General features: G+C 42.7%; 1 protein-coding gene across 1 annotated transcript; it reads right to left on the reverse strand.

The window, feature by feature from the left end:
- Positions 1–5,231: 5,231 nt before the first annotated feature.
- LOC120032674 (E3 ubiquitin-protein ligase NEURL1-like) lies at positions 5,232–105,126 on the reverse strand. The gene is made up of 6 exons (XM_038978872.1): positions 104,916–105,126; positions 59,620–59,885; positions 56,697–57,018; positions 28,588–29,310; positions 10,387–10,566; positions 5,232–8,453 (listed from the first exon to the last, which is right to left on the reverse strand). Exons 1-6 carry the CDS (start codon positions 105,124–105,126, stop codon positions 8,197–8,199), a joined length of 1,959 nt encoding a protein of 652 aa, XP_038834800.1. The 3' UTR covers positions 5,232–8,196.
- Between the last annotated feature and the right edge of the window lie 11,591 nt (positions 105,127–116,717).

Consider the following 116,717-nt stretch of genomic DNA (forward strand, 5'->3'; position numbering starts at 1 on the left):
CTACCTCCCCTTAGGACAACCACCCAACCCCCATTGAACTCCCACCGGTTACAAAACGCTCGCTTTCAACAGAACATGTGCAAGTTACCCTCAGCATCTAAAGGTCAGAGCATTCATCACATTGATCATGGGTGGTTACGGGATGTGTAAAAAGAATGTAACACTCGACAGCTGTGAGAGGAGAAATACATAGAGACATCATGTCCAACATAAAGACTGTATTGGAGTATTTCAGGAAGGTTCTAGAATGACAAGTATCAAATAAAGATGTAACAAACACTTAGGCCGACAGTGTTTCTGCCACCTTTTGGTTGCACATAGGCCATTTGGGAATACTTCAGAGAGGTATTGAAGTAAAGGTCTTAGTGTTTCTGTTCAGTCCATGTCACTGTCATCTTCAGGTGTGACGGTGATGGCATATTTAAGTGTGACAGTGTCGACAGCTGAGGAAAGCTCCCATAGGACGACCCATCACTTAAACAGATTCTCATTGGTCAGTGGAACTATTTATATATATATCCACTAGATGGCAATCTTGAACTAGTCTGTTCTCCTCAGCCTTAGCTGGAGGAGTCAGAGGGGAGTTTGAGCTCATGGTTTGCGGTTTTTGGCTGTTTGTTTGTAAAGGTCTTACCTCAAGGGTCTTTGTAATGCAGGACTGCATGTATTCAAAGTATTATTATTGTTAAACACATGAAGGTTTAATCCATCATCACAGAGTATTGCCTATGGACATTAACTATGACCCATCATGGTATAACAAAGGTATGGGATACTAATACATCTTGTTGACAGATTTGATATATATCGTCTAGATTATTATCAGACTTATACCTGCTCCTAGATATTACCATATCTTACATGCTATTAATCCACTACTGACAGACATATGGGGACATCAGAGGGATATTTGGATGAGGTGGTAGCTGCCTGCAGTGCTTGGAGCCCCTGACCCTAAGCCTAGTGTCCCCTGGAGGACCCCGGTTGAACATAAACCACCTAGGCAGCTGGGGCCGTCCAAAACACATGATGTAACAGGTGCCCCAAATCACATACCACTGAAAGCACCAAGTTCCGTTGGACCACAGAAGGTCAGGGTTGTGTATGTCTTGGTTAGCAACTCTATTTGGATTCCTCTGTGTTTTATGACTATGCTGACACAAACTGTGTACATGATCCATGCAACCAGTGTGGCTGGGGGATGATAGTAATCTTAATCAATGGATTGTATAATTATTTGAAACCCTTGTTAGTGAACAGCTAAAATAGTTTTTATATACTATCTCTATTTTATCAATATACCAAACGGGCTTCAGGAAGAAGCATAGCACAATAACAGCAGCCATGAAGGATTTAAATGACATCACTAAGGCCTTGACAAAAAAACAGCACTGTGTCTCACTTTTTATTGATCTTTCTAAGGCTTTTGATACAGTTTGATTGTCGCGCGTTAGTCTTTCGGTGCATGCAGTTGCATGATTTGCTAACTACAGTTAACTACAGTTGAAGTCGGCAGTTTACATACACCTTAGCCATATACATTTAAACTCAGTTTTTCACAATTCCTGACATTTAATCCTAGTAAAAATTCCCTGTCTTAGGTCAGCTATGATCACCACTTTATTTTAAGAATGTGAAATGTCAGAATAATAGTAGAGAGAATGATTTATTTCAGCTTTTATTTCTTTCATCACATTCCCAGTGGGTCAGAAGTTTACATACACTCAATTAGTATTTGGTAGCATCGCCTTTAAATTGTTTAACTTGAGTCAAACGTAGCCTTCCACAAGCTTCCCACAATAAGTTGGGTGAATGCTGGGTCATTCCTCCTGACAGAGCTGGTATAACTGAATCAGGTTTGTAGGCCTCCTTACTCGCACACGGGTTTTCAGTTCTGCCCACAAATGTTCTATGGGATTGAGGTCAGGGCTTTGTGATGGCCACTCCAATACCTTGACTTTGTTGTCCTTAAGCCATTTTGCTACAACTTTGGAAGTATGCTTGGGGTCAATGTCCACTTGGAAGACTCATTTGCGACGAAGCTTTAACTTCCTGACTGATGTCTTGAGATGTTGCTTCAAGATGTCCACATAATTTTCCTACCTCGAAATGCCATCTATTTTATGAAGTGCACCAGTCCCTCCTGCAGCAAAGCACCTCCACAAGATGATGCTGCCACCCCCGTGCTTCACGGTAGGGATGGTGTTCTTCGGCTTACAAGCGTTCCCCTTTTTCCTCCAAACATAATGATGGTCATTATGGCCAAACAGTTGTATTTTTGTTTCATTAGACCACAGGACATTTCTCCAAAAAGTACGATCTTTGTCCCCATGTGCAGTTGCAAACCATAGTCTGGCTTTTTTATGGAGGTTTTGGAGCAGTGGCTTCTTCCTTGCTGAGCGGCCTTTCAGGTTATGTCTATATAGGACTCATTTTACTGTGGATATAGATACTTTTGTACCCGTTTCCTCCAGCATCTTCACAAGGTCGTTTTACTGTGCTGTCGTTCTGGGACCGATTTACACTTTTCGCACCAAAGTACGTTCATCTCTAGGAGACAGAATGCATCGCCTGCCTGAGCGGTATGACGGCTGCGTGGTCCCATGGTGTTTATACTTGCGTATTATTGTTTGTACAGATGAACGTGGTACCTTCAGGCATTTGGAAATTTCTCCCAAGGATGAACTAGATTTGTGGAGGTCTACAATTTCTTTCTGAGGTCTTGGCTGATTTCTTTGATTTTCCCATGATGTCAAGCAAAGAGGCACTGAGTTTGAAGGTAGGCCTTGAAATACATCCACAGGTACACCTCCAATTGACTCCAATTATGTCAATTAGCCTATCAGAAGCTTCTAAAGCCATGACATAATTCTCTGGAATTTTCCAAGCAGTTTAAAGGCACAGTCAACTTAGTGTATGTTAACGTCTGACCCACTGGAATTGTGATACTGTGAATTATAAGTGAAATAATCTGTCTGTAAAGAATTGTTGGAAAAATGACTTGTGTCATACATAAAGTAGATGTCCTAACCGACTTGCCAAAACTATAGTTTGCTAACAAGAAATTTGTGGAGTGGTTGAAAAACGAGTTTTAATTACTCCAACCTAAGTGTATGTTAACATCCGATTTCAACTGTATCTGTCTGATAGAACTCATTGCACTCAATTTGATGGGCTCATGTCTGTTAAATTGTCTGTTTGTTATGGTGTGCCCCAGGGCTCTGTACTTGGTCCCCTCTTACTCACTATTCATATAATTAATTTAGACAAAAATGTGCAAAATGCGCAACCTCACTTTTATGCTGATGATACTGTTTTTTATTGTTGTGCCTCTTCTCTCATAAAAGCAATCCAGAATTTGCAAACTGCTTTTTATACTGTTCAATATACCTTGTGTCATTTGAAGCTTATCCTCAATACTCACAAAACTAAACCTATGGTGTTTTATTATTTTCCTCCCCAATTTCGTGATATCCAATTGGTAGTTACAGGCTTGTCTCATTGCTGCAACTCCCGTACGGACTCGGGAGAGGCGAAGATCGAGAGCCTGGACTCGAACCGAGAATCTCTAATGGCACAGTTTTCTAAAGCAAGAAATAGACCTCTGAACCTTTCACCTATTACTACCTGTCAGGGCAATGAGATTGAGACTGTAATCTCATATAAATATCTTGGAATTTTATTGATGACGGCCTCTCTTTTAAATTGTATATTCAACAATTTACAAAAAAATTGAAACTGAAGTTGGTATTTTATTTTAGGAATAAGGCCTGTTTTTCTTTTGAAGCCAGAAGGAGGCTAGTATCAGCTACATTTATGCCTATACTAGACTATGGGGATATTCTATATATGAATGCTTCCGCTCAGTGCTTGAGATCTATTGACACCCTTTACCGTGGAGCATTGAGATTTATTCTAAACTGCAAAACCCTTACACACCACTGCACTTTATATACCAGGGTTGGCTGGCCTTCTCTAGTCAATCGTAGGCTCAGTCACTGGTATACTTTTATTTACAAAGCCATTTTGGGTTTACTAGCATTTTATTTGGGCATTTTTATTGTCCAGAAGGCTGATTTGAGGCTGATTCCCTGACCTGTCAATGTTTTTAATTTTATGATTTTATGAATTTGTGAATTCTATGTTTTTTTTACTAGATTACCTGTAGTTTGGCCAGGGCGCTCTTGAAAAAGAGACTTCAAATCTCAATGAGCCTTTCCTGGTTAAATAAAGGATCAATAAAAATAAATAAATATTTACGGGATGAATTAAAATCAAGAGTATGGATATAATAAATATGAATTTGTCATCAAGTGTATGTTAAAGTTGGATATGTATGGGAGATAATCCAATCATATTAAGATGGATATTGGAGATGTGATAGAAAATATTGAATTTGTTTGTAATCAAATGTATGTAATTTATGTTCTATTCAAGTTTTATGAGAAAAGCAGGCACAGATACTTCTTTGAAACACGTCTGGAAAGTTTATTGACACAATCGTCCGACTCACATTTAACAGAGCTCACAAACAGATCACTTGGAAACTAGTTTTCAAATAAAGACAGGTTTGCAAAGTATCTTAAACAATGGATGAGTCACAACATAGAACATATATTCTTCTATATCATAGAAAATAGGAGCAATCGTGTGTGACCTAGCCTATGTTACATTTCTATGTGTAGCGTTCTGATCGACCCCTGAACTCTGTCTAAATGATGGCCTAGGAGATTATTTTTATTTTTTTTAATTTTCAGCTTGTCTTCTATTGGTCCCAAAGTTCACTAACTAGGACGGAGTGAACAAACAACTCAAACAACTAAAAGACAGAAAATAAAGTATATTTCCCAGGTGAAACCTGTCTAGTGATATCTGAAGAAGGGTTTTTCTAAAATGGAGGATAGTAGAAGAAGAAAGCAAACACCCAAGTACAGTAGGATCTGAGATCAAAACACTTCAATGGAAGATAGATACAATACAGGGTCGACAAACAATCAGGAGAGATACCAAAAATATTTTGGGGGGTAAATTTGTATCACACCGCAACTGGTTGGTGTTATAGTTAGGGCCCTGAGTTTTCCAGGTCACTAGGTCAGGAACAATTCTGGGCCCTAGTCATAGTATCTGTGTGGAGGGCTGAACTTTAAGCCATGACATGAGTCAGACCACTTCAATTAATCCTGTATGTAACTCAATAAATACGATAGGCAGCAATGTAGGTGCCTTGTTGATTTTGCATGATATTTAACTTTTACATTATTATAGGTTGCCAATGTACGGTATGCCATTTATGACATGACCGTATGTCCAATGACTATTGTTTACATTAGTGGTTGTAGGTTAAATTCCTTGGTTTAAGGGTCAGTAAAAAAAAAAAACTGTAAAAAACATGTCTCAAGCAAGGGGAAATTACATGTGTTTAGCACAGACTTTGCAAATTACGAGGTGGATTAACACATTCATTTTTTATTGGATTTCGGATTTCGTCGGACACTTAGTATCAGCACAAATTTTACTGCGATAGAATATGCCAGAGATTACCTATAGACTAGACCATTTAAAAAGTACAATCAGGATTCTTATAAAGTGACATTTAACATTGCCATACATCGATGGCCTTTAAACTATATACTTGGTAAGAGCTATAAAAACAAACCTGGTTTGGACTCGAAAGGAGGCATAAACAACAACGTATAAATTACAAAAAAATTCAGCGTCTGAATATTCAGGGTTTGTAAAATTATTAATCTGTGCTTATCTTGTACTCAAAGCAACAAGGTGTTATGATTGTATACTGCAGGGAGTCCCAGGTATTGGTGGAAGGTACAAGATAATATCGTTCCTGGCTCTAGGATACACCGTAGAAGTAGAAATAGCTGATTATTTCATGGTTTCAATCAACCAGAAAACAAACATTACAATCATGACTATCAATCAACAAAAAGAAAGCTGACAAAATATGTTTTTTCTCTCTCGATACTACCAACCACACCAATAAAACGATTTGCCTCATTTTAAAACATAAATTAACATTCAAAATGTGAATTAACACTCAAGCAGTAGCGTATAATGTCATAAAAACACAAAGTTCTGTTTGTGAGTGTAAAGAGGATGTACACGAAACATCTGTCAGTATTTGCCCCAAACACAGAGAGCTGGCAGACACTGTCGCAGCATTACATTCCAGATTCATTTGTCGATTATCTATTCATTACACCAAGATGCAAGATAAACGTGTTAAAAAAACGGCCTTTTCAGCTCTCGGCAGAAAGCTATGGCATATTGCTCCAGGACACACAAGCGTGATGGGAATTTCAATGGGATATATGACACATACTGATCAAAAAGGGGAAAATTCTTACTTTTACAAAATCACATTTTCAGGTATTCTTGCATTGATGTGATAATTCGACTTAAGTGTAAATTAGGATTCTCCCCAAAGTGATAAAAGTCATATGGGGTAAGTGACAATGCGTGTAACCGACTGTATATCAACTTGTAACATTGAGGAACTCCCATCTACCTCTCATAACCCTACATTAATGTGTGTAACTGTGAAGGGTATTTGTTGCTGGTGGAAGCACTATGCAGATGTAAGAATAGTACCGTGATAGCGTTAGGGTTGTGTACATATTACTGACTGTCTGTGATGCAAATGACCTCTGACCAGTAAGTATTTCGAGTTATAAAAATAAGTTGGAGTCAATTCAGTTTTGTTTCATGTGCTTTTTATCCTCTGAGTTGATCCTCTGAAGTCCTGTTTCGGAAGCTTTTCTTCGGACACACAACATTGTATTTGGTATTTAGTAAGGGGTCTTGGTGAAAAATATGGATAGAAACAAGGTATTATTTATCACACCTCCGCATGTAACAAATGAACTGTTCATAAATTAAGGCAGGGGGCTGTGTCGGATCGACGGTGAACGTTATTACCATGGCAACAATCACAGTGCATTGGGCTGGTGTTTGCGTAAAGTGTCACCATTTTGGGGCGTTAACAGCTGGACCTGAGGAACACCCAATAAATGTACTTTCACTTCCTGCTTCCAGTCACATGATGTGGGTACAAATTCTGGGATTGGATTGGGAGCTGAGGCTGCCAGTGACATTGTTTTGATGGTTGTTTAAATTTCTTGTGTAAAATAATCTGTTTCTTCTCCTTTCTTGATGGGGCATTTTTGAGAGTGCAGTACTAGCTCCAGTGCAACATACAACACTGCAGAGCAAGCAGATAGCTAGCTAGCGCAACAGGACAGCTACCACCAATAAATGTGCTATAGAACTACCACACAAATACATTTGGTTGAGAATATATGACTTACTATATAGGAGCAAGAGGTGATACAGCACTCCTTCACACGTCATATACTTACGTCCCTATACTTCACAACCTTATACAACTGTAGTCATCTTCCTATTGATGAATCCTATGACTACTACAGAAATGCACCCCTTTCCGGTCATGACGCTTGAGCAACAAATAAGTCCTCTCTTTTCCTCTGCAGTTTGCCTAAGTAACACACAGACAGAAGTTGTGCCATACTGAGACGTTATGTTAATAAAGAACTATATGTAGACAAGGGCAGATATTTTGTCTGTCGTTGTGTTTTACAGACAAAGTTGAGTCAGGTTAAGAAGCAAATGTTGGAACTTAACAGTCCTTCTGCTCTTCAACATAAATAGATCATCTCAAGACCAAAAACGTTCAATTGAAACCACCTCGTTTGCTTCCATGCAAATGAGCAAACTCGCGGCAGTCGTCTGGAAGTGGCTTAAACAACGAAATAAAAACTTGTTTCACGTCTTCTCTTTCCTCAAAGTCTGAAACTTCCTGAATCCTTGGAGCGTAAGAAGAATGAAAACTTCTAGTTGAGAGAGGAAGTTCTCTCCGCGGTTGCAAACCCCCCGCCACTTCAAAAGCCGTCACACACTGCGTCAGAGAGGGAAAGTGGAAATGTAAGAGACCTTTGCAGTGCAGGTCTACTAACTGTACCAGCCAACTAAAAATAGGTTTTTGAAACAAAAACCAAGATTCTTCCTCAATATCCATCACACAAAAGTACCAGAGTGAACTGTCCATTGTCCATTTCCCTGATCTTAAAAGTTTATCAAAGTCTTTCCCCAACGTCTTCCTCCTCTCCACATTAACTTATGCCTGTGGCCCTCAGTTTCGGGGCCCTTAGCTTCAAAGGCCCCCTACGTGCTACGGTAGGTCTTAATGATGTCTTTGATTTGTCTCCTGCAGATGGGGCAGCAGGCGTTGGACATCTTCTTGAGTTTGACGCCGCAGGTGTAGCAGAGACACATGTGACCGCAGGCGTAGATGACCGTGTCCACGTGGTTCTCGTAGCAGATGGAACACTCATCTCCAGTCGGCCACCCGGGCCCTCTCCCGCTGCCTGATGGGAAGGTGGGCGACTTGGGGAGGCTGACGGGCGAGCTGGGGGTCGTTCCTGTTAGGGGGGAGGTAGTGACGGAGGGAGGGAGGGAAGGAGGGAGAGGGAGAAAGAGAGAGACATTCTGCATGTACACTACAGGTCAAAAGTTTTAGAACACCTACTCATTCAATGGTCTTTCTTTATTTGTACTATTTTCTACATTGCAGAATAATGAAGACATCAAAACTATGAAATAACACATATGGAATCATGTAGTAACCAAAAAAGTGTTAAACAAATCAAAATATATACGTATTCAAATAGACACCCTTTGCCTTGATGAGAGCTTTACACACTCTTGGCATTATCTCAACCAGCTTCACCTGGAATGCTTTTCCAACAGTCTTGAAGGAGTTCAACTGAGCACTTGTTGGCTGCTGAGCACTTGTTAGCTGCTTTTCCTTCACTCTACGGTCTGACTCATCCCAAACCATCTCAATTTGTTTGAGGTCGGGGGATTGTGAAGGCCAGGTAATCTGATGCAGCACTCCATCACTCTCCATCTTGGTAAAATAGCCCTTACACAGCCTGGAGGTGAGTTGCGTCATTGTCCTGCTGAAAAACAAATTATAGTCCCAATAGGCCCAAACCACATGGGATGGGGTATCGCTGCAGTATTGCTGTGGTAGCCGTGCTGGTTGTGTGCCTTGAATTCTAAATAAATCACAGACAGTGTCATCAGCAAAGCACCCCCACAACATAAGACCTCCTCCTCCATGCTTTATGGTGGGAAATACACATATGGAGATCATCCGTTCACCCACACCGCGTCTCACAAAAACACGGCGGTTTTTGTGACTCCAGACCAAAGGACAAATTTCCACCGGTGTAATGTCCATTGCTCGTGTTTCTTGGTCCAAGAAAGTCTCTTGTTCTTATTGGTGTCCTTTAGTAGTGGTTTCTTTGCAGCAATTCGACCATGAAGACCTGATTCACACAGTCTCCTCTGAACAGTTGATGTTGAGATGTGTCTGTTACTTGAAGTCTGCAAAGCATTTATTTGTCTGCAATTTCTGAGGCTGGTAACTCTAATGAACTTATCCTCTGCAGCAAAGGTAACTCTGGGTCTTCCATTTCTGTGGCGGTCCTCATGAGAGCCAGTTTTATTATAGAGCTTGATGGTTTTTGCGACTGCCCTTGAAGAAACTAAGTTCTAAGTTCTTGAAATGTTCCGTATTGACTGTCCTTCATGTCTTAAAGTAATGATGGATCGTTTCTATTTGCTTATTTGAGCTGTTCTTGCCATAATATGGACTTGGTATTTAACCAAATAGGGATATCTTCTGTAAACCATCCCTACCTTGTCACAACACCACTGATTGGCTCAAACGTATTAAGAAGGAAAGACATTCCACAAATTCACTTTGAAGAAGGCACACCTGTTAATTGAAATGCATTCCAGGTGACTAACTCATGAAGCTGGTTGAGAGAATGCCAAGAGTGTGCAAAACTGTCACCAAGGCAAAGGGTGGCTATTTGAAGAATCTCAAAAATAAAATATATTTTGATTTGTTTAACACTTTTGGTTACTACATGATTCCATATGTGTTATTTCATAGTTTTGATATCTTCACTATTATTCTACAATGTAGAAAATAGTAAAAATGAAGAAAGATCCTTGAATGAGTAGTTGTTCTAAAACTTTTGACCAGTAGTGTATGTACTGATGTAATGGATCTAATCTACAGTGTTAATCAATACATTCCTTACAATAAATACAGTACAAACCCATTTTACTACTGTTGTTCTACTATGAAGGCAGCCTCACATTACGTAACTACAACAGTAGATGAGACATTGTGTCCTCTCGCTGCACAGCACGAGAAGCAATGTACCGAGCAGACTCACCACCCAGGACATCTGCTACCTAGTGTCCCCCTCTCCTCTCTTAACCCCCTGCAGTGGGTTTGATAGTTTGATTAATAGAGTGGCTCTGAAAGGTACAGACCTCCCGCAGAGCCACCACAGTAGGCACTGGCGCAGGGGCCTCCCAGGCCTCCGTTAAGGACAGGGTCAGAGCTTCCACTACCCAGGGCCAGGGCTAGGGCGCTGGGGGTATGGGGGGAGGAGGAGGGAGAGCTGGGGTTGGAGGGAGCCCGTGCCGGCTGGTCCTCGAGATGTGTGGAACCTGGAGCCAGAGAACAGACAGAGAGAAAAGAGATGGTTATGAAAGCATAAAGAGTTCAAATATAGGCACCTCAAATATAGCCACCTCAACTATAGCCACCTCAAATATAGGCACCTCAACTATAGGCACCTCAACTATAGCCACCTCAACTATAGGCACCTCAACTATAGGCACCTCAACTATAGGCACCTCAACTATAGCCACCTCAAATATAGGCACCTCAACTATAGGCAACTCAACTATAGCCACCTCAAATATAGCCACCTCAACTATAGGCACCTCAACTATAGCCACCTCAAATATAGGCACCTCAACTATAGGCACCTCAACTATAGCCACCTCAACTATAGGCACCTCAACTATAGCCACCTCAAATATAGGCACCTCAACTATAGCCACAGGCACCTCAACTATAGCCACCTGAAATATAGCCACCTGAAATATAGCCACCTCAAATATAGCCACCTCAACTATAGCCACCTCAACTACTGTATAGGCACCTCAAATATAGTCACCTCAACTATAGTCACCTCAAAAATAGTCACCTCAAATATAGGCACCTCAAATATAGTCACCTCAACTATAGCCACCTCAACTATAGGCACCTCAAATATAGCCACCTCAAATATAGCCACCTCAAATATAGCCACCTCAATTATAGGCACCTCAATTATAGGCCCCTCAAATATAGACACCTCAACTATTGGCAGCTCAACTATAGCCACCTCAATTATAAGCACCTCAAATATAGGCACCTCTAGTACTGTAAGTGGACTATCCAGTAGGTTCTACATTGAAGAATGATCCTATATAATGAAGAACCGAGAGAAAGAAAGATTATTATTACTATTTTGATGTATTTATTTTATTTATATTAATTTAAAAAGAATCTCTGGTAATATTTATTATATATATATATTCTATATAATCTTTATTTTATATATATATATATATATATATATATATATATATATATATATATATATATATTCCCCTTTTTCTAATCACCATTACAATACTTTTTTTTAAACTGTCATTATTGGTGTCATTTTCTCACCGGGTTTTAGCAACAGTGGCCTCATGCTAATAAAGCTTATTTGCATCTGAAAGAAGAGTTGGTATGTTATGAAGACATAGGCCTACAAAGATCAGAGGGGGTTTTCTCTAAGTGTGCTGTACAGTACATTGGTAGACAGATGAATGATCTTATGATCAAGTGAATGGCTTTTCCATAACCTTTGGGGATTTCTAGCGTGAAGTTCAGGGAGATATGTGGGGGGTTTGTCACGTTCCACTCTTCTGTTTTTCTACATCCCCTGTTTCTGTGGTGAAGGCAGGGAAACATATGGAAATTCCGTGTCCACGTTTAAGAAGCACATATTAGGATGCCAGTGTTGCCTAAAGTGAAGGGTCATGTTTCAGAGACCCCAGCCCCAGTGTGATTAACATGACATATTGGGTTCCAAAGTCACGGACATGGACACATTACGTGAGTCGGAATGCGACCCTGGCTACGTCAGACATACAGTACATGCCTGTACATCGATGAAAGAGGATACGTCAGAACAATGATGTTTGAAGTATCTGAGGACGAAGTGGTTCCTTAACATTGGTTTGACGGTTGGTTAGTTAAATGGTTGCTAGTGTTTGAGTAGTAATAATGTATATAGACTGGGCAAGATTGAGTGTCGCTATTGATTTTATAAACGGGGATCACCTAATCAAAAGTGATACTACACCAAAAACAAACGTCATTTTTTCCTAGACTGTATTTATGGAAGTAGACATATTGAATACACCCAGGTATTGTTAGTCCAGCGCTGACACGCAGTAGTTGTAATATGAGACCAATTATTTTATTTTTGGTTTAAGTAGGCACTAACAGAATGACTATTTAATGTTTAGTAAATTACTATGAAAACTGTCTGTCTTGTTGAGTATACGTGTCATAATTAAAAAAGAAAAATGATTAAAAGCTTTGCTAATTCGCTAGGAACAACGGAAATGGCTATAGTCACCATTCGGCCCGAAAGCCACACCATCCAAAAACAGGGACATCATCAGCAACAACCGCAACAAACAAGCCACAATGAACTACAATGAACCCTTGAACATTTCAATAACATGTTATTTTAAGACACGAGGGATGAGAGGAGGAATAGTTCATCAAAGCCTATGGGGATTGTGGTAACTGGGAGTGACCTCGATGGTCTTTCTCTTCTTTCTCAGTGCGCTATGTCTGTTTTTCTGGATGGCACGATGGAAGAATGTGAAATATGAGTCGTCTGATGTGTGGCCCATGGTCCATCATTAAGACTGCCATCAGCTGACAACATGGCGACCGGCCACCGTTTCTGGCATCTCTCTGATTGATCTATGGCCAGATCCAAAATTGCTGCCCAGCTGCAGTCTTTCTATGCTCACGAACACTGGAGAGGCTGTCGACTAGGCCAGTGGTTCCCAAACTTTTTCGCTGACTGTACCACCAACTCAATTTACCCACTCGTGCATTTTATCAGTCGGCCTATGGTCTCATGAGTCTTCTCAAGTACACCGTGTGGATAGGCCAAGTACCCCCAAGGGTCCTAGTACCCCTGGTTGGGAACCACTGGACTAGGTGGCCATTTTGGTTCTGCGACAATGCTAACATAATGCATTAGGACCCATGTTGGCTGTAATACTGATCTCTGTTACCTGATGACTGACTGACACGGTGCATTACGTCATGTGGTAGGCTGTACTGTACAAGTCTTGTGGAGTCTTGGAGGTTTTCTAAATGGGGCTGTATGTGCTGGTATAGTTGGAGAGGAGGGTTAAGACCTGGGCTGTTTGTTTGTGTAGAGGGTTGCTCTGGTGCCCCTAGGCTCTTGGTGCCTCAGTGTGTGTATGTCTAAGTGTGTGTGGGTGCAATGTGTGTGTGTATGTGTGTGTGTGTGTGTGTTTGTGCAATGTGTTTTTAGATGGTCATTTGTAGAATGTCTATGTATAACGCACACGCCCATAACTATCCTTAGTTCGTATGTACACACCCTTATCCTCCTTATAAACTACCACTACAACTACTATTCAGAGTCCCCCTACGATCACATTACTACTACGCTGACAGGTCCCCCTATGGACTCTAACCCAGAGGTGTGGTGGTGGTGCCGAGCCTCTCTCTGTCCTCCATCTCTCCCATTTTAATCCCCTATCTGGCTTGTCCTCATCAGCTGACCTAGGATCAGTGGAGCCCAGCCCTGATCCTCCTGTTCACTCCCAGATTAACTTAGAGAGGGACTGTGGACAGCTGTGGCTGCTCACTCCCGCCTCCCAAATGGCACCCTATTCCCTATGTGGTGCACTACTTTTGACTGCACTACTTTTGACCAGAGCTCTATGGGCCCTAGTAAAAAGTAGTGCACTATACAGGGAACAGGGTGCCATTTGGGACACAGAGAGTTTATTAAGAAGAGTATGTTTGTCCAGATCCTCTAAAGCAGTCTGCTATGGGAGGATTCTGAGGAATGTGGGCTATGTGACACTGAGACTGGGACATACTTTGACTCAACAACACTGGGTCACGCACTGTCGCAGCACCTCGATGGGGTTGTGGCTTCAAAATTGCCGCTTGGCCCTACAGTCATGGTTGTGACTGAGGATGTCCTTTGTGGTCATATAGTGAGTGACCTTAGGTCATCATAGTCTCTACATCTTAGAAGAGGAGTGTGGGATTTCCTTCTAGGGACCTGTTTAGTGGTAGACTGATGAATAGGATGGGAAGATGGGAGGAGGAAAAGGGGAGAGTGGGGTTGTAAAGTGGTTGCTTATCTTTCTACATCCATTGAGCTTTCTGAAACACGATATCCAACGAAACTTTAAGAGCTTTGAAAGGTTTGGCGACTGTATATGGGTGGTCTTTAAGTTTGTTGTCAGCGCCATTTTCTACATTTAGGCTCTCAATTGTAATTTGTCAAATCTATATATAGGATTGTATATATAGTTAAAGATGCAATATGTAGGCCTCCCGGGTGGCGCAGTGGTCTAGGGGTCTCTGGGTTCGCGCCCAGGCTCTGTCGCAGCCGGCCGCGACCGGGAGGTCCGTGGGGCGACGCACAATTGGGCTAGCGTCGTCCGGGTTAGGGTGGGTTTGGCCGGTAGGGATATCCTTGTCTCATCGCGCTCCAGCGACTCCTGTGGCGGGCCGGGCGCAGTGCGTGCTAACCAAGGGGGCCAGGTGCACGGTGTTTCCTCCGACACATTGGTGCGGCTGGCTTCCGGGTTGGAGGCGCGCTGTGTTAAAGAAGCAGTGCGGCTTGGTTGGGTTGTGCTTCGGAGGACGCATGGCTTTCGACCTTCGTCTCTCCCGAGCCCGTACGGGAGTTGTAGCGATGAGACAAGATAGTAATTACTAGCGATTGGATACCACGAAAATTGGGGAGAAAGGGGATAAAATTAAAAAAAAAAAAAAAAAAAAAAAAAGATGCAATATGTAACGTTTTGGGCGACCTGATCAAATTCACATAGAAATGCGAGTTATAGATCTGTCATTCTCATTGAAAACAAGCAGTAGATCAGATGTGGTAGACACGTTTTATGTGCGATATTTCTATGCTTCCTGTGCTTTGTTTAGTTTTTTACGTCTATTACTCACACCAGTTTCAATCAGCTGAAAACACTATATTTTTGTTTATGGAAACGATATTTCACAGCGGTTTAAATGGTACAATGATTCTCTACACTATACATACTTGCAGGCATGTGGAGCGTGTGTGTGAGAGACAGGATATTATCTGGCCCGACATGAAGTGAGTGATTTTATCAGTGCTCTGGTGCTGGAAAATGTTTTGCAACATCCAGGTGTTAATAGCCCTGACATCTTAACATCCAGGTGTTTATAGCCCTTACATTTTAACATCCAGGTGTTTATAGCTCTTACATCTTAACATCCAGGTGTTTATAGCCCTTACATTTTAACATCCAGGTGTTTATAGCCCTGCCATCTTAACATCCAGGTGTTTATAGCCCTGCCATCTTAACATCCAGGTGTTTATAGCCCTGCCAACTTAACATCCAGGTGTTTATAGCCCTGACATCTTAACATCCAGGTGTTAATAGCTCTGCCATCTTAACATCCAGGTGTTTATAGCCCTGCCATCTTAGCATCCAGGTGTTTATAGCCCTGCAATCTTAACATCCAGGTGTTTATAGCCTTGACATCTTAACATCCAGGTGTTTATAGCCCTGACATCTTAACATCCAGGTGTTTATAGCCCTGACATCTTAACATCCAGGTGTTTATAGCCCTGACATCTTAACATCCAGGTGTTTATAGCTCTGACATCTTAACATCCAGGTGTTTATAGCCCTGACATCTTAACATCCAGGTGTTTATAGCTCTGACATCTTAATATCCAGGTGTTTATAGCCCTGACATCTTAACATCCAGGTGTTTATAGCCCGGACATCTTAACATCCAGGTGTTTATAGCCCTGAAATCTTAACATCCAGGTGTTTATAGCCCTGACATCTTAACATCCAGGTGTTTATAGCCCTGACATCTTAACATCCAGGTGTTTATAGCCCTGACATCTTAACATCCAGGTGTTTATAGCCCTGAAATCTTAACATCCAGGTGTTTATAGCCCTGACATCTTAACATCCAGGTGTTTATAGCCCTGCCATCTTAACATCCAGGTGTTTATAGCCCTGCCATCTTAACATCCAGGTGTTTATAGCCCTAACATCTTAACATCCAGGTGTTTATAGCCCTGACATCTTAACATCCAGGTGTTTATAGCCCTGACATCTTAACATCCAGGTGTTTATAGCTCTGCCATCTTAACATCCAGGTGTTTATAGCCCTGACATCTTAACATCCAGGTGTTTATAGCTCTGACATCTTAACATCCAGGTGTTTATAGCTCTGACATCTTAACATCCAGGTGTTTATAGCCCTGACATCTTAACATCCAGGTGTTTATAGCTCTGACATCTTAACATCCAGGTGTTTATAGCCCTGCCATCTTAACATCCAGGTGTTTATAGCCCTGACATCTTAATATCCAGGTGTTTATAGCCCTGACATCTTAACATCCAGGTGTTTATAGCCCTGACATCTTAACATCCAGGTGTTTATAGCCCTGACATCTTAACATCCAGGTGTTTATAGCCCTGACATCTTAACATCCAGGTGTTTATAGCCCTGACATCTTAACATCCAGGTGGTTATAGCCCTGACATCTTAACATCCAGGTGTTTATAGCCCTGACATCTTAACATCCAGGTGTTTATAGCTCTGACATCTTAACATCCAGGTGTTTATAGCCCTGACATCTTAACATCCAGGTGTTTATAGCCCTGACATCTTAACATACAGGTGTTTATAGCCCTGACATCTTAACATACAGGTGTTTATAGCCCTGCCATCTTAACATCCAGGTTTTTATAGCCCTGCCATCTTAACATCCAGGTGTTTATAGCCCTGACATCATAACATCCAGGTGTTTATAGCTCTGACATCTTAACATCCAGGTGTTTATAGCCCTGACATCTTAACATCCAGGTGTTTATAGCCCTGACATCTTAACATCCAGGTGTGTATAGCCCTGACATCTTAACATCCAGGTGTTTATAGCCCTGCTATCTTAACATCCAGGTGTTTATAGCCCTGACATCTTAACATCCAAGTGTTTATAGCCCTGCTATCTTAACATCCAGGTGTTTATAGCCCTGACATCTTAACATCCAGGTGTTTATAGCCCTGACATCTTAACATCCAGGTGTTTATAGCCCTGCTATCTTAACATCCAGGTGTTTATAGCCCTGACATCTTAACATCCAGGTGTTTATAGCCCTGCTATCTTAACATCCAGGTGTTTATAGCCCTGACATCTTAACATCCAAGTGTTTATAGCCCTGCTATCTTAACATCCAGGTGTTTATAGCCCTGACATCTTAACATCCAGGTGTTTATAGCTCTGACATCTTAACATCCAGGTGGTTATAGCCCTGACATCTTAACATCCAGGTGTTTATAGCCCTGACATCTTAACATCCAGGTGTTTATAGCTCTGACATCTTAACATCCAGGTGTTTATAGCCCTGACATCTTAACATCCAGGTGTTAATAGCTCTGCCATCTTAACATCCAGGTGTTTATAGCCCTGACATCTTAACATCCAGGTGTTAATAGCTCTGACATCTTAACATCCAGGTGTTTATAGCCCTGACATCTTAACATCCAGGTGTTTATAGCCCTGACATCTTAACATCCAGGTGTTTATAGCCCTGCTATCTTAACATCCAGGTGTGTACAGCCCTTACATCTTAACATCCAGGTGTTTATAGCCCTGACATCTTAACATCCAGGTGTTTATAGCTCTGACATCTTAACATCCAGGTGTTAATAGCTCTGACAACTTAACATCCAGGTGTTTATAGCCCTGCCATCTTAACATCCAGGTGTTTATAGCCCTGCCATCTTAACATCCAGGTGTTTATAGCCCTGCCATCTTAACATCAGGTGTTTATAGCCCTGACATCTTAACATCCAGGTGTTTATAGCCCTGACATCTTAACATCCAGGTGTTTATAGCCCTGCCATCTTAACATCCAGGTGTTTATAGCCCTGACATCTTAACATCCAGGTGTTTATAGCCCTGACATCTTAATATCCAGGTGTTTATAGCCCTGACATCTTAACATCCAGGTGTTTATAGCCCTGACATCTTAACATCCAGGTGTTTATAGCCCTGACATCTTAACATCCAGGTGTTTATAGCCCTGACATCTTAACATCCAGGTGGTTATAGCCCTGACATCTTAACATCCAGGTGTTTATAGCCCTGCCATCTTAACATCCAGGTGTTTAAAACCCTGACATCTTAACATCCAGGTGTTTATAGCCCTGACATCTTAACATCCAGGTGTTTATAGCTCTGACATCTTAACATCCAGGTGTTTATAGCCCTGACATCTTAACATACAGGTGTTTATAGCCCTGCCATCTTAACATCCAGGTTTTTATAGCCCTGCCATCTTAACATCCAGGTGTTTATAGCCCTGACATCATAACATCCAGGTGTTTATAGCTCTGACATCTTAACATCCAGGTGTTTATAGCCCTGACATCTTAACATCCAGGTGTTTATAGCCCTGACATCTTAACATCCAGGTGTTTATAGCTCTGACATCTTAACATCCAGGTGTTTATAGCCCTGACATCTTAACATCCAGGTGTTAATAGCTCTGACATCTTAACATCCAGGTGTTTATAGCCCTGACATCTTAACATCCAGGTGTTAATAGCTCTGACATCTTAACATCCAGGTGTTTATAGCCCTGCCATCTTAACATCCAGGTGTATATAGCCCTGACATCTTAACATCCAGGTGTTTATAGCCCTGCTATATTAACATCCATGTGTTTATAGCCCTGACATCTTAACATCCAGGTGTTTATAGCCCTGACATCTTAACATCCAGGTGTTTATAGCCCTGCCATCTTAACATCCAGGTGTTTATAGCCCTAACATCTTAACATCCAGGTGTTTATAGCTCTGACATCTTAACATCCAGGTGTTTATAGCCCTGACATCTTAATATCCAGGTGTTTATAGCCCTGACATCTTAACATCCAGGTGTTTATAGCTCTGACATCTTAACATCCAGGTGTTTATAGCCCTGACATCTTAACATCCAGGTGTTAATAGCTCTGACATCTTAACATCCAGGTGTTTATAGCCCTGACATCTTAACATCCAGGTGTTAATAGCTCTGACATCTTAACATCCAGGTGTTTATAGCACTGCCATCTTAACATCCAGGTGTATATAGCCCTGACATCTTAACATCCAGGTGTTTATAGCCCTGCTATCTTAACATCCAGGTGTTTATAGCCCTGACATCCTAACATCCAGGTGTTTATAGCCCTGACATCTTAACATCCAGGTGTTTATAGCCCTGACATCTTAACATCCAGGTGTTTATAGCCCTGCCATCTTAACATCCAGGTGTTTATAGCCCTAACATCTTAACATCCAGGTGTTTATAGCTCTGACATCTTAACATCCAGGTGTTTATAGCCCTGACATCTTAACATCCAAGTGTTAATAGCTCTGACATCTTAACATCCAGGTGTTTATAGCCCTGACATCTTAACATCCAGGTGTTAATAGCTCTGACATCTTAACATCCAGGTGTTTATAGCCCTGACATCTTAACATCCAGGTGTTTATAGCCCTGACATCTTAACATCCAGGTGTTTATAGCCCTGCTATCTTAACATCCAGGTGTTTATAGCCCTGACATCTTAACATCCAAGTGTTTATAGCCCTGCTATCTTAAAATCCAGGTGTTTATAGCCCTGCTATCTTAACATCCAGGTGTTTATAGCCCTGACATCTTAACATCCAGGTGTTTATAGCCCTGACATCTTAACATCCAGGTGTTTATAGCCCTGACATCTTAACATCCAGGTGTTTATAGCCCTGCTATCTTAACATCCAGGTGTTTATAGCCCTGACATCTTAACATCCAGGTGTTTATAGCCCTGCTATCTTAACATCCAGGTGTTTATAGCCCTGACATCTTAACATCCAAGTGTTTATAGCCCTGCTATCTTAACATCCAGGTGTGTACAGCCCTTACATCTTAACATCCAGGTGTTTATAGCCCTGACATCTTAACATCCAGGTGTTTATAGCTCTGACATCTTAACATCCAGGTGTTAATAGCTCTGACATCTTAACATCCAGGTGTTTATAGCCCTGCCATCTTAACATCCAGGTGTTTATAGCCCTGCCATCTTAACATCCAGGTGTTTATAGCCCTGCCATCTTAACATCAGGTGTTTATAGCCCTGACATCTTAACATCCAGGTGTTTATAGCCCTGACATCTTAACATCCAGGTGTTTATAGCCCTGCCATCTTAACATCCAGGTGTTTATAGCCCTGACATCTTAACATCCAGGTGTTTATAGCCCTGACATCTTAACATCCAGGTGTTTATAGCTCTGACATCTTAACATCCAGGTGTTTATAGCCCTGACATCTTAACATCCAGGTGTTTATAGCCCTGACATCTTAACATCCAGGTGTTTATAGCCCTGACATCTTAACATCCAGGTGTTTATAGCTCTGACATCTTAACATCCAGGTGTTTATAGCCCTGCCATCTTAACATCCAGGTGTTTATAGCCCTGCCATCTTAACATCCAGGTGTTTATAGCTCTGACATCTTAACATCCAGGTGTTTATAGCCCTGACATCTTAACATCCAGGTGTTTATAGCCCTGACATCTTAACATCCAGGTGTTTATAGCCCTGACATCTTAACATCCAGGTGTTAATAGCTCTGACATCTTAACATCCAGGTGTTTATAGCCCTGCCATCTTAACATCCAGGTGTTTATAGCTCTGACATCTTAACATCCAGGTGTTTATAGCTCTGACATCTTAACATCCAGGTGTTTATAGCTCTGACATCTTAACATCCAGGTGTTTATAGCTCTGACATCTTAACATCCAGGTGTTTATAGCCCTGACATCTTAACATCCAGGTGGTTATAGCCCTGACATCTTAACATCCAGGTGTTTATAGCCCTGACATCTTAACATCCCTGCTATCAGATGTTAGTATCTGTAGGGCGGTGTGTGTGTATATGTGTGTGTGTACATGTACATTAAGGGCCCTTTCATAATATTGAGTTGCAACCCCCCCCCCCCCCCCCCCCTCCTTTCCCTCAGAACAGCCTCAATTCGTCGGGGCATGGACGCAACAAGGTGTCGAAATCGTTCCACAGGGACCCTGACCCATGTTAACTACAATGCTTCCCACAGTTGTGTCAAGTTGGCTGGATGTCAAGTTGGCTGGATACACACGGGAAACTGTTGAGTGTGAAAACCCCAGCAGCGTTGCAGTTCTTGACACAAACCGGTGCGCCTGGCACCTACTACCATACTCTGTTCAAAGGAACTTAAATCTTTTGTCTTGCCCATTCACCCTACATACACAATCACATAAACAATCCATGTCTCAATTGTCTCAAGGCTTGAAAAATATTATTTAACCTGTCTCCTCCCCTTCCCCTACACTGATTGAAGTGGATTTAACAAGTGACATCAATAAGGGATCATAGCTTTCACATGGATTCACCTGGTCAGTCTATGTCATGGAAAGAGCATGTGTCCTTAATGTTTTGTACACTCTGTGTGTGTGTGTGTGTGTGTGTGTGTGTGTGTGTGTGTGTGTGTGTGTGTGTGTGTGTGTGTGTGTGTGTGTGTGTGTGTGTGTGTGTGTGTGTGTGTGTGTGACTCTGACATCAGTCACTAGACAGGGAGAGTGAGAGAAGGTGAGAGAGAGAGGGAGAGAGGGAGAGAGAGGGAGAGAGAGAGAGAGGGAGAGCGAGGAAGAGAGAGCGAGAGAGTGACGTCAGGAAAGGTGAATAAACGGCCAACCATGCCAGACCCAAGAATGTTTCAATGTTTCAGTCTGAAGGAGGGACAAAGAAAGAAAGAAAGAAAGAAAGAAAGAAAGAAAGAAAGAAAGAAAGAAAGAAAGAAAGAAAGAAAGAAAGAAAGAAAGAAAGAAAGAAAGAGAGAATTACAGTGGCTGGAGTAGCTTTGGGTGGCGGGCGAGACGGTTCACTTGAGCGTGAACGAGCTGACATTCTAATGGAATCTATAATGCATAGGGAGAGGGTCAGAGTAATAGTGTCCTATTTCTCTACTGCTGTTCTCTCCCTCCCTCTAACATCTCCTCCACTATCACACCATCATCCTCCCCATTTACAGATGTAGGACCTTCATTTGATCACTCTGTTGCAGGATAGCTTTGTAGTGTTGATTATAATCAACATTGATTATAATCCACATAATAATTCACATTCATTTGTTAATTTGTTCATTCATTTGTGTACCCATTCATCCATTCATTCATTACACTTAATCATTCATTCATTAACTGTTCAATCATTAACGAATTCATTCATTCATTCATTCGTTCATTCATTCTCTCTGAATATCAAATTGTTGCTTCTTAGTGAGCATGCTAGCTAGGAGCCCTAATCTTGACCTTCAGTTTTCACTCACCCTACCAAGGGCACTCCCCCACTAGGGGAGCTCAGGAATTAGTTGACCTCATGTCAGTGCACAACACACACAGCTTAAGCCAGCTTAAAGGAGCACTCCCAAATGTGTACGCAGCCCCACGGGCCAAATTCAGGTAAACCTGAGAGCCTATAAAACAAATTCAGACCTGCCATCACATAAACAGATAAGACACTTCCTAACATTGGAGCATTGGAACATAAAGGTAATTTACTATCTATCAGGGTTAGAAGGAATTTCTAGATTTTTCTGATGAATGACTGTAGTGTAGTCTCTAGAACAGTCGTTTCATGTTGCCGTAAACTCCTCGTAAGGGAAAGAGAAACTCAGCAGTATTCAGGCAGTTCTGTTGTCAACAAGAGAACTTCCTTGAACTCCTTGAAAAAACCTGAAAAAGTAGCCCTAGTGCTCCTGCTAAATGTTAATAAAAGCATGTGTCATGTACTAGTACAACAGACAATCAGAGCAAACCACAACACCATAACACCATCTCCCTGTGCAGCTAACGAGTTCCTAGTAAAAAAGCATGGTGAGAAGACCCATAGGGCTGCATTTCCTGTGCAGTTTTCATGTAGGCCCATAGTATTGTTGTTGACTGTTGGCTTAGTGCCACTGCGGTTTCCCGATCTATCAATACCCCAGAGCCACACTCCAGCCTCAGAAAGTGTGTAGTGTGCGCTGCAGCCCTAAATGTAATGTATCGATGTGGCTTTCATTGATCGCTCTGTCAGCCACCTGCCTGTGTGTCTCCAGAGTGCCTAAAGGAGCAGACCAGATCCAAAATGGCGGCTGTGTAATGTAATATAATGAGACCGGGCGGCATGAGGGCATGTCGATGCCTTGCTAACTGCTGTGACCTCCATGGCTGCATGGAGAATAAGCGTGTTAGCATGAGGGCAATTTACAGGTGGGCAAACAAGCAGCACTTAATGAAAATACCATGTTAGCATTATATATCAGCACGGTGAGGTGTAGTTTATTTAAATCTCTCTCTCTCTCTCTCTCTCTCTCTCTCTCTCTCTCTCTCTCTCTCTCTCTCTCTCTCTCTCTCTCTCTCTCTCTCTCTCTCTCTCTCTCTCTCTCTCTCTCTCTCTCTCTCTCTCTCTCTCTCTCAATTCAATTCAATTCAATTCAATTGACTTTATTGACATGGCAAGTTCGTTATTACTTACATTGTCAAAGTATACATATCGAAAATCAAAATCAAATATATATGTATATATATACAAAATATATATATATTTATATATAAATAAATGGTGGGACCAACAGCAATAATAACAGTAGTAGTGGACATGGGATTACCATTAACAACAACTACAACAACAATATTAATCAGAACAACAATAAATTAAAGCAACAGTAGTAGACCAGTGTCAATATGACTTGAGAAGACATATGACCTGGTATGAAAGACAAAACAAAACTAAGCTAAATGGGAAATATTATCAACATTACTTTGCATTTTTCACTGGCTGTCCCTCAGGTTGTGGCAGGAGGACACATATTTGGCTGCCAAAACTGCACATTTTGGCTTTTCACCCAATAAATATTTGATTTTTTCTTCATCTTTTATAGTTTCAAATTCTTTGTATTGAGTTATAATTTTGGGAAAGAAATATGCTCTTAGGTCTGAGTATTTGTCACAGTGTAGTAGGAAATGCACCTCTGTCTCTACCTCTCCTCTGGAGCAGAGTGAGCACAGCCTGTCCTCTCTGGGCAGCCAGGTTTGTCTGTGACGACCGGTCTCTATAGCCAGACGGTGCTCACTGAGTCTGTACCTAGTCAATGTTTTCCTCAGTTTTCTATCAGTCACAGTGGTCAGATAGTCTGCCACCATGTACTGTCTGTTTAGAGCCAAATAGCATTGAAGTTTACTTTGATTTTTTGTGGTGTCTTTCCAATAGGTTATATATTTTTCTTTTTGTTTTGTGATGATTTGGTTGGGCCAGATTTTCTGAGGGCTGTCCCGAGGCTCTATGGGGTTGGTTTGGGTTGGTGAACTGAGCCTCAGAACCAGCTGGCTGAGGGGACTCTTCTCTGGTTTCATCTCTTGACATTGTAGAGCTGTGTGATGGAATGTTTTAGGGTCACTTGTTTTTAGATGGTTGTAAAATTTGATGGCTCTTTTTTCTATTCGAATGAGGAGGGGGTATTGGCCCAATTCTGCCCTACATGCGTTATTTGGAGTTTTTCTTTGTACTTGCAATACAGTCTTGCAAAACTCTGCATGCAATATTTCAGTTGGATGTTTGTCCCATTTAGTAAATTCATTATTAGAGAGTGGACCCCATACTTCACTGCCATATAGAGCAATTGGTTCTATAACTGATTGAAAAATTTTGAGCCAGATTCTAATTGGAATTTCAATTTTGATGTTCCTTTTAATGGCATAAAATGCTCTTCTTGCTTTGTCTCTCAGCTCATTCACAGCCATGTGAAAGCTACCTGTGTTGCTCATATTTAGTCCTAGATATGTGTAGTTTTTGGTGTGTTCTAATAGAACTGTGTCCAAATAGAATTTATATTTGTCATCCTTATTTCCCGACCTTTTTTGGAATATCATTATATTTGTTTTTTTTAGGTTAACGGTCAGAGCCCAGGTCTGACAGAACCTGTGAAGACGATCTAGGTGCTGCTGTAACCCCTCTTTAGTGGGAGACAGCAGCACCAGGTCATCTGCGTACAGCAGACACTTGATTTCAGTGTTGTGTAGGGTGATACCAGGTGCTGCCGATTCTTCTAATGTTTTTGCCAATTCATTAATGTAGATGTTAAATAATGTTGGACTTATTGGGCAGCCCTGTTTCACTCCCCGCCCCTGAGAGAAGAAGTCTGTTTGCTTGTTGCCAATTTTAACCGCACATTTGTTTTTAGTGTACATTGATTTAATAAAATCATATGTTTTCCCTCCAATACCACTTTCTATTAGTTTATAAAAAAGACCTTCGTGCCAAATTGAATCAAATGCTTTCTTGAAATCTACAAAACACGAGTAGATTTTGCCTTTGTTTTGGTTAACTTGTTTATCAATTAGAGTGTGGAGGGTGTAAATGTGGTCTGTTGTACGATAATTTTTTAGAAATCCAATCTGGCTTCTGCTCAGGACGTTGTGTTCGTCAAGGAAATGATGTAGTCTGCTATTTATAATACTGCAGAGAATTTTCCCCAAGTTGCTGTTAACGCAAATTCCTCTGTAATTATTTGGGTCAAATTTGTCTCCATTTTTATAGATTGGTGTGATCAATCCCTGGTTCCAAATATCGGGGAAAATACCTGCAGTGAGGATAATGTTGAAGAGTTTGAGTATTGCCAATTTGAATTTGTGGTCTGTATATTTGATCATTTCATTTAAAATACCATCAGCACCACAGGCCTTTTTGGGTTGGAGATTGCATAGTTTTTCCAATAATTCTTCTTCTGTAATTGGGGTATCTACAGGATTCTGATAGTCTTTGACTGCTAATTCAAGGATTTGTAATTTTTCTTGTATATCTTTTTGTTCTGGGCTCTTTGTTATATTGCTGTAGAGGTTTGCAAAGTGATTTCTCCACATATCCCCATTTTGGATAGCCAATTCCTCATGATGAGGTTTGTTTAATTTATTCCAATTCTCCCAGAAGTGGTTTGATTCTATGGATTCCTCAATTCCAACCAGCTGATTTCTAATGTGCTGTTCCTTTTTTGTTCTTAGGGTGCGTTTGTATTGCTTCAGTGTTTCCCCATATTGAAGGCGTATATTTTTGTTGTCTGGTTCTCTGTGTTTTTGATTAGATATATTTCTCAATGACTTTCTTAGATTTTTGCAATCATTATCAAACCATTTTTCATTATCTGTTATTTTTGGTTTGCTCTTATGCTTCTTTAGATTAGCCAAGGAGGCTAATTTGTCAAATATAAAGTTTATGTTTCTAACGGCCAAATTTACACCTTCATTGCTGAAGGAGAATGTTAAGGCTAAAAAGTTGTCCAGGAGAGATTGTATTTTTTGGCTACTAATTGCTTTTTGGTAGATGTCTGTACTGTTTGCACTCCATCTATAGGCTTGTTTAGTACCATGTAATTTATTGGGCCGTGATGCTTCATGGTTGGGTTCTGCTCTTCTCAGATACACTGTGATTTTACTGTGGTCTGAGAGAGGTGTTAGTCTCTCTCTCTCTCTCTCTCTCTCTCTCTCTCTCTCTCTCTCTCTCTCTCTCTCTCTCTCTCTCTCTCTCTCTCTCTCTCTCTCTCTCTCTCTCTCTCTCTCTCTCTCTCTCTCTCTCTCTCTCTCTCTCTCTCTCTCTCTCTCTCTCTCTCTCTCTCTCTCTCTCTCTCTCTCTCTCTCTCTCTCTCTCTCTCTCTCTCTCTCTCTCTCTTTCCTTTACTTCACTGAGAGGAAAGAGGGATATATTTAGCCGGAGTTTGATTCGTCCTAAGAAGCAAAAAAATGACGACACGTTGATGTGGTTGTACCTGATTTGGTTGTGTGGCTTCGTAATTGGACTGTTAAAATAAGACAGGCCATCAACCTTCCCAGTCTTTCTACATGATACATCTAACAAAGATGTGTCATTTTTTAATTTCCGCTTGTCCAATCTCCGAAACACTCTGCCAAATTTTCATTTGCATGTAATTACGGCTCAATAAAAAAAAGCCATTATGTCATAGAAGAATATCGGAGTGAACATTCGCTGTTCTTTAGTTTTGAGGTTTGTCTGCCCTTTTCACAGACTATGTAAAGAGGGATCTTGTGCACCAGTTGGCTTGATAGGGGGCCTACAGATGTCGGATCTACATTTGATCACCCTGTTGCAGGAGGTTTGTGTGTTAAAAAGGCTTCTGAAGTTTGTATTTTCCACTTTGAAATTTCACACTAGATTTTCTTAGTATAACCCACATAATAATTCACATTTACTGTTGCTGCAGGTTTATTGTCCTCCGTAGCAAACTGGCTCAAACTAAGATCCTACATCTGTAAGTAAATAAATATAAAGAGTTCAGCAATTCACCTCTCAAACAGTCTAAAAGCACAGTTGTAGCTACTTTAGCCACACCTGCCTGCCACGGCAGAAATACAGTATGTTTGGCATATTGCAAATGAGGCATACGGCCTCCCGTCCACCCGCACATCTTTCCCACTTCATGTTCATTATCTGTATTTAGAGTGTGTAATCAAGCATGGGGGCTCTCGGCATACTGCTGAGAGGTAGTGTGTGTCCCGTAGCGAAGACATGTTTCCCCCGCTGTGAGTAGGTCGCAAGCACATACACACACATGCGAGAACATGCAAACACACAGATACACATCATACAGACAGGAGAAGACGTGTTGTGGCCGCCAGGTTGCAGGGTCTGGCTCCCACACTCCTCCTTTCACTTGTTCCCTCTCTTCCTGTTATTATCGTGGCAGGTCGTGAGACAGCGTCTACTTTGCTCCCCAGTAATACTTTTAGAAGTGCATTTGGATCTGACTTCCTGTGTCAAGACGCTGTATTGAAGCACATGACATAAGTGTACAGTACATCTCTGAGCTCTGTGATGCGGGTGGGGCCCTAAATCCCTGACTTACGATCGATCATAAATGGATAAATGAAAAAGTTTATACCGTTGTACACCATGTCAGATTCAATCCTCCTAGGGCCTGTAGTACTGTAGACACTGTAGTATTTAAGGCCAGGACCTGACCATGTGACCTGATCAGGAAAAGTCCCCTAGCCCCTACAGTCCATAGCTAGGGCCTGGAGTTTTCCCTAGTCAGGTAACATACGTAGGAAAAACTCCTGGCCCCACACAGAGCATTCAAGTAATAGTAGAGAGAAGTACTCTAAGTACACGTAACTGCCAAATTAAAGGAAACACGTGTGGTGGCCCAACGGCCTATTAAGACAAGTTAGGTTAGTGTTTCCTTTATTTTGGCAGTTACCTGTATAACATAACAGTCATTCTGACTTACCCAGTATCCTGAGTTGAGTGACGGCTCCGTGCAGACCGAAGAACATCCACAGGGGCCGGGAGTTGTCCACACACACTTGCATCCCCGCGTTGGTGCCATTGTGGCTCAATATCACCTCCCCTTCCTGATTGACCAGGAAGCCCAGTATATCACTGCTCTGGAGCAGCGTGGGCACTCGGCACACGGCCCAGAATTCCTTGCGGTCGACTAACGCCTCCGGGTTGTAGGGCAGGTCGCTAGGGCGCAGCACGGCGGGGTCGCATGATGTCACGCCGTAGGACAGCGATCCCGACCTAGCCGGGCTCGACTTGGTCACCTTGATGAACACGGTCTCGCCGGTACGCAGTGGCCGGTCAGTGAAGACGAGCGTTCGCTCCTCTCTGGCGTGCTCGGATCTCGCCACCGTCTGCTCGTCGAGCGTCTTGATGTGGGCACCGCGGAGGGCGTGGAAATGGAGGTCGCTTTCGAGGGAGTGTGGGAGGACAGAGGACTGCTGGGTGTTGAGGGAGTTCTGGGGGATGGGGCAGGAGGCGGAGGGAGGGGCCAGGTGGAGATGGGCGTGGTTATGTGGGTGAGCTGGGCCAGAGCCGTCCACTTGCTGCAGGTTGAGGTCACAGAGGCTGACAGAGAGGCGGGATTCATCTGCCTCGCGGCGGAGAGAAGAGGAGCGTACGGTGGTGAAGGAGCGTGGACGGAGGAAGTCGGGAGGGACGATCTCACTCTCTGGAAGAAAAGAAGAAGGGAGAGAGAGGGAGAGAGCGAGGGAGAGAGAGCGAGAGAGGCAATTTTAGTTTCTATAATCATTGTAAATTGTGTTGAAATATAAAGGGAAAGAGAGACCATTATATCTAAGAAATAGACGAAGAGAGATAAAATGAGGGATAGTCAACTAATAATAATACTATAGTGTTGCTGTGTTGTCATTTGTTAGTGTTAGAATTATTTGACAGTTTATATAGCCGTTTCTGTTGCAATGTATTGTTTTGCCAACCTTGGAATATTCCTTGAATTGAAAAGAGAGAGAAACAGAGGAACAGAGAGATAATTAATGGAAGAGAGACACAAGCCAAGTACTAAAGAAAAGGCCCGAAATTGGCTGATGTTACAAACTAGTACGAGATGTAGGATATTGCTAATTAGCTGGTACAGCAGCAGAGGAACGTGTCATTTGGCTTGTTTAAAGATGTAGAAATTAATTTGAAAAAAATAGATTTGGTTGAGTGCTTTAATATCAATAGGGAGCAGAATCATCTCATTTCACATGAGGAGGACAAAGTGCTTCATTAACCAGCCTTGGATGATACCAAGAAAGAAATGAGTGTTTGTAAGACAGTGTATGTATGTGTGTGTCTGTGTGTCCCTCCTTCTGCATTCCCAGCAGTCCATAGTACAGTATCATCCTTCTACAGTGAGCCATTTATATCTGCCAACACATGTCCCCCTTCACACAGTAGGGCGGGTAGTAGTGGCGCGCGCACACACACACACACACACACACACACACACACACACACACACACACACACACACACACACACACACACACACACACACACACACACACACACACACACACACACACACACACACACACACACACACACACAGAGAGAATGCCCTGCTTATAGTCTCCCCCCTCCCCACCCCACCCCTGCAGGGCAGCTGCCTGCTTGAAAATAAGGTCTCTAAATGTGTAACCCCTCCACTCCCCATCAGCCCAGCGTTGGGAGAATTAGCCCTGGGGTGTATTCAATAGGAGCCAAACAGAACCAAAATGGAAGCAAATGGAACGAAAAGGGGAGGCACCTACAGTACCTGAATTTGTCAAATAGAAAATCAAGTTTTCGTTGCGAAACGTTTTCCGTTTGCAACTGTTTGCTACGGTTTCGACTAATGATTACACCCCTGTCGGCGCTGAAGAGACATCCCCATCACTCAGACAGAGAGAGGAGCAGGAGGGAGAGAGGGAGGGGGGAAGGGAGGCACAAAGAAGAGGGACAGTCATTGCTCAGTTGTGGATAAGGAAAATGAGTGACCAGACTGACCACCTTTGTTGATGGACAGAGAGAGAGAGAGAGAGAGAGAGAGAGAGAGAGAGAGAGAGAGAGAGAGAGAGAGATTGGGGAGATGGATAGCAAGGTAAGCGGGGGAGGGAAAGAGAAAGAAAATTACATTGTTGACCACCTCCTCTGCGAGGGCAGGAGATCAAAGAGCAAGAGAACGAGAAAGAGCGAGAGAACGAGACAGAGAGAAAGCGGGACCACCAGAAAATGATAGCGAGTGACCACCTCTTTTGAGATAGAAGGAGACCCCATCATTCAGAGTGAGGGAGCGGCAGACTGACAGAAAGAAAGAGAGAGAGAGACAGAGAGAGAGAGAGAGAAAGGATAAAAGCTAGCATCCACCAGTCCTCCCAGGAGAGGTCTAGCCAGGCCCATTTCACCCACTGCTCCCTCTGAGGCCTGTCCCAGAAAGCCTTTTAGAGGCCATGGCCAGCTCTGGACATAGATAAACCTCTTACCCCTTAATTACTACTCTCACGAGGCCTGCCAGACAGCCTGCCTGAGTGTGTGTGTCTGTGTGTGTGTGTCTGCTAATAACAGCAGTGAAACCACAGAGATCTAAAATCTCTCAGCCTGTCCCATCTGAAAGGGCTGAAAGGGACCCTGGCCAGAGTGGGATTATCTTCCACTCGGAAAGCATTCAAATGTATTTTGTCCTCATATGGACACCGTACAAATGTGAATGCCTGGCAAGGCAATGTAGGGTATTTGAATGTGTGCCAGAAAACCAACTGCTGTCCATTTGTGAGCTATTCAGCATTTTGGTGTACAATTCCTTGTCCACTTCAATGTGATGAACGGTATGACATTTAAATGTGTTAACAACAGCCAGAGAACCTATGCTGTCAAATGCGGTGAGGAGATTCTAATTGAGAACCGGTTGCGACCTTTCAGGCTGACCAAGCTGGCTAGATTAGCAGAGCTTCGTCTTTCTTGTTGTTCACTAAGAAGATTATGTCCAGATTGTACAGGGGAAAAGAGAGGTTTCTGTTTTAGTGCTGGCTGCTATAAATGTTCGAGTCAAACCAGGATCCAGGAACCAGCTCCAACTCTTACCCAATACCAGATCATTCAATCAAACCTCACTAAATCACTTCAAAGAGGCACTGTAATGGAATATTTCAGTGGCCTACTGAAAGGCAACAACTGACTTCCTATACTAACTTTACATTTGAGGAATTCAGCAAGAGCTCTTATGCTAATTGACGTACAGTAGTGAGTGCATACGTTTTCACACTTTTTCCCCCGTGGGAATCGAACCGATAACCCTGGCATTGCAAGCGCCACACTCTACCAACTGAGCCACACTTGCTACCTTTACATACTATACTGTGCGTGATTGACGGATGACATAATTAGGGTTATAGGTGCTCATTTAGTCTATCAAAAGACCAGAGAACAAAGACACCTTACAGTGTGTGATCCTCCGTTTAGTAGTGCTGATTCAATGTAGATCATCCTCCAACTGCCATCCCTTTGATCAGTTCCCACCTTTAAATCCAAGATGGCAGCCCAGTTTCCTCAAAGTCATGTCAAGTGTCAATTAGCATTAGCGGCTAATGCACAGACGGCTCTGGAAATGGACTGTATTAATGTTTCACGGGACTAAGGGACTTTAATTGTTCTATTTGATCTTTGTTGGGAGTATAACATGGATGGAACAGTGCCTTGAAAAAGCGTGCATTCGTCTCAGTGGCTGCTAATCGACCGTTAAACTAACAGCCCAAAAAGCACACAGTGCAGTTAGCACTGTTAGCGCCCGAGGCTAGCAGAGAGAGAGAGAGATGACTACCGCTAGCTTTTTATTCAATCTGATGCTTCCCACTTCCTCTATCCTCTCCTACTGTAGTGTCCAATAGGCCCTTAGTGGATGCCGCAGACCGGCTAATGTAAATGAAGAAAATGATCAAAATATATTTCTATTTCATAAAACTTTTCATTTCCAAAACAGTCGAATGTAGAGGGGCTACCCTTCAATTAAGTATTTCCTAACGAGGCGAGGAGACAAAGCACTTGGCAACATACTTAAGCCAAACGATTGGGGAAGGTAAAGGATTCTCCCTTGGCGGTGGGAGTACGTGTGCGTGATCGCATGTGTGTAGCTCAGGCATACTAACTTCTAACATCCCCAATGCCAGCCCTGATTCCAATGCTGGACGAACTCTCACTCTCTAGACCAGGGATGGGCAACTGGGGCCCGCGGACCAAAAATAAAGAAATATACAGTACCAGTCAAAAGTTTGGATACACCTACTCATTCAAGGGTTTTTCTTTATTTAAAAAAAAATATGTTCTACATTGTAGAATAGTGAAGACATCACAACTATGAAATAACACATATGGAATCATGTAGTAACCAAAAATATTATTTTTGAGATTCTTCAAAGTAGCCACCCTTTGCCTTGATGACAGCTTTGCACACTCTTGGCATTCTCTCAACTAGTTTCATGAGGTAGTCAGCTGGAATGCATTTCAATTAATAGGTGTGCCTTGTTAAAAGCTAATTTGTGGAATTTATTTCCTTCTTAATGCGTTTGAGCCAATCAGTTGTGTTGTGACAAGGTAGGGTGGGCATACAGAAGATAGACCTATTTGACAAAAAACCAAGTCCATATTATGTCAAGAACAGTTGAAATAAGCAAAGAGAAACGACACTCCTACCTATCTCTCCGATTTGGTCCTGCCGTACACACCTACACGTACGCTACGGTCACAAGACGCAGGCCTCCTTATTGTCCCTAGAATTTCTAAGCAAACAGCTGGATGCAGGGCTTTCTCCTATATATATACATTTTTATGGAATGATCTGCCTATCCATGCGAGAGACGCAGACTCGGACTCGACCTTTAAGTCTTTACTGAAGACTCATCTCTTCAGTAGGTCCTATGATTGAGTGAAGTCTGGCCCAGGGGTGCGAAGGTGAACGGCAAGGCACTGGAGCGACGAACTGCCCTTGCTGTCTCTGCCTGGCCGCCTCCCCTCTCTCCACTGGGATTCTCTGCCTCTGAACCTATTCCATGCCGTCCCTAGGAGGTGCGTCACTTGAGTGGGTTGAGTCACAGACGTGATCTTCCTGTCCGGTTTTGCACCCCCTCTGGCTCGTGCGGTGGAGGAGATCTTTGTGGGTTATACTCAGCCTTGTCTCAGGATAGTAAGTTGGTGGTCTGTTGATATCCCTCTAGTGGTGTGGGGGCTGTGCTCTGGCAAAGTGGGTGGGGTTATATCGTGCCTGGTTGGCCCTGTCCAGGGGTATCGTCAGACGGGGCCACGTGTCCCCCGACCCACCCCTGTCTCAGTCTCCAGTATCTATGCTGCAATAGTCTATGTGCCGGGGGCTAGGGTCAGTTTGTTATATCTGGTATAATTGTAAGTATGCTCCCTCTAATTATCTCTCTCCTTCTGTCTCCCCTCCCGGAGGACCTGAGCCCTTGGACCATGCCTCAGGACGACCTGCCCTGATGACTCCTGGCTCTCCCCAGTCCAGCTGGTCGTGCTGCTGCTCCAGTTTCAATTGTTCTGCCTGCGGCTAGGGAAACCTGACCTGTTCACCAGACGTGCTACCTTGTCCCGGCCCTGCTGTTTTCGACTCGCTCTCTCTCTCTACCGCACCTGCTGTCTCGACCTCTGAATGCTCGGCTATGAAAAGCCAACTGACATTTACTCCTGAGGTATTGACCTGTTGCACCCTCTACAATCACTGTGATTATTATTTGACCCTGCTGGCCATTTATGAACGTTTGAACAATCTGGCCTTAAATGGCCATGTACTCTTATAATCTTCACCCGGCACAGCCAGAAGAGGACTGGCCAACCCTCAGAGCCTGGTTCCTCTCTAGGTTTCTTCCCAGGTTCCGGCCTTTCTAGGGAGTTTTTCCATTGCTTGCTGTTTGGGGTTTTAGGCTGGGTTTCTGTACAGCACTTTGTGACATCAGCTAATGTTAAAAGGGCTTTATAAATACATTTGATTGATTGATTGATTCAATTGTTTTTTCCCTTCATCAATCTACACACACTACCCCATAATGACTTAGAATAGTAGAATACACAAGGTGCAATTTAGAAATGTGGTTGTGAATCAGCAGTCACTCAATTAGCCCACGTCGGCAAAACATTTTTTAGATTGATCAATTAACGGTCAGCTATCTAAATTTGTAGTAAGTATGATCGGATTACTGACTGGGGCGGGGCCCAGTCATATTAAAAACTGCAAACATTTGCCTCCACCCTATGACAAAATGTGTAGAATTTCAGGAAATCCTTTATAAAATTGCTAAATCTTCTCCCCTCCCCATGGAAAAAAGTGTAACATTTAAACAAACTTGCTTTACAACGGCAACAGGGAATGAATGTTAAAACGTAATTTATTTCTCTTTGCTGTCACTAACTTTTTTCTAGCGGGAGGGGGGGGGGATGCGGCTGCGGCCCCTCATGATGAGTTCTGTTTTTTTGTGGCCCCACCCCCATCAAAGTTGCCCATCCCTGCTCTAGGCTCACTCAAATCACCAGGGTCTTTGAGAATGACATCATCAAACGGAGCCGAGAGTGGCGTGTGGCTTTCTTTCATTACTGCAGAGCTCTGTCCTAAATTGGATTAGGGTTGGGGATAGACGTTTGGCACGACGAGGAATAGCTGAGGACCACAGAGACATGAGGGAGGCACAGAGGAATGGAGTTTGGGAGGAGGGCATGATGATGACACGACTCAGGGGATAACGGGATTGAGGAGAAGAGACGGAGGGATGTGAAAGGAGAGGGTGGGATAGGAGGAGAGGAGTTGTGACAATGTCAGATTAGGAATGCTGAAAGAGGGGAGCAACCCTCCTATTCATTCTCTCTCTCTCTCTCTCTCTCTCTCTCTCTCTCTTGCTCTCTCTCTCGCTTTCTTTCTCTCTCTTGCTCTCTTTCTCTCTCTCTCTCTCTCGCTCTCTCTTTCCACAAACTCACTAACACTCAGCAGAATGAAAAAGCATGTACTGTAGCTCCCAGTCAAGTTCAGTGACGGTACATAGTGTGTCTACTGCGTACCATCTCTCCTGATCTGAGTCACTCTGCGAGTCAACAGTCTCCACTGAATGCAGAATTTGGTGCATGATCTGGTCTTACACTAGCTCTGGTCCAGGGCGTTCGCACGTTCCTCTACTTAGGGTAAAAATGTGTTAGTAGAGGAACGTGCTAGTGCCGTGGACAAGAGCTAGTCTTACAGTATAACAAATACAGCAACCATCATGAAGATGTACCATGAGATTCGACAAGGATTTTTTCTTTCTGCCGAGCTGAATGTTGACATTCGTGAACACAGTTTCAAGATGTTAGGCTTTGGCCCAATTCTTCATGAAAGGAGGTCTCTGTAGACCAGGTCTAAATGGCAGTGCATGTTTACCTTGTGCCCCTATTGAGACGGAGAGAGGGAGGAGAATATGAGAGGGAAGATAAAAGAGGACGCTGTGCCTATGCTGAAAAAGTGGAGTGTGTGTTTGTGTATGTTTGTGTGTGTGTGTAAGTATGTGTATGTGTATGTGTGAGTGTATGCATGTAACTGCACCAGCTGCTGCCCACTCATCATGGTGCACCTGCTCTTTAAGCTAGAGACAAACTCCTTTGTCCCCATTGGTCCTTTTCAGATAGGCTGCCCACAGATGTGCGTTCTCATTGGCCGATTGGCCGAGGGCACAGATTTGCAATTGCAGCTCTCTGAAAGAAGCTTCAAACAAAGTGGGCACTCTGGCCTCTCACTGACACACGCACACACACACACACACACACACACACACACACACACACACACACACACACACACACACACACACACACACACACACACACACACACACACACACACACACACACACACACACACACACACACACACACACACACACACACACAATCCCAATCTAACCCTGTTAAGGAAACTAACTGTAATGGGGACACAGAGCGAGGCAGCTGTAGTCAATACACTAGGAGAGAGAGAAAAAAACGTATTTAAAATCCAAACACATTCAATTGAGAACCAAATGCAGCACCTGTTGGGCTAAACCAACAAATATACAAAATGGAGGAGGGGGGGGGGGGGGGGGGGGGGGGTGTTTGGGCTCTTTCTCTGAGCGTTTGATTGGGATTGGCAGTGAAGCTAGCAGGCTACTAATGCTGTGTGTGTGCGGGGAAGAGGAGGGAGGAGAGGGAGAAGAAGGAGAGGGATAGGCTGGCTGGCTTAGAGGCTTTGCTAGCTTTCCACATGAAGATTTACTGTAGTATACAGTAGTATTTACAGTTAACTATAGTATAAATACTGTAGTAAAATACTGTAGTGTATACAATAGTAATTAATGTAGTGTTTTGACGGATTGTAGTATACTGTAGTATTTATTGTAGTTCTTTTGTGGACTGTAGTATACTGTAGTATTTACTGTAGTGTTTTGGGGACATTACTGTAGTTTTTACTATAGTGTTCTTGTTTTATTATCTTTGACATATAAGTGGAGGCTTTCTCCTTGAGGACACCTACTGGAGAAATACTAAAAGAAGACATTTTCTATAACCTGTAGGGAACACAATATATGGTCTTTATGTGGCATGTAGGTTTCTTACTTATGGGTGGCATATATTGCGATATGGGGGGGAGGGGGGCAGGGTATATGCACATTAAATACTGTAGTATTTAGTATTGTTTAAAAAGTGTAGTGTTTTTGCAGACTGTTGTGTTTTTGTGGACATTTCTGTAGTATTTAAGACAGTGTTTTTCTTGCAGATAATACTGTTGTATTTACTATAGTATTCTACACTATACTTCAACATTCTATAGTAAGTACACATGATAGAGGGATTCTACAGTGTGTAGTATAGTATTCTACCGTTTACTACATAATTCCATAGTAAGTATTATAGTGTTCTATACTGTAGTATTTGTTACGTGGGTTTAGCAGAGCGAATGTGCCAGGGTCCGAGCGCCAACGTTGTGGCTCTCCCTGTGAGAGGGGGGATTTGCACAGTTATACATCTGGCTTCTCTCTCTCTCTCTCTCTCTCTCTCTCTCTCTCTCTCTCTCTCTCTCTCTCTCTCTCTCTCTCTCTCTCTCTCTCTCTCTCTCTCTCTCTCTCTCTCTCTCTCTCTCTCTCTCTCTCTCTCTCTCTCTCTCTCTCTCTCGGCTGTATTTACAAACTCTCAGAGATTCATACAGACTGATGGGAGTGGAGGATTGGGACGGGACTGAAAGGAGGAGAGGAGAAGTGGAGTAGGGAGGAAGGAGAGAAGCTCACAGCTGTGTTCTTTAAGAAGTAGAGCTGCACAGCTGAGACGGGCGGGGATGGATGGGGAGAGACGCAGAGGAATGGGGAGGAGAGTGCTCATGTTTGAGACGGTTCCCAGGAGAGACTAAGTGATGGAGAGATAAAGAGGGATGGAGAGAGGTGGAGAGAGAGAGTTGGAGAAAGAGAGAGGTGGGTGAGAGAGGTAAAGAAGGATAGTGTGTGTGAGAGGGATAGAAAGAGAGAGAGTGATTGAGTGAGAGAGAGAAAGAGAGAGGGATACAGTAAGTGAGTGGATAGAAAGAGAGAGTGATTGAGTGAGAGAGAGAAAGAGAGAGGGATACAGTGAGTGAGAGGCATAGAAAGAGAGAGAGTGATTGAGTGAGAGAGAGAAAGAGAGAGGGATACAGTGAGTGGATAGAAAGAGAGAGAGTGATTGAGTGAGAGAGAGAGAGAGAGGGATACAGTAAGTGAGTAGATAGAAAGATAGAGAGTGATTGAGTGAGAGAGAGAAAGAGAGAGGGATACAGTGAGTGAGAGGGATAGAAAGAGAGAGTGATTGAGTGAGAGAGAGAAAGAGAGAGGGATACAGTGAGTGAGTGGATAGAAAGAGAGAGAGTGATTGAGTGAGAGAGAGAAAGAGAGAGGGATACAGTGAGTGAGAGGATAGAAAGAGAGAGAGAAAAGAGATGAAGTGGAGAGAGAGTGAGGGGCAGCGAGGGAGGGTTTGAGGGATGTTTGGGATAGTGCCGTATACCCTGATACTCCCTGGCTTTGGGCCAGTCGCTCCCTCGCCTCGCCGGCAGGTCGATTTCGATCCCCCAGGCTGGAAAGATCAACAGCCTTTTGGGAGGCGACACACGCCACATGGCTCCAAAACAAAAGCCCAGGCACAAATGCTCTCCATAAGTCACAAAAGCCCCAGAAGCCCCGGTCCCTTAGGTCATCGGCAAAATTCAGCATGTGCAGCATCTCTCAACCAATCAGTGGTCAGGGCCTAAGCATTAATACATGAATAACTCCATCATAAGGTTCTTATATTAAAGCCCCTCTCAGTCAGTTTTCCTCCTGCTCGACTGTTCCAACCCGACTGTGGCAGGTCTGGGTTCAAGTACTATTTACAATTTTTCAAATACTTTTGAGTGTTTGCTCTAACTGGCTGGAGTGCAAGATGTGCAGGGTTTGCAGTATTGAGGCTATTCTGTTAGTTCCATTAAGCCAGTCTAACTCAATTAAGCACAGATAAAGCATTTGAAGTTATTTCGAGTAGTATTTGAACCCAGGTCTGGACTGTGGTGGGGACAGAGCTGTTATTTGGCTAATCATTTATTGGGTCAAAAGGGGGGAATTAATTCCAGCCAATGTAACAGACTGCCTTTGACTCGGATTGAATGTATTGTCTTGCAATCTTCTATGCATCAGCTATATGTTTAGACAGGGCTATATAAATTGTGTTGTTTCCCACACTTCATAATAGGGGGTAGTCCATTGTACGGTGTCCATTTTAGGTTGCGAAAGACATGAAGTACAATGTCAGGAAGGACAACATAAATCTTGGCATTACACCTCTGGTGTCTTCCCATGGCACAGACGACCAGTTCAATTCCTTGACGTTGACGACTTTTTTTCAAATCCAATTAGTTTTACAAGTTGATTCAACGCCACCACATTGAATTATTTTGTTGAAATGACGTGGAAACAACATTGATTCAACCAGTTTTTGCCCAGTGGGTTTAATCTACTTCAAAATGTCCTATAAAATAGGAAATTTGTATTAAACTCAGTCAGCATAATCTCAAATTGGTTTCACTGCCAAACCATACAGAATATTTTTTTTCTGTCTATCCAAACCACTGACCAAACAATGACCTTGACTTCTACAGTACATTTGACATTTACGTCCATAAACACAGCCAGACAATTAATTAGTATTTTGAATGCAGAGACCGTTGTGACATTCAAACTGCTCTTTCTACAATACATTTCCAGTTTGAACGCATAAAACCACAAGTTACAACATAATTTATCCTAAGTGTATTATCCTTGGATCTTCTGATTTGACCAGGGGACTTATAAGTGCACCAACTGTATTAGCTAGGAATTAGACAGTTCGGCCAAGTCAAACCTCAATGCCAGTCAAAACACTAAAATAATCAAATAACCATTTTACCGACAGGAGTGTGTTTTCCCCTCAGTCGACCGTAACCAGTAACCTCCATGGTCTGTGTCTATGGTTTTGGATAACGTTTGGATAACGTCCCTCAATGACTTCTAGTGTTCCAAATGACTTCATATTACCGCAGTCATAAGATTGGACCGAGAACATAGTGGACGATAGGTCCAAAACATGGCAAGGAACCAAGGGTCCAATAAGCTCTACTTCAGTATCCATCTTCTCTGTGCAATATCTTGATAATAACAATAATAGGAGATATTTTCCATCAGTTAAGAGGCTGAGGACATATTGTAGATATTCCTTTGGAAAGGCCTTACTCCAGTGACACGTGTCATCTATTTTTGCGTTTCAAACTTGGCCGACCTCTCAGCAGTTGTAAATCTTTTCTCGTTGCCATTAGAATCGTCATTAGTTTATATACAGATGTAGGATCTTAATTTGATCACCCTGTTGCAGGAGAACCTTCCTGACATGTAAAACCTGTAGTGTATTTGAGGTTTAAAAAGGCTTCTGAAGTTTGTAATTTCCACTTACAAAATTCAGACTTGATTTCCTCTTACGAAAAATGTATCAACCCCTACAAACATGTCCATTCATTATAATCTGCATAATAATTCACATTTCCTGTTGCTGCAGGATTATTTTCCTGCTGTAGCAAATTGTCTCAAATTAAGATCCTACATCTCTCGGTAGTTACTCTCTCAGTATCCTTAGGGTGCTTCCAAGATGGCGTAGCAGTCAGACGTCTTTGTCTTTGTCTTTGTCTTGTCTCGTCCAATGTGTATATCTTTTTCTTCGCGTTCTTTTTAATATTTTTCCTAAACCTCAACTTCAAACTACTCTTCTGCAACCCACCTCACCCAATGTGGTGTGGATCTGTTTATTTTTTTTCTAAAGTATTTCTGTTTACCCCCGAACTGGAATACCTCAACTGAAGCTAGCTAGCTAACTAGCTACCAGCTATCAATCAGCTAACCACTGCTAGCGGTCATCAGCTAACCTTTAGCTCGGAAAGCTCTCGCCAGTTCGTACAACGCGCTTCAAACCAGAGCATACCGGACCTATTTTTCTCTCCATATCCCAGAATTCCTACCACAAACTCTGAACCTTTTCATCTGGATCATCACAGCTAGCTAACCGCAACCCGGGTTGACTACTCCTGGCTAACGTTTCTGTCACGGAGCTAGCACCAACTAGCCTGGGGCTAGTCCATGCTAGACCCATCTCCCGGCTCACTCCTGGGCTACAATATCCGGACCCTTTCTACTGCCGATATGGGGCACGGAACCCCACCGATCCTCTACGACTGGAATACCGACACAATCTGCCCGAGGATTCCAACAGGCCCCTCAGGCGCAACGCCGGCTGCTAACCTGCTAGGCCTACTAGCTACCTAGAGCTACTTGGAACCCTACTAACTCCACAACTGGTCTATCGACGTCACCGCACGAAGAGGTAAAAACAGATTTACCCCCATCGTGACGTCCCCCAAAGGCTAACTTGCTAGCCCCGGTCTACTAACTGCTAGCTTGCCTGCCCCGGTCTGCTAACTGCTAGCCCCTGCTAACTTCTTGCTTGCTAACCCGGTCTGCTAACTGCTAGCTTGTTTAGCCCCGGCATACTAACTGTTAGCGTGTTAGCATCGGCCTGCTAACTGTCTGTAAATTACTACAACTACAATACCTCTTTCGCCATCTGGCTTGGATCCTTAGTCGACACGGCGCCCCGCCGCACCACCACGACAGGTCTGCCGACGAATACTCCATCCGCTGTGCCTTCAACCGGCCTCCGTCGGACGTCGGAGCAGACGCTTCTACTAGCCCCGGGCTACTAACTTTAAACACCGTGTCGCCCGCGTGCTAGCGTAGTAATAACTACTCCGCGGCTTCCCTGTTCCTTCTATTGCTGCCCCCTGGACCCTATGATCACTTGGCTACATAGCTGATGCCCGCTGGACTGTCCATTAATCACGGTACTCCATTCTGTTTATTTATTTATTTTTTGTTTTGTTTATCTGTCGGCCCCAGCTGCGAACTCAGGCTCTGTGTGTAGTTAACCGACCCTCTCTGCCCATTCATCGCCATTTTACCTGTTGTTGTTTTAGCTGATTAGCTGTTGATGTCTCACCCGATGTTGTCTTCTCCAAATCAACACCTGTCATTACTTTATGCCTCACTGTATGTCTCGCTCATATGTCAATATGCCTTGTATACTGTTGTTTAGGTTAGTTATCATTGTTTTAGTTTACAATGGAGCCCCTAGTTCCACTCATTATACCTCTGATACCTCCTTTGTCCCACCTCCCACTCATGCGGTGACCTCACCCATTATAACCAGCTTATCCAGAGATACAACCTCTCTTATCATCACTCAGTGCCTGGGCTTACCTCCACTGTACCCGCACCCCACCATACCCCTGTCTGCACATTATGCCATGAATCTATTCTACCACGCCCAGAAATCTGCTCCTTTTATTCTTTGTCCCCAACGCTCTAGGCGACCAGTTTTGATAGCCTTTAGCCGTACCCTCATCCTACTCCTCCTCTGTTCCTCGGGTGATGTGGAGGTAAACCTAGGCCCTGCGTGTCCCCAGGCACCCTCATTTGTTGACTTCTGTAATAGAAAAAACCTTGGTTTCATGCATGTCAACATCAGAAGCCTCCTCCCTAAGTTTGTTTTACTCACTGCTTTAGCAAACTCCACCAACTCTGATGTCCATGGCGTGTCTGAATCCTGGCTTAGGAAGGCCACCAACAATTCTGAGATTTCCATACCCAGCTACAACATTTTCCGTCAAGATATAACTGCCAAAGGGGGAGGAGTTGCAATCTACTGCAGAGATAGCCTGCAAAGTTCTATCATACTTTCCAGGTCTATACCCAAACAGTTTGAACTTCTAATTAAAAAAATTTACCTCTCCAAAAATAAGTCTCTCACTGTTGACGCCTGCTATCGACCCCCCTCCACTCCCAGCTGTGCCCTGGACACCATTTGTGAATTGATCGCCCCCCATCTAGACTCAGAGTTCGTTCTGTTAGGTGACCTAAACTGGGATATGCTTAACACCCCGGCAGTCCTACAATCTAAGCTAGATGCCCTCAATCTCACACAAATCATCAAGGAACCCACAAGGTACAACCCTAAATCCGTAAACATGGGCACCCTCATAGACATTATCCTGACCAACAGCTGAGGTGTATTTGGAGGGCAAGTTGGTCAGGAGACATTATCCTGACCAACTTGCCCTCCAAATACACCTCAGCTGTTTTCAATCAGGATCTCAGCGATCACTGCCTCATTGCCTGTATCCGCTATGGGTCCGCAGTCAAACGACCACCCCTCGTCACTGTCAAACGCTCCCTAAAACACTTCTGCAAGCAGGCCTTTCTAATCGACCTGGCCCGGGTATCCTGGAAGGATATCGACCTCATCCTGTCAGAAGAGTATGCCTGGTCATTCTTTAAAAGTAATTTCCTCACCATCTTAGATAAGCACGCCCCGTTCAAAAAATGCAGAACTAAGAACAGATATGGTGGTTCATGGTTCACTCCAGACCTGACTGCCCTTGACCAGCACAAAAACATCCTGGCAGTCCTGGCGGACTGCAATAGCATCGAATAGTCCCCACGATATGCAACTATTCAGGGAAGTCAGGAACCAATACACGCAGTCAGTCAGGAAAGCAAAAGCTAGCTTTTTCAAGCAGAAATTCTCGAAAAACTCCAAAAAGTTTTGGGACATTATAAAGTCCATGGAGAACAAGAGCACCTCCTCCCAGCTGCCCACTGCACTGAGGCTAGGTAACACGGTCACCACTGATAAATCCATGATAATCAAAAATTTCAATAAGCATTTCTCAACGGCTGGCCATGCCCTCCTCCTGGCTACTCCAACCCCAGCCAACAGCTCCGCCTCCCCCGCAGCTACTCGTCCAAGCCTCCCCAGCTTCTCCTTCACCCAAATCCAGACAGCAGATGTTCTGAAAGAGCTGCAAAACCTGGACCCGTACAAATCAGCTGGGCTAGACAATCTGGACCCTCTCTTTCTAAAACTATCCGCCCCCATTGTTGCAACCCCTATTACCAGCCTGTTCAACCTCTCTTTCGTATCGTCCGAGATCCCTAAAGATTGGAAAGCTGCCGCGGTCATCCCCCTCTTCAAAGGGGGTGACACCCTAGACCCAAACTGTTACAGACCTATATTCATCCTGCCCTGCCTATCTAAAGTCTTCGAAAGCCAAGTTAATAAACAGATCACTGACCATTTCGAATCCCACCATACCTTCTCCGCTGTGCAATCCGGCTTCCAAGCCGGTCACGGGTGCACCTCAGCCACGCTCAAGGTACTAAACGATATCATAACCGCCATCGATAAAAGACAGTACTGTGCAGCTGTCTTCATCGACCTGGCCAAGGCTTTCGACTCTGTCAATCACCGTATTCTTATCGGCAGACTCAATAGCCTTGGTTTTTCTAATGACTGCCTCGCCTGGTTCACCAACTACTTTGCAGACAGAGTTCAGTGTGTCAAATCGGAGGGCATGTTGTCCGGACCTCTGGCAGTCTCTATGGGGGTACCACAGGGTTCAATTCTTGGGCCGACTCTTTTCTCTGTGTATATCAATGATGTCGCTCTTGCTGCGGGCGATTCCCTGATCCACCTCTACGCAGACGACACCATTCTGTATACTTCTGGCCCTTCCTTGGACACTGTGCTAACTAACCTCCAAACGAGCTTCAATGCCATACAACACTCCTTCCGTGGCCTCCAACTGCTCTTAAACGCTAGTAAAACCAAATGCATGCTTTTCAACCGTTCGCTGCCCGCACCCGCCCTCCCGACTAGCATCACCACCCTGGACGTTCCGACCTAGAATATGTGGACAACTATAAATATAAATAGAATATGTGGACAACTATAAATAGACTGTAAACTCTCCTTCCAGACTCATATTAAACATCTCCAATCCAAAATCAAATCTAGAATCGGCTTTCTATTTCGCAACAAAGCCTCCTTCACTCACGCCGCCAAACTTACCCTAGTAAAACTGACTATCCTACCGATCCTCGACTTCGGCGATGTCATCTACAAAATAGCTTCCAACACTCTACTCAGCAAACTGGATGCAGTCTATCACAGTGCCATCCATTTTGTTACCAAATCACCTTATACCACCCACCACTGCGACCTGTATGCTCTAGTCGGCTGGCCCTCGCTTCATATTCGTCGCCAGACCCACTGGCTCCAGGTCATCTATAAGTCTATGTTAGGTAAAGCTCCGCCTTATCTCTGTTCACTGGTCACGAAAACAACACTCACCCGTAGCACACGTTCCAGCAGGTATATCTCACTGATCATCCCCAAAGCCAACACCTCATTTGGCTGCCTTTCCTTCCAGTTCTCTGCTGCCAGTGACTGGAACGAATTGCAAAAATTGCTGAAGTTGGAGACTTTTATTTCCCTCACCAACTTTAAACATCAACTATCTAAGCAGCTAACCGATCGCTGCAGCTGTACATAGTCCATCTGTAAATAGCCCACCCAATCTACCTACCTCATCCCCATACTGTTTTTATTTTATTTACTTTTCTGCTCTTTTGCACACCAGTATCTCTACTTGCACATCATCATCTGCTCATTTATCACTCCAGTGTTAATCTGCTAAATTGTAATTATTCGCTCCTATGGCCTATTTATTGCCTACCTCCTCATGCCTTTTGCACACACTGTATATAGACTTTCTTTTTTCTACTGTGTCATTGACTTGTTTATTGTGTTATTTGCTTGTTTATTGTTTATTCCATGTGTAACTCTGTGTTGTTGTCTGTGTCACACTGCTTTGCTTTACCTTGGCCAGGTCGCAGTTGCAAGTAAGAACTTGTTCTCAACTAGCCTACCTGGTTAAATAAAGGTGAAATAAATAACATAAATAAAAAGGGTCAAAGTAAGTGAGAAAACATTGTGAGTTTGCAGTGAGAGTAAAGCAAAATAGTGAATTAGATTGCTGAATGTTCTTCTATGCTAATGCCTCTTCTCCCACTCATTCATTCTCTCTCTCTCTTCCGCTCCTTCTTTCCTTCTCCCTCTCTCTCACTTTCTCCCTCACTCTTTTTCACTCATCCCATCATTCTCTGTCCCTTCCTCTCTCCGTCTTTCTCTCACTCCCTCCCTCCCACCAGCTCTCCTTCTAATCATTAGTTTGTGCCACTACACAGCTGCACCACGACATATCACATATGCATCTTGGTACTAGCCAGCAAAACCCAGCCCAAGCAGACTGGTTCCATCCAGATGTCATATGTCATTAATACTCACGCTAATAGAGTAATTCTCTACAGCTGGTCACAAAGGTTTAAACTGTGTTAACTCCAAACAGGGACACAGTCAACTACACTGCAAGAGCCTCTATGCTTGTCTGTGATGTCTGAGATGATCTGTACTGTATATACAAGTTCTGTCTTATTGGATTTATAGATAAGGACGGGTCTACAGTTGAAGTCGGAAGTTTACATACACTTAGGTTGGAGTCATTAAAACTTGTTCTTCAACAGCTCCACACAATTCTTGCTAACAAACTATAGTTTTGGCAAGTCGGTTAGCACATCTACTTTGTGCATGACACAAATAATTTTTCCAACAATTGTATACAGACAGATTTTTTCACTTATAATTCACTGTATCTCAATTCCAGTGGGTCAGAAGTTTACATACACTAAGTTGACTGTGCCTTTAAACAGCTTGGGGAAATTCCATAAAATTATGTCATGGCTTTAGAAGCTTCTGATGGGTTAATTGACATAATTTGAGTCAATTGGAGGTGTACCTGTGGATGTATTTCCTTCAAACTACCTTCAAACTCAGTGCCTCTTTGCTTGACATCATGGGAAAATCAAAAGAAATCAGCCAAGACCTCCACAAGTCTGGTTCATCCTTGGGAGCAATTTCCAAACAGCTGAAGGTACCACGTTCATCTGTACAAACAATAGTACGCAGGTATAAACACCATGGGACCACGCAGCCGCCATACCGCTTAGGAAGGAGATGCGTTCTGTCTCCTAGAGATCAACGTACTTTGGTGCTAAAAGTGCAAATCCATCCCAGAACAACAGCAAAGGACCTTGTGAAAATGCTGGAGGAAACAAGTACAAAAGTATCGATATCCACAGTAAAATGAGTCCTATATCGACATAACCTGAAAGGCCGCTCCAAACCTCCATAAAAAAGCCAGACTATGGTTTGCAACTGCACATGGGGAGAAATGCCATCTGGTCTGATGAAACAAAAATAGAACTGTTTGGCCATAATGACCATCGTTATGTTTGGAGGAAAAAGGGGGAGGCTTGCAAGCCGAAGAACACCATGAAGCACAGGGGTGGCAGCATCATGTTGTGGGGGTGCTTTGCTGCAGGAGGGACTGGTGCACTTCACAAAATAGATGGCATCATGAGGGAGGAAAATTATGTGGATATATTGAAGCAAAATCTCAAGACATCAGTCAGGAAGTTAAAGCTTGGTCGCAAATGGGTCTTCCAAATGGACAATGACCCCAAGCACACTTCCAAAGTTGTGGCAAAATGGCTTAAGGACAACAAAGTCAAGGTATTGGAGTGGCCATCACAAAGCCCTGACCTCAATCCTATAGAACATTTGTGGGCAGGACTGAAAAAGCGTGTGCGAGCAAGGAGGCTTACAAACCTGACTCAGTTACACCAGCTCTGTCAGGAGGAATGGGACAAAATTCACCCAACTTATTGTGGGAAGCTTGTGGAAGGCTGTCCGAAACGTTTGACCAAAGTTAAACAATTTAAAGGCAATGCTACCAAATACTAATTGAGTGTATGTAAACTTCTGACCCACTGGGAATGTGATGAAAGAAATAAAAGCTGAAATAAATCATTCTCTCTACTATTATTCTGACATTTCACATTCTTCAAATAAAGTGGTAATCTTAACTGACCTAAGACAGAGAATTTTTACTAGGATTGAACGTCAGGAATTGTGAAAAACTGAATTTAAATGTATTTGGCTAAGGTGTATGTAAACTTCTGACGTCAACTGTATATATCATACATTGTCTGACTTCAGTGCTTTATTTTTTTAATTTCACCTTTATTTAACCAGGTAGGCTAGTTGAGAACAAGATCTCATTTACAACTGCGACCTGGCCAAGATAAAGCATAGCAATTTGACACATACAACAACACAGAGTTACACATGGAATAAACAAAACATACAGTCAATAATACAGTAGAAAAATAAGTCTATATACAATGTGAGCAAATGAGGTGAGATAAGGGAGGTAAAGGCAAAAAAAGGCCATGGTGGCGAGGTAAATACAATATAGCAAGTAAAACACTGGAATGGTAGATTTGCAGTGGAAGAATGTGCAAAGTAGAAATAATGGGGTGCAAAGGAGCTAAATAAATAAATACAGTAGGGGAAGAGGTAGTTGTTTGGGCTAAATTATAGATGGGCTATGTACAGGTGCAGTAATCTGTGAGCTGCTCTGACAGCTGGTGCTTAAAGCTAGTGAGGGAAATAAGTGTTTCCAGCTTCAGAGATTTTTGCAGTTCGTTCCAGTCATTGGCAGAAGAGAACTGGAAGGAAAGACGACCAAAGGAGGAATTGGCTTTGGGGGTGACCAGTGAGATATACCTGCTGGAGCGCATGCTACGAGTGGGTGTATTGAGTGCTAAATTCTACCAGACAAGCCTTGTGTTTTGTTGTGACATCCATAAAAAGTTATCATGGCATGTCACACATATGTGTAAACTGTACTCTATACTATTGTACGGTATCTTAGTCACTTTAATTGTGTGTAAATATTGCATCACCCATCTCATGTGTATATACTGTACTCTGTACTATGCCACTGTATCTTAGTCCAATGTGACATATATGTATATATACTCTTAATCCATTCCTTACTTAGATTTACTTGTATTTTGTGTTGTGAAATTGTTAGATTACTTGTTAGATATTCCTGCACTGTCAGAACTAGAAGCACAAGCATTTCGCTACACCCGCAATAACATCTGCTAAATATGTGTATGTGACCAATCAAATTTGATTTGATACCTCTGCACAACAAATCATACGTGAAAGGTGCTGTATAAACCATGAAGAGACAGACATCAGGTTTCTAACCTGCTGCCAACCAGACAACAGAGAAATATGAAAGATTTTAATATGTTTCCGTATCAGACCTGGCATATTTTCATCCTTCACATCTCTCCTAACGCTGACACACACACACGCACGCACGCACGCACGCACGCACGCACGCACGCACGCACGCACGCACGCACGCACGCACACACACACACACACACACACACACACACACACATACACATACACACACACACTCACACACACACACACACACACACACACACACACACACACACACACACACACACACTCACACACTCTCTACAAGGTTCGGACAACCTTATAGACATTGTGACACCTTGTCAGGGATAAGCGACATTTCTCTGACACATTCGCGAAAGACATAAACAAAAACACCCATTTTTCTCACAACCTCATCCATCAAGCTCTCACAGCTTGTGTTCCCGCGTGTCAAAACATCGGGCTCCTTTTTCACTGTTGCCCATACCGAAAATCTATAGAAAAGAGCACATTCCGCAATCACTGGTGTTTTGCCCTACAGTATAAACAATACATTGAGCCAAAATGTGAGAAAGTAAAATCTATTTGTATTGAAAACGTTTTAAACAAGTCAAGGAGCAGAAAAGCTCGTCTTTTGAATGTTATAGAGTATTCTTTGAAAACACACACACACACTTTGAAAATGTTTTCCGGGCCATTTGAAAAGTAACAGAATGTTCCCTTCCTTTGAAACGTTTATTACCTTCTTTTTCTATCAGAGAAAGAGAGACGGAGACGGAGAAAGAGAGACAGAGAGAGAGAGAAAGACAGATACAGAGAGAGAGAGTGAGATGGAGAAAGAGAGAGAGACAGAGAGAGAGACAAAGAGAGAGAAGGTTAGGCTGACCTGTCAATCGTTGAGATCATTGACAACTGTGTTACTTTGAGATATTCTATAATTCATGAAGTATATTTATGTTGTGTTACTTTGAGATGTTCTATAATCCATACAGTGTGTTTATACTATGTTACATTGAGGAATTCTATAATTCATACAGTGTGTTTATACTATGTTACATTGAGGAATTCTATAATTCATACAGTGTGTTTATACTATGTTACATTGAGGAATTCTATAATTCATACAGTGTGTTTATACTATGTTACATTGAGGAATTCTATAATTCATACAGTGTGTTTATACTATGTTACATTGAGGAATTCTATAATCCATACAGTGTGTTTATACTATGTTACATTGAGGAATTCTATAATTCATACAGTGTGTTTATACTATGTTACATTGAGGAATTCTATAATTCATACAGTGTGTTTATGTTGACGCATAGTGAAAGACTGTACTTACTGCACTTCAAGTGTACTGGAGTGTATTAACTACATAAATTCCCTAAGACAACAACTGAACAGTCTGTGTGTGTGTGTGTGCGTGTGCGTGTGTGTGTGTGTGTATGAGACAGAGTCATTGAACATTGTTACAGTTAGAAGAACCTAAAGGTCTCTAACTGTCACACGGTGTTTTGAAGTCAGTCTCCCTGCTTCATTTTCAGAGGCGTCACTTTGGGGCCCCTCTCTGATTAAGGTTCCACTGTGACCTCCTCATCACAGCACGGCCTGGCGCCCCTGTCTTCAAAACAGCAGCTGGAACTCCTCAACCTCTCTACCTCAGTTCTATGGACCTGTGTGTGTGTGTGTGTTCATACTTGTATGCCTCTGTGCCTGTACGTGCCATAACATTGCACACGTGAACGGTATGTGACACAGTCATGAAGCATTTATATTTATGAAACAACCTTTTTACCCTGCTGGATGTAAAGCCTCTGAGGGACATCAGGCTCATTATTCTGCCCCAACCCAGAAGATATTGCATTTGATGATGATGTGTTTCAATACTCCAGCAAAGTTAAGGTTTCATCTCCTTCAAGATGGTGGCAAGCTCAGTGTTACAAAGCACTTCATTTTTAACAGTGTTGGATCAGTTCCTACCTAGGAGGCTCTAGCAGGAAGTGTCACGCTATCACCTTTCCCAAATACCAGCGCCATAAAGATATGGACTTGTTTATGGCTACATATATTGCCGGGGAAGGTGAGCTTAATGGTGCCAAAAAGGAGAAGGCAGTTAAGAGAGATGATAGATTGACAGCAAGGCAGGCAAGCGCAGCTCCATTTCTATGGTCGTCATTGACGGTGTGTGTGTGGTGTGTGCGTGTGTGTCTGTCTAAGACTGTGTGTGTGTGTGATATGTGTGTCTCTCTCTCTCTCCATCCATGTGTGTGTTTGTGGAATGAAGCTGCCACCCTCAGAGTAGCTAGATTTATCTAGCCCATAATTCTGCCTGTCTGGGTTTCATTAGCTAGAGCTGGGATCTTAAACTATGCTCATCATCCAACTGTAGGGGTGGAAAACACTAAATCACACTACGCCATGTGCAATAATAACCCCAAAGGCTTTAAGACTATTGTTCTGTGCTGACCTCAATACAAAATGTATTTAAAAAAACATGTACATTTGCATCTTTGCTAAAATGCATTTAATGACTCAAAATGCATATACAGTGCCTTCAGAAAGTATTCACACCCCGTGATTGTTTTTCACATTTTGTTGTGTTACAAAGTAGGATTAAAATGGATTTAATTGTCTTTTTTTGTGCTTAGCTCTATTCTGTTTCTTTTTGCAATAAAAAACTCCCTAGTCCTTGCCGATGACAAGCATACCCATAACATGATACAGCCACCACCATGCTTGAAAATATGAAAAGTGATCCTCGGTGATGTGTTGCGTTGGATTTGCCCCAAAAATAACGCTTTGTATTCAGGACATAAAGTTTATTTCTTTGCCAAAATTTTAGCAGTTTTACTTTTGTGTCTTTTTGCAAACAGGATGCACGTTTTGGAATTTTTTTATTCTGTACAGGCTTCCTTCTTTTCACTTTGTCAATTAGGTTACTATTGTGGAGTAACTACAATGTTGTTGATTCATCCTACATTTTCTCCTATCACAGCCATTAAACTCTGTCATTGTTTTAAAGTGGTGAAATCCCTGAGCAGTTTCCTTCCTCTCCGGCAACTGAGTAAGTAAGGGCGCCTGTATTTTTGTAGTGACTGGGAGTATTGATACACCATCCAAAGTGTAATCAAAGAGATATTCAATGTCTGCTTTTTATTTATTTTTACCCATCTACCAATAGGTGCCTATTTTTGTGAGGCATCGGAAAACCTCCCTGGTCTTTGTGTTTGAAATTCACTGCTCAACTGAGGAACCTTAAAAATGATGTTATTGCACACAAAGTGAGTGCATGCCTTCTTATTATGTGACTCGTTATGCAAATTTGTACTCCTGAACTTATTTAGGCTTGCCATAACAAAGGGGTTGAATACTTATTGACTTTTCATTTTTGATTAATTTGTGAATATTTTGAAAAACATAATTCCACTTTGACATGATGTGGTATTGTGTGTAGTCTAGTGACAAAGAAAGGCTGCAACACAACAAACAAGTGGGAAAAGTATAGGGCTTGCTGAAATGCATGTAATGACTGACAATATTCCAGAAATGAATGGCTATGACATCTAGACTACAGGGTGGGCAAAGTGTTTAATAATTTGGCTTCCTCGATTACTCTTTACAAATTGATCAATGCAGATAATTTGTTTGGCCACCAACCAAAACTTTGGCAGTAGCTAGGTTTCCATCTAATTGTCCCACCAGAGATGTGTTTCCATCAAACTGACATGTTGCGGATAAAAGGCTGTGTGTGATGACGTAGTGCACATAAAAATAACTTTTGCCATTAAATTCCAATGTACCAAATAAAAAATACAAGTTAAATGGGTTTCCATCGACTTTTCAACTCTACAGTACTGATGGTTTTGTCACAAAAACTGCTGCGTTATATAGCAAACTCTGGTCTTGGCACATGTGCTCCTCTAGCCAACAGCTTGCAGACACAGTACGGGTAGGCTACATGATGAGATTATTATGGATAAAGAGCGATATTATTTATATTTGTCAAAGGGCAGCCAAGCATTGATCATCATGTTACCAGAATAAGACCCTCGATATTTATTGGAAAGGAGCATCAAGCTCATCACCGTGCACTTTCACCCCCCTGTGAAGTTCATCATAACTTATTTCATCTGTAGACTAATAAACTGCATACTTTCCCGAGTTGTAGTGGGAGGACCGCACAACATATCATTGCGTGACTACAAGTTTCCTTCCATATGATGGTTAATATATCAATATTTGCGCATGAAGTCATTTCCACCACTATTTCTCGCATAAATAACTTTACAGACACAAAAGATCCCACCATGTCGAACGAACAAATTGTCTTTCGGCTTTTATAAAATTATACCAGCATTTCATGTTTCCATCAGCCCGGGTTGTGACTTTTTTCATGCATCGGGTAATTCATCCGCATGAATTGCTTGGATGGAAGCGTGGTTAGTGATAGCATTTCAATTGTGATGGTGAGTAAAATTCAATATTGGTGCATCATTTCTACTTAACACATCAAAGGGATGCAAAAGGCACTCATTTAGTGGAACGACCCAGTAACACAACATGTTAGCAGCACAAAACATGGTACAAACATTATTGGGCACAGACAACAGCACAAAGGGCAAGAAGGTAGAGACAACAACACATCACACAAAGCAGCCACAACTGTCAGTAAGAGTTTCCATGATTGAGCCTTTGAATGAAGAGATGGAGATAAAACTGTCCAGTTTGAGTGTTTTTTGCAGCTCGTTCCAGTCGCTAGCTGCAGCGAACTGAAAAGAGGAGCGACCCAGGGATGTGTGTGCTTTGGGGACCTTTAACAGAATGTGACAGGCAGAACGGGTGTTGTATGTTAAGTTCAATGCTCTCGTCAACTTTGCTTGTTTATTTGTCATATGCACATGAAAGACATGGAGTCACTACATGACTGATAATGTATCACGTTTGAAGTCATTTAAATTGTAGTGTTGTTGGTATGTAGTTAAGGCAGTTAAGAAGAGTGCATCGCCATTCTCATGGTTGTCGGAGAAGGTGCGTGTCTGTGTGTGTATGAGGAATGAAGCTGCCAACACCAGAGTAGCTAGATTTATTCATCCCATAATTCTGCCTGTCTGGGTTTCATTAGCTAGAGCTTGGATCTTAAACTATGCTCATCACCCAACCGGAGGTGTGGAAAACACTACATCACACTAAGCCATGTGTAATAACCCCTAAAATGTGTCTGGAAGGCATCTCCTGCAGGGGGCCTATCACACAATACCTACAGAGGGACCTATCATGCATCACCCTATCGGAGGCCTCGAAGTTGTTGCCGGGTAAACCGGGGTCATGCTGTCATCCTAACCGTCTGTGCTGACCTCAACACAACCCTTGGGACTTTCACCGATGTTATCGAATGACAAAATACACTTTGTTTTTCGAAGTAGGCACGTGTGTTCACTTTGGTGCTAAGATGGTAAATAACGGTTTCTATGTGTTTGTGAGTGTGTGTGTGTGTGTGTGTATGTGTGTGTGTGAGACCGTGTGTAATTATGGGTTTTGAAATAGCTCATATCTTGCAACAGAGTTTGTTTTTCAGTGATTAAGGATCGTTTACGTTTATTTAATAAATCTTTCGGAGTTGGCATTTGATTAAACAGCACAGATAGTTTGAAACTTATTCTAGGTATGGTTTGTAACAGTAGTCTGTGGGAACACCGGGATGACTAACAGATGCCTCCGGTACTTCTTTATCTGTGTCGTTCCCAATAAGCAGAAACCTGTGATCAGTTAAACATTTCCTTAGCCTAACCGTAACCACTATCAGGTAAAGCTAAATCTGACCTTAGATGATTACCTAGGGGAGATGTTAGACTTTACAGTAGCAGCTAAACAGACGTGTCCTGACGCATGTACAGTGCAGTGGAGCCATTAAGTTAAATGATTAGAATATGTAACATAATGCGTGTCGGCAGGCTTGGGGAAAAAGTTATTTGGTCTGACAGATACCACCTCTGATAGGGAATATGAAGTGAAGGGAGCCTGGAGGTTTGCGTGTGGTAGGTGGAAACAAATATAAGCCCCATGTTCATTCTTGTCACGTGAAATTTCACAAAACCATAATAAGGTCGACCATAGAATGTTCCATGTAAATCCTTATAAGAGATTACTGTACCTAAATAAGAATGTATAGGCCTACAGTACTGAAGGGGAAAAAGATAACTGGACTGCTGCATGTCTATGTATACAGAGAGATAAGAGGATGCTGGTTTTATTGTAAACATGATGTATATATGTTGGATGTAGGTGGAAAGCCGAAGCAGGAAAAGAAAATCTTTCCCAAAGTCAAAAAACAACAACATCTAGGGAAGAAAATGTTAGGACTGTTACAGTTCAGATGTAAGCGACCAGTATGTTGAAGGCAGATGTTAGTCAGAAGGCCCCCTGAGGACCTATAGGAGCTCTGCACCCTAGGCTGCCCTGGCTTTTGCCTGACTGTAAAAGGCTGTGTGTTGATTTAACTAGGGCTGAAGAGAGCGATTGTAACAGCGCTCCGAGCAGCATACGGTTTACCAAGACGCCAGGGATCTCCCCAAGTGACTTATAGAAGAGAGTTCAAACTGTCCAAGCATTGTAGGAAATATACTTTTAGCCAAAGGAACACACATGATTCTTGACATTTGAATCTTTTTTGTTTGTTTTGTTAACTTTTTTCTCTGCCCCCCCGATGCTATTCTTGCTTTCTGGGTGTCACGGTAATGCGAGACGACAATGTGAACTTTGGGCCAACGAATTGTGGCCCCGTTGTCTGACGTTGCTACTCTCAGGAGTCCATGCTAGTCTGTTCAGGAATACAGCTAGGTTTCTATCGCTACTTGTCATCGCTGCCTCCCGTCAAGACTAGGAGTGCGGGGGGACTGGGGGGGGGGGGATTCAGATAAAACGACTCCCACATCACACGGTGAACACAAAACATCCCACCCCTCTGCTACCCGAGACAGGAGATACCGCTGTACTCCTGTCAATTGGCACGGCTCGCAATTAGGATCAAATGGGCTATCTATGGAACATGTGACCAACCCCCTTGTCTATTTTTAACACAAGGGGGATGACAACATTGACACATTGAATCCCTAGAGAACAGAAACATGCACAGTATGCCATAGTTCCTGGGTACATCAAAGCCTTGGCTAACACTAGGTTATCGCATGCTATGTCTATCGCTATGGTATGTATGCTAAGCCTTGGCTAACGCTCGGCTATCGTATGCTATGTCTATCTCTATGGTATGTATGCTAAGCTGCATTGCATGCCTCGATAATGCACAGCAGGGCAGTTATTTTGCAGCCCATGTGCTATAGTGGTGCAGACATACTAGGGCCAAATGTTAGTCATCACCAAATCCCATAACCTCCTAATTCTCTCATTGTCCATCACCTTACCAAGAAGCTAGAAGTGAGGAATGCTATGGAGATGTATGTGTAGGTGTGCATGCATGCCTTCATAACATACCTAGCAGTTGCACTCCACGGGTCAACCCATAGACATCTATCAGTCCCCACAGCGGTTCTCCTGTTCTCACCCCACTGAAGAACAACATCGGGTTGGACTCATTGATTCTATAGAAGACCCGGCCCTTCTTGTCCACCCAGAAGGCGATGACGTTCCCTTCGTTGGCGAACTCCTCAGGTAAAGCCTTGGCCCAGAAGCCACTCTGGGAGACCAGGTCAGGACAGGCATACTTGGGCAGGCTGTCTGGGTTGATACGGGACGGGTCTTTAGCCGTGAAGCCCAGACGGAGAGCTCCGCTCCAGCAACACTGCTTCTTAGTGATCTGTGGAAGGAGGACAGACTATGATAGGTCGATGGTCTTACAGCAGTCTGTAGTAGCATAAGAGTGTAAGGAATAGGGTTGTACTTTATAAGGAAGTCAAAATGTTGCCTTGAAGTTTGAAGGTTCCCTTTGTGTATTGTTTGTCAATGAGATACCATTTTGTGACCTAGGCCTATGCAATGCTGACAGGTGGGCCAATTTGGTTTGTTGAGTGACTGGTTTGCTTAGTCTGCCTTGGTTGTATAACTGTACTTGGGTTTCCGTTAGTAAAATATGGTGGCAGACCTTTGACAGGCAGCATTTTAATTTACCGGACATTGCAGCATTTTAATTTACCGGACATTTAAGACATTTAACGGACCAATATGCATTGGGTGCGTAACCTGATTAAGGCGTCCACCCACAGCGACAGAAATCCCATTTAGATTGTGGTAATTCATCTCAACAGACCATGCAACTCTAGGATGCAATGGCGTGCGTCCTTCTTACAGAATTCCGATGCGCAATTTGAAAATAACTGCCACGTTTACTTTTCCTCAGCTAACAACAGGAGTAACGCTCATGCAACTGATCAGAATATTTAGCTTCAAATATTGATCCATGATTATTTCTTCACATTATAAGCGCTGCAATGCGCACAAGGCAGTAGGAAACGTGCAAATGTTCGTTTCATAATGCAATTAGCAGGAAAACACAGTTGTCAGAAGTGCACCGCACATGCGAGCGGTTTCACGAGACAGAGAAAAAAATATCCATTCGAAATTTTGGAGGGAGATAAAGATGCAACAACTAGCATGGGTTGTTAATATGACTAGGATTGTGCATTTGGCTCCTGGACAATGAAATAAAGTTGATTTGAAAACCAATACAACATGAGAGGAATAGGCTACTGGTTTCAATGGCATATGGAAGTCTTTATAAAATAATTGCCTGTAAGTTTGGTTGGATTTTGGCTAGGCTACGTCGAAGCCAGGTTAGACATGTCTCATAATATGTACTGTAGTAAAACGTTCAGGTTTCAAACAGTTAAGTATATGTTTTCAAAATTCATACTGCCTTCAGGTCATTGCAAAGTGGTGTGTGACACACTAATGCCTGCCTAGTTGCCTATGCACTTGAATGGCGAATGGGAAGCGCAAATCAATTACCAGTTGAGAAATAAAAATAGTAGCTCTTTTTAATCGTGGCCATCAAAACTGTTTTAACAGGCGATTGCATTAAGAATTGTTGCACAATGATTGTGCTTATGAAAGCACGTTTCACTCCAGCACCAACGGACCAGCTGTTTGATGAGCTGTAGCAGCAAATCTCACGCTACAGCGATTGGTATTTCAATCAATGAATAGGCTAAAATTCCCCCGGACATTTGGCCGGAGCCAAAAAATGTTTTAGCAGCATTTCTTTCTTTTCTTTTTACCGGTTAACGGAGACCCTGAACTGTACCTAAATCTTACTAATGTAAGACAAAAGCCTAAGTTGTCTTGAGGTTTAAGTGTACTTCAGAGCAGGAGTTCCCAAACTTTTTCACTCAGGCCCCCATTCCAGCATTGGGGAACATCACACGTTCCCCCCGTGAGCGAGCCAAGTCTATTTCTATAGGCACAAGCACTGTTCATGACACAAACTCTTCACACGCCTCTTGTTGGCGGAGAGAAAATATTGCAGGTTTAAAACGTATTTCCTGCAGTTCTACACATTTTGTCATGGGGTGAGGAGAGAATTGATCCATTTTAAAGATCGTTTTCTTGAAATTCTATTAAAAAAAAACGTTTAGGAACCACTGCTTTAGAGCACTTGGCTGAATGAACTGTTGTGCTTGCTGCTATTCACTCATCACTGTTTTACCAACACCCAGTAAAGCCACATCCACTTGCCCTGGCGCCATAAGCAGGTGTGTGTGTGTGTGTGTGTGTGTGTGTGTGTGTGTGTGTGTGTGTGTGTGTGTGTGTGTGTGTGTGTGTGTGTGTGCTTTGACTGTGTTGACATGCTGGCTTGTTAGATGGAAACCTGCTAAGCCTATTTGGGGAGACACAGGAACAGAAGAGGGAAGCAGCAGTAGACTGACAGAAGGATTTACCTGGACAAGCTCATAAGCTAGATGTGTGTGTGTGTGTGTGTGTGTGTGTGTGTGTGTGTGTGTGTGTGTGTGTGTGTGTGTGTGTGTGTGTGTGTGTGTGTGTGTGTGTGTGTGTGTGTGTGTGTGTGTGTGTGTGTGTTCGCATCACCACCCTGACTTGGTGTGTTTACATTATATATACCGTGCATACATCAGATACTGTACACATCAAAGCTAGTCTCACCTATTGTACAGATCCGTGTTAGTATCTCTCTCCATATCTTGCGTCATCTTTCGAGCCTTTGGTGTCAGCATCCCACCATGTACAGAACAACCTACAAAGTTCCCTACAACTGGGTGTTCTGGTGCCTCTCTGGCAGTTCAACATGTTGATTGGGGACCTTGCTGAGGAATGGGCTTTTTTTGTTCTTGAAAATGTTAATCAAATAAACAAATAAAATGAATCTACCGTTGTTAGAATACTTTGAATACTGTAAATAAACCTCCTTGGGTGTGGTGTTGTGTCCATCTAAATCTCTACATACCTTGATCCGGACCTGCTCATACAACGCTACGGGTCTGTTGCTGAAGGTGATGGCGTTACAGAAGCTGGCCTGCCTCTTGACGGTCCTTTGGGCCAGGTCCATGGCGATCTGGGAGCCCTTGGTGTTCGGGTGGAAGAGCAAGGGACTTATGGCCAGGCCTCTCCTCTGGCCCCCGCCCACAACGCCACACTGCTGGATGGGCAGGCAGCGCTTGGGCTTATGGTGGCATCGGTGGGTGGTGGAGGGGAACGGACCGCCCAGAGAGTCTGATGGATAGACAGAGGGGTGCCATCAGAATGATATTCGTACACTTCTAATCCTTTATACAGTATGTGTTTGTGTTCTATGTTGTTATGAGTCTTGTACTGTATGTACCACTCATCACCACACATGAAGTTCCCTACCAGGAAATATATAGGATTAAATCTAAATAGAGAATTTAGTCCATTAGCGCCTCACTAGGATCATCTGCACAGGAAAGCTTCAATATGAGTGTGTGCCTGAGTCCTGAGTACTGCTAATGAACAAGATGCAGAGTGAATGAATGTGTTTACCAATGACTCAGGGAGCAGGTGAAGGTTCTACAAATCTGTCCCCAGTCACCTACTACACTGCAGCAGCCAGACCTGCTCTCAAAGACACACATCTCATTTCAATGTCATGCCTCCTTCCACCGTTCCGGCCATAATGTGAGACCTTTATCATGTCATGTGAATGGGACATTTGCCTGTTTTCCCCCATGAAATTCCCTCCCAGAAAAGACAAGTTATTTGAATGTAATTGAATATAAATACAATCATTAGAACAGGTGTAGTTTTTGTTCGGCTTTAGCTGAAGTTGGATGATTGTCACATATTAGGATGTGTAAATTGCCCCACGATGCTGATCTCAGCACAACGTCATGTTTCCCCACGTTTATGGCAAAAGGTTAGGATTTAGGGAGGCTATAGCTGATCCCAGATCTGTGCCTATGGGGACCGTCTATGGATTTCTAGGCCTCTTCCTACTAGTTTACCTCTTACTACAATCTGACTTGTTTGATTCACATAAACAGCAGTTGCTCAGTAATCATGTTGGTCCCCCAGCCAAAACCAATTGTCCATGCTGTTGTTTGACGTTTTACCATGTTTGAGTAGGAAATGACATTTTCCTCCCTGTTCATTGCTTTGTGCCTGACCTTCTGACCTTAGCACTGGCAAATGAAGTTAGTGGTTGATGTGTACCATCTCTGACCCAACATTATCATCCTGTTGTGAGTATTGATGCCAAGGCTGAGTCAGTGACTACGTGGCATTTTCAGTTAGGATTAAGCATCATTACTGTACAGTGTAGAATATAATACAATACTATTATAGTATCCATGTTTATAGTATAAACCACATGTAAATGTACTTTGAGTTTAATTGAATATTATTTATTGATATAAGGAGAGCGTGTCCAATAACCTCATATTGTCTCGGGAAAATGCATACAGTTCATCATATGACTCATATAAACAAGTACAGGGAAGTACAAACGGACAGGAAACGACAAACTACATGATTTAATCTAGTAATGGAATCCAAATAGATATTCTAGCGCATCATTAGGAAGTGCAATACTAGGAAAGCTCCAGTATGGTACAATATATCATATGACTCGTATAAACCAACTCAGGGACGCACAAACTACATGATTTGATTACTATCTAGAAATATAATGTAGATAGAGAACCTAGTGCATCAGGAACAAACCATAGGATTTCACTTCTATCTAGTACAGCTACAACTGTTATAACACATCAGCAGGATCTGCAATGGAAAGCTTCAGGATTATCATGACTATTAGGAATTACATCTAGATAGGTAATTTAGTCCATTAGCGCCTCACTAGGACCATCTGCACAGGAAAGCTTCAATATGAGTGTGTGCCTGAGTCCTGAGTACTGCTAATGAACAAGATGCAGAGTGAATGAATGTGTTTACCAATGACTCAGGAAGCAGGTGGAGGTTCTACAAATCTGTCCCCAGTCACCTACTACACTGCAGCAGCCAGACATGCTCTACCAACTGAGCCACACGGGACCACAGTCACCTACTACACTGCAGCAGCCAGACATGCTCTACCAACTGAGCCACACGGGACCCCAGTCACCTACTACACTGCAGCAGCCAGACATGCTCTCAAAGACACACATCTCGTTTCAATGTCATGCCTCCTTCAACTGTTCTGGCTATAATGTGAGGCCTACACTGAGTGTACAAAAATTTAGGAACACCTTCCTACTATTGAGTTGCACCCCCTTTTGCCCCCAGAACAGCCTCAATTCATCAGGGCATTGACTCTATAAGGTGTCAAAAGCGTTCCACAGGGATGCTGGCCCATGTTGACTCCGATGCTTCCCAAAGTTGTGTCAAATTGGCTGGATGTCCATTGACCATTTTTGATACACACAGAAAACTGTTGAGTGTGAAAAACCCAGCAGTGTTGCAGTTCTTGACACAAACTGGTGCGCCTGGTACCTACTACCACACCCCGTTCAAAGGCACTTAAATATTTTGTCTTGCCCATTCACCCTCTGAATGGCACACATACACAATTCATGTCTCAATTGTCTCAAGACATAAAGATCCTTCGCCCAGTACATCACTGGGGCCAAGCTTCCTGTCATCCAGAACCTCTATACCAGGTGGTGTCAGAGGAAGGCCCTAAAAATTGTCAAAGACTCCAGCCACCCTAGTCATAGACTGTTCTCTCTGCTACCGCACGGCAAGCGGTACTGGAGCGCCAAGTCTAGAGGCTTTTAAGCAGCTTCTACCCCCAAGACATAAGACTCCTGAACATCTAGTCAAATGGCTGCCTAGACTATTTGCAGTGCCCCCCCTCACCCCCTCTTTACACCACTGCTACTCTCAGTTGTCATCTATAAATAGTCACTTTAATAACTCTACCTACATGTACATACTACCTCAACTAACCGGTGCCCCCGCACATTGACTCTGTATCGGTACCCCCCATATATAGTCTCGCTATTGTTATTTTACTGCTGCTCTTTAATTACTTGTTACTTTTATCTCTTATTCTTATACGTATTTTTGGCAAACTGAATGCATGTCACTAATAAAATTGTATTTGATTTAATAAGTGAGATCAATAAGGGATCATAGCATTCAAATGGATTCACCAGGTTAGTTTATGTCATGGAAAGAGCAGGTGTTCCTAATGTTTTGTAGACGCAGTGTAGACGCAGTGTATATACTGTCATGTGACTGGGATATTAGCCTGTTGTGCCATTTCAATTAGCTAACTGTGTTTTGGTTCTATTCTATATTCAAATCAGGGCCTCTTGGTTGTCCTCACCAAATTGTACAAATCACAATAACCCAGCTCTTCTACTTTTTACCATTGATAACCTCAACAAAGACTGCAAAAGCAACTGAGGGTCTGGGAATCACTGATAAGGCCTGTATACAGCATTCTATATAACAGCTAGTCTATGTCCCAAATGGCACCCTATTCCCTACACAGTGCATTACTTTCAACCAGAGCCCTATAGGGTACGGCCAAAATGAGTGCACTAAAAGGGAAATAGGGTGCCATTTGGGAGGAAGACACTACTTTATCAATAGATACCCACTCCCAGTGTGTAGCCTATACAATCACTTACTCACTCAGGCCCCATAATCAAGCATCATGTCCTTTGTCTTGGCATTGGGGCAAAGGGAGAGCATTCATTGAATGGGGCGAACATGGTCGCAGCAGATTGGACAGTGTGTGTGTGTGTACAGTATGTGTGTGTGTCAGGCCAGATTGAACTGAATGCATTAGCGACAACTAGCGAAAGGAGAGCCGCAGCTGTTGGTTGAGGGAAACAGGGGTTAAGTGTGAATTCACGTTCCTTAGCAACCCTCAATCCCTGCGTCAAAGGCTAGATTTGCGGGAACGGCTCAGGCTTGATACGGACAGATGCTATTTGTTTGCTAGCAGAGAACACATGAATGATATTTGCATTTTAGTGCTACGGTTAATCAGGACAGCATTGTCGGCTACAGTAGGATCACTAATATTTCCAAACTCATCTCGGCCTATCTGACTGAAAGTCGTTTTTCCATGAAGGATTGCTCTGTTTTATGCTTATTGAAAGGCTGTCTGTAAATGCTTTGGAGCTATACCTACAGGTATAGGATATTAATTTGACCAGTTTCTAATGCAGGTTGACGTTTCTTGTCATGAGTCTTGTCCTGGAGGCAGAACTGAGCGATTTCCCTTTAAATAGCCCAGCGGTTAGCTTTTTGGTCTTATTTTAAAGGGCCACTCCAGTCTCCTTTTCACTTCATTCAACACCTGATTTCCTTAACAAAAGGCACATCTCAATAGGTGGTCCAGGTAGGTCATGATAGAGCACAAGTGGGGGGGTGGGCCTTTCCTACTTTGTTCTCTATTGCTCCTCTATTGTTCCTCAAGCAAGGGGGAGGCCGATGACATCACAGATTCCCATCAGACCAACTCCTAGAATGCCCTACTCCTTGAAGTTTTCAGTTGTGTCAACAAAAAAAAAACTATTTTGCTCAGAAATATATATATATTTACCCTTTACTGTCTGTACTTTACTGTATTCATACTTGGGATATTGCTTTTCAACAGTAAAAGTTCAAACCATTGCTGAAGGACATTTTTAAGGTTAGGGTTAGGCATTAGAGGCAGTTTGAATGATGAGCGATGTTTGAACTTTTACTGTTGAAAAGCAATATCCCAAGTAGAAATACAGGAGCAGTGTGGTTTTATGACTTTATAGCTGTGCCAGCTAGTGACCACTCCGCAGAGCTGCCTCCAGAAGAATATTCATGATGAAAAATGCTAACCTGCGCTTCGCACCGCAGAAAATAATCCTGCAGCAACAGGAAATATGAATTATTATGTGGATTATAATGAATGGATATTTTCTTTATAGGGGTTGATGCATTTTACATTACGGCAACTCAAGATAGAAATGTAAAAGTGGAAATTACAAACTTTAGAAGCCTTTTTAAACTTGAATACACTGAAAGCTTCCATTTCCTGCTGTACAGGAAAATTATCATTAACAAAAGAGTGATCAAATTAAGATCCTACGTCTGTACCATCAGAGGGATGTTATTCAGAATGACCAACCTTCCCAGAGTATTCCACTTCTAATTCTCCATAGGTGGGCTCCCGAGTGGAGCAGCGGTCTAAGGCACTGCATCTCAGTGCTATCTTAACTGGCTTGCCTAGTTAAATAAATAAAAAATTCCCAATGCCTACAATTTGACCTCAAGTAACATCTGTGGAAGGATGTAAGCATATTGGGTGACGAAGCCGATGATTACGAAGCTCCAAGTCCGGTCATGTGTAACAGGTCCTTCCACCTCATACATACATACTGTTGATAGGGTTTTACATGCCTAATTTCTGAGAGTGTAGATTTAGAGTTGAGGGTACAATTCCAACAGTATAATAGTGAGATGAAAAAGCCCAATTATGGTAATTGTTTCGGTGATGTTCTGTGTGTGCACATAGTTCACACATGGAGCCACTCTCTTATTCAAGCTCTGCATTGAAACATTGTTTATAATGATGAATACCTCATTTTGATTCCATTAGCCAAAGATGATTAATTGGCTGTTAGCGAGCTATTTTTCGAAGGCGAAAAGCGAGCTAAGAGCCTAAGTTAAGTGTCCAATTTGATTGATTTCTTTCTGTACACAAAAGAGGTAACTCTATGAATCAGGTAGCGTGGAATGCAAGACACAAGGGGTATTTACATTTTTTTTTAAAGTTATTTGTCACATGCTTCGTAAACTAACAGTGAAATGCTTACTTACGGGCCCTTCCCAACAATGCAGAGAAAGAAAATAGAAAAATAATAGAAAGTAATAGCACGTAATAACAAATACACACTGAGTAACGGTAACTTGGCAATATATACGGGGTACCAGTACTGAGTCAATGTGCAGGGATACGAGGTAATTGAGGGAGATACTGTGTGTACATATACAGTGCATTTGGAAAGTATCCAGACCCCTTGACTTTTCCCACATTTTGTTACGTTACAGCCTTATTCTAAAATGTAGTAAATAATTTCCCCCCCCTCATCAATCTATGACAAAGTAAAAACAGGTTTTAGACATTGTTACAAATGTATTAGCAATTTAAAAAAAAATGAAATATTACATTTACACAAGTATTCAGACTCTTTACTCAGTACTTTGTTGAAGCACCTTTGGCAGCGATTACAGTCTTGAGTCTTCTTGGGTATGACGCTACAAGCTTGGCACGCCTGTATTTGTGGAGTTTCTCCAATTCTTATCTACAGGTCCTCTCAAGCTCTGTCAGGTTGGATGGGGAGCGTCACTGCAGAGCTATTTCCAGGTCTCTCCAGAGATGTTCGATCGGGTTAAAGTCCAGGCTCTGGCTGGGCCACTCAAGGACATTCAGAGACTTGTCCTGAAGCCACTCCTGTGTTGTCTTGGCTGTGTGCTTAGGGTTGTTGTCCTGTTGGAAGGTGACCCTTCCACCCAGTCTGAGGGTCTGAATGCTCTGGAGCAGGTTCCAATCAAGGATCTCTCTGTACTTGGCTCGGTTCATCTTTCCCTCGATCCTGACTAGTCTCCCAGTCCCTGCCGCTGAAAAACATCCCCACAGCATGATGCTGCCACCAGGCTTCACCGTAGGGATGGTGCTAGGTTATCCTCCAGATGTGACGCTTGGCATTCAGGCCACAGAGTTCAATCTTGGTTTCATCAGATCAGAGAATCTTGTTTCTCGTGGTCTGAGAGTCCTTAAGGGGCATTTTGGCAAACTCCAAGCGAGCTGGCGTGCCTTTTACTGAGGAGTGGCTTCAGTCTGGCCACTCTATCATAAAGGCCTGATTGGTGGAGTGCTGCAGAGAGGGTTGTCCTTCTGGAAGGTTCTCCCATCTCCACAGAAGAACTCCAGAGCTCTGTCAGAGTGACCATTGGGTTCTTGGTCACCTCCCTGACCAAGGCCCTTCTCCCCTGATTGCTCAGTTTGGCCTGGCGGCCAACTCTAGGAAGAGTCTTGGTGGTTCCAAACTTCTTCCATTTAAGAATGATGAAGGCCACTCTGTTCTTGGGGATGTTCAATGCTGCAGAAATGTTTTGGTACCCTTCCCCAGATCTGTGCCTTGACACAATCCTGTCATGGAGCTCTACGGACAATTCCTTCAACCTCATGGCTTGGTTTTTGCTTTGACATGCACTGTCAACATTGGGACCTTATATAGACAGGTGTGTGCCTTTCCAAATCATGTCCTATCAATTGAATTTACCACAGGTGGACTCCAATCAAGTTGTACAAACATCTCAAGGATGATCAATGGAAACAGGATGCACCTGAGCTCAATTTCGAGTCTCATAACAAAGGGTCTGAATACTTATGTAAATAAGGTATTTATGTTTCTTATTTTTAATACATTTGCAAACATTTCTACAAACCAGTTTTCGTTTTGTCATTATGGGGTATTGAGTGTAGATTTAGAATGAAAAAAATGAATTTAATCCATTTTAGAATAAGGATGTAACTTAAAACTTAAAACTTAAAAGTCAAGGGGTGTGAATACTTTCCAAATGCACTGTAGGTAGGGATAAGGTGCTCCTAACAGATCGTGTAGTTGCTCCAGCAAGGTGTCCAAAGTTGGTGTCTGTCACACACACAAACCCACGCATTCACACACGCACACACACACACACACACACACACACACACACACACACACACACATACACACACACACAGACACTGTGGCCATCATGGCTTTAAAATGGCTCTACTTAACCTACTAGTCCGGAAGCTGCCTCCCATAACACAGCAACATCCTCATTAGTGTGTACGTGTGTGTGTGCATGTCTGTGTCCATTTAAAATCCTTACATGACTGTTCTTGTTATGCTGGTGAATGAGGACCCAAAAGCGACGTAATAGAAACAGAGTCTTTATTCCAGTATTAAACAAACAATGATTCTCCTGGATATTATCAAAGGTAAATCCAAAACAGGAAACTGAAATCCTCTCGTCAGTAGAGAGGAACGACTGGAGACGCGACCACAGACTGCAGGTCGCTTCAGGAAGGCACAGGCCGTAGCTGACATAGACACCTGCTCACACGCAGCATCTGAAGAAGGCAAAAACACGACAGGGCGGAACAAGGACACAGAACAGCAAACATCAAACAAGAATCCGACAAGGACAGAAGCGGAAAACAGAGGAAGAAATAGGGACTCTAATCAGAGGGCAAAATAGGGGACAGGTGTGAAAGAGTAAATGAGGTCGTTAGGAGAATGAGAAACAGCTGGGAGCAGGAACGGAACGATAGAGAGAGAGAGCGAGAGAGGGAGAGAGGGAGGGGGAGAGAGAGGGATAGAAAGAGGGAAAGAACCTAATAAGACCAGCAGATGGAAGCACAGGGACAAGACATGATGATCAAAGACAAAACATGACAGTACCCCCCCACTCACCGAGCGCCTCCTGGCGCACTCGAGGAGGAACCCTGGCGGCAACGAAGGAAATCATCAATCAACGAACGGTCCAGCACGTCCCGAGATGGAACCCAACTCCTCTCCTCAGGACCGTAACCCTCCCAATCCACTAAGTACTGGTGACCACGTCCCCGAGAACGCATGTCCATGATCCTCCGTACCTTGTAAATAGGTGCGCCCTCGACAAGGACGGGGGGGGGGGGAGGGAAGACGAACGGGGGCGCGAAGAAAAGGCTTGACACAGGAGACATGGAAGACAGGGTGGACGCGACGAAGATGTCGCGGAAGAAGCAGTCGCACAGCGACAGGATTGACGACCTGAGAGACACGGAACGGACCAATGAACCGCGGAGTCAACTTGCGAGAAGCTGTCGTAAGGGGAAGGTTACGAGTGGAAAGCCACACTCTCTGACCGCGACAATACCTAGGACTCTTAATCCTACGTTTATTGGCGGCTCTCACAGTCTGCGCCCTGTAACGGCAAAGTGCAGACCTGACCCTCCTCCAGGTGCGCTCACAACGTTGGACAAAAGCCTGAGCGGAGGGAACGCTGGACTCGGCGAGCTGGGACGAGAACAGAGGAGGCTGGTACCCAAGACTACTCTGAAACGGAGATAGCCCGGTAGCAGACGAAGGAAGCGAGTTGTGAGCGTACTCAGCCCAGGGGAGCTGTTCTGCCCAAGACGCAGGGTTTCGAAACGAAAGGCTGCGTAATATGCGACCAATCGACTGATTGGCCCTTTCTGCTTGACCGTTAGACTGGGGATGAAACCCGGAAGAGAGACTGACGGAAGCACCAATCAAACGACAGAACTCCCTCCAAAACTGTGACGTGAATTGCGGGCCTCTGTCTGAAACGGCGTCTAACGGGAGGCCATGAATTCTGAACACATTCTCAATGATGATTTGTGCCGTCTCCTTAGCGGAAGGAAGCTTAGCGAGGGGAATGAAATGAGCCGCCTTAGAGAACCTATCGATAACCGTAAGAATCACTGTCTTCCCCGCAGACGAAGGCAGACCGGTAATAAAGTCTAAGGCGATGTGAGACCATGGTCGAGAAGGAATGGGAAGCGGTCTGAGACGACCGGCAGGAGGAGAGTTACCTGACTTAGTCTGCGCGCAGTCCGAACAAGCAGCCACGAAACGGCGCGTGTCCCGCTCCTGAGTAGGCCACCAAAACCGCTGGCGAATAGAAGCAAGCGTACCCCGAACGCCGGGGTGGCCAGCTAACTTGGCAGAATGAGCCCACTGAAGAACAGCCAGACGAGTAGAGACAGGAACGAACAGAAGGTTACTAGGACAAGCGCGCGGCGACGCAGTGTGAGTGAGTGCTTGCTTTACCTGTCTCTCAATTCCCCAGACAGTCAACCCGACAACACGCCCTTCAGGGAGAATCCCCTCGGGGTCGGTAGAAGCCACAGAAGAACTAAAGAGACGAGATAAGGCATCAGGCTTGGTGTTCTTATTTCCCGGGCGATAGGAAATCACGAACTCGAAACGAGCGAAAAACAACGCCCAACGAGCTTGACGTGCATTAAGTCGTTTGGCAGAACGGATGTACTCAAGGTTCTTATGGTCAGTCCAAACGACAAAAGGGACGGTCGCCCCCTCCAACCACTGTCGCCATTCGCCTATGGCTAAGCGGATGGCGAGCAGTTCGCGGTTACCCACATCATAGTTGCGTTCCGATGGCGACAGGCGATGAGAAAAGTAAGCGCAAGGATGGACCTTATCGTCAGAATGGAAGCGCTGGGACAGAATGGCTCCCACGCCCACCTCTGAAGCGTCAACCTCTACAATGAATTGTTTAGTGACGTCAGGAGTAACAAGGATAGGGGCGGATGTAAAACGCTTCTTGAGGAGATCAAAAGCTCCCTGGGCGGAACCGGACCACTTAAAGCAAGTCTTGACAGAAGTCAGAGCTGTGAGAGGGGCAGCCACTTGACCGAAATTACGAATGAAACGCCGATAGAAATTAGCGAAACCGAGAAAGCGCTGCAACTCGACACGTGACTTAGGAACGGGCCAATCGCTGACAGCCTGGACCTTAGCGGGATCCATCTGAATGCCTTCAGCGGAAATAACAGAACCGAGAAATGTGACAGAGGAGACATGAAAGGCGCACTTCTCAGCCTTCACGTAGAGACAATTCTCTAAAAGGCGCTGGAGTACACGTCGAACGTGCTGAACATGAATCTCGAGTGACGGTGAAAAAATCAGGATATCGTCAAGGTAAACGAAAACAAAGATGTTCAGCATGTCTCTCAGTACATCATTAACTAATGCCTGAAAGACAGCTGGAGCATTAGCGAGACCGAACGGCAGAACCCGGTATTCAAAATGCCCTAACGGAGTGTTAAACGCCGTTTTCCACTCGTCCCCCTCTCTGATGCGTACGAGATGGTAAGCGTTACGAAGGTCCAACTTAGTAAAGCACCTGGCTCCCTGCAGAATCTCGAAGGCTGACGACATAAGGGGAAGCGGATAACGATTCTTAACCGTTATGTCATTCAGCCCTCGATAATCCACGCAGGGGCGCAGAGTACCGTCCTTCTTCTTAACAAAGAAAAACCCCGCTCCGGCGGGAGAGGAAGAAGGCACCACGGTACCGGCGTCGAGAGAAACAGACAGATAATCCTCGAGAGCCTTACGTTCGGGAGCCGACAGAGAGTATAGTCTACCCCGAGGGGGAGTGGTCCCCGGAAGGAGATCAATACAACAATCATACGACCGGTGAGGAGGAAGAGAGTTGGCTCTGGACCGACTGAAGACCGTGCGTAGATCATGATATTCCTCCGGCACTCCTGTCAAATCACCAGGTTCCTCCTGAGTAGAGGGGACAGAAGAAACAGGAGGGATAGCAGACATTAAACACTTCACATGACAAGAAACGTTCCAGGATAGGATAGAATTACTAGACCAATTAATAGAAGGATTATGACATACTAGCCAGGGATGACCCAAAACAACAGGTGTAAAAGGTGAACGAAAAATCAAAAAGGAAATGGTCTCACTGTGGTTACCAGATACTGTGAGGGTTAAAGGTAGTGTCTCACATCTGATACTGGGGAGAAGACTACCATCTAAGGCGAACATGGGCGTGGGCTTCCCTAACTGTCTGAGAGGAATGTCATGTTTCCGAGCCCATGCTTCGTCCATAAAACAACCCTCAGCCCCAGAGTCTATCAAAGCACTGCAGGAAGCAGCCGAACCGGTCCAGCGTAGATGGACCGACAAGGTAGTACAGGATCTTGATGGAGAGACTTGAGTAGTAGCGCTCACCAGTAGCCCTCCGCTTACTGATGAGCTCTGGCTTTTACTGGACATGACATGACAAAATGTCCAGCAGAACCGCAATAGAGGCAAAGGCGGTTGGTGATTCTCCGTTCCCTCTCCTTAGTCGAGATGCGAATACCTCCCAGCTGCATGGGCTCAGTCTCTGAGCCGGTGGGAGGAGATGGTTGAGATGCGGAGAGGGGAAGCACCGTTAACGCGAGCTCTCTTCCACGAGCTCGGTGACGAAGATCTATCCGTCGTTCTATGCGGATGGCGAGTGCATTCAAAGAGTCCACGCTGGAAGGAACCTCCCGGGAGAGAATCTCATCCTTAACCTCAGCGTGAAGTCCCTCCAGAAAACGAGCGAGCAACGCCGGCTCGTTCCAGTCACTGGAGGCAGCAAGAGTGCGAAACTCTATAGAGTAATCCGTTATGGATCGATCACCTTGACATAGGGAAGCCAGGGCCCTGGAAGCCTCCTTCCCAAAAACTGAACGATCAAAAACCCGTATCATCTCCTCTTTAAAGTTCTGATAATCGTTAGAACACTCAGCCCTTGCCTCCCAGATAGCTGTGCCCCACTCCCGAGCCCGACCAGTAAGGAGTGATATGACGTAAGCGATCCGAGCTCTCTCTCTTGAGTACGTGTTGGGCTGGAGAGAGAACACAATATCACACTGGGTGAGAAAGGAGCGACACTCAGTGGGCTGCCCAGAGTAACATGGTGGGTTATTAACCCTAGGTTCCGGAGACTCGGAAGACCAGGAAGTAGCTGGTGGCACGAGACGAAGACTCTGAAACTGTCCAGAGAGATCGGAGACCTGAGCGGCCAGGGTCTCAACGGCATGACGAGCAGCAAACAATTCCTGCTCGTGTCTGCCGAGCATTGCTCCCTGGAACTCGACGGCAGTGTTGAGAGAATCCATAGTCGCTGGGTCCATCTTGGTCGGATTCTTCTGTTATGCTGGTGAATGAGGACCCAAAAGCGACGTAATAGAAACAGAGTCTTTATTCCAGTATTAAACAAACAATGATTCTCCTGGATATTATCAAAGGTAAATCCAAAACAGGAAACTGAAATCCTCTCGTCAGTAGAGAGGAACGACTGGAGACGCGACCACAGACTGCAGGTCGCTTCAGGAAGGCACAGGCCGTAGCTGACATAGACACCTGCTCACACGCAGCATCTGAAGAAGGCAAAAACACGACAGGGCGGAACAAGGACACAGAACAGCAAACATCAAACAAGAATCCGACAAGGACAGAAGCGGAAAACAGAGGAAGAAATAGGGACTCTAATCAGAGGGCAAAATAGGGGACAGGTGTGAAAGAGTAAATGAGGTCGTTAGGAGAATGAGAAACAGCTGGGAGCAGGAACGGAACGATAGAGAGAGAGAGCGAGAGAGGGAGAGAGGGAGGGGGAGAGAGAGGGATAGAAAGAGGGAAAGAACCTAATAAGACCAGCAGATGGAAGCACAGGGACAAGACATGATGATCAAAGACAAAACATGACAGTTCTCTCCCTCTCTCCCAAAGGTCAAGGATGTCTCTTTATGGATAAACACTGTGCATACTGTAGTTCTCCTTCCGTAGCCTGGAGAAGTGTGTGTGTGTGTGTGCACGCACGCGTGTGCGTGAGGACTTATTTCGCTAATGACCTCACAGTAATGACAAGTCTAATCCCTGTCGGAACACACACGGCTTCTGTGTGACTAAGACTTGTCATCCTTCAATGAACATCTTTGTAAAAGTGTAAACTAATCTTCCTGCTTTAGTTGTATAACTAGACTGAGTGGGCTGGGTCTCAATTGACAGCCTATTCCCTATTTAGTGCATGTACTGTATATATCTATGTAGGGAATAGGGTGCCACGACACATCCTTGGCGCAGTGTGAGGGAATGTAATTCTTATCTACATACTGCACGGGTTAGTGACATTATAATGGCATATCATGTGAATAGTGTTCCATCAGTTGGGATAAATATTCAAATATTTGTTCAGGAGAACAAACTGATGTTGGAGTAATGACTTCCTGGTTGTATCTTAGCACCGGGCACTTTCAGTTATAACTGTCATTCATATAATAGCACTTGAGTCCTCATCATGGTATTGTCCACATAAAACAGAATTTGTCATCATAATACTATTGTCCTCCTAATACACATGGTACTAGTCATCATAATACTATCGTCTTCTAGGCTTGGGCGGTATACCATACATCGTATACTGGGGTATTTGGAAATAGCCACGGGATAGTTTTTCAATACCGTCAATACCATTGAAACTATTTAGTTTACGTTTTTCATAGTACATGGCCTCACACATGAATCCAAATAAAAATATTTGTAGCTACTTTTCAAGTAAATACCTGCAGTCAACTTGTGCAATACGTTAGAAGACAAAGCAGATCACGTTCTTCATTTTACCTGTCACATCAGTTTTGTCTGAAAGTCGTTTTCATTGCAAGTACCAGCGTACTGTTAGCTAGCTAGCATATGCTAGCTGGCTGGCTTGCTAGCTAATGCTACGTGCATGAGCTGTTTAGTAATATTATTTGTATCTTTGAAAGTTATATGCATTGCTAGTTATAGCCTAATGTTAGCTAGCTAGCTAACATTGAACCTAGTTGGTTAACTTTAGCTACCTGCAGATTTATGCATGGTGCATGATAGTATGGGTTGGGATTATGGGTCTAAAAAAAAGACTCCACTATGCAAGTAACCAATTCACTGTACCGTTTACACCTTCTGCATCCTCTGTATGTGACAAATACACTTTCATTGTACTTGATATAGTGTGTGTTTACCAGAGACGGTAATGTGAGGAAGAACACCAAAGTCAGATTAGGATATAGACCAAGGATTAGATAAAGTGTATTTTTACTAGTACTTTTTGCTACTACTTTCACCACTTTTAGTCTTAATCTTTGGTTGTTTACTACACTAGCTTATACACTCTGTTTAGTACATGGCCTCACAAGTGAATCCTTAAAGACATGGGAGGGGCTAAGGCTTAAGAGGGTGTGAACGATGCTAAATTGGTGTAGATAAAGAAAAGCTCTCCAGTAGGTGTACCAACCCATTCAAGGGCCATTTTCTCAAAAGTGGGTTTACAAGTTTATCAACTTTCAAAGAATAATTAATTTCCCATTGTTCCCCAACTGCAGTGTATGATATACAATTGTCTAGCTCTGAGTCTCTACTTTTATAAAATTCTAGCTCTGAGTCTCTACTTTTATCAATGTAAAAAACACAATTTCAAATTTTGCTACATAGGACCGAATCAAGGTGGTGGGTCACATATGAACATTTGGTTACCGCCCAACCCTATTGTCTTCATAAAACACATAGTACTAGTCAACATAATGGTATAATGTCTTCATAATACACATAGTACTAGTCAACATAATACTATAATGTCTTCATAATACACATAGTACTAGTCAACATAATACTATAATGTCTTCATAATACACATAGTACTAGTCAACATAATACTATAATGTCTTCATAATACACATGTACTAGTTATCATAATACTATAATGTCTTCATAAAACACATGATATTAGTTATCATAATACTATAATGTCTTCATAAAACACATGGTATTAGTTATCATAATACTATAATATCTTCATAAAACACATGGTACTAGTTATCATAATACTATAATGTCTTCATAATACACATGGTACTAGTCAACATAATACTATAATGTCTTCATAATACACATGGCAGTAGTCATCATAATACTATTCTCCTTATAATACACAGTTACGATTCCACAAGAAAACAGGTATTGTGTCATACTATCCTCGTACAATGTGCCAATCAAAGCATAATAAAGCCATGAACAGAATTTCTGTGGCAACATGGGGCAGGCAGGTTTCTAAGACTGCAGGGACAATGGAGCTTTCCAGGGTGTCTATCAGTAACTGAGACCCACAGCAAAGCAACAGAACCTCCCCTCTCTCCTCTTCTTTGAAGTGTGGGCTGGGTGTTAGCCTAGCGGTTAAGAGGTTCGGCAAAGGAACCCGAACAGTTGCTGGTTCGAATCCCTAAGCCGACCAGGTGAAATCTGTCGATGTGCCCTTGAGCAAGGCACTTATCCCTAATTGCTCCTGTAAGTCGCTCTGTATAAGAGCGTCTGCTAAATGACAAAAAAAAAAGAAATAAAATACAAAACTAATTTCCACCTGTGACCCAGGCTTGCTTCTCTACAAAACACAGCGTAATACACACATCCTCCAGAGATCCGGGACCAACACACAGACATGCACGAGCACGCACACACACTCACTCACTCACTCTCTGGGCAGACTTTTAGCCTTATGATCGACCCAGCAGTCATTTCACCAGAGTAGCACCAGGAATAGAGGATTTGAATGTCTGCTTACAAATACAGAAAATTGGGGGATTGAAAAAGTTTTATATAATAAAGATTACACAAGATAAATACAAGATCTGCGTTTCGTATTCAGTTTCACATTTCTTTCTGTAAGCATCTGTTGGCAATGGCGTTTACACAATAGTGTAAATACGCCTTAATAAGCATGGTGACAAACAACATATTAACGATGTTTGCATAGATTGTCTGAACAATGTGTATATCATTTCGGTCATCAGCAAATGGCGTTTCGGCTTGATGTACCAACAACTATGAAATTAATCAACGAATCACACTCACATTAATCAAGCTAACAATATACTGTACAGCACTAGCATTGTCTCTTATTGCAGTGCCTCTATGCATCATACATTCGTAATGTTTGTGTTATAGACAAGCAATTTGTGTTACAGACATGCAATTTGTGTTATAGACAAACAACTTGTGTTATAGACAAGCAATTTGTGTTATAGACAAGCAATTTGTGTTATAGACAAACAACTTGTGTTATAGACAAGCAATTTGTGTTATAGACAAGCAATTTGTGTTACAGACATGCAATTTGTGTTATAGACAAACAACTTGTGTTATAGACAAGCAATTTGTGTTATAGACAAGCAATTTGTGTTATAGACAAGTAACTTGTGTTATAGACAAGCAATGTGTGTTATAGACAAACAATTTGTGTTACAGACATGCAATTTGTGTTATAGACAAGCAATTTGTGTTATAGACAAGTAACTTGTGTTATAGACAAGCAATTTGTGTTATAGACAAGCAACTTGTGTTATAGACAAGCAATTTGTGTTATAGACAGGTCATTTGTGTTATAGACAAGCAATTTGTGTTATAGACAAGCAATGTGTGTTATAGACAGGTACTTTGTGTTATAGACAAGCAATTTGTGTTATAGACAAGCAATTCCATTTTCTGGAGCCTGGAGTTGCTAGACTGAGGTATACGAGGCTGAGGTTACTAAGTGTAAATGTGTAAACAACATATTGGTAATATAAGTTAGACTGAGGTATACGAGGCTGAGGTTACTAAGTGTAAATGTGTAAACAACATATTGGTAATATAAGTTAGACTGAGGTATACGAGGCTGAGGTTACTAAGTGTAAATGTGTAAACAACATATTGGTAATATAAGTTAGACTGAGGTATACGAGGCTGAGGTTACTAAGTGTAAATGTGTAAACAACATATTGGTAATATAAGGTAGACTGAGGTATACGAGGCTGAGGTTACTAAGTGTAAATGTGTAAACAACATATTGGTAATATAAGTTAGACTGAGGTATACGAGGCTGAGGTTACTAAGTGTAAATGTGTAAACAACATATTGGTAATATAAGTTAGACTGAGGTATACGAGGCTGAGGTTACTAAGTGTAAATGTGTAAACAACATATTGGTAATATAAGTTAGACTGAGGTATACGAGGCTGAGGTTACTAAGTGTAAATGTGTAAACAACATATTGGTAATATAAGGTAGACTGAGGTAGACTGAGGCTGAGGTTACTAAGTGTAAATGTGTAAACAACATATTGGTAATATAAGGTAGACTGAGGCTGAGGTTACTAAGTGTAAATGTGTAAACAACATATTGGTAATATAAGTTAGACTGAGGTATACGAGGCTGAGGTTACTAAGTGTAAATGTGTAAACAACATATTGGTAATATAAGGTAGACTGAGGTATACGAGGCTGAGGTTACTAAGTGTAAATGTGTAAACAACATATTGGTAATATAAGTTAGACTGAGGTATACGAGGCTGAGGTTACTAAGTGTAAATGTGTAAACAACATATTGGTAATATAAGTTAGACTGAGGTATACGAGGCTGAGGTTACTAAGTGTAAATGTGTAAACAACATATTGGTAATATAAGTTAGACTGAGGTATACGAGGCTGAGGTTACTAAGTGTAAATGTGTAAACAACATATTGGTAATATAAGTTAGACTGAGGTATACGAGGCTGAGGTTACTAAGTGTAAATGTGTAAACAACATATTGGTAATATAAGGTAGACTGAGGTATACGAGGCTGAGGTTACTAAGTGTAAATGTGTAAACAACATATTGGTAATATAAGTTAGACTGAGGTATACGAGGCTGAGGTTACTAAGTGTAAATGTGTGAATGACAGCTGCTATGACAGAGATACAGATCAAGTGGGTAAAACCCAATACTATCCTCCTGGGTTTACAGGTAGGACGAGATTACTGCCAATGATACCGTAGCTATGGCTGCCTTCTGCTCTACTGCTCTTCTAACTGGGCGCCATGGCAGCACTTATGTTTGTGGTAACCTGGGCTTCCTCATCTGCTGCTAGGCAATGACATGACAACACCATTGATTTGCACTTGATAGACGCATGGCTCGAGTCGGGACTGAGCAGATTTTCAATATTAAAAAAGGAAAACGATTGGAAAGAGGAAAACTATTCCTGTGCGCAATTCCATAGATAACACAAAAAAATATATACAAAATATACTACCAACACAAGCTAAATTTAGCGACATTGCTAGCTCCATTCTCAAATAGCCTTTCCCTCTGCTTCAACCGAGACTGTGTCAGCTGAATAATTTAGACATCCCTGTCATGGCGTCATGACGACCTGAGAGTGCAAGGTGAGCTGTCCAACTTAATAAAGACCTCACTTCATGACTCTCGTCTCGCTAAGTCGTACACCTAAGCTCACCCATGTTACCACATTCCCCCAGAGAACAGTGTTACGCAACTGCAATCATAAGTAATAACCATTTTAGATTCGATATGGTGTAGTATGACAATATAATGACTCTATGCTCCTCCACAATAGATTTGTAGAATGCTTTGTGGAGGAGCCTGATGAGAGTATATTGATTGCAAGCAGGATGCTATTTTTACTGACGCACATGTGGGCATGCACACACACACACACACACACACACACACACACACACACACACACACACACACACACACACACACACACACACACACACACACACACACACACACACACACACACACACACACACACACACAAACACACACACACACACACACACAAACACAAAGTCGTTATGCGCCGCCTCAAAGGTGACCTGTCAAGTCAAGAGGAATATGATGACAACAGGGGTATGTGCATTGTCACAAAGTGCGTGTCTGACGTTAACCCAGTCTGAATCCACAGGGAGGGAGACACTGGTGGCACCCACCAATGCCGCTTGACCCCCTAGACATATGTTCCCGTCACACCATGGCAACAGGCCATGACTAAACACACTGGGCACTACTCTGTTAGTAGACCCCGTCTTACCCCATCTCTCTCTTTTCCTACTCGTTTCATTCATTCATTCTCTGTCTCTCTTTCTCTCTCCCTACTTCTTTCATGTTCTCCCTCTCTCCCTCTTTGTGTCTCTCTCCATTGACTTGAGACAGATGATATGTGTAATAGCACTTTAGTCTTTAATCATGAACAGCCTCTTGGCCTCTGCATGATGAGTGATCTGTGTGCATTTCTTCTGTCCCATGACTATATCCAAATGACATTTCATACCCGCAGGACAAGGTGAGATACGGAACATTGATAAGACTTTTACATCAATCAGCAGCTCGTATTTGGAGACTGAACTTCCTATAGAGGATAACTCTCTCTCTCTCTCTCTCTCTCTCTCTCTCTCTCTCTCTCTCTCTCTCTCTCTCTCTCTCTCTCTCTCTCTCTCTCTCTCTCTCTCTCTCTCTCTCTCTCTCTCTCTCTCTCTCTCTCTCTCTCTCTCTCTCTCTCTCTCTCTCTCTCTCTCTCTCTCTCTCTCTCTCTCTCTCTCTCTCTCTCTCTCTCTCTCTCTCTCTCTCTCTCTCTCTCTCTCTCTCTCTCTCTCTCTCTCAGGGGTGAAAGGCTGGCCCACTTTGAGTCGATAAAGTGCCTCAACAAGTGCTCCCAACACATTCAGCAGAGAACTCAATTATGCAATCAAGCCCCAACACAACATTGTCCTGATGTGTTCTGCTACAGAACTGACTTTCCTGCCGCAGAACCGGCTTTTTCACCACTTCACACTAGCCTATACACCGAAACTCACTCACTTAAAATCATACCCAAAAGTTAGATTTCAGCTAACGCCTTTCATATAGAAATAGCAAGTGCAGTGTAAAACCAAAAAACTAGGCTAGTAAACATGGAATCCTCTCCCTCTCTCTTTAAGGCCTTTGACCTTGATCCTACAGTGAGAAGCCACGCATGCACGCACATGCAAACACACACACACAAACACACACACACACACACACACACACACACACACACACACACACACACACACACACACACACACACACACACACACACACAGTCATTCTGCTGTCCTGTCCTGTTGTCTCAGGCGCTATTGTGTCCTTATCTACCTAATTGGATTCATCGATGGGCTTTAATTAGACCTAATGATCAGGTGGTCTGACTCCCGGGAGGCTGTGAGGAACTTGAGGTCAGTATGGTGGAGGTAAGCCACTCCACAGCTACAGGTCCAGACAACTAAGTCAACATGTGTTATCTAGACAAGGCATTTAGTAACCTGATCCAATGCATTGCTGCAGCATTGTGTTTTCATTAACTGTATATTGTATTTATTATATTACTTGGGTGGATGTGATTGTATGTGTTATTCGATGTGTTCTTACCTACATGTGTGATAGCCCATAGACTTGAATAATAGAACATATAGTTTATGCTCACTGATAAATGATTCTGTGTTCTATTCATTTTCGGAATTACAGCCTTGCAGTAATTGACTTGTTTCCCCTGCACTGAAGGGTCCTTTAAAATGTTATTCTTTAGAGACATTTACTGTAATTCTGGGACTTGGCAATAAGGCTATGCATAGGATGAGCTAAGCTGTGATAGCCTACATAAACACAAATTGATTTATTGATTGGTTTGGTTGGTTGGTTGGCCCACTAACAGCACAGCTGGATATGACTGACTTCCCCCAGTGCACAGAGTGTAGGAAACCCCCACACCAATGTGAGACAACTGAAATACACTGAGGGGCTTGGGGGGAAACCCCGCAACTTTCTTACAAACTGCGTCTACAGTTACTATCATCAACAGAAGGCGACTGAGGAAGAACGCAAACGATGGTATCAACGTGGAAACGGATAAGGGATGATAGACGAATAATGACATCAGCAGGTTTTCCTATGAATTGCTATAAATTATTCAACTGCATTCAATACAAAATATATCAAATCGACCCAAAGGAAAAGCTTTAATGTTTGTATTTCTACTATAACACTGATCAAAGGGAATAGCCTTCTGTAGCCTAGCCAATGTATGCACATGTCTATAATGAACTGTCTCCAGTGTGACATCTGTGTGACATCAGAATGTGGGTAGCCTACCTGATACACACGCAACGTTGTTTTACGCGACAGGAATTGCACTCTCCAACTATTCTCCATTGCATTGCAAATTGAACGAAACGATAACCTACAGTGTGTACAGTATAAGCAATGGTGACGTGATCTATGTGTATCTAAACGTTATTTTTCCTTACCGTACAAGGCATTTCGCGTTATCTGGCCTCCCATGACTACAATTCCAGTCGGCAGCCCTTATATCCCAGCTCTCAATATTCAAACACTTGCGGTATTGATGCACAATCCAACGCCGACAACATGATTGGAGGCTATATCCAGAACGGTCGTTCTTTCTCCCGATTGGAATATAAACACAGTGCACTCCAGCTCCCCTAAGAACCAAGCAGAGCAGTGAAGGCTGCTCCCCCATTCACTATGCGCTCTCAGCGCCTCGAGCACCACTCACACACTGACATTTACATAAAAGGTGGAGTCAAGACAAAGTGTTATTAACGCACTCGCTGCCAGTTTCCAACAATCATAAAGGATATGAGTAACATGGACACTTGGACAATTTCAGGGTAGGCTATACAGGGGAATAGAATAGAACTTTGCTTTGCCTTCCAGAGAGAATTTGTCTTGCAAATCATTTTAAAGCACTGTCAATATAAAATAAAGATGTGCATAGTATACAATGGAGGGTGTGGACATAGGCAGACTATGTGAGAGCTATAGGCTATGCTAGAGCGCTAGTTCTATAGGCTTATCTCTCACAGTGTCCTCCCCTCTCTCTCTCAGTAACCACACTATGTTTGGGTCCAGAGTAGGGCAGAGGAACCAAGCGGTCACATTCTTTACCCTCAGCACTCTGCCTTTCACCTCAAGTGAGTCCCTTCTGCTTCCTGGTGTGCCTCAGTGCCCCTCTGCCCCTGGTAGACAGCCTGGGCGACCCCTCAAGAGTCACGCCTCTGACTTAAGCTGTCATCACGTATCCACGGTGACATCGGAGCCCCTCCGTCTTGGAGTAGTTTACATTAGCCTCGAGGATGTTCGCTGCTTAGATATCTCTTAAGGGTGATAATGACTTTGTGAATGACTAGGCGTGACAGATGTAAGTGATATTGGCAAAAAGGGTGAATGAAAATGCTTATGGGCTGAGTGTTTCTATCGGGGGTTAAATTGGGGTGGGTGGTGGTGGATCTTGGGAAGGCAACCAATGTTAAGAATAGTTGAACCGCATATAGGCCTACTATCTTGACCTTCTGCGTTGTACAATGAATGGAAAATTCCCCTCCAATCAATCATTCACAATTCACACGTGCCACCACTATTATTATTGACTGAAAAAATAAGCATTAGCGAACGGCCCATATAGAGCCTATTAATAAATTACTACTGTATTCTAATTCCTAATTCTATGGAGCCAACACTGTTCAAAATCAGACATTTCAATCTATCCCGGGGAATTCTATTCATTTTACCCAGTGAGACTTTGCATTGTTGTGTGAGGGTGTTGTCATAATGGTCCCATTTGGAGTATTCAGAGGAGAGTGATGAAAATAACTGGTTAGCTAAGCCCTTCTTGTTTGAGTTGAAAACATTACCATTGAATCATGCTGACAATAATATTTACCATTTCCCCCTTTCACGATTACGGCTACGTAACCATAACAAACACTTGAGGCTGGATGGTGACTTCAATCTAAACTAAATCAGGGCCGCAAACCGAAGGTTCGTTTTTGTAGATCAGGCGGTATACTCACACATGGTGTGCACATTTTGAATATAAACATAAATGCATCGAGTCCTATTCAATGGGTGGAATGAATTGGAGAGGAGTTTTCAATGGCCTAGATGCTCCCACACGACCACTGGGTCTAAATAAGTAAGAATGGGTGTGTGTGAGTGAATGAGGAAAACTGGTGTTGTCTGACACGGCTCACTTTCAAATGTTTGTCACGTCACCAGTTGACCAAAGCCTACACCAGGTGGTAATGCTAGTTCCTAGGGTGATCATGCCAAGCTTGACCAAAACCAGGTTCCATGAGCGGACTCGGACGGACTTCCTGCCTGCTTTCCCTGAAGGCCATGTCTTCTTAAAGATAGATGCTAAATGTAGCCTAATTACAGTTCAACACCGGTTCAACACTTCCTTGAATTTCCTGACATTCATGAAGACACGCTCGGCGAAAACACTTCTGTCCCTTGTCTTCCTGTTTTGAAGAACAGGCCTCCTCCATGCGTGCCATCTTAACCTTTTAAGAGATCCTCTTTGACCATGGCCCGCAGTCCTATATCTGTTACATGACTAAGTCTGTAAAGTTGGGTTCTTTGTGAATCCAGGCGTAGATACTGTATCCTTACGTAACTCACTAAAATAAATAAAAGTGGTCTGGTTCTGGGATGTGGACCTACAGGCACTCTCATCTGGCGACTGCATGGACACACACACACACACACACACACACACACACACACACACACACACACACACACACACACACACACACACACACACACACACACACACACACACACACACACACACACACACACACACACAGTCTTGTACAGCTAACCTTGTGGGGACATACAATTCAGTCCCATTCAAAATCCTATTTTCCCTAACCCCTAACCCTAAACCTAACCCTAATCCTAACCCGTACTCCTACCCTAACCCTAACCCTAACCTTAACCCTAACCCTAACCCTAACCCAAAAACCTAAACTTTATCCTAACCCTAAACCTAGCTCCTAACCCTAACCCTACAACTAACCCTAGCTCCTAACCTTAATATTTAACTTCATTCTAACCCTAACACTAATTCTAACCTTAACCCTAAACCCCCTAGAAATAGCATTTGACCTTGTGGGGACTAACAAAATGTCCCCAGCTGGTCAACTTTTTGTTCGTTTACTATTCTTGTAGGGACTTCTGGTCCCCACAAGAATAGTTAAACACGTCCACACACACACACACACACACACACACACACACACACACACACACACACACACACACACACACACACATACACACACACACACACACACACACACACACACACACACACACACACACACACACACACACACACACACACACACACACACACACACACACACACACTCACTCCAACAGAAACTCACTTTTATTTTAGTGTCTTTGGGAAAGCTTTACGCTCCTTATTGTCTTGACTCAGAGGGAAAGCCCTGACAGCCCTGGCTCGTTCCATTAGTAAGTACACCAGCTGTCCTGGTCTGTCCTACCCCACAATATATTTTTGGGCTACGTCCTGTTTAGCCTCAGCAATGGTTGCCAAACACACGCACGCACGCACGCACGCTCACATGCACACACACACAGCGTTTAAGATTTACGACTACTCCATTGTGCGTTCGTTATCTGTGGTTGCACCAGACTACAGGCGGTGAGAATTGTATGTCCATAATAATGGGAATATGGGTTGGGAATACTGGCTTCAGTACATCTGTCATTCCCAAATAAAACTAAAAGGAAGAAAGAATCATCAATAGGTATTTTTGTTGAGTTTGATTCGTTTCTGTTTGATATCTAAAATATATTGAGGTTGTGTCTCAGGTCCATGTGATTGACTGTGCCTAGTGATTTGTTTAAAATGGATACTTCCTATGGGAAATTAGCCTTAGTGTAGACAAAGGTGCAAGCACACACTCGCGCACGCACATACACGCACGCACACACACACACACACACACGCACATACACGCACACACACTACCTAAAGGGGAACATGAACAGTGTTAAGTTACACTGTATGCCAACAGAATGTCAGTTGATCATTAACTGTCTGCTTCCTAGTTATGCTACAAGAACAAACACGTTTGTTGGCTCCAGGCAGTTTGGTTGTTTGAAAATCAAACATCCCATATCTATTACCAGTGAAAAGGTAAAAAAAATAAAGATATGAGGGGATCTGTGGGAATTGATTGGCAACGTTTGACTGACGATTTTAATTTCCAATACCAGTATCAGGCCTCATCACTATGTTAAGTATATAGATTTGTAGATTTGACTGTATATAGATTTTTCTATTGTGTTATTGACTGTACGTCTGTTTATCCCATGTGTAACTCTGTGGTGTTGTTTTTGTCGCACTGCTTTGCTTTATCTTGGCCAGATCGCAGTTGTAAATGAGAACCTGTTCTCAATTGGCCTACCTGGTTAAATAAAGGTGAAATAAAAAAAATAAAAAAAATAAAGTATGTGATTCAGTTGATGGCGTTATCTGGCATATTAATGAGGGGACATTAACCTTGTGGGAGGTATCTGTACCAGTCAATCAGTCGATTCTGTTACCAGTCTGTACCAAATCTAGAACAGTTTTATAGATCAAGAACAGATGGCGCTTTATGATATCAAACTATAGCTGAAAAAACATCAACACATCATTTTAATGGCATCTGGAAACCAGTCGGACATGTTTCCAAGAAAATCATAGCATTCGGCTGCAGCCTGGGTTATTATATTAGCATGATCCTGCCCTCCACTAACAGACACACATCTTCTCCCACCTCCTGACCTAAAAGTGTAACAAAAATGAAATTGTGTCCGTATATTAACAGCAATCTCACCAAGATAAGGACACAAAGACTGTCCAATACAATACAACGACAAGGTAAGCTACACAGACACACACACACACACACACACACACACACACACACACACACACACACACACACACACACACACACACACACACACACACACACACACACACACACACACACACACACACACACACACACAAGAACAGGGTCTGCTACCTATCCCTTAGTGCCTGGTGAAATGGAATACGACAGCAGATGCTTGAGGAGGGATGTTGGACTGGGTCTCCTGCGGACCGTATTGTCTGACTCTGAGAGGGCCGTGTGACGCGTCTGGTGCAAACATTACCCCTTTTCAGAGCCAGCCTCCAGCGTTGCATCACTGGGTCATGTGCAATATATTACTAGGTAACACCACAACATCATATGATGTGAGAAAGAGGGGATGAGAGAAAGAGAGAAGAATGGAATGTGTATCTAATAAACATTATATAGCTATGTCACTATGTACCGAACATTAACAATTATTATATTGTAGCAAAACCATATGGTAATAGGTAATATATTTTACAACATCATATGATCTGAGAGATACAGGTAACTGCCAAAATAAGGGAAACACCAACATAAAGTGTCTTAATAGGGTGTTGGGTCACCACGAGTTCAGAACAGCTTCAATGCACCTTGGCATAGATCCTTCAAGTGTCTGGAACTCTATTGGAGGGATGCGACACCATTCTTCCACAATAAATTCCGTCATTTGGTGTTTTGCTGGTGGAAAACACTGTCTCAGGCGCAGCTCTAGAATGTCCCATAAGTGTTCAATTGGGTTGAGATCTGGTGACACACACAGACACTAGGAGAAACGCATCCAAGTCGTTCGATTAGTTTGATATTTACGGACACGACCCAATTGTTCGTTCTTTATGTTCCGTTACCATGCTCGGCAGCAATGTTCTTATCCCTTGCTTGGTGCTAGCTAGCCAGCCAACTCGCTACGGCTACACAGGCACGACCTCTGCAGCCAGAATAACAGCAAGGTTTATTCCGTTGCGTTTGTTTAAGCGGTTCATCCCACTTATACCACAGTTGACAAAGAAAACAATACTAAGCACACATTTACAGGTAGAAAAAAAACCATTCATATTTTCATTCATATGAGCAAATTCATTCATTCTCATGTTTTGGTTGCTAGAGATGCGACCCGGTCGTTCGTTCGATTAGTTTGATATTTATGGACGCGACCCGGTCGATCGTTCTTTATTTTCCGTTGCCATGCTCGCTGGTAACGTTCGTATCCCTCGCTTTCTAACTAGCCAAGTAGCTATGGCTAACAGTCACAATTCATTTTGAAACAACAATGAGCTGATAATGCTACATTTCGCCTGGCATAGCTAGAAAACTTTCCCTTTTTGTCTGGACACTCGTCAACACTGACTGTTAAGTACGAGGAGATTGCGTTGCATATCACACTAGGCCACAAGCTAGCTAAGTAGTTCAAAAACTTGGAAACCTGCCAATACTGCATGACAACCGAATTCAAAAATATCAGTTGCTTAAAACAGCTGTCAAACTAGAAACATGTGGGAGGATTTGACAGCTTTAGCGGCGGAGGGGACATGAGAAATTCATGTTCATCACTCACCACTTTAGGTCATCAGATGCTCCCCAAAAAAATATGCCTCTGCAAAAACAAATCAATGCTACGTTTTTTACTTGTTGAACCTGCGTTTACAATGTATCTGATTTGAGTTTGTGTAGTTGTTGGTTTAGCTTTCTGTAACTTTGTAGCAAGTGCAGTCTGCATTTGTAGGCGCATATTGTGTAATGATTGCAAGGTGTCCCGATATCTTTTCCAACGGTCCCGTTATCTGGTTTTAATGTCCCTTCTAGAATGCCAATCAGAAACAATTATTCAACAATGCTGTGGTACAACATGGTAATAACTATGCACATCAGACTGTCTTCAAGGGGAAACCCTACTATCCTTCTTGCATGATTTCTGTCTCGTACAGAAAATCAATGGGGTTCAGAGGTAATAACACAATGTCTTAGGGTTCAATCAGTACAGTATGTGGTATATCGCCACCATAATACAACCAACCCTTAACCTCGTCTTGTCAATGTATATTACACCACTATCCAACATGCCTGAGAGGGCGGACGACTCCATGACATTTACTAGTGAAGGTGAAAGTTTGAGCCGATTACGTGTCTTGTGTAACATAGTTGTCATCAGGAGTGAAGGAAGGGAAGTGGAGAGGTGATAATAAGATCTGTCAGTCTTCTTTAATATCTTGCTGAGTCGCCAGGCGGATTACTGTTAAGAAAGAGGCGTATTGTCTCCGGCGATGCAACAGAGAACGTCATTTCCATGTCTATGGGGCTACAGTGAAATGTGTTGGTGTGGCGGGATATCTCAAAGTATATTACGGAAACAGTGCGCAGGTTTGAGTGGACGGAAGGACTTTGGGACATCACTTGCTTCTCCGTAATATAGTACAGTACCTATTCTAAGGCCTAAGGTTCAGTCATGTGTGATGGAAAGTTTTCAAACGTATTTAAGTAACTTTAATCAAATATACTGAATTACTGAAATTATGATTGACACATATTAGTATCAAAACAGGTTAGCTGTTGCAGGAACATAGTTTTGTAGAGACTAAAACCACAAAGGCCGACATCGTCCTCTTTCTTTTCCCGCTAGGCCTACACTAGATGCACGTGGCTGTAATTCCTCACCAAATATACCAAGACAGCTTTAAATTGCAGTTCCGATCATAATAGAGTGGTAATTGTTCGTTACAATAGTGTAATGCAGAACAGCTGTTCCAACCGGGAAGCATATTTTCGTACATTTGCTTGAATGGATTACATTTTCCATTAATCAGTGACCGTGCTGAATTAGCGGTTTTCAAATCCCCCGTTCGTTGAATCAGCGTATCTGTGTGTGTGTGGGGGGGGGGTGAATGTGTGTGTGCTGAATCGGTGTGTATACTTCTTGGCACCCGTAGGCCACATGTTAACTTTGGCTGACGGATGGCGATTTGAGTTGCCCCTCTGTGTGATTGTGACTGCACCTCCTCATTTGGCCGCTCCTTCTTCCTCCTCCTCCTCTCTTTTATCACTCTATCTATCTCTGTCACTAATCTTAACCCTGGTTTGATCCCCTCTTTCATCCACGCTTCGGATCGTCATTGAAACCGATTTGATCCGAGACCAGATCAAAAGAAAGGGAAACGATGTGACTGCCTTGTGAAAGCCAACAGTGGCATTTGTCCCATAGAGAGGATTGCCTTGGATGCAGCAACAGCTTCCACTCACTGTTTCTAATACAACAGCTTTTTTAATTAGGCCCTGGAAAGGCCATCAAAAGATTTGTCAGGGGCCCCATCTGGCCCAGGCCCCCAAATGGGAAAAAGAAACAGTAGCAAGAGACAGAGACAGAGTGGCAGATCGGGGCATTTCTTCAGGGCATGGTTCTATTCCCAGTGCACTAATTGGAGGAGCTGACGTGTGTATCAGTTTTTCTCTGCCGGATGAACACATACACACAGGGAGACATCTCATCTCATCCCTCTCTGTCTTTCTGTCTGTCTGTCTCTCTCTCTGCCTGAGTGAAGGACGTGAGAGAAAGAGAGAAGGAGTCGCCGTAAACGTGTGGAAGCGGCCTCTCACTTAGGGGCAGAGAAGACGGTCTCAAAGTATCATGAGGACTCGGGGGTGATTAAGGGGGGTATTCCCATGTCCTGTTGTCCTGTTTGATCTAAATCAGTCACTTTTTCAAGAACGGAATCAGATTAAATGTGTGTGTGTTGGTGTGTGGCTGAGTGTGTGTGTATGTGTGTGTGCGTGTGGATTCTAAAAGACAACCTGTCTGTACACTCCACAGTTGAGACAGAGTGAGTATCTGGGAACTGTATGGTTCAACTGAACCTGACTTCATTTCTACTTTCCCCTAAAATGATCCCTCTCAACAGGAGAGGGTTAGAAGGGGGCATGTTCTGTCATAAAAGTGGCGTAATCTAGAAATGCAACCGTCACAGTGTGTCTGTGTGTGTGTGTGTGTGTGTGTGTGTGTCTGTGTGTGGATTACATCAGAGCTGACTTTAATCGCCCTGGGATAGGGCGATCAGAGGGATAACAGAATCGCAGCAGACCAGTCACTACAGTCAGACACTTCCCACTGTAATAGAGAACCATGGGAAAAGTCCGATATAGGAAGCTAATAAGGAAGAGTGAATGGGCCAGATAGGACCTGTACGACACAGAATGCTATAGCTATTAGGGACCTCAGGTTCAGTCTTCAATGGGAGTAATGGGGGCCTCTTTAGGGGTCGGGATGGGGAGGGGGGGGTGATATTGTTCTCTAGGGGTAAAGGACGTTAGGGCTTACTTTCCAATTCTCTCCTTATTTCTCTCTCTCTCTCGCTCTCTTTCTCTTTCGCTCTCTCTCTTACCACTGAGCACCGTGCTGTAGTGTTTCTGATCATCTGCCGTGGCCCATGTGAGCAGTAGATTACATATTTATTCAGGGAGTTTTCATCTCGGCTCTACTGCCATCTGTCACCCACAGCATGGCCATGGGCGAGTTACAGGAGGGTTACAGTAGTGTGTGTGAGAGAGAGAGAGACAGAGGTATTTAGCATGCCGGCCAAGTTTAAAGAGACTTATGGTGACACTGAGGGGTGTTTCACTCTAGAAAGAAGATCTGGATAGATCAGTTGAGTTGGATATTTTACAAATCAATGAATTACATTTATATTCTTTTCACATTTCAAAAAACATTTCTGCTATAGAGACTCAATGCTTACAGCTGACCATGGAGTGAATGTTTGGTACCATTTGACCAGCATCAAGTGATTGGTCAAGTGTTGACATATCCAAAAATCTATGTTGTCTGTTTACATACACGTGTTTATTTCATTTCTATTTTGACCATGGACTGACTCTATGACTGTATTTGTGTGTGACAGCTCTCGCTATGGTCCTCCCACGCATTGGCCTACTCTCCCCCTAAGGCTGGGGATATGTGGAAGTGAAAGAGAGAGGAGATAGACAGAGAGAGAAAGAGAGAGAGAGAGAGACTGTGCAAGAGAGTCAGAGAGAGAAAGAGAGAGAGATTTTAGACTCACTCACACAATGGACTGCATGTTTTTGACCACAACACTGCCATCCACCCCCGAGGCAAGACTGTCTCTCTGGTTGTTGGTAAGCAACTGACAACCTGCAAGTCTTTCTGTTTTTAGCTTTGATGTAGCCTTACAAGAGTTCACACACACATACACACACACACACACACACACACACACACACACACACACACACACACACACACACACACACACACACACACACACACACACACACACACTACCCCCTTGTAAGGTGCCTCTGCAGACTGATCAAGCGAACGAATCACACAACAACAGAAAAAGCAGCTTATGTCCTACACTGAACCCTTCTACCCCATAGTGTTACTGAATAACAAAACACATCATTAAAATCATGCCGTCAATTGTTTCAATGTTCTTTCCTGTAAGCCAAACAAACTTGTGGTCTGGGTAAAATACATATTATGACTAATATGGCATCATGCTGTTCTCACCTGCATGACCTGTTCTGGCTACATTGTGCAGAGCCTGGTCTATGACACACGGCATGTGTTTGATCATTGAGCCATTTATGCAATGCCTGAATACATGTGGATGAATAAATGAATAATGCATTCTAAATATATATGCAGTTATTTTTATCGAGCTGTTGTCCCTACCTAGCTCCTGCTAAGAATAACCACATTCACTTTCCTATCAAATTCCATGCCAATTTTGCCAGGTGCAAATTCTTTAATCATCAATTTCGGCTCCCGAGTGGTGCAACGGTCTAAGGCACTGCACCTCAATGCTAGAGGCGTCACTTCAGACCCTGGTTCAATTCCAGGCTGTATCACAACCGACCGTGATTGGGAGTCCCATAAGGCGCTGCACAATTGGCCCAGCGTTGTTTGGGTTAGGGCTTGGCCGGGGTAGGCCGCCATTGTAAATAAGAATTTGTTCTTAACTGACTTGCCTAGTTAAATAAAGGTTAAATAAAAATACAAAAAATCTATAGATCTAGTAACAAAGAATCTGTGTCACTAAATCAATGGAGCACAGATCTCTATCAGAATAAACATAGAGAGTTAGAGTAAAATGTAACTGTCACTCCACAATAATGCAAAATACAGATATTGTGGCCCATTCAAATTGAGAGACAATCTTAGTCAAACATGGTACAGGTGACATCCACAATGCATTACACCATCTATACACATGTATGCATAAACAAAAACAAAACAAAGTACAGTTGATAAAAGGACAACTAGTCATTCAAGGGTTTTTCTTTATTTTGACTATTTTCTACATTGTAGAATAATAGTGAAGACATCAAAACTATGAAATAACACATATGGAATCATGTAGTAACCAAAAAAGTATTAAACAAATAAAAAGATCGTTTTGATTTGAGATTCTTTAAAGTAGCCACCCTTTACCTTGATGTCAGCTTTGCAAAATAGAAAATAGGAAAAATAAAGAAAAACTCTTGAATGAGTCGGTGTGTCCAAATTTGGGACTGGTACTGTACATTATAGTTACCTGATAAAATTGCACATCATTTAATATTATTAAGACAGTTAAAATGTCATTTCTGACAACAACAAAAACAATCTTTCATTTCGTTGTATAACCCACCGTAAAGCAAGGCATGCACTTCAGTTTCAAAGGAACCATAGTTACAGAAAGTACAAACTGTACACCTTTATCTAGGGGACTGTTTGTGTATCGACCAGTCTCAATAGCGAGAGGGGCCACGACACATCTACAAGAGCTTCCATATTGCTTGGATAAAACAATACGTTCATAGGGTTCTGTCCCAAAAGTGCATTTAAAAAGGCAGTAGGTTTGTTACTTTCAGGCTTGTTCATCAGTTGGTACCACTTTAGTTCATTGCTCTTTAAAAGTGCTGATTCAAAAGCATTACGCTCATTTCTAGAATACACTCTGTCTGTATCAGTGAGTCATATGGATGGAGTTAAAACAGGCTTTGACATTTGCAGTTGCAACATCACAAGCCCATAAAAATATCCGTTTACATAGACATTCATTTGGCAGGCTGCAAAATCTCAGCCACTTTTTAAAAAGACACACACTTCGTGATGCAATAGAGTTTTCCAGCCCAAATCGCCTTTAATCGCAGCATTTAGTATTTACCCACAACAAGGTCAAATCTGCACGCATGGTTAAAAACAGCATTAAAACCAGTACAGTAACATTTCTGTGCCCCCATACTGCTGCATCATAATTCATAAGAGCTAGCACCAAACAGTTTATTGAAACATTTAAAAGGTAGCACACCCATGTATTTACACTTTGCAATAATGTGACCAAGGGCACCATTCACATGGTTAGCTATGTACTTAACAGACACATTGTAATCCACAAATTCATTAATAATCAACCCCAAATACTTGTCTTCACTGACAACATCTCGTATGACAGAGCCACGGGACAAAATAAAAAGTGTGCTGACTAAACACATGCTGTCTCTGTTGCACCTACTGTTGCACTGTGCGGGACTATAGACTGCAGTCTGTTATAATGACCTCTGGTCTGCATAAGGCCCAGAGTTGTTCTTGGTCAGGTCACATGGTCAGGGAAACTCATTGCCTTAGGCATGGGTTATATCCTCAGAGGGTTGGAATGTTTTCAGTGAGGCGTGATGTCAAGCGTGTGTAAAACCACATTTCAAACCAATAAGAGACATACAGATGTAAGATCTTGATTTGAGCTAGTTGGCTACAGCAGGAAAATAATCCTCCAGCAACAGGAAATGACAATTATGTGGCTTATAATGGACATTTTTTTGTAAGGCTTGATACATTTTGCGTTAGGGCAGATCAAGTCTGTAATTTTGACGTGGAAATTACAAACTTTAGAAACCTTTTAAACCCTTGGATACTCTACAAGTTTGCATTTCCTGCTGTGCAGGAAAATTCGAATCAATAAATGAGTGATCAAATCTGTATTGCATGTTTAGCTAATGACATCATGTCAGCTTACTTGTCATGTTGTTGCTCCTTTCTCTCTGCTTCCATTTATGAATAATAATCCTCCTCAAAGCTATAACTCATTCCATTTCTAGCATGAGACAGAATTATGACTTGAAATGCTAAACAAAATATTTAATTGGTGTTTTTTTTCACTATGAAAATAAATTCCTTTATTTCAATTTTTGAGCATAAACATACATACATGGCTCGTTATCTTGTTAATAATAATGTGGTTTTGGAAATATACATGTTTCGTGAAAAATGTTAGTATCAGGTTACTTTAGGACAAGCAAACAGCTACTCTCAGTCAATAGTTCCTCTTTCCAGAACTATCCACAAAAATGTCACATGTCCAGTTATATTTGATAATTCACAGATAACCAAATTGGAAATTGCACAGATTAAACGCTTAAATTTCACACACAACACATGCCATTCAGGGGATGACAAAATACCAGGCAAATTCAAAAATGAGTTCTCCGAAAACTCACTCAAATCATTTGATGCAACAGCAACGATACTCTTAAATGAAAAGACAGAAAGGGCAGTAACATGGGGAGATGCAGAGAGTGCATTGGCAAGGAGTTAGTCTAGTCTAGTGATTGCGTGTTGTCATGCATGTAAACGTCCCTTTTTCAGGACCCTGTCTTTCAAAGATAATTCTCCAAAAAATCCAAATAACTTCACAGATCTTCATTGTAAATGGTTTAAACACTGTTTCCCATGCTTGTTCAATGAACCATAAAAAAATCTATGAACATGCACCTGTGGAACGGTCGCTAAGACACTAACAGCTTACAGATGGTAGCCAATTAAGATCACAGTTATAAAAACGTTGGACACTAAAGAGGCCTTTCTACTGAGTCTGAAAAACACAAAAAGAAAGACGCCCAGAGTCCCTGCTCATCCGCATGAATGTACCTTAGGCATGCTGCAAGGAGGTATGAGGACTGCAGATGTGGCCAAGGAAATAAATTGCAATGTCCGTACTGTGAGACGCCTAAGACAGTGATACAGGGAGACAGACGGACAGCTGATCGTCCTCGCAGTGGCAGACCACGTGTAACAATGCCTGCACAGGATCGGTACATCCGAACATCACACCTGCGGGACAGGTACAGGATGGCAACAACAACTGCCCGAGTTACACCAGGAACACACAATCCCTCCATCAGTGCTCAGACTGTCCGCAATAGGCTGAGAGAGGCTGGACTGAGGGCTTGTAGGCCTGTTGTAAGGCAGGTCTTCACCAGACATCACCGGCAACAACGTCGGTGGCCAGCGAAGCACCAGTGTTCTGCCGTGGCCAGCGAAGAGGTCGGATCTCAATCCCATTGAGCACGTCTGGGACCTGTTGGATCAGAGGGTGAGGGCTAGGGCCATTCCCCCCAAAAATGTCCGGGAACTTGCAGGTGCATTGGTGGAAGAGTGGGGTAACATCTCCCAGCAAGAACTGGCAAATCTGGTGCAGTCCATGAGGAGGAGATGCACTGCAGTACTTAATGCAGCTGATGGCCACACCAGATACTGACTGTTCCTTTTGATTTTGACCCCCACTTTGGTCAGGGACACGTTATTCCATTTCTGTTAGTCACATGTCTGTGGAACTTGTTCAGTTTGTCTCAGTTGTTGAATCTTGTTATGTTCATACAAATACTTACACATGTTAAGTTTGCTGAAAAGAAACGCAGTTGACAGTGAGAGGACGTTTCTTTTTTTACTGAGTTTATGTCATGATAATAATCAAAGAGTTTGCTGCTGTACAGTAAGGAAACTGGCTATAGTAGTATAGTACTGTTGAAATGTTGAAAGAATATCTGAAATATTTGTCAAATGTCAACTTTGTATCCAGAACAAAAGAATGTCCAAGGAAGTACAGTATTCATATGTGATCAAGAGGGAATTCCCTAACTGTCAGCCAGAGCTTTGTGGCAGCAGTCCCACAAAATATCACCACCGCACCTGACTATGAGAAACCCACACAGGAATCCATTTGTTACTCAGCACTCCATACAGATTCAATTTTGACTTTGCAACTGGCCCTTTCAGATAGTGGATTGTTACTGTACACTGTATGCCCTTGTTCTTGCAATTCAGGCAGGCACTTTCTCTAATACTACGTAATATCTTCATAATACATTCTGGATTTTTCCCATCACGCAATTCAAAATACACTACATGACCAAAAGTATGTGGGCACCTGCTTGTCGAAAATCTAATTCCAAAATCATGGGCATTAATATGGAGTTGCTGCTATAACAGCCTCTACTCTTCTGGGACGGCTTTCCACTAGACGTTGGAACATTGTTACGAGGACTTGCTTCCATTCAGCCGCAAGAGCAATGCTGAGGTCGGGCACAGATGTTGTGCTATCAGCACTGCCTCAAAGTCGACGTTCCAGTTCATCCCAAAGGTGTTCGAGGGGGTTGAGGTCAGGGCTCTGTGCAGGCCAGTCAAGTTCTAGGCCAGTCAAGTTCTTCCACACCGATCTTGACAAACCATTTCTGTATAGACCTCGCTTTGTGCACAGGAGCATTGTCATGCTGAAACAGGAAAGGGCCTTCCTCAAACGGTTTCCTCAAAGTTGGAAGCACAGATTAGTCTAGAATGCCATTGTATGCTGTAGCGTTAAGATTTCCCTTGACTGGAACTAAGAGGCCTAGCCCAAACCTTGAAAAACAGCCCCGACCATTATTCCTCCTCCACCAAACTTTACAGTTGGCACTATGCATTTGGGCAAGTAACGTTCTCCTGGCATCCGCCAAACTCAGATTTGTCTGTCGGATTGCCAGATGGTGATGCGTGATTCATCACTCCAGATAAAGCACTTGTGTGTGGCTTCTCAGCCAAGGAAACCCATTTCATGAAGCTCCAGACGAACAGTTGACGTTGCTTCCAGAGGCAGTTTGGAACTCGGTAGTGAGAGTTGCAATGGAGGACAGGCAATGTTTACGTGCTACGCGCTTCAGCGTCTTGTTCTGTGAGCTTGTGTGGCCTACCACTTTGCGGCTGAGCCGTTGTTACTCCTACACGTTTCCACTTCACAATAACAGCACTTACAGTTGACTGGGGCAGCTCTAGCAGGGCAGACATTTTATGAACTGACTTGTTTGAAAGGTGGCATCCAATGACGGTGCCACATTGAAAGTCACTGAGCTCTTCAGTAAGGCCATTCTATTGTGAATGCTTCTAAAGTTTGTAATTTCCACTTTAAAATGTCAGACTTGATTTGCCCTAAAATAAAATGTATCAACCCCTACAAATGTTTTTCCATTAATTATAATCCATACAATAATTATCATTTCCTATTGCTGCAGGATTATTTTCCTGCTGTAGCAAACTGGCTCCAATTAAGATCCTATATCTGTACATGGACCTGAAGCTGTTTGTCTCATATTACTGTACCATCTGCTTCTGTCAGTTTAAACAGTTTAACAGCCAAAGTTCCAACTTTTACAACCAATTGTAAATACACCTGTGTACTCAGATAACAGTGACAAGGCTGCCAATTGCTGTAGCACTATCTAACACTATCCCTCAGCTAGAGTCATACAAGCGAGGGGACGAGAGAGGACGGAGAGGACGGTAGTGTCCATAGTGCCACCAAGAGGAACTGAAGTCATTATAAACAACCTGACTTCAACAGTCCCTATTACCTTTAATTATATGAAGCCATATGTCAGTGTACTGGTGACCGATAACTAATACATCAACATAGGTTATAACTATAATGGTTAAACGTCACTATTTTTGGACATATTCTAATGAGACGGTGTTGAAGCAGAAATAAGAAATGATTTTCGGGTTAAACCATAGTGCAGCTAGAAGGGGTATAGAGCGCTGCTGTGTAATCAAGGCCTGACTTTGACATCAAAGATTTGAATGGAAAGTTACTGGCTATGGTCAGATGTCTTGGTAGGTCCCTCGGCGTCATTGATCGCATATCTTTGTAGCAACATCATTGTTAGGCTAAACATGTCCTCTTGCTTAAAGCCGATGTAAATGCTATTTACAGGTCGCTGGTTGTGTGTAGGTCATTGTGGTCGTGGTCATTTAGTGGTTTTGGGGTTAAGTCAATAACATAGCTCTCCACTTGACCTTACAGTTTATTACAGTCACTTTGGTACAATTTCCACACGTATGTGGTAGCTAAGTCTTAGTATGAATGCACAATACAACGTTTTGAATATGAGACTCTCTGTGTTACACGTGTTACCAGTGTGGAGTTTTGGAAATTCACCACATACTTCTGAAAATAGCACCAAAGCGATTGAAGAAAACTGTAATGCCCAGTGAACTGTTTGAAATGAAGAACAATCACAGTAAGTCCATTTAGACATTGACATGTAATGGTTAATAATTGAAATGTAATGGTTAATAATTGAAATGTTATGTTTTATAATTGAAATGTAATGGTTAATAATTCATCAAATGTATTTATAAAGCCCTTCTTACATCAGCTGATATCTCAAAGTGCTGTACAGAAACCCAGCCTAAAACCCTAAACAGCAAGCAATGCAGTTGTAGAAGCACGGTGGCTAGGAAAAACTCCCTAGAAAGGCCAGAACCTAGGAAGAAACCTAGAGAGGAACCAGGCTATGAGGGGTGGCCAGTCCTCTTCTGGCTGTGCCGGGTGGAGATTATAACAGAACATGGCCAAGATGTTCAAATGTTCATAGATGACCAGCAGGGTCAAATAATAATAATCAGAGTGGTTGTCGAGGGTGCAACAGGTCAGCACCACAGCGGTAAATGTCAGTTGGTTAACAATAACTGAAATGCAATGGTTAAAATATAGTTGTAATGTGGTTTACATAATGGTCTTGGATGAGATATGAATATAAATATGCCACGTTTAATTAGTGGTTTGTTTGTCTGTAGCATTTCCAGGCTCTTTTAACCCCACTTAGCTGTTAATAGGTCTGTGTCTCACCGATTGCTCAAGGCACAGTAATCATAAACAACAGAGTTCTATTAAATGAGCACTCTCCAAAGACTACAAAGGTTATGTTTTGATTAATTCATGAATAAAATGGAACTTGACCAAGTATGCCCTGAGTCTACAGACATTACAATGAACAGTTGAGTAGAACAGCATGCACTGTGTGTGTGTGTGTGGGTGTGTGTGCGTGTGTGTGTGTGTGTGTGTGTGTGTGTGTGTGTGTGTGTGTGTGTGTGTGTGTGTGTGTGTGTGTGTGTGTGTGTGTGTGTGTGTGTGTGTGTGTGTGTGTGTGTGTGTGTGTCGGTAAAGTAACAGCCATGCCCCTCCAGTAACCCCAGCAGCAGTAATAACATCTGGGATAAAGGGCCGAGCCCCTGTTAATTAGCTGTAATGGAAGGGTGATGGTATACACTCGTTCAGACAGGAGCTGCCTACCCACCTTTCATTCTCTCTGGTGGTATCACTAAACAGCCTTGGATACAACTCAATGGAAAGCACTATAACAGAAGAGTACAGCAGCAATTTAAAGGTCAACAAAAACCTAATTGACCCTATAGTGTATATATATGAGTGTAAAATAGCATATGGACTATACGCATATGGAGGGGTTTGAAGTATCGGCTTTGCTAGTGGTGTTGACTGCTGCTGTCCTACGAGTGTCACCTGTTTATCCTACTGAACAACTGGACATCACCGAACACCTGCTCAGCTTAATGAAGTAGAAAGCTCTTTCAGCAACCTGCCTTCAGCTATTAAGTGAAATGAATATGCCTACATATTTTACTCATTCTGACTGGCACTACTCTCTAATGCTTTCCCAATCCACCTAAATGTGTCTAATGCATGTCTCCTAGCTGAGATATTATTACTTATTAGGACATGAATCATTCTATCCAGAACAGACATGACTTTTCCCCCAGATAAAAACATTATTCTCCTTCCAAATGGCACCCTATTCCCTATTCCCTGGGCTCTGTTGAAAAGTAATACAGCATAAAGGGAATATGCTACCATTTGGAATGCAGACGGGGAGAAGTGGACTGGAAGTAAAGTGTTGTTTCCCCAGGGGGATCAGTCTACAACTTGTTCTATGGTCCAGAATACATTTGCATGTTATTTTTCAGCCTCTGCGTGTGTGTGTGTGTGTGTGTGTGTGTGTGTGTGTGTGTGTGTGTGTGTGTGTGTGTGTGTGTGTGTGTGCGTGCGTGCGTGCGTGCGTGCGTGCGTGCGTGCGTGCGTGCGTGCGTGCGTGTGTGCGTGCGTACGTCCTAATACCTGACCTGTCCAAGCTGCTGTATGTGTGTGTGTGTTTAAACAAAGACAGATAGTCTCCCCGAGGAAGTCTCTCCTCTACTCCCTGTCACAGTTCCTTTCTGCCACACTTTCACACATTCCTAGAGTGTTCTCTGCTATTTCTAGAGGCTCCGAGACTGAGGTGAAGAGAGCATGGTCAACCTCGGGGGTCTGTTAGCTTAGGGACATCTGTCTGGGTACATCTACCAACCCAGGGTCGTCGAAAGAAGGAATCAGTTGGACGGGCATTTGTTTTCCATAGGGGGAATATTTTTCACGGGACCTCATAGGTGTGCATGTGCTTGTGCGTGAACACCTTTTTTATGGGTGTTATTAAGACTATAGGCGGCGTGAGTTTCATGTTTTGGGTAGCTTACAATTTATCCTACCAATGGTGTAACGCTCGTCGTATGAAGTAGAAGGAGACCAAGGTGCAGCGTGGTAGGCGTTCAAGATTTTTAATCAAACTGAACACTGAAACAAAATAACAAAGTAGAACAAAACGAAACAGTTCTGTCAGGTGCAGACACAAAACAGAAAACAACTACCCACAAAACACAGGTTTTGTGGGAAAAAGGCTGCCTAAGTATGATTCCCAATCAGAGACAACGATAGACAGCTGCCTCTGATTGGGAACCACACTCGGCCAAAAACAAAGAAATAGAAACATAGAATTCCCACCCTAATCACACCCTGGCCTAACCAAAATAGAGAATAAAAACCTCTCTATGGCCAGGCCGTGACAAATGGCTATTGGTTGAGACGCAGGGCCCGTTCTAGCTTTGTACGTCAGGGTGGGAAATTAGAAATGTGAATTGGGCCAAGTTGGAGGTAATAATGCATTTAAGTTAAAGTTTATTGAGATGCATGAATACACCACACCACATTTTACCAATGTTCTGAATTGATACAGTAGTTCACCTCTCTGTTTTCTTTTATTCTGCAATAGAGTATATTGTAACCATGTGTTCAAGCTAAGCAACATTTATTTATGATACAGCGTAGTGTACGCTCAAAATACAATGAAAGTCCCACTCGCAACTAAAGCTCTCCTCGCAAATTGTGCAATGATATTAAGTCCAAATGTATTCACATTAGGCTATAGACTAGACATAGCTATACCATGAAGTCATAGGCCTATACTGCAAATTAGAGTTTTTTCCTGAACTTGTATTTATTTAACCAGGCAAGTCAGTAAATTTATTTAACCAGGCAAGCCTACCCCGGTCAAACTCAGATGACACTGGGCCAATTATGCAACGCCTTATGGGACTCACAATTCCAGCTGGTTGTGATACAGTCTGGAATCGAACCAGGGTCTGTAGTGACACCTCGAGCACTGAGATGCAGTGCCTTAGACCGATGCGCCACTCGAGAGTCCAACAGGGCAAATGGCAGTTGGTTCAACTTCTTTAACATCATTGTGCACTCCTGGCGCTGTCCTTTTAGAGCCACGAAGGGGCGCTCCAATCGTTTAAAATAACAATCAGCAAAATCTGTTGCCTATGACTAATAGACCTATTCATCACTTATTATTATTACAAATAGAAGATTCTCACTTCTCACAATGAGGCTCGTTTAGTAAAATTAGATCAAAGCTGAATCAATGTCTCTCAAGATCACATAAAGATTCATCTTGGTGACCTAGAAGGAAAACGATTTTGTCATTTCCTGTTTTACTTCTGGGAGAATGCCATTAACAATTGTGATTATCTTTGTGCAAAGGAAGGAAGCGAAGTTTCCTCCCTTGCAAACGGAAACTCCCTTCCGCTAATTTCACCCGTGTTTATCATGGCCAAATAGCTATACATTTTTACGATATAGGCAATTTTGACTTTGTGGCTGTGGAATCTAGTGGAAAAACGTTATCATCCGCACACGGGCTTCAAAATAATCACGCCAGTTAAAGCCCTGCCTTTGCCCAATCCTGATTTATCCAAATAATCAATGACGAAAACCTCAAACCAGGAACGACTGCTGCTGGTAATCTACTTGAGCCTTGACAGATTCTTGCCGTTTAATGTTCTCGAGAATCTGTCCATGAGAGATTACATAACGAGTCATTAGTATTTTACGTAACAGAACAGAATATAATAGCATAGGGCTATAACGTTACTGTTACAACAAAAACGCCTCCTAATGAGAAAGAGATTTTAGGATGGTTATCTGAAGATGAACAGTAAAAAAAACTCTACAGAGTGCACCACTAGAGAGAATGTAGGCCTATGCTTTGAAATAAAATAAACCAAATGATTGGCGTGCTTAGGCTACTCCCATGAAACTGATTGAAACCAACCAAATGATTGGTGTGCTTAGGCTACTCGAGCCTTGACAGATTCTTGCCGTTTAATGTTCTCGAGAATCTGTCCATGAGAGATTACATAACGAGTCATTAGTATTTTACGTAACAGAACAGAATATAATAGCATAGGGCTATAACGTTACTGTTACAACAAAAACGCCTCCTAATGAGAAAGAGATTTTAGGATGGTTATCTGAAGATGAACAGTAAAAAAAACTCTACAGAGTGCACCACTAGAGAGAATGTAGGCCTATGCTTTGAAATAAAATAAACCAAATGATTGGCGTGCTTAGGCTACTCCCATGAAACTGATTGAAACCAACCAAATGATTGGTGTGCTTAGGCTACTCCCATGAAACTGATTGAAATCAACCAAATTATTGGCATGTAGATGCAGTTTCATCGGTAAAACATGAAGAAGTATCATTCACGATTGACAGTAATGATGGCCTATTTTGAACTGAAGTATGCCTAACTTTGTGTTTGGGTATTACAAATGTTACATTTTCTTGAGACAATATGTGTGGGCATAGGCAGGCGTTGTAATTGGATGAGGCAATTCATGTATATTCCATAACAGGGCTCTCCAACCATCTTCCTAGAGAGCTACCATCCTGTAGGTTTTCGTTCCAACCTTAATTTAGTGCAACTGGTTCTAATAATTAGCTGGTTTACAAGATGAATCATGTTATTTACAACTGGGGTTGGAGTGAATACCTACAGGAGGGTGGTTCTCCAGGAACAGGGTTGGAGAGCCCTGTTCTATAATGATTGGCTATTCAATAGCCTACAATTTAAATTGTTCTCCCTTACCTTAGAAAATAGCACGACATCACTGCCTATGGTTCAGTAGCCTAGGCCTATAACTTCCATCGTCAACTAAGTAAAATACAGAGGCCTAAAGCCGACAGATAGAAAACAGTTGAATTATCCTGATAAAAATGCAGGTTATTTCAATGGCATCCACCTCCCTTTCCATCTTTCTTGATTTGAGCTATCTGCTAGTGAAGTGCAACATTGTGTGAAATAAATTGACTGGGTCCACCCTGAAGCTGTTGCTAGCGGACTTGCAACATTGTATCAACTAGCCTATTCTGGGCCCCTCAGAGATTCCTGCACCAGTGAGCTTGGGACAGACAGTTGTTTTTGCGGATTCAAATCAGACATCCCCAGGCCAGGTACTTCTAATCGTGCTCAGGTGCGCATGCTCTCTCAACATTACCAGGACAGAGACCAGACACATGCTCTCTCAACATTACCAGGACAGAGAAACCAGACACGTGCTCCCTCAACATTACCAGGATAGAGAAACCAGACACGTGCTCCCTCAACATTACCAGGATAGAGAAACCAGACACGTGCTCCCCCAACATTACCAGGACAGAGAAACCAGACACATGCTCTCTCAACATTACCCGGTTAGAGAAACCAGACACTCGCTACCTCAACATTACCAGGACAGAGAAACCAGACACATGCTCTCTCAACATTACCAGGACAGAGAAACCAGACACATGCTCATTGCTCATACATTTAAAAAAAAGTTTTGTCAATATTGTCATTTTACCTGTAAATGATGCTTATGAAATAAAATAAAACTTGTTCCTCACAAGTGTAGCAGGTTGTGAACTCTGCAAACAATGTTTCCACCAAGAATGAGAACGTAAATGACTGTAATTAATGCATGCATTTACTGAAGTTACTGTAACCAAATTAAGGGAATTAACAGTACATTTACTAGGACTGCTGGTGAAATATGTAATGGGGAATAAATTATCAAAATGTCAATATTTTATTTGGACGGGCAAGGAGGTACGGTAGGGTGTGCCAGGTCGCCTAAGGCCCACCCATAACGCTGGCCCTGCACCCACCAACAGATCTCAGATCTCTTTGAGTCAGCATAGACTAAACTAGACTTGAGCATCTAGCAGGGGTCGGAAGCAGGCAGCGATGTGTTTTGCTCCTTTCACAATTATTATAATATATATATATATATATTTTTTAAAGAACTGTGAAATCAACAGAAAATTTGATTAATTTATGGAATTCTGTTCCCAAATACCCCCCCCCCCCCCCCCCCAAAAAAAAAGTGTGTCTCAATGTATTCAAGATATGAAATTATTATAATTTTCAAATACAAATTATTTTTGGGCTTAGTTGTGGTCAATTTGCATTGTGCAAATTATTGTTGTTTTGCCCCCCCCACCATCGTGTCCGACAAATACGGCCCACGGCTGAATGTACAGTAGTTGCCTACCCCTGTTATACATCATAGGCACAACATTAGACCATACTGCTATTCCATACACCCCCACCAACCCATTTCCCCTAGTGAAATTACATAAATCAAGTGGTTGAATCGAGTTGTTAGTGTGTTTGTGTGTGTGTGTGTGTGCGGGCGTGTGTGTCTGTGTCTCATCATTTACTGCCCAATCAGCATTTACCAGCATGGGCCTACATGCAAATCACAGGTGATTCAGAAGATAATGATAGTAAATGCGTTCTGACACAAAGCCATATTGGAAACGTACATCTGTGTTGCATTTCCAATATGGCTGGTCTGACTAACACAGATCTCACTATCCACCTCCAGATCTATTATAACCTCCCGCTGATCACACTTAGCAACCATCGCCATGGGAACCGTTTTCATGTTAGGCATAGTCGTCAAGGAGACGTGGCTGAAAGCATAACGGGACCCTCTCTCGTGCTCCTCCTGCCTTCTGTCTGTGTCCAGTACAAACATAGCCTGGTCCCAGATCTGTTTGTGCTGTTTGTGCTCAATGACCATAATATATCTGTATACAGAACAAACAGATCTGGGACCAGGCTAATACAAATACTGGTTGCTCAGATTTAAAAAAAATAGTTTCTCCTTCGGATGTACAAAAGGCAATCACTGTATGTTTCTGGTGATTAGACACACACGCACATACATACGAATGCACACACTCACACACACATACGCACGCACGCACGCACGCACGCACGCACGCACACACACACACACACACACACACACACACACACACACACACACACACACACACACACACACACACACACACACACACACACACACACACACACACACACACCCACACGCACACACACACACACACACACACACACACACACACACACACACACACACACACACACACAATTATCAATTTGGTTGCAGTCCCATTTTGAATTGTTCACTCTCTCAGCTAAGCTGCCTGCCTAATCCAAATGTAGTATAGTAGTGGGTTAAAGAGGGGCCTGTGGAAACAGACTGGCGTTCATCACATTACAGTATTACAGACTGGATGAACAGTCTAAAGGGCACCAGAAAGGGCTGCTTGTGTGGATTGGAGTGTGTGTGTGTGTGTGTGTGTGTGTGTGTGTGTGTGTGTGTGTGTGTGTGTGTGTGTGTGTGTGTGTGTGTCTGTGTGTCTGTCTGTCTCTCTTTCTCTGTCTCTCTCTGTGTGCGTGTGTGTGTTGAGACAATTATGTTGCTTTGATTTGGGACAGAACCAGATGGTTAACAAATGGATTAATGTACAGCTGAACCACCACTGATAGTCTATACTCATTTTGCTGTGCTTAATAAACAACCACAACCACAACCATTTGTCGTTGGCTTTTATGATCTATTGTAGACTACCCTTGAGAGCTACTTCAACATACATGTAGATTACCTGCTTCATTCAACTGAGTCAGTCACACACACTTCATACAGACATATAACACACACACACACACACACACGCACGCAGGCACACACACACACACGCACGCACGCACGCACGCACGCACACACACACACACACACACACTTCATACAGACATATAACACACACACACACACTTCATACAGACATATAACACACACACACACACTTCATAGAGACATATAACACACACACACACGCACGCACGTACGCACGCACGCACGCACGCACGCACGCACGCACGCACACACGCACACACACACTCACACACACACAGCTCTGAATGTCTCACTGCTGTATCCACTCAATTATTCCCACAGTAAGGTTATGCCCCACAGGTTGCTGTGTGTGTGTGTGATATTAGCCACTCGATTGTGTGGCCTTGATGTATCTCATCTTGTTTCCGATAAAAAGGGAACACTGTCTTCATTTGTAAATGTGTCAAGTGAGAAAGTGCAAAAATATATATTTTTAAATACAACTGGCACTCACACACACAATAGACCCCTACAAATGGTGTATTCTCCATTAGTGTAATATTTCTCTGTCCTTTTATCCAGTGGTGGAAAAAGTAGTAAATTCTAATACTTGAGTAAAAGTAAAGAGACCTTAATAGAAAATGACTCAAGTAAAAGTGAAAGTAAAAGTCTAAAAGCATTTGGTTTCAAATATACTTATGTATCAAAAGCAAATGTAATTGCTACAATATATTAAAGTGTCAAAAGTAAAAGTATAAATCATTTCAAATTCCTTATATTAAGCAGACCAGACCCTTCGATTTTCTTGTTTTTTATTTACGGAAAGCCAGGGGCACACTCCAACACTCAGACATAGTACTTTAAGGTATTTTTACTTAAGTACTTTACACCACTGCTTTTATCTATGGGATAATTGTATTGGAAATGCGTCTTCAAGTATGCACTTGACGGAATAAAATGTTTTGCATGTCAGCAATCAAGTGTTCAAGATATAGGACTTATAGGACAAAAAGCTAATTGTAACAGGCTACATCATAATTTTGCATCATCATGATGATGTGACAAGTTACAATTTTTAAAGTTTTATATCTTGAAAACTTGATTGCTGACATGCAAAACAATTTGTACTGTATCAACAGTGGACAAATACAAAAAAAATGAATAAAATTGTTTTTGTGTGGATTATTCCGTTAAGTAATTGTAATCCCCACATTGTGTTTTTTTTGTCACCCATTCATTTCAATATAATTACTATAATCTAAAGAGCAGTTGCAATTATTAAAAACGCTGCTGTTGGCACAATAAGTATTATTAACCACGCTGGAACACAGAATACATGAAGCATGACGCACCAAGGGGGGAAAGCCCATCCTGACAACAATTGCTATTGTCTCCCATGGGCTACAGCAACAGAAACCAGTATAATAGAATCCTCATTATAATAATGCATTTCATAAACCTACATTATGCAGAGATAAAGTAAAAGTATCCCGATTTGTATATAATGAATATAGTGAATTGTGGAGTCTATTGTGATTATAGTCTAATGTATTGCTAAAAACCTCAGACCATGCGAGTTTAATGTTTAATACACCCATTGAGTGTTGAGTTTGACAGATAGCCTGTAGCGGTCTGCTACAGGCGCTGTTCTTCAGCACCACACCACACCACTATTCACACTGGACTGGAATGGCATGCAGGGATTATCTACGGGAGTATGGATTCAGATAAATCCATCCATTCAGAATAATCCCTGCAGATTCCTGATTTCCAAATGCATTTAGGCAATTTTTGTGTTCGCGTTGCCTAGACTACAGGCCTACTTTTCCATTGATAATGGAGGATGCTCACGTTAGAACCACTTGTATGTGTGTTCACAGTAAAAAAAATATGTTAGATCTAATTTGTTTGCTATAAAGTGGTAAATCAAAAAATATTAAACTGAATATAACATTTCTCAATAGTTACTGACCTTCCTGAGAGCTCGGAAGTCTTTGAAATATTTTCTGATGCAACGTTGAAATGCCCGAGACGTTATTACCCATGTCGGATTTATGTTCACTGTCCTGATGTGCGCTCGAGCTCCAGTGGTTTTAGGGAAATTGTCCACTTTAGTTGAATTTCTAAAGAAGCTGCCATGTTGTGTTGAAGGGGGTACGTGCTACACGTTTGCCTTTGACAAAAGAGCAGAGCTTCTTTTGTTGCGGACCCTTCATCCAAATACCAAATACACCGTTTTAAAAGTGGGACAAGCGACCGCGCAGGTGTGCTGCGCGTGCTTAGAACACTGGAGAGAGCAGTTGGAAGTTAAGCACCTATTTCCTAGATTTGGACAGTATTTTCTCTGTAGGCCTACAACCGTCACCTAAAGTTATGAGGTCTACAAAAGTAAGTGATTTATGAAAAATAGAAATACAAACATGCAACAGCAAAAACATCTCTCTTCGTTAACATATGGGAATAAGAACACTCACCATGTCCCCACTGAATGGAATTTGAGTAAAGTAAATGATTTATGAAAAATGGCAACACAAACAAATATCGCTGGAATTAATCATTCAGATGAGAAACCATGGAGATGGAGATGCTATATCTAACACCAAGCCATTAATTGTGTAAAACTGCCATCTAGTGTAAAAACAAATTCAACTAAATAAAGACATCACAGAGCAAGCGGACCATCACAATTAGTAAAAGTTAAGACATTGACATTTAGATCGTGTAGCCTATTGATTCATTATTTTATTGGGGCCCATGGAAAATATTTCCTCGGTTTGTGCGTAAAGGCTGTTCTTCCAATAATTAATGAACACACCGCCATGCCCCCCGGGAAAGAGCACCAACTCTGCCAAAGTCACTACCGAGCGAATGTTGTCCCAGGAGGACAATCATACGAACAACTTTTCACTTTTAACCAAAGTCTACATTGCGAAAAAAGTAGCTGCAGTCGCTGAGGTGTAGTACAGCTTAATTGTCATGGTTATGGTGCAGGTTGTCATTAGTGTTGAGCTATGAGAGCACCAACTTGCATTATTCAGTAGGCTAATTTTGAGCAGAGAAGAGAATCATATTAATTATGTAGCGAACCCTGATTGCCATTATTTCTATGGCCATCACCAGCAAGCTTGGGAACATTTTTCTTGAATTCCTTCTAGGAAATGAAAAAGACTATACATGGAAAATGGTTAAAGCTTCACTTGAAAGATGGTTGATGCATCACAATGGATATCTGGCGTATTACGTCTGTTTAGGGCATGACGCATTAGGAAAATAAAAGTATATTGAATGATAAGGTAGTACAAAATGAAGGTTAAAAACATTTGAATATATGTATATTATGTCAATTAAGGCGAGAAACAAAACACATATCTGGGCCTCCGGAGTCTAATGCACTGCATCGCTTTACTTGTCTCATCACGCTCTATCGACTCCTTGTGACGGGCAGGCACGCTGCAGGCTTGACCCTGGTCGTCAGTTGAACGGTGTTTCCTCCGACACAGTGGTGCAGCTGGCTTGCGGGTTAAACGGGCGGGTGTTAAGGAGCGCGGTTTGGCGGTTATAATTTGATAACAGTTATTTTCAAACACTATGAGATTCGCGGTGATGTGAGGAGCAAGAAAATAATGCACTCCCTTGGGCTAGAAACTTGATGCACGTTTTGAAAATCACTGTTTTTAAAAAACTTTTAATCTGACCTTGTGATGTCACAGAGAAGCATTTTTTGGGGGTGGGGACCTTTCTTCTTATCTATTTAACCACAGATTATAGAAACGTGGTGTTTTCCAATATGTAGACACCAGTGGTGGAAAAAGTACTCAATTGTCTTACTTGAGTAAAAGTAAAATGACTCAAGTAAAAGTGAAAGTCACCCTGTAAATTACGAACTTGAGTAAAAGTCTGAAGGTATCTGGTTTTAAATGTACTTCAGTACAGTGGTGGAAAAAGTCCTCAATTGTCATACTTGAGTAAAAGCATGAAGTAAAAGTAGTCGACACTATTATTATTATTTACAAAAAATGCCGGTCAGTCGGGCACACTCCAACACTCAGACATAATTTACAAACGCAGTATTTGTGTTTAGAGATTCCACCAGATCAGAGGCAGTAGGGATGACAAAGCGTTATATTGATAGGTGCGTGAATTGTACCATATTGCTGTCCTGCCTGAGCATTCAAAATGTAACAAGTACTTTTTGGTGTCAGGGAAAATGTATACAGTAAAAAGTAAAAATATTTTCTTTGGAAATGTAGTGAAGTAAAAGTAAAAGTTGTCAAAAATATAAGTAGTAAAGAAAGTACACATACCCCCAAAAACTACTTAAGTAGTACTTTAAAGTATTTTTTACATCGTTGCTATACACCACTGGTAGACACTGGTTTGGTGCTGGAGATGATGAATATGAGGTTGGAAAGTGGCAGAATTGCCCTTTAAGTTGGCAACTTAACAAGCTTAGACAAACAATATCACCTTATTTTGATGCACTGGTTTATGCAGATTTTCTTAGGGCTAGGTACGCCAGGCACATAATAGTGCTGTGTGCATGATTTTCTTACCAAGGATAATGAGATAAGGCTAAAGCATAGGGCTGTTTGTTCTCAGCTGAACCAACTGAGGTCAGCAAATCAAATATATAATACAATTACATCTTGAACAGTGCATTTTCTCTTCACGGACGTTACTATGACTAGAAACAGAAACCTGGACAGTTTCTGGATCCTGGCCCTGCAATGGTTGATAAATGAAGGACTCATGCCTCTTCTGTTGCAACTTCAAACCTGTAATGCTTTGTTTGTGGTACAGTAGACAGCCCTCTTCACATCTCTAAATAGAACAGGGCCTTAGCATACAGTGCACATCAGTGTCTGCCTGCCATAATACTTGCTAGGCTACATTATCTACTTTTTTTTTAAATATCCTGTTTACATCTTGTGTCCATCCACACACAGCTCCAGCAGAACACCTAGGTCTGTCTAAGACGCGGCGGAAGGAGACAGAGGAGAAGGAGGTGAAGCAGCCGGTTGCACATGGACCTACCTGGGCACCAAGCAGTCATCCGTAGGCTACAGAGCCAAACCTGCAGAGCCAACTATTGCAGAAGAGAGGAAGCAGTTGAGGCTGTGGCAGCAGGCAGCAGAGAGGAAACAACAGAGGCTGAAGCAGCAGGCAGCAGAGAGGAATCAGCAGAGGCTGTGGCAGCAGGCAGCAGAGAGGAGGCAGCAGAGGCAGGAGCAGCAGGCAGCAGAGAGGAGGCAGCAGAGGCAGGAGCAGCAGGCAGCAGAGAGGAGGCAGCAGAGGCAGGAGCAGCAGGCAGCAGAGAGGAGGCAGCAGAGGCAGGAGCAGCAGGCAGCAGAGAGGAGGCAGCAGAGGCAGGAGCAGCAGGCAGCAGAGAGGAGGCAGCAGAGGCAGGAGCAGCAGTCAGCAGAGAGGAGGCAGCAGAGGCAGGAGCAGCAGGCAGCAGAGAGGAGGCAGCAGAGGCAGGAGCAGCAGGCAGCAGAGAGGAGGCAGCAGAGGCAGGAGCAGCAGGCAGCAGAGAGGAGGCAGCAGAGGCTGGAGCAGCAGTCAGCAGAGAGGAGGCAGCAGAGGCTGGAGCAGCAGGCAGCAGAGAGGAAGCAGCAGAGGCTGGAGCAGTAGCAGCAGAGAGGAAGCAGCAGCACTATGCTTTAAACTATGCCACTTTATGTTTACATACCCTACATTACTCATCTCATATGTATAGACTGTACACTATACCATCTACTGCATCTTGCCTATGCCGTTCCGTACCATCACTCATTCATATATCTTTATGTACATATTCTTTATCCCTTTACACTTGTGTATATATAAGGTAGTAGTTGTGGAATTGTTAGGTTAGATTACTCGTTGGTTATTACTGCATTGTCGGAACTAGAAGCACAAGCATTTCGCTACACTCGCATTAACATCTGCTAACCATGTGTATGTGACAAATAAAATGTGACAAATAAAATTTGATTTGATTTGATTAGCAGAGGCTGGAGCAGTAGCAGCAGAGAGGAGGCAGCAGAGGCAGGAGCAGGAGGCAGCAGAGAGGAAGCAGCAGCAGAGGCTGGAGCAGCAGGTGAGGCCACCATGACCAGGGCTCTCTCTCTCTCTCTCTCTCTCCACGTCCTTTCCCCTCCTCTCCTATCCTCCCCTTTCACATTCTCTCTCACCCCCTCTCCCTTTCCTCTCCCATCCCTCCATTCTACAGTCTGTTCACATGGGCACAGACTGGCCAGGGAGTGCCAACTTGGCCTTTGGTGCCCGTTGGTTGTGCCTGCTTCCCACTGCCAAGTTGGATGTTGATAAATGCTCAAGCCTTTGCCATGGTTTGGCTTGTATCAGTGTGAATACAGCACATCCTTTTTTTTAACATTTTCCTTTTTTGGCATTAGTTATTGGTGTTTAGTGCCATTTGCAAGTTGCTTTCAATTGGTGTTTGTCCTTTGTGACTAATATTTTGACACATTTGCATTGCTGCTTATCAAACACATTTTAAACACACAGGCACTTTGTTTCTCTGCCTTTCTCTCATCTACCTACACTCAATGGAATGAAACTGTACATCTACACTGTTGGGAGTTTGGATTTGATTTGTGCCACCTTTACCCCCTTGCAGATCCTCGATGAGCGATCCACAAAGGACATAGAGCAGCTGCAAGAGAGAAACACCAAATTACAACACACACACACAGAACAGAACGCCATGATGATGGAGCTGCTCAGCTGTCCCTCGGCAATCAGCATAAAGGGCATCCAACCTGAAGGTAAGGCGGCCTACTCACTGAAAACACACCCAGGAGAGTGTGTGTGTGTGTGTGTGTGTGTGTGTGTGTGTGGTGTGTACGTGAGTATGTGGATCTTTGCTCCTGTGTGTGAGTATGTGCCCCTGTGTGTGTGTGTGTGTGTGTGTGTGTGTGTGTGTGTGTGTGTGTGTGTGTGTGTGTGTGTGTGTGTGTGTGTGTGTGTGTGTTTCTCATCTGTGTGTGTGTGTGTGTGTGTGTGTGTGTGTGTGTGTGTGTGTGTGTGTGTGTGTGTGTGTGTGTGTGTGTGTGTGTGTGTGTTTCTCATCTGTGTGTGTGTGTGTGTCTGGAGAAGACTTCACAGATGAGAGCCCCATCCACAGAGAGATGTCTCTCAAAGTGTTGCCTACTGCGGATCAAAACAACATGGCAGCAGGACCTTACATAATAAGAGTTCTGGGAACCCAAGGTTGTTTTTTAGGTTGCTTTCCATACACCCTATATTTGCTTCAAATGGTACCCTATTCCCTTTCTAGTGTGCTACTTTTAACCAGGGCCCATAGCGGTCCCCATAGGGCTCTGGCCAAAAGTAGTGTACTTTATAGGGATTAAAGTTGCCATGCAGTTCAAAAACAGTTTTTTATTTTGGGAAAGTGGGAATTGAAAGATATTTGACTTATTCTGAAGGCTTCAAGAACTTCTAATGCAATTCACTTCCTTGTGCACTTGTGCATAACCTAGCCTCCTCTCGTCTTAGGCAACTCTGTTTGTGGAGATGTGTGATGGAATTACGGTTTGATTACAATTTTCTTCCCAATCATTTTGGCACCTTTTTCAGATATAAGTGTTATATTTTCAAATCTTTAAGTACAAAACTCTAAGCTGATAACACTTGTAATACCCCATATGTTATTTTGAGGACATTTGATTGTGCATTCATTGGGGTTTCACACATCTTTCACCCCTGAGTCATTCATGCAAAATATAAGTTCTGTGAAATACCATGAGAACATTTTGTTTAGTCACCAATACATCAGATAATGATATGCTCACCATATTGTCATGTTAACTACCATTACATCCAATAGCAAAAATGAAGCGCTGAACAGAAACAATAGTAGATGGTAAATATCCTTCTACGTACAGTATTTGACTATAACTTGACATGCACCATTTTAAAAAATTCAAATTTGAATCGAATGGCAGGTTGATAAAAATGTGTCTTACTGTTTCATTATCCTTATACAGTACATACGTAGGATACATCCTCAGAAACAGGGGTATTGTCAAGCAGTTGGCTACAGTAAAAACATAGCATGGTGTTGGATGCCGTTTCTGCCCCACCTTTTCTACCTGACTTGTCAACTGATACAGTATTACCTGTCTCTGCTTGAAATTCTTCAGCTTACAGTGTATCAATGAAATTCAGATAATTAAGTGGAATATATTGTTTTATAAACTGGGTGGTTTGAGCCCTGAATGCTGATTGGCTGACAGCCGTGGTATATCAGACCGGGTATGACAAAACATGTATTTTTACTGCTCTAATTACGTTGATAACCAGATTATAATAGCAATAAGGCACCTCGGGGGTTTGTGGTATATGGCCAATGTACCACGGCTAAGGGATGTGTCTAAGCACTCCGCATTGTGTCTTGCAAAAGAACAGCCCTTAGCCGTGGTATATTGGCTGTATACCACACCTCCCCGGGCCTTATTGCTTAAATATACAACCCAGTTATTTCAGCAGTGCATTATACATTACACTATAATCCCCAAATCCCACTTTGTCCTATTGAAGCACACTGGCTGATGGAGAATGATGATGTAGTATTTACAGACATATACATATATATGATTTGGTTTCACCTCCCAACATCAATTATGAAATTGATACATTGATGAGTTCAAAATATAGAAATGTAATCTTCAGCAGTTATCAAACAATATGTTACAGTAACTAAGCAGGCACTACATCATTGTGGTTCAGTAGTTATCAAACAATATGTTACCGTAACTAAGCAGACACTACATCATTGTGGTTCAGTAGTTATCAAACAATATGTTACCGTAACTAAGCAGACACTACATCATTGTGGTTCAGTAGTTATCAAACAATATGTTACCGTAACTAAGCAGACACTACATCATTGTGGTTCAGTAGTTATCAAACAATATGTTACCGTAACTAAGCAGACACTACATCATTGTGGTTCAGTAGTTATCAAACAATATGTTACCGTAACTAAGCAGACACTACATCATTGTGGTTCAGTAGTTATCAAACAATATGTTACCGTAACTAAGCAGACACTACATCATTGTGGTTCAGTAGTTATCAAACAATATGTTACCGTAACTAAGCAGACACTACATCATTGTGGTTCAGTAGTTATCCGTTTTGAGCAGTTTGATTAAGTGATAGTTAATTGTATTGTTAACAAATGACAAGAAAATAATATAAAAAGTAAAGTGAATATTGCATTTTGAAAAAGCAGATACTGTCACGTTCCTGACCTTATTTTCCCTTATTTTGTATGTATTTAGTATGGTCAGGGCGTGAGTTGGGGTGGGTTGTCTATGTGTGTTTTCTATGTTGGGATTTTGGGTTCGGCCTGGTATGATTCTCAATCAGAGGCAGCTGTCAATCGTTGTCCCTGATTGAGAATCATACTTAGGCAGCCTGGGTTTCACGTTTGGTTTGTGGGTGTCTGTCTACCGTGTTAGTGTTTTCACCATACGGTAGTGTTTCGGTTTTCTGCAATTCGTTTATTGTTTTGTATTTCAGTTTTGGTTTTAATAAATCATCATGAGCAGGAACCACTCTGCATATTGGTCCGATCCTTCTCGCCTCTCCTCGTCCGATGAGGAGGACGAAATAGACAATCGTTACAGATACTTAGATTGAGTATTGTATGTATCCAAATTCAAAGAGTGATTTGGTGCATTGAAAAGTGACTTTGTGAATTTGTTTGTCGTACTCACTCAATTGAAAACGTGCTTGGAAAATTACACCAAAGTGATAAAACAAAAATGTAGTTGGCTTCATGTGTCTTCACAGCTTTTCGTTTGTATCAAATGCTTGATATGGGGCCTACAGGTAGAATGAATACTACATATCCTATCCATTGCAATTCTCTGTACTTCACTCTCCACACTCAATGGAAAGCCACACTCAAAGTCCTTCCACAGCTCTGACATTGATATCCAGTGCATTACATAGAGACAGGTTACTTTGCTACTGAACTAGACATGTCTATCTGTCTAGCATACTGAACTAGACATGTCTATCTGTCTATCATACTGAACTAGACATGTCTGTCTGTCTATCATACTGAACTAGACATGTCTATCTGTCTATCATACTGAACTAGACATGTCTATCATACTGAACTAGACATGTCTATCTGTCTATCATACTGAACTAGACATGTCTATCTGTCTATCATACTGAACTAGACATGTCTCTCTGTCTATCATACTGAACTAGACATGTCTATCTGTCTATCATACTGAACTAGACATGTCTATCTGTCTATCATACTGAACTAGACATGTCTATCTGTCTATCATACTGAACTAGACATGTCTGTCTGTCTATCATACTGAACTAGACATGTCTATCTGTCTATCATACTGAACTAGACATGTCTATCTGTCTATCATACTGAACTAGACATGTCTGTCTGTCTATCATACTGAACTAGACATGTCTATCTGTCTATCATACTGAACTAGACATGTCTGTCTGTCTATCATACTGAACTAGACATGTCTATCTGTCTATCATACTGAACTAGACATGTCTATCTGTCTATCATACTGAACTAGACATGTCTGTCTGTCTATCATACTGAACTAGACATGTCTGTCTGTCTATCATACTGAACTAGACATGTCTGTCTGTCTATCATACTGAACTAGACTTGTCTATCTGTCTATCAT

This window comes from Salvelinus namaycush, chromosome 39, assembly GCF_016432855.1.
Source record: "Salvelinus namaycush isolate Seneca chromosome 39, SaNama_1.0, whole genome shotgun sequence".
NCBI lineage: Eukaryota > Metazoa > Chordata > Actinopteri > Salmoniformes > Salmonidae > Salvelinus > Salvelinus namaycush.

Bases quoted from the DNA above. Each gene is read 5' to 3' on its own strand.
- LOC120032674 (XM_038978872.1), bottom strand. From the start codon at position 105,126: ATGGTCATTGAGCACAAACAGCACAAACAGATCTGGGACCAGGCTATG. The intron at 59,886-104,915 runs GTGAGATCTGTG...TCTATCCATCAG, and splicing joins AATAGATCTGGAGGTGGATA to ACTCTCTGGGCGGTCCGTTC. The intron at 10,567-28,587 runs GTAAGTCAGAAT...CTCTGGCTCCAG, and splicing joins CACTCAACTCAGGATACTGG to GTTCCACACATCTCGAGGAC.